The 144,179-nt window shown below is 43.0% G+C and overlaps 1 protein-coding gene across 3 annotated transcripts; it reads left to right on the top strand.

Moving 5' to 3' along the window:
* The first annotated feature begins 48,295 nt into the window (after positions 1-48,295).
* Positions 48,296-129,153, top strand: chrm4a (cholinergic receptor, muscarinic 4a). Of its 3 annotated transcripts, XM_078548880.1 has the most exons (3): positions 48,296-48,653; positions 48,819-48,942; positions 126,891-129,153. In XM_078548880.1, exon 3 carries the CDS (start codon positions 126,896-126,898, stop codon positions 128,357-128,359), a length of 1,464 nt encoding a protein of 487 aa, XP_078405006.1. In that variant the 5' UTR covers positions 48,296-48,653; positions 48,819-48,942; positions 126,891-126,895; the 3' UTR covers positions 128,360-129,153. The 3 variants fall into 3 exon arrangements, with proteins under 3 accessions (XP_078405006.1, XP_078405005.1, XP_078405007.1); XM_078548879.1 differs by lacking the exon at positions 48,819-48,942; XM_078548881.1 differs by lacking the exons at positions 48,296-48,653; positions 48,819-48,942 and adding an exon at positions 72,772-72,818.
* The last annotated feature ends 15,026 nt before the right edge of the window (positions 129,154-144,179 follow it).

Genomic DNA, 144,179 nt, shown 5'->3' with positions numbered 1-144,179 from the left:
TTGTGCCACTGGAATTGCAACTGGTTTTGAATATTGTCCAATTTCTAGAATCCCTAGTCCTCCTTGATCCCTCAGATTAGTCACCCTACACCATTGATCCTTGGATGCTAGCACATTTGCACATTGCCTGAGCAATGTACAGCTATCTCTGACCCCCATAAACAATTGGTATTCTTTATCGGTGTAGGATTCTGAAACAGGGCTCCATTCATTTTACCATGTCAACTTTACAGGAGTTCAGTATTGGATTCAAATGTGGACATTGTGTTATTTAGTAATGATGTGTTGCCTCTAGATGCCATAGCTAAGAAGAAATTCTACACATTTGAGGGGGGAGTTTAATTCCCCCCATGATGGGTGGGAGAAGGACAGCAAGGGCAAATCAGTAAAAATTTGAAACCTGACTCCAAACCAGCACAAACTTACCTATTTCCAGTTTAACTACGGCGTGTTTAGAGTTGGCCGCGTAACCCACTCTGGAGAGGCAAGCCAACGGTTATAATATTTAAATTAGGCTCTGTGGTTTATATTTTAAGAGAAATTTGTGTTTAGTGAATGTGTACCGTGAATCCCAGGGCTTTGGTAACCTGACATCTAAAGGGAGGCCAGATCCATTGGGTAAGTGCTTTTCCAGGACTGTTTATGGGCCAGGAACAGTAGGTATGCTTCCCTCAGCAGCCCCCAAACGCATCTTCCAATACCATCTCTCCGTTGGTTGACCACATACCCCGTGATCTTCAGACCTCTCCTGTGATCTCTCCCTTCCCATGATCCAACCCTTCCCCCAACTTCTTCCTTCTCACAATCTCTCCCTCTATTGAGATTGCTCCATCCCTCCCTCCTCTCTGTAGAACTTCTGAGCCCCCTCAGTATCACCAACCCCCGGTCTTCTCCGATTGCCAGGGACCGTCCCCGGTGGCCTTGTCCACAGACTTTCCTGCCCAGCTGTCTCAGTCTGCTGCCGTCAGAAAACAAATTTTTTAAAATTCTAATGAGGTATTGCTGTTAAAGTTGCTAGGATTATAAGAACCTCCATTTTCCCAGTATTTCCAGGTATCCCCCTTATCTCCCACAAACACAATGCCCCCACCACCAGTTGTCGCTTGTGGAATCTTGATGTGACTAAATTGACTATTGCGTTTTCTTACAGACCAAACATACAACTTCAAAGCAATTTATTGCGTGTAAAACATTTTCCAGATGCGATAGGGGGCTAGGAAATTACTGTCTTTCTTACTATACACTTATGATAAATATCATTGCTATATAATTATATATAATAATAGTTGATTTATCATAACCATGACTTTAAATACTTGGTGGTGCTTGAACAGAATAGATGCAGAAAGCATTCAACAACTATGCCCTTTGGTTGCCTCAGAAGCTTCTCCACTGAAGAAATGCATCTGATAATATCATCACGGCAAAAAAAACAGGGAAGCAAAGAGGTTTTCCAGGTAATTGGCATTGAGACTGGCTTTTTATGACATTTGTATGGTTCATCACACATCTTAAATTATGAAGCTGGAGGAACGCAAGTGGCTTCTTCATCAAAATTACAGGAACATTTAGCATCAGATCTAAACACTTACCATCATTCAGCTGAATTCCATTTTAATCCTGGTTTTCAGGCCATCACCAGTAAGGAAACAGGGGGTCAATTTGTGATTGTAGTGTTCATTGGAACTGGTTGATAATGAACCATCTTTGGTGGTTGTGCCTTTGGCCACCGAGGCCATAATCTCTAGAATTCACTCCTTAAACTTCACCTCTCCACTTTTTTTCTTTCTTTAAGATGCTCCTTTAAACCTACCTATTTGAGACAAGGCATTTGCAACCATCTTCAGCCAGAAGTGCCAAATGGACGATCCATTTTGGCCTCCTTCTGAAATCCCCAGCATCAAGGATGCCAGTCTTCAGCCAATTCAATTCAATTCACTCCACGTGATATCAAGAAATTACCAAAGGCACTGATATTGCAAAGGCTGTGGGCCCTGACAATATTCCAGCAATAGTACTGAAGACTTGTGCTCCAGAACTTGCCGCACCCCTAGCCAAGCTGTTCCAGTACAGCTACAACACTGGCATCTACCCAGCTATGTGGAAAATTGCTCAAGTATGTCCTGTCCACAAAAGACAGGACAAATCCAACCCAGCCAATTACAGCCCCATCAGTCTACTCTTGATCATCAGTAAAATGATGAAAGGTGTTGTCAAAGTGCTATCAAGTGGCACTTACTCAGGAATAACCTGCTCACTGGCACTCAGTTTGGGTTCTGCCACAGCCACTCAGCTCCTGACCTCATTACAGCCTTTGTTCAAACATGGACAAAGGAGCTGAAGGGGTGACTGCATTGACATCAAGGCAGCATTTGACCAAGTGTGGCATCAAGGAGCCCTAGCAAAACTGAATTCAATGAGAATCGGGGAAAACTTTCCACTGGGTGGAATCATACTTAGCATAAAGGAAGATGGCAGTGGTCGTTGGAGATCAATCATCTCAGCTCCAGAACATCACTGCCGGAGTTCTTCAGGGTGGTGTCCTCAGCCCAACAATCTTCAGCTGCTTCATCAATGACCTTCCTTCCAACATAAAGTCAGAAGTGAGGATGTTCGCTGATGATTGCACAATATTCAGCGCCATTCGCGACTCCTCAGATACTGAAACAGTCCATGTCCAAATACAACAAGACCTGGACAATATCTAGGCTTGGGCTGACAAGTGAGAAGTAACATTCGCAGTCACACAAGTGTCAGGAAATGACCATCTTCAACAAGAGAGAATCCAACCATTGCCCCTTGATGTTCAATGGCATTACCATCACTGAATCCCCCACTGTCAACATCCTGGAGTTGCCATTGACCAGAAACTGAACTGGACTAGCCATATAAATACTGTGGCTACAAGAGCAGGTCTGAGGCCAGGAATCCTGCAGTGAATAACTCACCTCCCGACTCCCCAAAGCCTGTCCACCATCTACAAAGCACAAGTCGGGAGTGTTGCGGAATACTTCCTACTTGCCTGGATGCATGCAGTTCCCACAACACTCAAGAAGTTCAACACCACACAGGATAAACCAATCCGCTTGATTGGCACCCTATTCACCACCTTAAGCATTCACTCCCTCCTCCATCAACGCACAGTGACAGCAATGTGTACTATCTACAAGATGCACTGCAGCAACTCATCAAAGCTCATTCAACAGCACCTTCCAAAACCGCAACCTCTACCATCTGGAACGACAAGGGCAGCAGATTCATGGGAACACCACCTGCAAGTTTCCCTCCAAGCCACACAGTATCTGGACTTGGAACTATATCGCCATTCATTTAGTTGGCAAGAATTGACACACTGTCACAACAGTTGGTGGAGCAGTCAGTAGAAGTGCCATTTCGACAGACCCACACATCATCCTGACTTTGAACTATACTGCAGTTCATTCACTGTCGCTGGGTCAAAATCTTGAACTCCCTTCCTAACTGCACTATGGGTGCACCTATATCATGTGAACTGTAGCAGTTCAAGAAGGCAGCTCACCACCACCTTCTCAAGGGAAACCAGGGATGAATAATAAATGCTGGCCTAGCTAGTGACGCCCACATCCCATGAACGAATAATTAAAAAACAGATTGTGTTTGCCTGTCTTAATGTCCCTTTTATTGGCTTTGGTGTCAATTATAAGACCATAAGACCATAAGACATAGGAGCAGAAATTAGGCCATTCGGCCCATCGAGTCTGCTCCACCATTCAATCATGGCTGATAAGTTTCTCAACCCCATTCTCCCGCCCTCTCCCCGTAATCTTTGATCCCTTTACCAATCAAGAACCTATCTATCTCAGTCTTAAATACACTCAATGACCGGGCCTCCACAGCATTCTGTGGCAATGAATTCCACAGATTCATCACTCTCTGGCTAAAGAAGTTTCTCCTCATCTCCATTCCAAAAGGTCTTCCCTTTACTCTGAGGCTGTGCCCTCAGGTCCTAGTCTCTCCTACTAATGGAAACATCTTCCCCACATCCACTCTATCCAGACCTTTCAGTATTCTGTAAGTTTCAATCAGGTCCTCCCTCATCCTTCTAAACTCCATTGAGTATAGACCCAGAGTCCTCAAACGTTCCTCATATGTTAAGCCTTTCATTCCTGGGATCATTCTCGTGAACCTCCTCCAGGGCCAGCACATCCTTCCTGAGATACGGGGCCCAAAATTGCTCACAATATTCTAAATGTGGTCTGACCAGAGCCTTATAAAGCCTCAGCAGCACATCCCTGCTTTTATACTCTAGTCCTCTCGAAATAAATGCCAACATTGCATTTGCCTTCCTAACTACCGACTCAATCTGCAAGTTAACCTTAAGAGAATCCTGGATTAGGACTTCCAAGTCCCTTGTACTCCAGATTTCTGAATTCTCTCCCCATTTAGAAAATAGTCTATGCCTCTATTCTTCCTACCAAAGTGCATGACCTCACACTTCCCTACGTTGTATTCCATCTGCCACTTCTTTGCCCATTCTCCTAACCTGTCCAAATCCTTCTGCAGCCTCCCCGCCTCCTCAATACTACCTGTCCCTCCACCTATCTTTGTATCATCTGCAAACTTAGCCAGGATGCCCTCAGTTCCTTCATCTAGATCATTAATGTATAAAGTGAAAAGTTGTGGTCCCAACACTGACCCCTGCGAAACTCCACTTGTCACCGGCCACCATCCTGAGAAGGACCCCCTTATCCCCACTCTCTGCCTCCTGCCAGACAGCCAATCTCCTATCCATGCTAGTACCTTGCCTCTGACACCATGGGCTCTTATCTGACTGAGCAGCCTCCTGTGCGGCACCTTGTCAAAGGCCTTCTGGAAGTCCAAGTAGATAACATCCATTGGCTTTCCTTTGTCTAACCTACTCGTTACTTCCTCAAAGAATTCTAACAGATTTGTCAGGCATGACCTCCCCTTGATGAAACCATGCTGAATTTGCCCTATTTTATCACGCACTTCCAAGTATTCTGAAATCTCATCCTTAATAATGGACTCTAAAATCGTACCAACGACCGAGGTCAGGCTAATCAGCCTGTAATTTCCGTCTTTTGCCTCACTCCCTTCTTAAACAGGGGGGTTACATTAGCGATTTTCCAGTCCTCTGGGACTCTCCCTGACTCCAGTGATTCCTGAAAGATCACCACTAATGCCTCCACTATCTCTTCAGCTATCTCCTTCAGAACTCTGGGGTGTAATCCATCTGGTCCAGGTGATTTATCCACCTTCAGACCTTTCAGTTTTCCTAGCACCTTCTCCTTGGTAATGGCCACCATACTCACCTCTGCCCCCCCGACTCTCTTGAACTTTGGGGATGTTACTCGTGACTTCCACCGTGAAGACTGATGAAAGTACCTATTCAGTTCTTCCGCCATTTCTTCGTTCCCCACTACTACTTCTCCAGCGTCATTTTCCAGCGGCCCAATGTCCACTTTTGCCTCTCTCTTACCCTTTATATACCTAAAAAAAACTCTTGCAATCTTCTTTTATATTACTGGCTAGTTCACCCTCATATTTAATCTTCTCCCTCCTTATTTCCTTTTTAGTTGTCCTCCGTTGGTCTTTGTAGGCTTCCCAATCCCCTGGTTTCCCACTGCTCTTTGCCGCATTGTATGCTTTCTCTTTAGCTTTTATGCTGTTCCTGACTTCCCTTGTCAGCCATGGTTGCCTCGTCCTCCCTTTAGTATGCTTCTTCTTCTTAGGGATGAATTTTTGCTGTGTCTCCCAAATTACTCCCAGAAACTCCTGCCATTGCTGTTCCACTGTCTTTCCTGCTAGGCTCATCTCCCAGTCAATTCTGGCCAGCTCCTCCCTCATGCCTCTGTAGTTGTCTTTATTCAACTTAATACCGTTACATCTGATTCCAACTTTTTCCTCTCAAATTGCAGGGTAAATTCTGTCATATTATGGTCACTTCCTCCTAAGGGTTCCTTCACCTTAAGCTCCCTTATCAAATCTGCCTCATTGCACATCACTAAATCTAGAATTGCCTGTTCCCTAGAGGGCTCCACCACAAGCTGCTCCAAAAAGCCATCTCGTAGACATTCTACAAATTCCTTTTCTAGGGATCCACTACCAACCTGATTTTCCCAGTCTCCTGCATATTGAAATCCCCCATGATCACTGTAACTTTGCCTTTCTTACACGCCTTTTCTATCTCCTGGTGTATCTTGTGCCCCACATTTTGACTACTGTTGGAGGCCTATACATAACTCCCATTATGGTTTTTTTATCTTTACGGTTCCTCAACTCTACCCATACAGATTCTACATCATCTGACCCTACGTCATTTCTTGCTATCGATTTAATTTCATTTCTTACTAACAAAGCCACCCCACCCCCTTTGCCAACCTGCCTATCTTTTTGATAGGATGTATATCCTTGGAAATTTAGCTCCCAGTCCTGATCCCCTTGCAGCCATGTCTCCGTGATGCCCACCACATCATACCTGCCAATTTCAATCTGTGCCACAAGCTCCAATTGTGTATGGTTACACAGCTATCAAACACCTTGGGATGTTTTACTATATTAAAGGTTCTATAAAATTGCATATTATTGATGCCAGTTGACCTGAGTTGATCAAGCTCACATTAAAGAGACTTCTTCCCACCTTCTGCCATTCTGAAGAGCGGCCATCTAACCCTACTTTCTGTTTTCTGTGTTGCAGCCAGTTAGCTATCCATTCTGCTATTTGCATGCTCTATCCTTAGTCATTAGTCTATTCCATGGTATCTTATTGAAGGTTTTTTAGAAACCTAGATACATTCCGTCCACTATGTTGCCTTTGTCTACTCTTTTACTTTTTCAAAGAATTCAATAAGGTTGGTAAAGCAAGAAATTTCCTTTTGAAATACACGTTGAGTACACATTCATCTTTTGGAATCTAGATAGTTTTCTATTTTCTGCTTTAGGTGGGATTCCATTATTTTTCCTACCACCTACATTAAACTGACTGATCTCTCATTCCCTGGGCGTGCTTCAGCTTCCTTCTGACCTATAGGTATGATGTTAGCTATCTATCAAGACCCTGTCACCACACCTTTTTCTAATGAATTATTAAATATATGTACTTGTGCCTCTGCTATCTTTTGCCTAGTTTTTTTAAATGTGCAGCTGCTATACATCTGGTTCCTATTTAAGCTTGATTAGTTTATTTAATATTTCTTTTTTATTTTGAATGCAGTTATATCATTTCTAATCTCATCTTCCAATGTCATGTCCACCTGATATTTCTGCCTGGTAAGTACTTAAGCAAAATAATTATTTATGGTTTTGACCATTCCGCTATGGGTGCCTGTGATTTTATCCTGCCCATCCCTTCATGACCTTAGTCCCATCCTGACATTCCTTTTATTATTTATGTGCCTGTAAAATATTTTACTACTTATAATTTAAATTCATAGTTCCTCATTGCCTTCCTCCTTGTTTTTCTTTACTTCTTGCAATCTCTCCATATTCAACCCTTGTCATGCTCTCATGAACTTAGTATAGGCCCTTTTCCTTAACCTCAATTTTTCCCTCAAGCCTTTGCTCATCCAATGTATCTCAGTAGTATTTAATTGGCTCTTATTTTTAGTGGAATATCTTTTTCCTAGACTCTGTTGGAGACCATTTTAAAAGTTTCTAATTGCTGTTCGATGTTATTGTTTTCAATGTTGTTGCCCATGTTGTTGTTAGTTAAGAGGTTGAAGCAAAAGGGATAACAGGAACAGGGCAAGCACGTGGAACTAGGACCATGGCTCATGTTCAGGATGAACAACAGCATGGCTCAATAGCCCAGTGAATAAACCTGTGATCTTCCGTTAGACTGAATTTGGTTTTCTTTTGCTTTAATATATAGAAGACATGAGAAATATACACTAGCTGGCATTTAAAAATTGAATCGCTGAATTTATTCATAAGTGTCAGAGCTTAGGCTCATTGAAGCATGCATTCATTTAGTTGGCGAGAATTGACACGCTGTCACAACAGTTGGTGGAGCATTCAGTAGAAGTACATTTTGACAGGGACACAGTAGAAAGAGGGGGCAGGGATCAGAAACTGGTATCACAGGAATCAGTAGATAAAAGCAGCAATCATAATGCGGGGGGAAGCACAATTGTGATGGGGAGAAGGTGCCCCATTTTTATTTATGATTTAGCTGAGAAGTGTCAGTTAGACACACTATAGCAGCAGTCTCACAGAACATATGCTACAATTAATATTAGAATAGTAACCTCAGTTCTCTTATGTACTTCATCTAATTAATTATTCATTTAAATAGTCACACTCAGCTGACGTTTCTTTTCGATGCCTATCTTACATTGATTTTCATTTTCTCCCTTTTGGGTATTGCCATCTAATGTTTGCCCCCTTTTTAGATCCTCTCTGATTTCCTTGTCCTCTAGCAACACAGTAGGTGAGCAGTTCAGATTAACCTCCAGCTGAGTGCCAACGTCTTGTCGTCTTCTCATCACTGATCATGAAAGAAACAAGATGGCTCCAATTTTCATCCATCCACCAGCTGCTCCAGTGAACGCCAGTTGGCACACAGTGCCCAATCCCAAAGTTCCTGGCCATGGCTGTATTTCTGGGTTCAGCTCATTACTATTGCATGGGCAAGTGGAAAATGAGACAATGGGCAGAACTTTTCTCTCGTTGGGTGGGTGCGTGCCCAACCCAAAGGGGAGAAAAATAATGCAAGATGATGTTGGGCGAGCATTCTGATGTCCTTGTGCACTCGTGCGGTACTTAGGTTGGCAGGCATATGCGGGAGTTGGCAGCGCACCCTGCTGACAATTAAGAGGGCTGTGAAGCCCATTGATTAATTAATTGAATTGAATCTTTCCCTCCCTGTCCAACCTTACGGTTGGTGGGCGAATAGGACAAGCGGCCTTCTCATTCTTTGTGAAACCTCATCCATGGGCAGGATGAGGTTTCGACCAGTGATTTAAAAAAAGAACTTTTAAAACTCATTTTTAACATGCCCCTGCTCATGTGACAGAGTCACATGAGGGGACATGTTTTCCTTATTTTCCATTCTTTATTTGTAATGTCAAAAATCTTCAGCTCCCTGAGGCAGCTCTGTGCCTTCAGGGACCTTTCACTGAGCGCACCCGTGCGCATGCACTGACTTCCGTGCTCGCCCTCCTCTGCCCCCCCCACCCAGACAGCACTGAGCATTTCAGTGCGCGATTCACATTGGCTGGCTGTTAATTGGCCAGCCAGCGTGAAGTTGCGGTCAGGGCCCGATTGGGGGCAGCAGTCAGTTTTGTGGCCACTCCCCGGCCCGCCCGCCGCACCTACCTGACGAGGTAAAAATCCTGCCCAATGCCTTGGATATGACACTAGACAAATTGTTGTCCTGCTGCAACGCGTTACAGAAATCAATCGTGATCTACATCACCAATCTGAATTGTTCCTCTATAAAGGTCCAAACAACTGCACGGTGGTTGGCAAGATACTTACGGCCAGCAACGCCTCTTCTGCCATTTTCTGGTATCCAGCATTTTCCGTTCTTCCAGACAACACATGCACAATAGATCCCGAAAGAAAGTCCCCATTGTATCAAAAAGAGCTAATCACAAATTACTCCACAAATTCCCTTGATCTCACAGACTGAAGGCTAAAATCTAAGGTTAAGAAAATTCACCGAAGGATTCACTGCCATTTTTAAAAAATGTTAAAATTCAATCAAACAAATGTGGCTGTAGGCCATTAAACTTCCTTTTGCAGACACCATTAGGTGACCTCTAATGCCCTCTTTACATGGGTACACCCAAGAACTGACTCACACTCATTAGGTGACATTTCAATGCCACTATGGTGGCTGGATAAAATGTTCTCAGCCCTGTCACAGAAATACACATTAGACTTTAATGGGATGGGAGCCAGGTGTAAAGGATCTTGACCCATTTCTCCTCAGCTTAAAATCTTGGCTTTGATGACCGCAAGACTGATCTCTACCTCTCTTCGCAGACAAAGCAAAACTTCTCCCCTTAGTCAAGATGAGGACTGAGGACATGAAGTGATCTCCACCCACTGACCAGAAAATAATGGAGTGACATTAGGTATCCTAATTAATCACAGGGCAGAGGGAGCCTTTCCGCACACTTAGCTAGTATGGTCATTTGTTGAGGGGGTGGGGGTGGGTTGCAAAATAAACATGGCATGAAGACACATTTATAAACTATATATACAAAACATTAATGTAAACACAGCAACATCCATTTGCCTTTGGTTCTATATCCTTTTATCTCCTTAGTTTGCAAAATTCTATTAATCTCAGATTTAAAATTACTAATTAAGCTAACATCTGCTGTTATTTTTTGCAAAAGAAATGTTTCCAAATTTCTCTCCTGAGTGACCTGATTCTGATTTTAAGTTGTCCCCCCCAGGTCCTAGACTCCCCCATCAGTGGCAGAAGTTACATTCTATCTATCTTATCGATTCCTTTCAAAACTGTAAAATCTCAATCAATTCACTCCTTGACCTTCCGTATTCCAATGATCACAAGCCTCGTTTATGCAATTTCTCCCCATAATTTAACGTCTGGGGCCCTGGTAATATTGTGGTCAACCAGCACTGCATTCCTTCCAAAGTCAATATATCCTGAGGTGCGGTGCGCTGAATTATACACAGTACTCTAAATATGGTGGAGGAGGATAGGATCCAATCTATAAGAGCAGAAAAACCTAAGAGTCTACGAGTATAACGTTGATTCAGTAAAAAGCTTAGAACAGAAGCGACGTGATGTGTAAAATGTTCTGCGTGAGGCTCACTGGGGGCTCCATTTGAGATTCATTACCAACCAGTCCTGGTACAACTCACCTTCCAGCATAGACCAAGCTGGAAAACAACATAACCCAGCAGCTGATGAGCGACGTTACTGTGTTTCCCCATTGCCATTCTTCTTTATCATTATCAATAACATCATCAACAATAACAGCTTGTAGTCGTGCCATTTCCACCTTGTTGCTGCATTGGGTCAATTGTAGCCAGTGACAACACTTTCCTGCCTCATCAGCTAACATTAAACCAGCACTATCTTTTTCTTTTTTAATGATCTTCAGTTAAAAAAAAAATCGTGAATAAGAAGTTAACATGGGCAAGTTTACGAAAACAGCTAAACTTGACAAGAGGATAAATGTGGAAGTATTTCTCAAGCACTGGTTATGTTAATTCCCAGCAACATACAAACTAAAATTCCCCTCTGTAATATGAATCACATGGTTCACTCACAGGACGTTAGTACTGTATCTGGTTGGCCAATGCCATGTCTATCAAAGGAATGTGATTCAAAACACCGATATATTCCAGAACTCTTGTGATAATGATATATGGATCAGCTAAACTGCTTGTTTATTGTTTCTCAGTGCAGCAAAGGTGACATTTATTGTCAATACCTTAGTTACTCCTGAGAAGATGCTATCTGGCCATTTTCTTTCTGTGGGTGACCCACTGCTGCCATGTGCTGATTATGCTCCAAAAATGCCGCTGCTAGGGAGCTCCAGAATTATAGGTGAATTTTTCCAGTGCTATGGTGGTGGGCTTGCAGGCAGGAGGCCAGGAAAACAGGAGGGAGCCCCGCCACTGGGGAACTTTTCAGGGCAGGGCTGGGGGAAGCAGATGGGCTGCCTGGTTCACAGAGGCAGGCAGCAGCCAACATTGTTAAGGCCCCAATTAGGGGTGATTTTGTGGCCTTGCTGGCATTTTTCTGCCAGTGGAGAGCCACCCCACCCACACTGCCCTGTGTGGAGGCAACCAGCTCAATGGAGGTGGCCTCACTGGGGTGCCACCTGAGCTGGAGGCTCCATGGCCCAATGACAGCACCATGGGCAAGAAAGGCTGTCCTTATGGTCAAAATGATGCTGCCGGAGGGATGTCGCTCTTACTACCCCCAGGAGCCTAACAAACTTGTAATATTTTATTTGCAAATACTCCTCCGAGGGCGCCTCCATATTGAGGTGCCCTTGCAGTCCCTGACCTGCCTCAGCAGTGTCCGCTTATTCCAGTGGAAGTGCTGAGGTTCTGCAGCTGCTAGCCCTTTGATTGGGCCAGTAGCCTCAGGAGTCCACCCTAATAGGACGGTGAGCATGGAAGCAGCCAATTAGGAGGCGGCTCTTTGAAGATTGCTCTGCCAGCCTCACTGCTAGTAAGTGGGGATTTGGGATTTGGTTCCACAGCCTGCGGGAAAATTCTGCCATATGACTCAATGACAATTTACATCCAAGACACGATAGTGTGTGACTCGAAGGGCAATTCGGAAGAGGTGGTGTTCCCATGCACCTATCCAAGGTTGATATCATAGGTTTGATAGGTGCTATTGAAAAAACCTTGGCGAGTACATCTCATAGATAGGATGCACTGCAGCTATGCTATGCTGGTGAAGGATACTTTGGTTGGTGGGTGTTGCCTTATACTCTCCCTGGGTTGGTTTTTGTGGTCTCATTACCTATCTGTGCCTTCCCTCTTTTCCCCACTCCCACCAGACTGATGCCAGCCCACAAATTAGCAGATTTATTAAACCCATATACAGCCTGCAGTCGCAGCACGAGTGGTATTCACCACTAACAGGATGTTGCCGTCAAACCAAAAAGACATTCTGCCTATCATACAATTGACTAATGTGGTATATGAATTTCAGTGCCAATGTGATTCTTGGTATGTAAGCTGTACATCCCAAAGACTGGCGGATTGTATCAAACAGCATGTACCAGCCGCTGTTCACAATGGGCAAGGTACAGACTGTAGCCAACCAGCCTGTGCTTGCAAAACTCAAAACACCGGTGTCCAACATTAGGTGTGATTCTGTGATTGGACAATATTTGCTAAATAATCCTCAGTGTACTAAAAATTCCTCAATGTGCTAAAAATTACGCTGACAACCAATTGAAGATTGTCAGTCAGGCTCGCAGTGTGGCACATTTGCGTGTACTGGAAGCTACATATATTAATACACAGGGCCCTGTTCTTTGCAGACAGAAAGACCATGTACACATATTGCGCCTGTTTCAGTTAAACAAAATAAGTGACAGCCATTCGCTGGTTCATTCCTCAGGGCAATGCCTTGACCAATCAGATTCAAGCTGCCTGGTTTAAATTTCAAACAATGCTTGGAAATTAACTGTCAGTCACCATTAACTGGTACATTCTCCCTGGCAAGGCCTATACCAATCTGAGTCCACTTGCCAAACAATCAGAACTCTCTTCTCATACAGTATAAAGTTGTTGCTTCTCCTGACATTGGTATTCTTGTGATTGTCCTGATGAGTGCAAGATGAAACATTTTGACAAAATGTATTTTTTTGTGCACATTGTATATGGTACACACTGCTGCCATTGTGCATAGGTGGTGGACAGGCTACCAATCAGGCGAGCTGCTTTTTCCTGGATGGTATCAAGTGACTTGAGTTTTGTTGGAGCTGTACCCATCCAGGCAATTGGAGAGTATTCCATTACATTCCTGACTTGTGCCTTGTAGGTGGAGGACAGGCTCTGGGGAGTCAGGAGGTGAGTTACTCTGCAGAATTCCCAGCTTCTGACCTGCTCTTGTAGCCACAGTATTTATATGGCTAGTCCAATTAAGTTTCTGGTCAATGATAACCCCCAGGGTGTTGATAGCAGGGGATTCAGCAATGGTAATGCCATTGAATGTCAAGGGGAGATAGTTAGATTCTCTCTTGTTGGAGCTGGTCATTGCCTATCACTTGTGTGGCAGGAATGTTACTTGCCACTTAACAGCCCACATCTGAATGTTGTCCAGGTCTCGCTGCATATGGACACAGACTTCTTTTGTATCTGAGTAATTGTGAATGGTATTGAATACTGTGCAATCATCAGTGAACATGCCCACTTCTGACCTTATGATGGAGAGAAGGTCACTGGTGAAGCAACTGAAAATGATTGGGCAGAGGGCACTACGCTGAGGAACTCCTGCAGTGATGTCCCAGGACTGAGATGATTGACCTCCAACAACTACAACCATCTTCTTTTGTGCAAGGTATGACTCCAACCAGCGGAGAGTTTTCCCCCTGATTCCCATTGACTTCAATTTTTCTCAGGCTCCTTGATGCCACATTTGGCCAAACGCTGCCTTGATGTCAAGGGCAGTCACTCTCACCTCACCTCTGGAGTTCAGCTGTTTTGTCCATGTTTGGATCAAGGCTGTAATGGGATCAGGAGCTTAGTGGCCCTGGCAGAACCCAAACTGAATGTCAGTGAGCAGGTTATTGCTGAGTAAATGCTGCTTGATAGCACTGTCGATGACACCTTCCATCACTTTACTGATGATGGAGAGTAGACCAATGGATCAGTAATTGGCTGGGTTGGATTTGTCCTGCTTTTTGTGGACAGGATAGGCCTCATGATGACCATGGCAATCATGTCAGGCATTGCCTCCTCCAAAGGTGTGAGGACATGCAGCTATGCCTGTTCCCCACTGGTTTGTTGCTTTTCCCTCATGTAATGGACCATCTTAGAGAGAGAGGGAAGAGTGTCAACGAGTGTGTTGCAATTTGCTTGTGTCATGTGCCTGCCATAGCTGAATAGCTGGAGGCATGTGAAAGCTGTACAGTGTGGATGTGAGACTTTTCTGTAATGTTTTGATTGCTAGAGATTGATATAGGGAGAATGATGGAGATGTGGAGCATTGAGCTGTGTGTAAGGTTGGTGGTACAGTTACTGGGATATGGCACTTGAGTTGCATTGACTGGCCTTGACCACTTGTGTGAGGTGATTAAACTTCTTCCCACATTGTATCCAGGTCTCCATAGCCAGGCTCCTGGCATTGTTCTCTGTGACCTTCTGCTCTCACTACCTTTGTAATGTTTGTCTGAATGGCCACATAGCCGATTTGAATAGATCACTTCTCTCTTTCCAACCTCCTGCACTGCATCCGATAACCTAGGAGCCTTCTCTTTGGCTTGCTGCATCATTACTCAGGTTATTTCCATCCCTAATGTGTTTCACAGCCAATTGAATGAGCTGCTGCAGCCAGAATGCAACTCCCCTTCAAAAGGTGCAGGCTTGCTTTAAGTAGAGCAGTCTAGCTTTAGGTGTTGCTAGCCTCCCTGCTAAGAGTCCAGTCATTCAATAGTGTATTTAACACTGGGCTGCATGTCACCATCATGAAACTGAGCAAGAAGCACAAAGATTGCATCCTGCCTTCATTACTCTCAATGGGTACAGGTTAATTGCGCTTCACAATCCCTGTGCCAGTTGTTAGGCGTTATCGAATTTTTTTAGCCTTATATCTCTTTCTAGTTCAACATGAGCTTTAATATTAATCTTTTCAAGCAACTAGCTGCAATAATTTATAGATGGTTCAACATTTGTTTGTGACAGATTTCCATATGCCACTCCCCCGTTGTTTGATGGGATAAAAATTGGTTTTCCCCATTTTTATAGTGCAGGAGTCAAGGTTTGTGACCTGCCTTTTCTTGGTCCAGTGGAGGGAAACAGCGTGTACATTTGGTGCTGCCACCACATTTACCTGATAGTAGCTCCAAGTGAAACAGTTCTCATGCTGCAGGGTGCCCCTGCACTCAGTAGGGAGCCAAGAAACATTCACATGATGCAGCTAGCCTTCTGTTGTTAAAGGCAATCTGTCCCCCTTAAAGGGAAACTGCACTTAATTATAGGAGGCTGCTGCAGAATACTACTGCTGCAATTCTAAACAAGCAAAATGGAACACCAGAGCAGACAGGGGGCTCCAGGGTCACAAATGTCATGCTGGAGGCCTTAGTGGTAGAGGTGGACTGGAGTTGAGGCACCATGGTTTCATGGGGGTCCAGAAGACTCTAAAGGACCACCCTCAGAAGGGAGTATATGGCCAGGGAGGTCAGTTTCTAGTGTCTGGACTGGAGGACCAGGCAGCAGTGCCACAAGATGTCTAATGACCTCACATGGTTGGTCAAGGTCAGTGAATTTATCTTCACATGACATCTTCTACCCACCACACCACCAACTCCTCACATCGCTCAAAGCACCACACCCACATCATTCACGCAACGGCACTGCCTGGCACTCAGGACTCACATCTAATATCGAGATACCCCACCTTCCCTTCACACAGATTCAAAAGCTGCCAGCCTCATAACCACCTCTTGCTACCCTCCAGCCATTCAGCTATGGGAACCAAATCACTCAAAAGCAGTCCTACACAATCATTGACATTCCTCCCTCTCTCTTGCAGCACAAGATGGCCCATCATCACAGGAAGCAGAGCAGAACTTGTGGCTGTTTGGATTGAAATGCAATCATGTACTAAAGGTACTACCTGACTTGCCATAGTCATGTGACCTCTGTCATGAGACACTGATTGGAAGTTGTTACGCTCAGTTCTAATAAAGTCAGAGTACAAGAAGCAAAGTAGCAAAGTACTCACTGAGCTCGTAACCTAGGCCTGAATTTTTCAGGTGGCGGGCAGCTTGGTGGGATCGGGTGGGGACAGGTGCGGAACTGATCGCCGCCTGCGTATGCCTACCCAGCATAAGACACAAGCGGTAGCACTCAGCACTACCTGTGCGGCCGGGTGGGGGGGGTGGGGGGAGGAGGAGAGAGAGTCGGGGCCAGCGCGAAAGAGTGTTTCAATCTCCCTGAGGCAGCTCTGTGTCACTGACTGTGTCACATGAGATGGGACATGTTTTTATATGTAGGAAAATTTTTTAATTAAAATAATAAAAGCTTTAGGAAATCCCATTCCGCTCGTGTATGAAGTTTCCATAAAAACACGAAGGTCATTGGCCTTTTCGCCTGCCCGCCAACCTTAATGTTGGACGGGCAGCGTTAACAATTAGCTTAATCACTTTCCTAATGGCTTTAATAGGCTGTTTACATATTGGCGGGTGTGCAGCTGACTCCGGAGCGCGCCCACCGAATGAAACATTGCAAGACAACGCAATGACATTGGGACACACATCCGACATCATCATATGCCATTTTATGCGTCGGTGTGTCAGGCCCGCCCCCACACACCGACAAATCCTGCCCATGGTGTCAGATGTGGAAGTGAGATTGAGTTTTGAAGAGATTTAACAAAGCACTGCTACTAAAAGAGGAACACAGAAATGTTCAGAGTTGATGAAAGCTGCTAAAAAAGCCACTGAAAAGGAAAAGCAAACAAATGAAGTAGGCTGCAAGTAAATCGCTGGGTAAGTCACAAAGGGTGTCACTTTTCCTCTCCCCGCTCCTGTCAAAACGAAAGGAGATATGCAGCACACGTGGCAATTTTTCCAGTTGCAATGGCAAAACTACGAGATTTCGACGGATTTAATTAACAAGCCAGAGCAAATACGAGTAGCAACACTTTTAACACTGTGGGGGAGAGACTGCTACAAATTGTTTACCATAAATGTCTCCAAAGAACAGAAAAAACAGACTACAGAAATTTTGAAAGCATTGAAGGCATGCTTTGAACCCCAAGTGAACGTAATTTATGAACAGAATGTGTACAACATTAGGGCTCAAGGTGAAAAAGAGTCCATTGATCAGTATGTGACTGCAGTAACACAGCCCACAAAATCCTGTAAATTCAGGCAACTAAAAGATGATCTCATTAAAGAAAGGATTGTCTTCGGCATAATAGATCCTGCAGTGAGGGCACTTCTACTGAGAAAGGACAAACTTACTCTCAAGGAAGTGATCAATGTGTGCAGAAGCGCTGAGGTTGTAAATCATTAGCTAGAGCATATTCATGGCAGAACATACCAGGCTTTGTACTGTGCTGATAGACATTCCAGGCCAAAAGAGCAGAAAGATCATGGACAAAAGGGCTGAATGCAAATACTGCAGAGGACATCACACATTGGAAGAAGCCATTACTGATCTCGATCAAAATCTATTGCGACTGCTAGAGAGAGTTCGACCGATGAACCTGAAGCTGAACAAGAAAAAAATGCAATTGAAGATGCCTGATGTCATGTACATAGGACATATACTGACCGCAAAAAATCTTCGTCCAGATCCTGACAAGTTGAGACCTGTAGCAGCGATGTGAAAGCAGTGCAACAATTTGTAGGATTCTTGAACTATTTAGCAAAATTTTTGCCTAATTTGCTGTCGGATTGTGAACGATTACACCAGCTCACTGCCAAGGATGTGCTATGGTATTGGGGCACAGAACAAGAAGACGCATTCAGTAAGGTCAAAGAGCTAGTGATGACAATGCCAGTTCTGAAGTCCTATGATGTCAATGATGAAGTCACTTTGCAGCGTGATGTCAGTGAGACAGACCTTGGAGCAACCCTAATGCAGCATGGACAACCAGTCACATTTGCATCCAGGGCATTTATGCAAACTTATTGAATGTGCTCAAATCAAGTGAGTCCCTGGCTATTCTTTTTGCTTGTTAGCATTTTCATCAATATCTGTTTGGGAGAGACAAAGTAACATTGGACTCCAACCACAAGCTTCTTCAAAGCATTTTCCTCAAACTGCTACTATCTGCTCCAAAGTGTCTGCAAAGAATGTTACTTCATTTACAGAGATATCATCTGGACATGATATACAAGCAAGGGAAACAGATGTACACTGCAGACATGCTGTCGAGAGTAGTGCCCCCCATGAAGAAAGTTGAGGATGCTACAACAGGATGTGAAATCTTCCAAATTCAACGTGAAGCAGCAGCTCAGCATGATCTGGAAGTCATCAAGCCAGCAGAAACATTGAATCTGACAGACAAGCACCTTGCTCAAATCAAGTGAACTACCCAACAAGATGCAACTCTCCAAGTGCTGTAAGAAGTAATGATGAAAAGATGGCCTGAGAGCATCAAGGACACACCCATGGTCACAAGAGCACTTTGGGCATACCTAGCTAAATTGACAGCCCAAGGTAGCATCTTGTACAAAGGAAATAGAGTCAACATCCCTCAGGAGATGAGAGGAGAGATGCTGAAGCACATCCGTGCAAGCCATCAAGGGATTGAGGTGAATCTGAGGAAGGCAAGAGAAGTGCTCTACTGGCTAAATGTGAGCAATGAAATTAAAGACTACATCAGCCAGTGCAGTGCTTGCATTGAGTACCAAGCTAAACAAGCTAGAGAGCCACTGATGACGCATGACATCCCAGGCAGACCATGGATGAAGCTGAGAGTAGGCCTCTTCACTCTAGCAGGAAATTATCTTATCACTGTCGAATACTATTCTGAAGACTGGGAGTTAGGTCGGCTGACTTCAACAGCTACCGGTGAGATTGTAGAATGCCTGAAAGCACATTTCAGTCATTACAGCATTCCAGACGTTGTGATGAGTGACCATGGCTCTCAATTCACAAGTGAAGAATTCAGCCACTTCACAAAAGATTGAGAAAATCGACACACTACATCACCTTCACACTATCCCCAGTTAAATGGAAAGGCTGAGGCAGCAGTGAAAATCTCCAAAGGAATCATCAAGAAATCAAGCACATCTAGCACAGATGTATACAAGGCAACCCTCATGTGGAGAAACACACCAACTGAAGACATGGAAAGTAGCCCAGTCCAAAGACTAATGCCGCACCGCACACAAACTGCTCTTCCAATCGCAAAAAAGCTATTGAAACCAGAAGTAGAAACAGGCTTGTGAAAAAATCAAGGTGAAAAGGCAGAAAGCCAAATTTCAATTTGACAAAACTGTCAAACCATTGCTTCGGAGAGCCAGTCAGGGTACAAGCTCTTAACGGGAGTCAGTCCATGTGGGAACCTGGGAAATGGATAGAGCAGTTGTCACCTCAATTGTACACGGTGGAAGTGAACAACCAAATATACTGGCACAACTGCAGACATGTACGGATAACTGGAGAAGCTGTTCCTTCACTGTAGGCAGCCAATCAGGAGATGGGATCTCACCAGCTGTACAGAGTACAGGACAACCATCACTCCAGAAGTCCACTGGTACCCAACAATGGAAATGGAACAACAACAACAGTTACCATGGCAACAAGTGCTTCCCAGAGAGGGAGCATCACCCAGACGAACAGCCAATGGCAACATGCAAGCATACCATTAAGGGACCTGCAAGATTTAATGACTGTATGCAATGCATGTGCTAAGACTGACTAGAATAATGAACAGTTTGTTAATGCATGAAATGCATGGGTAACTTGGACAGCTCACAGTTACACATGATAGTGCTTGCAAATTTGCCATTTGTTCACTATGCAAAGGAGGATGTTTGGATTGAAATGCAATCATGGTCTAAAGGTCCTACCTGGCTTGCCATAGTCATGTGACTTCTGCCATGAGGCACTAATTGGAGTAGCCATGTTACATTCAGTTGGAATAAAGTCAGAGTACAAGAAGCAATGTACTCATGGAGCTCGTCACAGTGGGGACAAGGACCCTTACATCTGCTGAGTTCTCAGATGGCTGAGATGGCTTTCAGCATTATGGTGCCGGCTGAGACAGAGCACATGGCGTTTTGCATTGCTGAGAACATCAAGGATGTAACTATGGAATACCCCACCCCTTTCTCTCAACTCAATCTTCCACTTTTGACTTCCGGCTTTCAGATACTCAAGAGTAGCTGGCTGTCCAGCCACAGCAGCCCCAGGAGGGGGAGAGAGAGAGCAACACCACATCACTGATGGCGAGGCACCATCACAGCTACCAGCTCAATACTGGCACTGCATGTACCTTGGAAGCTGGTTTAGAGTTGGGGTCTACACATGGTGAGTTACCAGAGATGAGTGGTCTGCAGCCAGGGTAAAGGATAGGTTGTTTGCCAACTCACTGGAGGGGAAGGTCACAGACAAGTTCTGCATCAGGGGGATTAGATGAACACATCGATGGGCTGGCATGGGGAGAAGGATGGCATACATATCGAGGTGCTGGGTGCATTGGCAGGTTTGCCATATGGCCTTCTGTCACTGTCAAGGAGTATGGAGGAATCTAGCTACAACTTTATAGATGGTACAGTGTAGAACTTGATCTTTCTACAGCCTCTATCCCATCTCCCTGTGGTGCTGCAGACCCAGAGGCACTGCCACTGCTCCCCCATACCTGTTCCAGCCTTCATGAGGACAGGTTCCCTACTCCTCTGCCATCCCTGTAAAGATGTACCAACACCCTCTGACAAATCCAGGAAGCAACCCAACACCTGCAGGAACACACCACTGCACTGCCAGAGGCTCAGCAATAACAGAAGTTTTTTTAAAAAATGACCATAATTTAAAGGGCCAGGCACCCAAATTGAAAGTACGTTAATGCATGGTCCCTCTTGTTGCTAAATGCTTGACGTTTAGTGAAAGATGTACAAAATTGTTGGATGCATGCATGTTGTCCACATTAGTGCAATGGTCTTGCATCAGCCAATGTAGCTGTGAAATCTCATGATGTCATCGGTTCAGCAGCTTCCAGTGCACCAAGGAGTCCTATTGAAGCAGTGCTCCAGCAGCGAACAACGCATATGGGTTTGCACCTGATTTTTATCTAGTTTCCCTTTAAGTTAAAAAATTGATTACTTGTTACTCATTTTGTCTGTGATTGATTCTGTTTCCGGTCCTGCGTTGTCTTCACGAGCTCCGCTGCTTATTTGGCAGGGCAGGGCTACCTGGCTTGGTCTTACTCCTGCCTGGCAATCCGCAGACTAATTCTCAATGTAACACATTGTCCAGTCCACACAGCCCCCTGTGTGACACACTGTTCAGTCCACACAGCCCCCTGTGTGACACACTGTTCAGTCCACACAGCCCCCTGTGTGACACACTGTTCAGTCCACACAGCCCCCTGTGTGACACACTGTTCAGTCCACACAGCCCCCTGTGTGACACACTGTTCAGTCCACACAGCCCCCTGTGTGACACACTGTTCAGTCCACACAGCCCCCTGTGTGACACACTGTTCAGTCCACACAGCCCCCTGTGTGACACACTGTTCAGTCCACACAGCCCCCTGTGTGACACACTGTTCAGTTCACACAGCCCCCTGTGTGACACACTGTTCAGTCCACACAGCCCCCTGTGTGACACACTGTTCAGTCCACACAGCTCCCTGTGTGACACACTGTTCAGTTCATACAACCCCAACTATGTCATCCTAATCACCTGTCCCTTGATTCAAGGATGAAATATACTCAGGGTCACAAGTTTCTGCCTTCGGTCTTCATGCGGTTGCTTCTCACCCCACATATCTTTGGGCACATAGGATAGGTGTTGTTGGATCTGGAGTACAGGATTTGCTTACTTTCTTTCCTTCTCTACTGTTGCTCTGCCTCATCATTAAGATGTTGTGACTCAGCTGGGACTGTTCTCTTTAATGAGAAGGTGGAGAGAGGATTTGATAGGCCTTCAACATTATAAGGGTTTGGATAGAGCAGAGAGGGAAAAGCAGTTCATTGGCAGAAGGTTTGGGAACCAGAGGACACCGATTTACAGCAAATGGCAAAAGACCAAAAATGAGGTTTTTTTAAACAATGCAGTAATGGTTTTGATATGGAATGTATTGCCTGGGTGTGGTGGAGGCAGATTCAATTGGGGCTTCCAAAATGGAATTGGATAATTATCTGAGGATAAAAAAAAACTTGCAGGACATCAGTAAAAAGGCAGCAGAGTGGGATTAACTGAGTTGCTCTTGCTGAGAGCTGGCACCAGACCAATGGGCCAAATGGCCTTCCTCTGTGCTGTAACCATTCTATGATTCTATAGTCTGAAAGCATGATGCAGCTTGATGGTTAGTTTGTCACCAATTTGAACATATTGGTAGCAAGCTCTTCCCAGTCCTCCCAATAATAGTGTTCAGTCCATACACCTCCCAGTATCACAGTATCTTTGCAGTGCAGGAGGCCATTCAGCCCATCGAGTCTGCACTGACACTCTGAAAGAGCATTGCACCTCATCCCACTCGCCTGCCTTACCCCTGTAACCTTGCACATTCTCTCTTTTCAGGTAGCAATCCAATTCCCTTCTGAATAGCTACTTCCACCACCCTCTCAGGAAGCTCATTCCAGACTCCAACCATTCTTTGGGTGAAATTTTTTTTCCTCGCATCACTTTTACTCCTTTGCCAATTATTTTGAATCTGTGCCCTCTAGTTCTTGATGTTCTCTTGACTGGGAACAGCTTCTCACTATTTACCTTGTCTATACCCTTCAGGATCTTGACTACCTCTATCAAGTCTCCTCTCAGCCTTCTTTTCTCCAAGGAAAACAGTCCCAACCTCTCCAACCTATCCTCATAGTTTCAATTCCTCATCCTGGGAATCATTCTTGTGAATCTCCTTTGTACTCTCTCCAATGCCTTCACATCCTTCCTCAAGTATGGTGACCAGAACTGGATGCAGTACTCGAGATGAGGCCTAACTAGTGTCTTTTACAAGTTCAACATGACCTCTTTACTCTTTTACTCAATGCCCCTATTAATAAAGCCTAAGATACTATATGCGTTATTAACTGCTCTCTCAACATGCTCTGACATCTTCAATAACCTATGTACATATACACTGAGGTCCCTCTGTTCTTGCACCTCCTTTAGAGGCTCTCCCTTTATTTTACACTGTCTCACCATGTCTTTCCTGCCAAAACAAATCACCTCACACCTCTCTGCATTGAACTTCATCTGCCACTTGTCTGCCCAATCCACCAACATGTCTATGTCCTTTTGAAATTCAAGACTATCCCCATCACTGTTGACAACATTTTCAATCTTCGTATTAGCTATAATTTTGAAATCATGCCCTGAACACCACAGTCCAGGTCATTAATATATATCAGGAAAAGCAAGGGTCCCAACACTGACCCTTGAGGAACTCCACTTTAATCCTTCCTCCAATCTGAAAACCAATAATTTATCACTACTCTCTCTTTCCTGTCACTCAGCCAATTTCTTATCCAAGTGTCTATTTTCCTTTTTATTCCCTGACCTAGAATTTTGCTCACAATTCTGTTGTGTGGTCCTGTATCAAATGCCTTTTGAAAATCCATATACACCACATCAACAGCATTTCCTTTATCAACCTTCTCTGTTACCTCCTCAAAAAGCTCCAGCAAATTAGTTAAACATGATTTTTCCTTGATGAACCCATGCTGGCTTTCCTTAATTATGCCGCACCTGTCTAACTGATTATTTATTTTATCCCGTACTATAGTTTCCAGAAGTTTCCCTACCATTGAGATCAAACTGACTGGCCTGTAGTTGCCAGCTTTATACTTGCGCCCCTTTTTGAACAAGGGTGTAACATTCACAGTTCTCCAGCCCTCTGGCAGCACCCCCCGCCCCTGCCCCATGTCTAAGGAAGACTGGAAGATTATCACTAGTGCCCCTGCAATTTCCACTCTTACTTCCCTCAGTACCCTTGGATGCATCTCATCCGGTCCTGGTACCTTATCTGTTTTAAGTAAAGATAACCTTTTCAATACCTCCTTCCTCTCGATTGTAAGTTCTTCTAGTGCACCAGTTATCTCCTCTCTCGCCTCGGCCTGGGTAGAAAATTCTTTCTTTGTAAAGACAGATGCAAAGTACTCAGTCAACACCTTTGCTATTTCTTCAGCCTCCACATGCTAGTCCCCTTTTTGTCCCTAATTGGCCCTACCCTTTCTTTTACCGCCTTTTTATTATTTACTTGCTTATAGAAGACCTGGGAATTGCCTTTTAAATGCCAGCCTCTTTTCATGCTTTCTCCTTGCTTTTCTTGTTTATGTCTTCACTTCCTCTCTGGTCCTTCTATATCCAGCCTGATTCTCCATTGTATTTTCTTCCTGACATCTGTCGTACATGCACTTCTTCCTTTTCACCTTAACCTCTATCCCACTTATCATCTAGGGATCTCTGGATTTATTTGTCCTACCTTTTCCCTTCAAGGGAATATACCTTGACATTGCCAGCAATACTTTTTCTTTGAAGGTAGCCCATTGTTCAGCAACTGTCTTTTCTGCCAACATTTGATTCCAATTTACTCGACTCAGGTACATTCTCATCCCATCAAAATTGGTTTTCCCCCACTTAATTATCCCTGCTCTGGATTGTTCTCTGTCCTTTTACATGATTAACCTAAACCTTATGATACAATGGTCACTGTCCCCTAGAGTCTGTCCCACTGATATTTGATCCACTTGGGCCAACTCATTCCCCAGAACCTGGTCCAAAAGTGCCTGCCCTCTCATTGGGCTGGAAATATACTGCTGCAGAATATTATCTTGAACACATTCCAGGAACTCTCACCCCTCTTGTCCTTTTGTATACTCCTATCCCTTTGTATTACTCCTATCCCAGTCTATATTTGGATAATTGAAGTCCCCTATTATTCTATAACTCTTGCACCTCTCCATAATTTCTTTGTAAATTTGCTTCTCCACATTTCTTCCACTAGTTGGTGGTCTATATGCTACACAATCAATGCACCTTTCCCGTTCCTTACCTCTAGTCAGAGAGATTCCATCCTTGACCCCTCTAGAACATCCTCTCTCTCCAGTACTGTAATGCCATCTTTAACCAATATTGCTGCAATATCCCCCTAATTCCACCTGCCTTTTCTTCCTTCCCTGTCCCTCCTAAACACCTTGTATCCAGGAATATTTAACACCCAGTTCTGCCCTTCTTTGAGCAGGTCTCTGTTATATCAATAATATCATTATTCCATTTGTCAACCTGTCTGTCAAACTTGAGGATTGAGGTCTGCAGTTCACCAATCTTATTAATCACACTCTGTGCATTCACATACATGGACATTAGTCCTGATTTAGGCTTTTTTACTTTCCCACTTATTCTGACCCCATCTCCCTATTCAGTGTGTACAATTACTTTATAAGCAGATCTTTGCTCAGTCCATGGATATTCTGCCTAATTTTCTGTAAGCTGTGAGAAATGTTTCATGGATAAATCATTGTTTTCAGGGAATAAAAACCTGTACCAGAAAGTACTGTCATGGCTTTAGTAATTGATGTGCCAATGATACACAAATTCAAATATTTTTGCAATTGAATATACTGTTGCCAGTCAATCCTGCTCATGAATGTATATTAATTCAGGCAAGATCTGTCATACTCCATGAGTACCTTTCAATGAGTTACCATCTCAGTGAATAGGCATATTAGAAGTCAACATTAAAACAAAATATTTTCTAACCCACACTCTGCCATCAGCAATTTCAAAATACGCACGTCATGGATATTGATGGAACTGAAATAAAATGAAATGCCTTCAAAATGAAGACACATCCCACACCTCGCTGGTGTCTCACATCTCACTTTTTCCCAACATTAATAAAACAGAAACAGAAGAAATGTAACTTTTTTTTCCATTTCTACAACAGAGAAACGTCAATGACAATTTGTCATCCTAATGGTGTGGGATTACTGACATAAGGAATCTGAAATTTTCCTTTTTGTAGCTCTTCAAGTTGTGTGGGCTGCAAAACAAACTTAAGGTAAGATCTTAGCGTGATACCACACCAAAGAAGAGCATTCAGCCCATCGTACCTGTGCTGGCTCTTCAAAATAGCTATCCAATTAGCCCCACTCTCCTGCTATTTCCCTCACCAAAACTTTTCAAATTTCTTTTGAAATCTACAATTTAATCTGTTTTCACCACCCTTTCAGACGGTGCATTCTAATTCACTGTGTAAACTAAAATCTCCACATTTTCCTCTGGTTATTTTGCCAATCATCTTAAATCTGTGTCCTCTAGTTACAAGCCCTCTTTCCACCAGAAACAATTTAATCTTATTTACTCACCAAAACTATGATTAAAGTATCTAATATTGCTGAAAATAGAGACATGTTGGCGAAGGTTTTCATCTTGCACTTATCAGGACAAATGCAAGAGTGCCAAATTTCAAACAATATCTCAAACCTGATCCTTCTTGTATCTGTCTCAGGTATTCAAATAGTCTCTTGGTAGTACAGAGTTTAAACATCGATGGAAATACAGATGTGTTGCCGAAGCTTTTCATCTTGCACTCATCAGGACAAATGCAAGAGTACCAAATTTCAAACACTAGCTGGAATTTGCTTCAAGTATCTAATCCAAAGCAGAAAGTGAGTCAGATGGAGTCCTAATAAAAAGGATGGAGCACACTTCAACACATAGGTGCATCTGAGTAGCTCCTTGCACTTGCAAAGCAGTGTAACCCATTGCCTGACAGCCAACCTTCTCGGGCAATTGACTGATGCAGCCATAAGTACAAGGGAGATACTCCTATCACCACTTTCCAGTAGGATCTGACAGTGAGATACTTCCAACTTGTATCAAGTTGGACAAGTATCTGTACCCATACAATGGACTTAACCCCAGTTCCAAGAAAAGAATCCCTACTGTTGGTGAATGTTATTTCTATTTCTCATGCCAGCCACCTTTATGCATCACTGAATGGCTATTAATTTACTACAACGTGTGGTGAGATACAGGCAGTTCTATTTTGTGAACTCACATGCCTTGTCAACTATATTCAAGCTGACTTAACTCAACTCACTTAGCTCCATCAGATGAGACATTCATCACATTTGCTGTAGCAGGTTTCAAATCTGGTTGCTGGGAAAGAAAAAGAGTATGATTCCGGTAGGAAATTGTGGGCATGCTACCCTGGTTTTCCATCTAATAAGTATTAATAATAATACAATAATTAAATAATTGACGGATTTGCTGATGTGCACTACCCCATGAATGGAATTGGTCCTTTCCTTTCACTCCCACTACCCAACCCTTCCCCTCCAGATTTGTACTTTGGCCAAGTTTCTTTGTTTGCCTTTGTTCATTTTACATGTGATGAAAGGAGATTCTGCTTTATTCTTTCCTTCACGGCTGTGAGTAAACTTCTCCAGAATGTTTCTTTTGCCACCTTGAGTTATTTTTAGCTTTCGCATTTGCTTTCAACAGAACAACTGGGTTTCCCAATTAGCAGGAGCACTCTGCAAAATGAGCTATTACTTCCTAATGCCTCCATTTTTATGTCTGTTTAGAGATGTTTGTGATTTACTCATCTTAGATTATGTGCCAAGGGTGCTCTTTTGTCAGGCTCTCTGGAGACAGGTGTCTATCGTTGTTGGGTTTTAATGACATTTTTACACTGGTAGTTATGTGTTGTGGGAAAAAAAACATTACAATGGCTTCTGTATGGAACCCTCTTCAATTTAATTTCTGACCTGCTGCTGTTCTTGAGATTCCCAAAAAAGGCATAAGTCATGCAGAGAATTCAGAGTAATGATGCGATTCCTGAGTTTAGAGGGCCAAGTTATGAGAAAATATTGCCTACCTTGGGACTTTACTCTCTGAACAGGGGGAGAGTTAGGGGGACCTTGATTGATATCTTTTCAGATTTTACTGCATACAGAAAATTCGGATCCAGGGGTAATTTTCTCTGCCAGTGACAGGATTTAAAGGTAAGGGGAAGCAGCTTAGAGTCAAGATTGTCCAAAAAGTAACAAATTTAGGCAATTTTATTTTTTAGCAGAACGGCAATAGAAATATGAAAGAAATTGCCAGTGAGGTGAGAACAGGAACACAGATGGAGGGAAAACATGAATGAAATATCTTAAATAATGAACATAGATTCTACTCAGCTGAATTGCTTATTTGAGATAGATAGGGATGACAGAACTAGGGGAAGCAATTTTAATATGTACAAGCAAATGGTTAGAGCAAATGCTAGAAAGCGTTCATTTTCACCGAGAACCATTGCTCTCAGGAACAGATTACTGTAGCCTGGGTTGAGTATGGATTACCTGCACTCCTGCAAAAAGGAAATGGCCAAGAACCTGAAACAGAAGGATATTTTCAAAATGGTAGCTTGCAGGTTAGCTAGCAATAGGTTGATAAGTAGCCACCATCTTTTGGAACTTGCTTGGAATTTCCTAAATTGGCTACAAGTTTTATTTTTCTCTCCCAGCTGACTGGGTGACTAAAGTGGTGGAGGATTGAGGGTGGGTGGGCCATATGGTGCACAAGGCTGCACTGCATCATGTCCAGATAGGATGTTTTATGAATCAGATGGTCTTCTCCCATCTCTCTATTTTACCTGTATTCAAATAAAACTATGCCAAGTTTAAAAAAAGGCTGCGTGAGTTTCAATTACAAAATACTATTAGTTCCAGCATCAGGATCCAGATGGTAGATTTGGAAAGATGTGCATGTTCAAATACAAGAAGAAAAATACACTGACATCATGATGCGTGTTGCTCCATTCTCAGAAAGGGTAAAATAATTATGTAACATAATCATTAAACAGTATACCATTCTTAATTAAATATTTGATGAAGTAACAATGAAGGTTGATCAGGGTAATGCAACATGTTGTATATATAGTTTCTAAGAAAGTGTTCAACAAGGTATCACATAAAAAGATGTTTAACAAACTTGAGGATTATTGAATAGGAGGGTCAGTCTCCATTTGGTTAATAACTTTTCTTAAGGGCAGAAAGCAGCAAGTCATAGTAAAGGGTTGTTTTTCAGACTGGAGGATGGTAGACATGGCTGTTCCCTAAGGGTGAGTGCTAAGGCTACTGCTTTTTTTGCTATATACAAAAGACTTGGATCTTGGAATGTGGAGAAAATTTCAAAATTTGCTGATAATACCAAACTTGGAGGAGCGACAAACAGTAAGGATGATACAAATTACCTGCAACAGGACAACAATAAGCCATCAGAATGGGCAGACAAGTGACAGTTAAAAGTTGATACAGAAAATCGTGAGTTGATGTATTTTGCAGAAGGGATAGAAAGAAGCAATATAGACTTAATGGCATAATTCTAAAGAATGTGCAGATACAGAGGGACCTGGAGGTACATGTGAATCAATCTTTGAAGGTGGCAGGACATATTGAGAGAGTAGTTAGCAAAGCATATGAGACCTTGACCTACATGAACATAGGCATTGAGTACAAAAGCAGAGAAGCTATGTTGAGCCTTTATAAAGCTCTGGTTAGGCCACAACTGGAGTATTACGTCTAGTTCTGGTCAACACACTTTGCAAAAGATGTGAAGATCTTTGAGAGGGTGCAGCTGATTTACCAGGATGGAAGAGTTTTAGTTGCAAGATTAGGTTGGAAAGGCTGGGGTTAATTGTTCTCCTTGAAGCAAAGGAGATTGAGGGGAGATTTAATAGAGCTATACAGGATTATGGCAGGCTTAAGTAAGGTAGACAAGGAAAAACTCTTCCCATTATCTGATAGTGCGGGACTAGGGGACAGAGATTTAATATTTTGGGCAAGAGATTGCAAGCGGAATATGTGAGGAAAACCGTTTTTATGTAGTGAGTGGTAATGACCTGGAACTCGCAGCCCATGAGGGTGGTGGAAGGGGAAACAATCAATGATTTCAAAAAGAAATTGGATGGACACTTGAAGGAAATAAACTTGCAAGATTACAGGGATTGAGCAGGGGAGTGGGGCTGACTGGATTGTCTGCGGGGAGCTGGCATGGACTTTATGGACCAAATGGTCTCTTTCTGTGCCATAAATAAATGAATCTATAACAGGGATTAACACGCTATTGTCAAGACACAAACACACAAGCATATGGGAATGACAAGCAATAGATTCCATGCTTACTAAGTAGAAATTACATTAATGGCACAATTGTCTCCAATTTTTCATGGCCTGTCCAACCTTATGCTTGGCAAGTGAACGAATCAGCCAGGTAGACTTTGCATTTTTTATCAAACCTCATCCAATGGTGGGATGAGGTTTCCATTAATAAGTAAAATAAAAATAAAAATCTGTGGACAGCATTTTTATCACCTATATGTTCAGGTATTTGATTAGATGCTTGGGCATTTTTTTTCTGATTTTCAAAACTTTATTTGATGGTTATTGGGTCTGCAGCTCCATGAGGCAGCCTTCAGGGAGCTTTCTCTCAGCGCTCGACCATGCCCGCATTGATGTCATCACCCATCCTCCTCTCGACTGCACCCCAGCAGTGCTGAGCTTTTCAGTGGGTGCTTCACGCCGGCTGGCCGTTAATTGGCCAGCCAGCGTGAAATCGCGATCGGGCGCCGTTCACAGTTGGTGTTCTGTTTCCTGGCCGATCCTGGGCCCACTGACCGCGCCCGCCTGCCGAGCTGCAAATTCAGGCCATAGAATTTGCAGCACAAAAACATTTCATTTGGCCTACCTAGTCTATGTTAATGTTTATGCTCCACATGAGCCTCCTCCCGCCCTACTTCACCTAATCCCATCAGCAGCCGTGGTTGAGACTTCTGAAAATCTGGGTTCCCAAAACAATTGGAACTCCTGGGGTTGCCACCCTTACATTTGGGAATTCCAGGAAAGGTAGAAAAAAAACCCACATCTGCTGTCAAAACCTGTCTCTCAGAATAATAGTAAGGATAATTACTCCCTAAAGGTCTATCTGAGGCTATCCATGTAATTGTCAACTGTCTATACTTGCTGCAGATAATGCAAAATTAGAGCTGATGCTGTTTCTCAGAGTTAGGTTTGATAATATATTTTCCATAATTGACTGAAGAGGGTTTCCTGTCTGAAATAGATCCTAATTGGGACTTAGAAGATAAAAAGGCCAACATTTTGCTTTTCTGAGTCCACTAAGAGAAAAATTAATTCCTATCTCAGAGCAAGGAACAAATCACAAATTTAAATAATGTCCATTTTCTCCAGCAAGCCCTGGATACAGATACTGCATGGACTGCAATGGCACAGTTAGGGAAAATATGATATTAAAATAAAGAATTAGTAACCAGTTGGAGATGGACTGCTACTACTTTTCAAAAATAAGAATAAAGCTCAGAAATGAAGGTTGTTGATATTAAGAGTACAAATCCCGAATGTTTTTGCATAGCATTTCTCCATCTGCTATCTTAACAGAAGGGTTAACCCACTTTAAATAAAATACATCCTGCCACAATATAAGCAATAGTCATTTTGAGACTTATGCAAGTTCGAAACAAAATAAATCTTGCGATTTTTGTGGGATATCTTTGAGAGGAAGTAGCTCTATGATCAGAATGCCTATGGGTACCGCTTTGCTGTCCAGCAGACTCTACTCCTCTACTATATGTAGATGGGCACTTAAAATTGTCTTTCCATTCTGCTGTTCTTGCAGTCACCAACTCCTCTAGGACATACATATTTCACAATAATATATTTTGTGCTCTAAATTCTCTGTTACCACCTTTCCTACAGCATGCCAAACTGACACAACAGTGGATAGGGATTCAATAGTGGCCTTCAAACTGGATAAATACCTAGGAGAAAACAAAGCAAAGAGATAGTGAAAAGCAGGGTAGTGGGACTAACTGGTTTGCTCATCAAAAGAACGTGCATAGACTTGAAGGGCCAATTGGCAGCTTCCTGAGCTGTATTATTCTATGGTCCCACATCACAACACATTAAGTTAATAGAAATACATAAAAAAGGAATTAAAACATGTTAAAGACCAAACTAAAACACATGACCCAAGAATGCTAAACACTTAAGATAAGACAAGTGTTTAACACACTAGCAGTAGTGTTAAAGCACAACTGTACCAAAGTAGCACTGACGTGTTTTATATTTGTTGAAGCAGAATTTTCTATTTGCATTGGTTCCTAGATTGTAACAAAGTCTTTCATTTTTCACCAGTGAACAATGTTAATGTTCTGTTAACTGTACTAATCTCTTGCCCATTTCTGTTCGTACTTCCCAAAACCTTACATACCTCTCTGCCTATGTATGCTTCTTAGTCAAGTTAATTACTCTTGCTTAAGCTTGTTTGGCACCTCCTAATCATTCCTCTGCTATGGGGCTTATCATGTTCAAAAGTCACTTTAAACTTAGGTTGACCTGATTAGATGGCCCTGACAATAAATTCGAAAGCTATTGATGGTGGTCATCTTAAACTTCCTCCTACATTTGACTCCTTGTTTTATTAAAATCTTCTCTGTAATAAAATATGAGATCATAAAATTATAAAAAATCAGAACAAATTTGTTCAGTTCAGCTTGTCTGGCAAACAAAACAAATTTTTAGGTTTATAGCTTAAAAATGAGGCTGCAACATACTGGGAAAAATCTGCTTTGTTCCCCCATCAAACTCAATGATAAAAGCTGAAAATTAGGGTGGGCACCAAACTGGCAGGTGATGGGAAAGTGAGCTCGTAAAGGCCACTTCTGGCTATTGTGTCAAATTTCAAACTCTGCCCCAAGTGCGAACATGCTGCCCTTTCATTAGTCGATTTCTTTTTTTAAAATTGCATCTGTCATGCACAAAATTGCACCTGTCATGCACAAAAGCTAACCTATAACCCAAGCATAAGTTTCAATTAAACTAAGGAGCAATGAAGAGAACTGCCATCAAGGATCTGTAACCATATTTTTAATATTCTACTCCAAACCAATAGTAATCATTAATCTAGATCAAAGCGTGACCAGGACCCATGAGGGTCAGTAACTTCTGCTCAAAAACTTCTCTTACAAAAGCTTGAATGTCTTTACATGGTTCAAGAGATGGAATGGAAGACACTTTAAATTCTCACATCTATGTGTGTAGAGGGAGGAAGAGTCATTTCGCAGTAACTGTGATCAATGCAATATATTAAAAAAATGTTTGTTTGAGCAATCTGTCCTCTGCTCCAATGCATTTCCTGCGTAGAGAATATTCCCTGTAAGTTGTGTGCATCATGTGGTGGGGGCGGGGGTGGCAGGGGGTGGGGGTGGTGAGGATAAATGGAAACCTGGAGCTCTCCTCTCCAAAATGTTGTTGAGGCTACACCAATTGTCAATTTCAAAACTGAGATTAATACATTTTTGTTCGGCAAAGGGATTAAAAGTTCTAGAACTAAGGTGCATAGATGGAGTGAGGACATAGATCAGCAATTCCAGTAACTAATTGAATGGCTTGAGCAACTGAATGGCCTATTCCCGTACTTAAGTCCTTATGTGTACAGGAGGACTACACTGTTTCCCTTTCTGGTGCACCTGAGGGGCTTGGAAAATAACCAAGAACATTTCCATCAGTAACACAGATTGTTTTGTTAACGAATATCACTCCTCTGTTGTAATTTGACCAATTAATAACCCACACAGAGAAGCGCTGAGATTGATTTGCAATGAAAATGTGCAATACCAATGTGGTTAAATAGTTACTGGTGTCTACTGTATATGGATCGAAATTAACTGAGACTTACACACTGTACAATGCCAGATCTGATGAACTATTCTGTGGCAAAACATTTGCTAGTACTGACATTTTTTCCAATGAATGTGATTTCATTAATAGGACAGTAAAATGTTCAGAGGTGTGTGTCCTATTGCAAAGTTTGAATCACTTTTCACATTGGTTGGACAACCTATAGCCCCTGATCTATGAGGGATAGTAACGCTATCGAAGTGCAGTCGGCAGTTCCTGGTTTACACTCATTTCCTGTTCTCACATCCAGGAGAGAGCTCTGTGCACACTTGCTTACATGCGCATGCAGACCTCTGCTTGTGAATTGGAAGAATAAACAGCAATGTCTATGCTAATGATATTTAAATAAGCTCTGATTCAGATCATGACATATCCAGGTGACCCAAGTTATCCCTGAGCACTTTCAAACTCAGTTTGAAAAGGTGATGGAGTTATACCACTGCACGCAGGTGTCAGGCTATGACCCAACACTAGCATTTTAGTGTGGGTTTTGTATTGCTGATAGGTGCAAACAACAATGTGGAAACTACTTTGTAGAAATATGAAAAAGGAGGGACACTGCATCTTAAAGTTACCTGATGTATTGCCTTTAGTAATTTACAGCATGTCAGTTGCAATGATCATTTCAAGCGTACCCCCGAGAGGATATACAAACTGATTCAGTTCCTGGTTTATGTGATGTAAGTGCAGAGTCATCATTCTAAAATGGTGATGAATCTAGGACTACTCCCCTTAAGGGTATTGAGATGACCATTACCTACTTAGCTGACGCATAGTATGAAAACTTGAATTTTACAGAATAAGTAAAATAATCTCAATAATGATTATATAACAAGAGGATAACTTTACCTTGAAATAATGCACTTTCAGGAAATTAAGCATATAATATTGGTGAAAGCAATTCTGTCATTTCAAACTAACTACATTTGGTAAAAGAGAATAAAATCCTTTAAATGAGCTGTCCTTGGATTTGTGTGTATACCTCCTTCCCTTCCCCAAATCCTTGCATCAATTGATTGACAGACTAGGTGGTTCACTTGAGTTGTGCAGAGGAATCCTTCCTTCTTGGCTATTCTTCCCTCACTCCCACCTTCCTTCCATGTGTTGGTTTCAGAGGAAGTCCAACTTCAGATATAAAGCAGTTCTGGAATTTAAACGGTGGGCTCATATTACAATAGGCCCAATATAATTAACAATGGAGTAATGGGTTTCAGCTTTTTACCCATCCAAAGCTGTGCTATAACTCAAGTATGGAGTTACTTGAATATCTTTTGCCCAGAGAACTTTTGAAATTTCATTTAAAAATTTTTAAGTACAAGCAATAAGTTCCACTGGCTCTAAACAGGTATTACAGAGACATGGCTGCAGGACGACAAAGATTGGGTTCTTAATATTGAGGGGTACATGACATTCAAGAAGAATAGCAAGCTAGATAAAGGTGGAGGGTAGCCCTATTAATCAAAGAAGGTATTGGTGCAATAGTTAGAGATGACCTTGGTTCAGGAGATCAGGATGTAGAATCGTTTTGGGTGGAGATGAGGAATAGTAGGGGAAAATAGTCATTGGTGGGAGTGGTCTACAGGCCCCCTAACAGTAACCACAATGATTAAATTTTACATGCAGTTTGAAAGGGAGAAGAATGCGTCTAAGACTAGTATCTTAAACTTAAATAAGATAAAAGCTGAGCTAGCTGAAGTGAACTGGGAAACTAGGCTAGAGGATAGATCAATAGGGAAGCAGTGGCAGACATTTATGGGGATATTTCAGAGTATTCAGGGTAAGTACATTCCTATTATAAAGAAAAATTCTAAGGATGGACCCACCATCCCTGGTTAACTAAAGAAGTTAAGGAAAGCATCAAACTTAAGGAAAAAGCATACAACTCTACAAAGATGAGTGGCAGGACAAATGATTGGCCAGAATATAAAGAATGGCAGAGAATGACTAAAAGGTTAACCAGGAGAAAGAAATTAGAGTATGAGAGGAAGATAGCTAGAAATGTACAAATGGATAGCAAGAGTTTCTACAGGTATTTAAAAAGGGAAAGAGTAAGCAAAGTGAGTGTTGGTCCTCTAGAGAGTGATAGCGGAGAGTTAATAGTGGATAATAAGGAAATGGTGGAAGGAATGAACAAATATTTTGCTTCTGTGTTCACTATAGAGGATACAAAAAACATTCCAGTAATAGCTGCAAATCAGGATGTGAAAGGGAGAGAGGAATTTGGTGAAATTGAAATCACTAGGGAAACAGAACTGAGCTGCAGGCTGGCAAGTCTCCAGGTCCCAGTGGGCTACATCCTAGGGTCTTAAAAGAAGTGGCTAATAAGGTAGTCAGTGCGCTGGTGTTAATTTTCCAAAGTTTTTCCATCAGACTGGAAAGTAGCAAATATAACCCCTCTATTCAAGAAGGGAGGGAGGCAGAAAACAGAAAACTATAAGCCAGTTATCTTGACATCTGTTGTGGGGAAGTTGTTAGAATTGATCATTAAGGAGGTTATAGCTGGGTACTTAAAAGAGCTCAAGGCAATCGGGAAGAGTCAGCATGGTTTTGTGAAAAGAAAATCATGTTTAACCAACTTATTGGAGTTTTTTGAAGGAGTAACATGTGGATAAAGGGGAGCCTGTAGATGTACTGTACTTGGATTTCCAGAAGGCATTTGATAAGGTGCCACATCAAAGGTTATTATGGAAAATAAAAGTGCATGGTGAGGGAGATAACATATTAGCATGGATAGCATATTGGCTGGCTGGCAGAAAGCAGGGAGTATGAATAAATGGGCCTTTTTTCTGATTGGCAGGATGTGACAAGTGGAGTCCCACAGGGGTCTGTACTGCGGCCCCAACTTTTTATGATTTACATCAATGACGTAGATGAGGGGAGCAAAGACATGGCAGCTAAATTTGCAGATGACACAAAGTTAGGTAGGAAGGTATGTTGTGTAGAGGACATAAGGAGGTTGCAAATGGATATAGATAGGTTGCCCAAAACAAAAACAGAATTACCTGGAAAAACTCAGCAAGTCTGGCAGCATCGGCGGAGAAGAAATCAGTTAACGTTTCGAGCCTTCATGGCCCTTCGGCAGAACTGCAGCATAGTTTCAACAAGGGAGAAATATAAATTGGTTTAAGGTGGGTGGGGGGGGGGAAGAGACACATTGAGGGTGTGGTGTGAGCAGATAATCAAAAGATGTCACAGACAAAAGGGTCAAAGAGGTGTTGAAGGTGGTGGTCTTTGTCTGAGGTTAGGTTGAGTGAGTGGGCAAAGATCTGGCAAATGGAGTCTAATGTGGGAAACTGCGAAGTTGTTCACTTTGATAGAAAGAAAAAAAGGCAGTGTATTACTTAAATGAAGAACAGCTGCATAATTCTGAGGTGCAGAGGGATCTAGGTGTTTTAGTACAGGAGTCACAAAAAGTTGGTAAGCAGGTACAGCAAGTAATTAAGAAGGCTAATGAGATGCTATCCTTTATTATGAGGGGGATTGAACATAAAAGTAAGGATGTTATGCTTCAGTTGTACAGGGCATTGATGAGACCGCACCTCGAATACTCTGTGCAGTTTTGGTCTCCTTATTTATGGAAGGATGTAAATGCATTGGAGGTGGTTCAAAGAGGTTTACTAGATTGATAGCTGGGATGAGTGGGCTGTCTTATGAGGAAAGGTTGGACAGATTGGGCTTGTTTCCACTGGAGTTTAGAAGAGTGAGGGGTGATTTGATTGAAGTATACAAGATCCTGAACGGCCTTGACAAGGTGGACGTTGAAAGAATGTTTCCTCTTGTGGGTGAGTCCAGAACTCGGGGGCACTGTTTTAAAATTAGGGGTTGCCTTTTTAGGTCAGAGATGAGAAGAAATTTTTTCTTTCAGAGGCTTGTGCAACTTTGGAACTCTCTGCCTCAGAAGGCGGTGGAGGCAGGGTCATTGAATATTTTTAAGACAAAAGTAGATAGATTCTTGTTAGGCAAGGGAATCAAAGGTTATTGGGGGTAGATGCGAATGTGGAAATCGAAACACAAGAAGACCAGCCATGATATTATTGAATGGTGGAGCAGGCTTGAGGGGCCAAATGGCCTACTCCTGTTCCTATTTCTTATGTTTTTATTGGTCACAAACTGCCTCTCATGATTTAAGGTAACCTCAACAATCCAGGGCTACAGTAACAGAATGCCAAGCTAAAATAAAGAGTGGTTATTAATGAGGATTGTAGAAAGTTTTCATTTCTGTCTCAATTTATGTGCAAAAGAATCATGACAGAGACCTTGTCGAATATTTTGCAGTCTCAGTTAATTATTGAGTTCCTACCACATTGCCAATTATATAAGTTCACCAACAGATGTCACGGGTAGAGTCTGTTTTTTTTTCTGGTGTTTTCTTTCTGGAAAAATGTTGGAATTTATTTTCAGCAACACCCCTCAGGCAGCCATTGTTATCCAAGCTCCCTCAACTATAAACTGAACTGGATGGCCTAAGCTGCATTTTTACTATTGAAGTTTCCTGCAAGGATGATTGGCCTTGAAGAAGGAGATGGCTAAATCTGTCTGGGGTAAATTACTTCACTGGTTCCTGCATCCTTGATAATCGCAAGCATCTAGCATCAGTAAATTGGCTGCATGGTGTAGGCTTGGCCCAATGGGAGAACTCTCACCTCTTGAGTTAGACTTGATACTTCAGTGCAGCACTAAGGAAGTGATGTGTTGTTGGAGGTACTGTCTTCTGGATGATTTAATAGGCTTGTGCTCCATCTAATCATCAAAATGAACATAAAAGGAAGGTAGCAAACATAACCCAAGAAATTCAAGAAAGGAGGGAGAGAGAAAATGGGAAACTATAAGCCAGTTAGTCTGACATTAGCAGGAAATCATAATACGATTACGCAGAATTAACATGGATTTATAAAATGGAATTGAAATTTGATAAATCTGTTAGTTTACTGAGTTGTAACGAGCTGGGTAGATAAGGAGGAACCAGTGGATGTAGTGTATTTGGATTTTCAAAAAGCATTGTATTGCCACACAAGAGGTTATTGCACAAAATTAAGGCTCATGGAATCGGGGGTTATATATTAGTATAGACTGAAGATTGGTTAAAAGATGGAAAACAGGAAGTAGCCATTTTCACCAGTAAAATCATGGCTGATTAGCTCATTATCTGGTCATTACCACATTATTGTTTGTGAGCATTTGTCTGCTGCATTTCCTACATTAGAACAATGACTAGGTTTCAAAGTAGGTGGAGTGAGCAGATACGTGGCAGATGAAGTTTAATGCGGAGAAGTGTGAGGTGATACACTTTGGTACAAAGAACATGGAGAGACAGTATAAAATCAAGGATACTATTCTAAAGGGTGTGCAGGAGCAGAGCAACCTGGGTGTATATATGTACATAAGTCATTAAAGGTGGCAGGACAGGTAGAGAGAGCTCTTTCTAAAGCATACAGTATTCTAGGCTTCATTAATAGGGGCATAGAGTACAAGCGCAGGGAGGTTATGAGGGACCTATATAAGATATTGGTTAGACCTCAGCTGGAGTATTGTGTACACTTCTGGGTGCCACACCATAGGAAGAATGTGAACATATTGGAGAGAGTGCAGAAGAGGTTTACAACAATGGTGCCAGGGGTGAGACACTTCAGTTATGAGGAAAGATTGGAGAAGTTGGGATTGTTTTCCTTGGAGGGGAGAAGGCTAAGAGGAGATTTGATCATGAGGGGTCTGGACAGAGTAGATAGGGAGAAACTGTTCCCGCTCGTAAACAGATCGAGAACCAGGAGGCACTGTTTTAAAGTGTTTTGCAAAAGAATCAAATGCGAGGTGAGAAAAAACTTTTTCACACAGCGAGTAGTTAGGGTTTGAATGCTCCGCTTGGAAGTGTGGTGGAGGCTGGTTCAACTGAGGCATTCAAGAGGGCATTGGATGATTATTTAAATAGAAACAATGTGCAGGGTTACGGGGAAAAGGCAGGACATTGGCACTAAGTTAAAATGCTCAGAGAGCTGGTGCAGACATGATGGGCCAAATGGCCTCCTTCTACACCTTAACAATTCTGTGATTGGTTGTAAAGCACTTTGAGACTTCAGCTGCTTGTGAAAAGTGCTATATAAATGCAAGTCTTTCTTTTTTTATTTAACTCCAGCTGATCACACTATCCTCATGTCACTTAATTCCCGTAGCATCCAAAAATTTATTGACCTATACCTTAAATAAACTGAACAACTGAGCATCCACAGCTCTCTCAGTTGAAAATACCAAAGATTCACAACCCTTTGAGTGAAGAAATTTCTTCTCATCTCAGCCTAATGACCACCCCTTTATTCTGAGATTATATCCACTATAGTTTTAGACTCCCAAGCCAGGAAAAACGTCCTCCTAGAACCTAACTTGTTAAATCCCTTAAGAATTTTATATGCTTCAATGAGATCATCTCTAATTCCTCTAATCTCTTGGGGATATAGGTCTGATCTACTCAATCTCTCCACACAGGACAATCCTCTCATCCCAGGAGCCAGTCTAGTGAACCTTTGCTGCACTTTCTGTAAGACAGGTATAAGCTCTTTACGTATGGAGACCATACAGTACACCAGGTGGGGTCTCAGCAAGGCCCTGTACAATTGTAGTAAGAATTATTTGCCCTTATACTGCAATCCCTTTGTAACAAATGCTAAAATGCCATTTGCTTTCCTAATTGTTTGCCCTACCTGAAAGTTATGTGATTCATGTGCAAGGTCCTCCTTCTGAATACAGGTATCCGCTAATCTCTTACCATGTGTTGCCATGTACTGAAGAATCAAACCTCTGAAGTGCAATATGAACCTATGAGCCTCTGACTCAGAGGTGAGAGTTCTCTCATTCAACCAAGCTTACAACATGCAGCCAATTTACCAATGTTAGACACTTGTGAGTAGCTGTAACTAGTGAGGTACCACATGGATTGGCTTTTAAAACTGATATTGAGTTGAGGTAGAAGACTAGCCATGATCTTATTCAATGATTGTCTCAAAGGCAGAATGGCCTACTCCGGCTCCAATTCCTTCAGGTCTTAGATTTTTAAGTCCTTCAAGACCTATCAGGAAACTTAGATAGTGCAGACAAAAGGAAATCTAGCATGGGAAACAACATCTTTGAAGAAAAGAAAAAAATGTGAGGCTCACGATAAAACATTAACTTTTCTCTCTCTCACACACAGCATATTCTGTTTAGTTTCACTATAGGGGGCTTTAAGAGATTTTCCACCTCACCCAGAAATTCAGCATTCAGCTGGAACATTGTCCAGTACCGGAAAAATAAATTCAAAACCACCTCCCATCTCCTCTCCCTGCGATTTCAACACTCTCCAATGCTGTGACTCCACTGAGGTCTGACCAGAACGTTGAGAGTCATCTCATGCCGTGTATCACAATCTAAGACTATTCACCATGTCGTACTTGTACTGAATTTTGCTGTTATCCTGTGCACCATGTTGTTTTGAAGGAACCACTGCTGCACACCATGTTGTGTTTTTATAATGATATCAAAGCACCAATCACTCATAAGGGATTGGGTCAACACATTGTGGGTTCATTTGTTAATTCTGGGCATGTATGACCAGATATACACTGACAGAAAGCTTGAGGATATCAGAGCTGCAGAGCTGTGTGTCTGTGTACTGCTCCAAGCTGAAGTGAAAGTGGGGCTGGATCACATGACACACTTCCCTTAAAGTGATAGCATGCTGCTATCTCTTAAAGGCATATTACAATATCCCTCACTTCCCCAACCCCACCCCATCTCCTCTCAGCCCCGTCTCCCACCTTCCAACCAGCTCTATGCGTCTCCTCCCAGTCGATCTACCCAGAACTGTGTGTCACTGAAGGGGACATATGAAGACGCAAGAGAAATAGACACAAAACGTGTCAAATTCAGGGCTTACTTCCGCATTGTTAGGCCGAAATGTTGATAAAAGAAATAAAATCCACTCAGAGCACACAGCTGACTATTAAATGTGCAGACCCCGCTTTCGTTTGGGTGGTGGGGGGGGGGGGGGGGGGTAGGGGGGGTGAATTTAATCTGTTAATCCCAGAGCTGTGACGGATTTTAAGTTCCAATATGAATTATTGGTCATTATAACGAATGATATTAGACAATCTCCAACGACCAGGCGGCTTTATGACCAGCCACGCGGGGAATAAGGCACTGAACTGGCCCAGTTGCACAGGAAGCCAGTTTCCCTGTGAAATCGCATTGTCTCATATTAAAATGTTCCACCTCAGCCCTGCTTCGCTTGAAGCAATGGATTTGGATATCAATTTGGCTGCCATTTCAGGGAGGGGAGGAGTTGTCCCAGTTAAATGGAAAAGTGACAACACCCCCGCACCCTTCCATAAAATGCCGCCAGAATAAGAATGAGATCAACAACACAAAATGTACCACAGTAAAAGTGGCGTCTATCCCCTTGCGATGAGATTCAATGATCAGCGACTATTTCCAGCTCCCTTACACACGAATATTAATCAGCATGTCTGTACGGCGCTAATATAAACTCCCTTCCAAACAGGAGTATATCGCATTGAAAATAGTTGTGTGTCACAGTTGCCCAGATTACTTTCACTCCTGAGTTTACTGAGTTGTATTTGGTATCATTTATATAAACCTGACGAACTGCTTTCGCCTATGTTCCGTTAGACCTTGTCAGAACTGGTTTGCCATCTTCACCACACTTCACTACCCTACCCCCACCCCGAGAAGGCAGGCAGATCAGAGCAGTTCAAATCTTTTTGATGTTTTATTTATCCTTACATTAGATTTCCACAGCCTATGTACCCCGAGGGGAGAAGCAAAGAGACCACACGGTTCTCGGAGCCAGCTGTTGGTCTCTGACTCCAAACGTCTCCAACAGATGGCTGCGGCTCGGAACCCAACCATCTGCCAAAGCCTAAGGTCCAACTGGCGAGCAAAGGGAATAGCTTGACTGGGGAGAAGAGGGAACAAAGGCAAGCGCCAAGATTTTGCGTTCGTGGAGCTTTCTATCAGTTGTCTTAGCACTTCCCTCTTACAGGAGGTGGATGGATGCACTTGGTAATGAGGAAGCAGGGTCTGGTTAGTTAACATGTTCCCAGCTGACAATAAAATTGAAGGGAAGGCTTTCTGAAAGGAAGTTGCATCAAGTCATATAACATATTAAACCAATTTTATTCGCATCTGCAATTTCTTTGAATATCTCAGCGGAGCAAAACGGCACTGTACTTTTTTGGGGAACACTTCTCACTCAACATGGTGATCCACAAGGATCCTTTTTGAATACCTTGCACATTTAACTATGTTTGAGAGGTGCTTCTATCCGCCGATATCGATTAAATAGTAAAACAGCACTGAAAACATGTACACCTCAACTTAAAGTATACCGTATGTGATTACATGTGTATGTGCGTGAGCAACTTAGGTATGATTTTTAACTGAAAGAATAGCAAGATAATGTAATACTGTGTTGGTTTTGTCATTATAGATACTGTATAGTGAGTGGGAGCTACTTTGGGATGTCATTCTGCCTGGTTAAAGAGGGAGTGTGAAACCCTATCACAGTCAAAATGAATTTTAGATTGTGCTGCCAGAGGTCAAAGGGGAAAGTAATTAACAAGTGACATTTTCATCCAAGGAATGCATCGATTGTGTTTTCCTTTGAAAAACTGACACAGTTTCTGAACCTATTCATTGCTGAGGGCTGCTCAATCCCAACCGCTCTGAACACAATGATGCTGTTCTGCACACTAACTTCATCTTAATTTCTCACTAGCCAGTGATGTGAATAAGTTGCCCGCTTTTTGTTATGCAAATACGTTTAAGACATCCATGGTTTGAGGAATGGGTCACTCTTCGTTCCCTTTGTTTTTTGAATCAATCTAATCTAACACTTCTGTTTAATACGTTTGGATCTGGGGCGAATTTCTGCAGAGTTTCTGCAGGTTGCTGCAAGGGGTCCGTGAATGACGACAATGCCATCTATTGGCCATGCCGGTGGGCACTGGCATCATGCCTTTGTCTAGAACGAAAAGAAATGCCCTTTAAACTCTCGCTCACCATCCTGTGTCCCATCCCTTTCCTCCAGTTTCTCGGGGTCTAGTCCCTTTTCTTTCATGCATTTTTGACACTTTCTTAGCGCCATCCTGAAAATTATCTTCTTACTCGCACTCACTGCCTCTCGTTACTATTTGAGGGCTGCCTCTGGTCCTGATGCCCCTTCGTTGTCTGTATTTGTTTTTAAACGGTCACCTTTCTCGCTCACTGTTGCTTTCGCAGGGACTTTATGTTTCCATTTCCGCATCTCGTGCTTTTTTTCTGCAAGTCTGACTTCTGATCCAGTAATTTGAAGTTATTTCTTACTATTCACTTCTATATGACCCCACTCCGCCCCCCTCCCCCCACCCCGCCCCACTTTACACTATACGTCCCAGTGAATTTCGCAAAGTTTGTCCCTCACGCTGCTTGCATTCCAAACATTCTGCATGCGTCGCTTTGCAATCTAGGCTAAATCAGGGAATACCAAACAATGAATTGTGTTGCTCTTGAAGCAGCCAGATTAGTTTCAATCTCCTTATAATTGAATTACCTTTTCCACATTAGCCCCACTGGCTTCAAACTCTATACCATCTTCCATGATAACAAATCATGGCGGAAGTGACAGTTCAGCTGACTGATCTCCAGCTTCAAATAAAACACTATCCGTCACATTTCTCTCTGTGTTCTTTTTGCCTTGGGCTGGAAATCGGGAACATCTGCAGTTTGTCCTGCCCATCCTGTTAGGTATGTACATCATCCTATATTGGCACACAGTAGACGGTTAATAGAATCCATCGTCAACTATACTAAACATAATCCTGATAAAAGCAAACATGTTATTCTTTAATAATCTTTTTCAGTGAAAAATCTGATCATCCTTGCCCCAATGGTAATATTGGATTGTAATTAAACGTGATTTATCTCAAATGCAGGCTTGCAGAAAATCATTTGAAAATTTTCCACGCCACTAAGTTAATGCAAACGCCTGTGGTGCTTTAGCATTATTGTTTACCCACTTTGGCAGTTAGATTATTTCATTAAAATATTAACCACATTTAATGAGAGAGAAAGCGACAGGGAAAGAGTGCAAAAGATAGACGCTGAACCATAACACTACTACATTGGCCACGGGTGTCACAATCCAGCCGTATTCTTAATTTCTCTCATTTGTCTATCACACAACATATGAACATAGATAACCCACGCGCCCCCCTCCCCACCGCACCCCCCCCCCCCCCCCCCCCAACCCATCGCTGTCCTAACTCAAGGACAAGTGGAGAGAAAAGCTATTAGAGAAATTTTTCAATCAATTATCACCTTAAATCCCGATCAGAATCCCATATATGTAAAGAAAGACTTGCATTTATATAGCACCTTTCATAACCTCAAGATGTCCCAACGTTTTATAGCCAATAAAGTACTTTTCAAGCGTAGTCAGTGTAAATGTAGGAACCGTAGCCACGAATTTGATCACAACAAACTCCCACAAACAACAACCTTTGTTTTAGTTGTTAGATAACTATTGGCTAGGACACCAGGGAGAACCCATGTTCTTCCTCCATTTACGCCATAGGATTGTTTCGCTCCACCTGAGAGGTGGGATAGGGCCTCAGTGCAACATTTAATTCAATAGACAGTATCTGAGTTGCAACATTCCCTCAGCACTGTGCTGAAGTGCTGGTCTGAATTATGTGCACAAGCCCGTGGAGTGGGGCTTCAACCCACATTCGTCTAAGAGGTCACAGTGCTATGACTGATCTAAGGCTGACACCTATTCACTTAGGCACTATGTTGCCTGAAGTGTTGTAGATATGACTGTATGATGTGACTCAAATTTAAACGTCGAAGAGCTATTACAAAAGTGTTGTGCTGATTCAGTATGCAAGACAGAGCTCTGGCACAATTTGATTTTTGCCGAGTTCGTAGTCATCTCTGATCATGGGCGTTTTAGCACCATGGACAGCGACTGGAATCTCAGCGGCTCTATCCCCGGTACTGAAATGTTGTTCACAAAACAATTAACTTTCCAAATACAGCGTCAAGAACCCCGCTGTATAGCTGGGGAATAGAAGGAGTATGAAGCTCAAATAATTCACACATTCTTAAATAAATTGCAGACGAAGCTAGCTCATGAGACTGGAAAATAAATTACCGACCCTAAACAATCCAGGGTTCGCTGACTTGATACAGAAGTGTAAATGTTTGTGACGATGCATGAAAGCGATGATTCCTCTCTGGAATCACACGGGCCTGTGCCAGACTTTTCATGGAAGAATACTAATGTTTGAAATATATGGGGGTTAATCAGAAGTGACAGAGAACATTAACATAACAATTTTCCTGTACTGGGAGTGAATAGATCTACAAGAGACGCAATTACTTTTGTAATCAGCTGTTTTGTAACCTGGATGGCCACCGACTGTAGATTTTTATTCAGAAATGCCTAGGCCTCTTTGCAATGATACCTGTTAATGGACGAAGATGGCACGTACATATCCATCAATAGATTCTAAAGAGAATTCTACTCAGATAGTGGAACTCGCTACCGTTTTGAATATTGAGGCAAAGAAGATTGATGTATAAGTGGAAGCTAGGTAATTACATGTGGGCAAAAGGAGTAGAAGGATATGCTGATAGCATTAGATGAAGTATTGTCAGACGAAACTCCTGTGCAGCACAGAGCACCAACGAGTTGTGTTGATAGTCTGTCTTCGTGCTGTAAATTCAATGAGAGAGAAAAAAAAGCATGGCTCCTATTCAAACGAATAGTTTGCACTCAGTACAAGCTGCTGGTCCATTTTACTGGGATACAAGTTTCTCACTCGCTCAGAAATCGAAATATTGCCTTGCTCCCTTCCTTCAACGCCCACCCCCGCACCCCACCCCCCACCCCCCTCCCCAACCCGGCTGTTAGAGAGAGATTGGAGGCGTTCTACTCCTAACAATATCACCCTGGAGAGTGAATATGATAGATGGATGTTTTATCAGAATTGTTTGAAACTGGCTGCACTCAGCCGATTCAACCGGAGTTTGAGATTGGATTCGGATTAATAGTAGGATTGGCAAGAGGTAATTTGTCTACAGTTAGAGTTAAGGTTAAGAGCAATATTACCACTCAGCATTTTCCAGTTATAGTTGAGATTAGAATCTTACCTTTAAGGTTGGGGTTAACATAATTTACAGGCTTCTCATTAAAGACAAGCCGAAACGCCCACGTTGCAAATTCACATATCACTAAATTACCTCGCGTTTTGTGTTTTGGAGGGCGCCTTATATGAATGAAGTTGAGTTGCTCCCGGGCATTTCCGATTGGGTGCCCCTCCAGTGTGTCACCTTCAAGCCCCTGTACTTGATTCCTGCTTTATAACATATGCTCTTCTATCAGTCTACATAGCATGGCCTCCCCGTGATACACGACTTTTCGCGATGGGTATTTACCTAAATCCCCGTTGTTATGACACTGCGACTGATACAGTGGCATAGGGAGACCCTGAACAGAGGGAGGGGGGTCGCTGCAGTGACAAGAAAGGAAGTCGTACTGACCAACGCTAGAATTCTTGGTTTTCCTGTCTAATCTATGCCCATAGTAATTTCAGTTCAATAGATTCTCCTACATGGGGTAGGCGACCTGGGGGGCAATAGCTAGCCGATGATATGCATGACATGCACCAAAGCTACCGAGGTTGTAAGCAAGAAAGAGCTCCAGAATGATAGATGGTTCCCCATCTAAATCCAACGATTCTCCGCCGAGCATGAGGAATGGGTAGCAAGCGCTTTGCTTAACCGTGGCCCCGTCTTGGGAGCTTTGCGCTTTCTGAGCCAGTGGGACAGCACGTGGACCTGTCCTTACTCTCACGCCTCCCTGTTTCTCCACCTTCTTCCTGTGATATCAATCAGCAGTCCCATTCCCATCGTTAAAATGCTAGGAGAGCCTTCCAAAATGTTCAGGGGACAAGAAAGAAATGAAAGCGATTTAATGGCCGATTACTGCTTAAAGAGCATCATAAATCCATGAGATGGCGAGTTTGATTCTACCATCTATGTATGCTCTAACCTGATTTTTAATGTCCAATGTTAAATAGCCTCGGGGTGGGGGTGGGGGGGTGATGTATATTGTAACCAGGGGATCGGGAGACTCCGAGTTGATTGGCTGTATTTGCATTACATCACCTCTATTGGCTTGCCGGTATTTCTATGGACTGAAAAAAAAAGTCTGTGCTTGGCGGAGGAGCATCACATCTTGCTCAGCCTCCTCTGTTCGCTTTTTGAACACAAGTTCATGGGAGCTGGAAGCTCCGCTCCCTCTGCCTGTAAAAGGAAGGGACTCTAAACATCAAGTAGGGCGGGAGGGGGGCGGGGTAATTTCCTCAGACAGAAACACGAGCAATTCAAAAAATGTTCAAAAAAAAGATTGGATGGACACTCAAAGTGTTTGCCGGTAACTCATAGCTAGCAGAGATACACTGGCAGGTAGCGTCTCCGCACACAATCCCTAGCTCAGGACATTCCTGGTCAAATACTCCCAAGGATTGTAACTACATCTCAGAGATTTCATGAAACCAAAATGATGACAGTGGACGATTTCAGGTAAGTGGTGCTTTATTACAGAGTTCTGAAGTGATGCTCGTCAAGTTGTCTTCAATGTGAGAGAGTTAAACGCGCTTCGCTTGGTCAATGCGCACCTGACCAGGTCGTACCGGGTAAAAAAAACCCAGATCGGATTGCCGCTGACATAATGCTTCTCTTTTTAAGTGCCCTGATGTGTTAACATCACACGCATGAGATTGAAATCCGGCGGACGATATATGACTAAACGCTTGTAATCGAATTGAGAAGCTTGTAGAAGTTTATTGCAACTTCGAATCTTGCCAAAAAGGTATTCCTAAAATCTTGGGAATCGCGTTCGTTTCGCGGGAAAACGTGCCTGTACTTCTCATCCTCATATCCTGGGAATTGCTAAACGTTGGCCCCAACCTCATAATTCAATGCGAGTCTCTAAGGGAATTAAAACGGTGCTCTCCTGCTAGATTCAGCCTTGTGTTTAATAAATAACAGGAAAGCTTATTTGGGATAATCTTCGAGATATATAGCGTTTACCTTTTGGAAATGAAGTCAATGTAGTTTTGTTAGTCGAATGCCCTTCTACTTATAACACTCGAACGTATAACTTCACCCGTGTTCTGATCATGTTTGGAAACAGTACAATGATCTGAAGGTCATATTCAAAACCCCTCCCGTTTATTCTTGATTTGTAAATTGATTAAAGTCACTTGAAAAACTGTAATGAATCCAATCGTTATTGGATATGATGTAAATCGAGTTATTTTACACCATTTTTCACAAGATCTCCAATCACATTGGTGGGGTGGGGAAATATTGGAACAATGTCCAATTCCTGCGAACAAGCTTTCTCTTCAAATGGTCCACCCCGATTAAAACACCCGCAAAACTTCCGTTAACTTTGCCAACTAACAAATGATGCATTATCTGACTGAAGAGTTCTTCCTAACGAATCTCTATGCCCCAACTTTGAAAACGGGGACCTAGGTGTAAGATTCAAATCCATACAAGTATGATTTAAGAATTGGTTTCCAATCAGCAATTGTCACCGCACTCAACCTGCCATATAGTGCAAGCAAATCGTAGGTGAACGGATTGGAGGGGTGGGGGGTGTGGTGGAGAGAGAAAGTCAATAAACCAAACACAAACAGCTCCAAGATCAAAACCAGAACTGATCAACAAACTATTCCAGCCCCAGGATCAAAATCAGACCATGTCACAGCCAAACAATAAACTAAACCAAACCCAAGGTCAAAATCGGTCCGTCTCAAAACCACTCAATAAATAGAAGAACTCAGGTCCAACCAAGAAAGCAATAAAACAAACATCGCGAATCCAGCAATGAAGAATGAGCCCACCCTCTTACCAAACCGCTAAACGTAAAATAACCCAACCCATCAGCAAACCAAGGGAGGAACCGGGAAGACTCGCCCTCCAGCCACCAGATGAGCAAATCCGATACGGTCGAACCGAACCAAATTTTAAGTAATCAAACCACAGCGTATGTAAACTACAGAAATTAATCAAACAGGAAACAGTCTCAAAATCCAACGACTATCTAACCTTACCACAAACGCCTCCATATGTCAGCCCCTAATGTAATTAATACATTTCCAGTCTTTTCTGAACCAATCCACGATTAGACCATGTCAAAACAAGCAGGCGAGGAGCACCCCCAGCTCACACCAATATAGCTATATCGCACAGGTAAGGACAGAGGTGAAGATAATGTGTTACCCTCGCGTTTTGTATATTAAACTCATATACAGGACGAGATTATGAATAATTAAATGCACATTTAGAATAAATTCCTGTACTTGCTATGTTGGCACCTTTTCGCCATTCCGAAGGGCAGACACATGCATTTTGTTACAAATGACTTGAGATGGCATGAGGAATCTTTATTTACACAGCAAATTGGTGTGACCTGGGATGCACTGAATGAAAGGGCCATGGAATAGACTTAATGGTATCATTCAAAAGAGAATTAAACACATTCTTGAAGGGAAAAATTTACAGGGATATGGGAAAGAGCAGGAGAGTGGAGTTATTTGGATAGTTCTACCAAAGAGTCGGCACAGGTACCTCTGTGCTGTATCATTCTATGAATCTATGGAAACAAATTATTTCATTTTTTTTAGAGATCTCCAACAACAATTAAAAGCTGAAGGAATGAGACTCTGCGCTTGTAAAAGTTAATTTAAATGCCAGCAAATTGGCAGCAGTTAAAATTTATCACACCGTGCATAGGGCACTTGCATTGGAATGAACAAGCCCTCACTGTCTTTCAAGTTTATTGTTATCCATGAGGTAAGTACAGAAATTGTGTGCATTGCAATACATTTAAATGGTGAATCAGATGGTGAGATGCCATCTTATGGAGGGGCAGGACATCACTGACAGCACTTCCCTATTTCAGCATTTAACTGCATGCCCAGTTATGGGAAGCTACTTTTAACATATAACAATCAATGCAATAAACCAATATTTTCACATCTAAATCCAGCCTGATATCCTCCATAAGGAATGCAATGAACAAAAAGATAACTTCTTATTCTATAACACCTGCCCAAGCAGGGATAGGGACAGTGATTCCAATCAAGGGTTAACCTGCACCACCAGTTAGAAAGGCTCAGCTTCAATCTCAAATTGGCTAGGTTGGTCCTAATCTAAAATTAACCATGAGCCAGACAAAGGATGGCAGCTTCAATTTAGAAACAAACCCCATTCTACACGAAGCCTGCTGCTTCCACCAAGGATTACCTTCCCCAACCTACGAACTCAGCTCTTTGTGGGAAACTGTTCCCTTACCTAAAGGGTGAAGTTATCCCTATCTAGGAAAAAAAGCCTAAAAATCACATGTTTAGCTTCTAACTAAAAATAACTTTCTTAAGCAATAATTCTGCTAATTTTTAAACTTAATCTCCCTGAATAACAAGGTTAGTCCTGTCAATGAATAATTCTCCCCTCTGCTTACATATTAAGGTCAGTACCACTCTAAAAGCAAAGACACCAAGAGCTACAATTTGTGTCTAACTAAAAGCACCAAGCTCTCCAGAACAGCTATGTGTAAATTCTCCTCACTTCAAATGAATGGTTCGGTGATTTTCTCACTTGAAGAACATTAACGAAATGGGATCCTACCAATTTTAATGTATGAAATATGGGATACTCTGTGAAATCCTTTGCTTTTTCATGTGCATTTACAGCACAACAGCAAGAAAAATGTTTCAATTACATTCATTAGTAGCTAACAGTCTCAGGAAATCACAGTTTGAAGCTCATGTCTCCCAGCTATATTACGTTTATTATAATCTTAGGTCCTGATTAAAACTATGCTCCAGGTAATAATTATTTGCTTTATATGTTTTATTCAATGACACACCAAAAGTAAAACAATGCAATGCTATTTATGGAGCTAGGACAGTGCTGATAATGAAAACAATAATTAATGTAATGAAAAGGAGTAGCAGACCCCGATTATCAGAATTGTCATTTCTTATCACCATTTTTACTCAACTGCAGCATTTACAATAGGTACAAAGGCACACAACTGATCTCAGATAAACACATGCTGGATCCATGTACAATCATGATCCAGCACAGAACTCACCTCCCAATCATTCTCTTCTATAAAATTCAGATGGTGACAGCAGTAGGTTTATTCCCATTGTATACCATTCTCAAACAAGCAAAAGGAAACTACATGAGTATTCTAGAATGCTTCTGTCATAAGCTGCTAATGAATATAGTTGATGCAATAGCTAATAATCCAGCTTTAAAAAACATCTTTAAATAAGTCTCTTTTGCAGATAGGTGAAATAATTTGTAAATATGCATGATGATTTGATTAAACTAATTCAAGCATTGCTGTTTGAAATAAATTTTAATTGGAATAGCATAGCTGTAATGAAGTTAAAGCACAATATTTTAAACAATTTTGATTGATGCAATAACCTGGATTAGAGACAAATAGGTTAAATATGGCAGCATCACCTTATTCTCTGTTTTTTTAATGGGTTAACAAATATCTGGGATTGTGCTTTAGGGAAATACACATTGTGAGATTCAGAAGTCCTTGCAACCTGTTATAGAGAATTTGAATGATTTATAACGACCGCAGGAACCTAGACACATTGGTAGAGCTATGACATAATTTCTCCTTTTTAATTTGGTACAAGTGATGTTGGTATTTCTTTTGCACTTTTTGGAAGTATTGGAAGAATAAGGCTGCAGAATGAATAGCAGGGCTGAAAGCCAATAGTTATGACATTAGTAGATGGACTATTACTACAATATAACCAAATAACCAAAGCATAATAGACTGATGGGTATTGTTATTTCCATGGTTTAGAAATGTTACATATATGGATTTTCATTAATCCACAAAACATACCATATTCATATTTGAGTAAGTACAGTGAATTTCACTGCATACCTCCACCTCCAAGCCTTGTAAAAACTTAGCCCCTGCATATTGTTTTCCAACTGATACTCAGTATAAATAACAACATGGCATAACACTAGAGAATGCCTGTGCTTATTTTCCCACAGTTGCCTGTGCTTATTTTCTCACAGTTTCCATTAGGTACCAATGATCCCATGTTACTGACTTCAGTTAAAGTCTGCCAGCCCTTCCAAGGTCTCTGTGCTCCTCTAATTCTGGCCCCATGTGCATCCCCGATTTCCACTGCTACATCATTGGCAGCTGCATAGGCCTTAAACTCTGCAATCCCCTCCTTAAACCTCTCTGCTGCCAATTTTCTCTCTTTCTTTAAGTCACTCTTTAGAACATATGTATTTGACCAAGCCTTTGGTCACCTGTCCCAATGTCTCTTCATTTATCTCAGTGTCACATTTTGTCTGATTATGCTCCTGTGAAGCACCTTGGATGTTTAATTATGTTAATAGTGCTACATAAATGCAAGTTGTTGTTGGTAAATCACTGTATTAGTGTTTTCTTTTGATACCAGTGCATTTATGGGAAGTTTGAAGTCTATAGCAGTGGAAACAGACCTGGGTACATCTGCAAACTAGGCTGGGCCAGAATGGGCCATACCAGTCCAAGGGTTAATCTCAATCTTTCAAGGAGCACATTTTCTCCGATCGAAATATGATCTCATGTTGCTAACACAGAGAACCCACCATTGGCAATAAGAAATCAGCTTAATTCCTGTAATATACAAGAAAAATAGTGGTCATTTTTGGTTCCAATCTAATCTTGAAGCATTTTTTTTTGGAACAGCAAAGGAAATGGTCAATGCATTAGAATAACGAAAGAAGAAAGAACATATAATTGGTTTTCATTGGATTTAACTAAACATCGATTTTTTTCAATAGATGCTTTGTGATATGCCTTTCACTGAGGCTGAACACTATACTGGAAATATATCAGTAACAGTTATCTCTTAGATTGATGTTCTTAACTAACCACTGGAGACTCATTTGACCAGTCACAAGAAGACATTTCTTTGTCCTGTGTACTGTTGGCATGCAATGTTGAAACTCATGTCGGCAGTAATTGAGAGGCCATAAAAACACATCTGTCAAAGCAAAGTTACCCATCTAATAAACCATCACCTTCTGTGCAAGAATGTCATATCTTAGTTCCATTACACAATTAAAGCTCCAGTTCTACATATTTAAAAGTACTTTTGAAAATATGATGTTTTATTTAGTGCCACAAATTTTGCTCACTGAGGTGCTTTAAGTGGATGTTAGGTTAATGATTAAAGGGGTATCTGTTTCAAAAAAAAATCCAATACCTCCTCCAATCCCTCCTACTCAGCCTTATGTAACCTTTGACTCCATCCCTATAAATCTTTGGGTTTTATAAGTACACAGCCACAAGGTGAAAATAAAATTTATATTGCTTTTCAGAAAAATAAAATGAAGGTATAATTTATGATTCAAGTTTTTCAAAAATATTTGTCCAGATTTAACATCCCTCTCATTAACACGTGCATATGCGCAAATGTTGAATTCCTTTGTCCCTTTCTTTCATCACTGTTAAGACGGGACTCAGGTTCCATCCGATCACCAATCTCCCATCTCATTGTTACTTTATTTCTGAATTAACCCACCCTCTCACCCTATCCTCATGTTACATTGTGGTTAAATTTAGCTTAATATTATTTTGGATGAGATTAATTTCCTTGAAGGGGAAGAGTTTATTTTGGGCAAGATTATGTATGAGCATGAGGGGGAGGCAGTGGCATAGTGATATTGTCATTGGACTAATATTCCAGCGAACCAGTGTAATGCTTTGGGGACTTGGGTTTGAATCCCACCGCGGCAGATGGTGGAATATGAATTCAATGAAAATCTGGAATTAAAAGTCAGATGATGACCATGAAACCATTGCTGACGGCTTACTAATGTCCCCTTAGGGAAGGAAATTGGCTGGCCTACATGTGACCCCAGACCCATAGCAATGTGGTTGACTCTTAAATGCTCTCTGAACAAGGGCAATTAGGGGTGGGAAATAATGCTGGCCTAGCCAGTGATGCCCACATCCCATGAGTGAATAAAAAAAACTTATCAGGGCAAAGGTTAGATATATTTTCTAACTTGGAACATCAGCGCTGTTCACAACATCAGTGCCTGGATATAGCAGTAGCATCTCAGCTGGCAAAGATACTACAGAGAGAAAAAATGGCAGCAGAAGTTCCATTTTGGAGTGGCAGTGGCAGTGGGAGGGAACATAGCCTATAGATACAGTAATGTCGTGGTTATGACACTTAGAGGTCAGGAATTCAATTCCTGGCATGATAAGTTGTGTAACTAAAGATGATAGATTTGGGCATTTGTGGGTTAACACCAAAGAATATTATTTTCAAAGCTGCTGGATTGCTATAAAAATTAAACTGATTCACTGTTATCATTCAGCAAAGTGAACCTGTCAACTTTTCCTGCATGTGATGCCAGTCCCACAATATGTGTTTGACACTTGCCGATGTATGTCCTCTGAAATGGCCTGGCAAGTCATTCAGTTGTATAACAAAAGTTTTTTTTTTATATTATTCATTTGTGGGATCATCCCTAAGAGGGCATTTCAGAGTCAACCACAATGCTGTGGGTCTGGAGTCACATGTAGGCCAGATCAGGTAAGGACAGCAGATTTCCTTCCCTAAGGGACATTAGTGGACCAGATGTGTTTCTACAACATCAGCAATGGTTTCATGGTCATTATTCAGTGTTTTTAATTCCAGATTTTTATTGAATTCAAATGCCACTATTGGCCATGGCAAGATTTGAACCCAGGTCCCCAGAGCATTACCCTGGGTCTCTGGATTACCAGTCCAGTGACAATACCAATATGCCATCATCCCCCCAGGTTATAATCATAAGAGAAACATCAGACTTCACTCGTATCCCAATCCTCAACCATGCCAGGACCCAGCACTTGAGGGCAAAAGATGAAGGGTGCAAAATGGGGTTCTGTAGTACTTCTTGTGCTGGCGCTACAGAATCCCCGAAGCAGGAAAATGGCATCATTTGTGTTTCCAGCCACTCCCACTGTGGTCTGCATGGTGCCACAAGTTGGGAAGGGCACTACCTAGACATGCTGCACGTGCACTGGAAGGGTCAAGAATGATGCTGCCATAACGTCAAACAGCCCTTCTGGCCAGTTTGATGTTATTTTCATCTGCACATGTGCTGTGAATACCTGTGTTGATCATTCCCAGCTGAAGAGGTATTCAGAAGTATGAGGGCCACACAACAGAGATATTTAAAAAAGACAGACAGCAAAGCACAGGTGAGGATTTTAAAATTTACTTCTGCTTTAGGCTGAGTTTATAGACTTGCGGTGCTGTATTTTTGGAGCTGTTTTGGAGAGCTGGTGCTTAAAATTATGGGGGATACAGGTTTTTGGTGAACAAGTTATGAGGAGTGTGGTTGCCATGCCTCTTTGTCTGTAACATAACCATGAAAGGAGTGAAGGCTGTAGTGAGGGGAAGCTCTATGAAGAGGGAGGAGGAGGGCTCTCCACAGAAGGGCCTACCCACAGAGGTTTTTTTGGTAGCACTTCTTCTACTGCCACCTGATCCAGAAGCAGTGCCTGTTACAACTCGGGTTCAATAAGGAGAGCGTCACTGAACTCTGCCACCTCTTACAATACAACCTGCACCAGAGTAGGAATGGCCCTGCTAGTGGCTGTAAAGATCATGGTGGCATTGAGCTTTTATGCATTAATTCTTTCCAGGCAGGAGTGGACAACATCTCAAATATTTCCTAGAATGTTATCCATCAGAACATTCAGGAGGTGACAGAGGTCATCTGCCCTAGAAGAAGAGGGTACATTGTTTTCTCTGTCAGCAGAGAGAAGCAGGATTAAAAGGCATGTGGCTTTGGAGGCTAATATGATTCCCAATGGTGCACAGTGCCATCGACTGCACACATGTAGATCCTCAGCCACCCCCCACCCCGCCTCCATGTCATTGGGGAGCGGTACAGAAACCCCAATGGCCATCACTCAATTACAGTTGGTGTGTGGCCATACACAGTACATCATGTTGATAACTGCCCACTATCTTGGCATGATGCATTCATCCAGTGCTCCAGTCGTATCTCGAGCCTCTCTGGAGAACCAGAGGTGACTGTTTGGGGATAAAGGCCCAAGTGCATATGGCTGATGACACTCCCCCGACACCGTCCCATCCCCACCACCTGAACCATGGAAGGGCAGCAGGCATGTAATGAGAGCCACTGTGACACAAGAAACATAGTGGAGCTGACAAGCAGCCTGTTTAAGCAACTGTTTTGCTATTATGCCAAGAGAGCCATCCTGAGCAGGCTTTGAAGTTTGTGGTGGTCTTCAGTATCTTCCACAACATTGCCACCATGGAGGTGCAGCTATTACCTCCTGGAACCCCAACGTCATCTCTGCAGGTTGAGGAGGAGGAGGATCTGGTGGGAGGAAAGGAGGCAAGGGGGATGCATTCTGGATCCCTTCACTTTGGGTGAGCTATCGGAAAGCAACTTCTCAGGCTCTGCTTTCAATAAAACTACTTCCCTTGGACCACCATTCCCCATCATTACATCCATTTGAGATATTCCATCACAGGGACCCCTTGGCCAACATCCAAGGAAAACCCTCTGAAGGGTTTGGGAGCAGGTGGGTAGGGAGGTCAATGCAAGAAGTCTGGCGCTGAGAACATAGCAGTGGTAGCCTAATGACCTTATGGGGCTGCCACACCATTGAACAGAACAGCAAAGAAGAGAGAGGGGATAACTGTCTACATTGTGAAGTCGGCTGCAACAAAACCAGTAGCATCCATCTTTGGTTTGCTTGAGAGCCTCCTGAGTGCTCACGAAAATATTGTCTCCCTCCTCCTATCCATCTTGATGACAAGGGCTTTCAGCGCCATTTCCCTGTGCTGTTGAGTGCTCTCTCTGCCCAAGCATTCTGTCTCCCTTGGTTACAATTGCACCAGTGGCATTCAACAGCAGCCTCCTGTGAATCAGTGCAACTTCCCTTTAAGAGGAACAGACTGCCTTTAAGCACTAAAGGCTAACTAGAATAGGCACTTGTCTTACACACTATTAGACCCTCTGTTGTGCATGCAGCCAGCCAACAACCCGGATCAAGCAGATGAAATTATAGAAATGAGGAGGCAGCATGAAGTTTATGTGCTGACTGCCTGCCTGGAGTGGGTAGATCATGAAGTGTGACCCCTGCACCCAAAAACGTGTGTGAATCAATCTTTCCTCCAAGATGTTCAATGACCATCTTCAGCTAAGAGTGCCAAGGGCACTCCTTCTGAAATCCCCAGCCTCATGGATGCAAATGTCCAGCCAAATTGATTCATTCCATTTAATTTGAAGAAATGACAATGGATTTAGGGAAGGCTACAATTCCTGACACCTTGATTTTCATTTGCATTGATTTCAATGGAGATTAAAATCAGGTTGTTTTTACAAGGGGAGGTCAATCTGTGCAGGTGTTGGTCCCGCTGCTGGATTTATGGGGACAATTTTATCGGCTGTGGATGGGCCGAGATTGAATTTTGTCATGGAGCAGCTGCTTCTGGGCACTAGCAGCTCACGCCAAGAATTTAGATGACGTTAGAGGGTCAAAATCTGGTGACTTTCAGGGCTGTTTGGGTCCTCTTTGCAGCACCAAATATTGGCCTGAAAATAGGTCCAGATGAAAACCTATCCAATACACATTCGTATAATGAAAGGCCAGGTTCACTTGTTTTAACTATTGTTCTGTGTATACTATGAGTTATCCTCTATTTAATATCAAACACCCTATAGGAAATAAACTGTTATTTTTGTGTGTAAGCAATGTTTGCTTTCCATCCTGTCAAGCTAGTCTTCTCAAGTTGAGAAGGACAACCTGCCAAGGGCCACTCCACAACTGTTGCTAAGGGGGATGTAAAAGGCCTCATTAGTGATTAGTCCTCTGATTCTATCCCAGTGCTGCACCAGGAATCCATTCGATTACCAACTTACTGTAAGGGGAATTAAGGAAAGGTTCCCAGCATGATGGATGCTGACAGAAGCACTGCTTGGAAAGGGGTTGCTCCATCCCTTTCATCCCATCCTAAGACATCCTATCCTAAAGGAATAGGTGCATGAATTAATGGGTAAAACATCTCCTTGTCAGGGAATTCGGTAGAAGGATTGTTAAAGAGACTGCATTTTGAGGAGTTGATAGTATTACTGACAGGAAAAAGCAGCTTGAAATATTATGGGTAGACTATCTCCTTCTCATCCATGAAAGTTAGCCTTCCAAATCTTGTAAGACACAGAATGTTCCAAAACAGCTATATTATGAGTACAATTCCTTATACAGCTTCCTGGGAAAGTGAGCCGGGGGAGGGGTGATCACTATCTTTTCTCTTACTCTAATTGTCACTCAAGATTACATTTTGGCCATGTGAAAAATGAAACCTTATAGAAAAACAATTTATTTTATAAAGCACATAAGGAGATCTCTGGATACCTCTAGGAACAAATGCATGAAATGCACTCACCTCAGATAATCATTAAAATAGAACAGAAGAGTCAGTAGTGACCTCCGATTAACCTTTCAAAACAATTACAACAAACAAGAAAATAACCAGTGAAATAAAAGGGGGCAGGAATGAGGCAGAGCAGACTTGTGTGTTTATAAGGTCTGGGTGTAGAAGTAGAGAGTGTGCAGTAATGTGCCCATGCATTTATTCAAGCAATGTCTGACAGTGGAGGGAAAATGAATTCATTGCACACATTGATAGGGTGGAGAAGGTGCAGCAGAGATTTAATAGAATGGTACTAGGGTTAATGAACTTCAGTTATGCAGAGAGAGTAGAGAAGATGGGACTGTTCATCTTTGAACAGAGGTTAAATGGAGATTTAGTAAAGGTTCCAAATTTTGAAGAGTTTTATTAGAATAAATAATGAGAAACTTTTCACTAGCAGGAGGATTGGTAACCAAAGGGCACAGATTTGAGAATATTGTCAAACAGCAGGGATGTGAGAATTTTTTTTACGCAGTGAGATGTTGTGATTTGGAAAGCATTGCCTGAAAGGGCGGTGGAAAAAGATTCAGTAATAACTTTAAAAAGCAAATTGAACGCAAACTCCAAAAGTGAAAATCTGCAGGGCTGTGAGGAAAGGACAGACGAGTGGAGCTAATTAGATAGCTCTTTCAAAGAGCCAGAACAGGAGCGATGGGCAGAATGGCATCCGTCTGTGTTGTACAATACTTTGATTTTATGATTCTATGATAACAGCACTCCCTTCAGAGCCCAGTGCAGCAGAAACCAGATGCAATACAAAGCTCCCTTATGGTGCGTCAGAATGAGATTAATGAATTACAGCCAAATTGATGACCAATGTTAACATAGTTTTGTAACTGGATTTATGTTCAGCAATAACTAGATTAAACTGCCTAGCCTCATTGCACTAAATAGCTTTAACATGCTTCAGGGAAGAAACCTTAATTCTATCGCTGGAATACTATTAGAAATAACGAATGAACTTGCATTTATGCTGCAATTTTCATGTCCTCAGGATGTCCCAAAGTGCTTCACAACCAATGCATTACTTTTGAACAAAGTGAAATATTTCAGATGTTGGGAATCTGAAATAGAAACAGAAAATGCTGGAAATCTTCAGCAGATCTGGCAGCATCTGCAGAGCAAGAAACAGATTTCATAGTCGGGATTTTCCGGCCCCACCATGGTGGGTGTGGTGGGCCAACGAGAAGCCCATTGACTGCAGGCAGTGAGTGTCCTTTCATTGAAACAACTTCCATCAGACTTACTTTTCAGGTTTAGTTTTGAAGGGAGCATATAGCAAAGATTTGCAAGCAGCCAATTAATAAATTATCATGTATAGTTGAGGAATAAACTAGGGCATATGGAGAACTCCACTGCCCTTCTTCATGTGCCCAGCTGACAGGGCAATTTTTTTTCTTATTCATTCATGGGATGTGGGCTTCACTGGCTGGGCCAACATTTATTGCCAACCCTAATTGCCCTTGAGAAGGTGGTGGTGAAGTACCTTCTTGAGCCGCTGCAGTCCCTGTGGCATAGGTATACCCACAATGCTATTAAGGAGGGACTCCCAGGATTTTGACCCAGCGACAGCGAAGGAAATGGCGATATATTTCCAAGTCAGGATGGTGAGTGGCTTGGAGGGGAATGTCCAGGTGATGGTGTTCCCATGTATCTGCTGCTCTTGTCCTTCTAGATGGTAGTAGTCATGGGTTGGGAAGGTTCTGTCTAAGGAGCCTTGGTGAATTCCTGCAGTGCATCTTGTAGGTGGTACACACTACTGCTACTGTGCATCAGTGGTGGAGGGAGTGAACATTTGTGGATGTAGTGCCAATCAAGTGGGTTGCTTTGTCCTGGATGATGTCAAGCTTCTTGAGTGTTGTTGGAGCTGCACTCATCCAGACAAGTTGTGAGTATTCCATCACACAACTGGCTTATGCCTTGTAGATGGTGGACAGGCTTTGGGGAGTCAGAGGGCGAGCTACTCATCGCAGGATTCCTAGCCTCTGACCTGCTTTTGTAGCCACAGTATTTATATGGCTAGTCCAGTTCAGTTTCTGGTCAATGGTAACCCCCAGGATGTTGATAGTGTGGGGCTCAGTGATGGTAATGCCATTGAACACCAAGGGCCGATGGTTGGATTCTCCTTTGTTGGAGATGGTCATTGCCTGGCAAATGTTACTTGCCACTTGTCAGTCCAAGCCTGTATAATGTCCAGGTCTTGCTGCATTTGGACATGGACTGCTTCTCTATTTGAGGGGTCACGAATGGTGCTGAACATTGTGCAAATGGAACTTCAGCTTAAAATCTCAGCTGAAAGATATTGCAGCACTCCCTCAGTACTGATTGAAATCAAAGGGGCTCATTTTCACCCTTGGCTGGGGTGGAAATTTGATGATCGTAGATCAGCTGCTTGTTATACATTTCACCTGTCAAATGTAAATGGACAGTAAGATTCGATGGGTTGTATAACAGGTGGGTGGTCTGCTGTAACCAATTCTCATGCTCCAACTAAAAGTGAAACCTGCTCCCGAAGTTCCAAGGAATAATATTCATGCATCAAGAGACCAGTAACTAATAGTGAGCTAGCCAAGCTTTCACTAGATAAAGTGATACTCAAATATACAATCAAATGTTAGGTATTTGCTTAATATATATTAAATAAACATTATCTCACCGTCACCATTTAACTTTCACAGCAAAGGTTTACATAGGCTACTTGCTATCAACTTGAGTATTTAATACATATACTCGAAACAATCGTAGACAGTATCTCATTGGTCTCTGTGTTGTGCCAACATTCATTCATTTCTTCACTGGAAGGGTTGTGAACCTCTGAAGTTCTCAAGTTCAGAGAGCTGTGGATGCTCAGCTGTTGAGTGTATTCAAGACAGATAACGGTAGGTTTGTAGATACTAAGGGAATCAAGGGATTTGGAGGTATGAACATACGAATTCAGAGCAGGAGTAAGCCACCCAGCCCCTTCAGCCTGCTCCACCATTCAATAAGATCATGGCTGATCCGATTGTAACCTCCACCCCATATTCCTGCCTATCCCAATAACCTTTCACCCCCTTGTTAATCAAGAATCTACTTTAAAAATATTCAAAAGCTCTGCTCCCACTGCCTTTTGAGGAAGGGTTCGAAAGACTCACGACCCTCTGAGAGAAAAAAATTCTCCTTATCTCTGTCTTAAATGAGCAACTCCTCATTTTTAAGAATGAACCCCTAGTTCTAGATTTTCCCACAAGAGGAAACATCCGCTCCACATCCACCTTGTCAGGACCCCTCAGGATCTTAAAGGTTTCAATCAAGTCACTCTTACTCTTCTAAACTCCAGTGGATACAAGTCTAGCCTGTCCAACCTTTCTTCATAAGACATCCTGCTCATTCCTGGTATTAGTCTAGTAAACCTTCTCTGAACTGCTTCTAACGCATTTATATCTTTCCTTAAATAAGGAGACCAATAGTGTACACAGTACTCCAGATGCGGTTTCACCAATGCCCTGTACAACTGAAGCATAACTTCCCTACTTATGTAATCAGTTCCCCACACAACAAACAAGAACATTTTATTAGCTTTCCTAATTACTTGCTATACCTGCATACTTGTCTTTTGTGATTCATGCACCAGGACACCCCGATCCCTCTGAATCTCAGCGTTCTGCAATCTCTCACCATTTAGATAATAAGCTTCTTTTTTATTCTTCCTGCCGAAATGGACAATGCAGAAAAGTAGGGTTGAGGGAGAAGTTCAGCCATGGTCTTCTTGAATGACGGAGCAATCTCATAGGGCTGAATGGCCGACATCTGCTCCTATTTCTTAGATTCTTATTATGTGTAACATCATTATATGTTGTCTATGCTGGCAACAAAGCATTATACAAGTGTCTGACAATAATCTCCAGTGCTAATCAGATTATGTGAGTCATCTGAAATCCTGACTTCAAAAGAAGCAACTGGTTAGAAATGAGGCTTTAAATTCAGTTGACCATTCAGAGCTTTGAAATGTGGTCATATGGAGGACTGCACAATGTGAAGATGTAAAACACATTTCAATTCCAATTGACAGACTAATTACAAAAGTGGTGTGAGAAAACAAAGGTCCAAAAATACATTCGGCATGAACCTGGCTGTGCAACCCAGAGGGTTGTTTTATTCATTCTTGGGATTTGGGCTTCACTGATAAGGCTGGCATTTATTGCCCATCCCTGGTGGTGTTGAGAAAGTGATGATGAGCCTTCTTCTTCTGTTGCTGCCTGTGTGGTGAAGGTGCTCACACTGTTTGGCTGTGTGCTCCAGGACTTTTATCCAGTGATGTTGAAGGAACAGAGGTATATGTCCAAGTCAGGATAAGTTGTAACTTGGAAGGGAGCTTGGAGGTCGGGGTGCTTCCATATGCCTGCTGACCTTGTCCTTCAAGGTGATGAAGGTCACTTCTGACATTTGGTGATGCCTGCTTGCTTGTGCTGGCCAGAAAATCTAGCACCCAGTTACCCATAGCAGAGTGAGGGTGGGGCTTCTCAGGCTCTTCCTCCCCAACCTCAGCCGCAGTCTGTAGCTGCCTGAGAAAAGGGGGTGATCTGTATAAATTATCTCAGAAATCAAGTGAGGGTCCCAGCCCCTGTCCATCTTAAGGAAGGGTGCAGCTCCGGTTGGTGTTTACCTTGTAAGGGGAGCATAGAGGTTACAAGGCCACTGGAAAACCCCCAGGAATGCTAGAGACTCTGTTCGACTGGGTGTCAGCCATTTCCCCTGGTGCAGTGGGGTGGGAGGGTGAGGGGGTGGGGTTCTGCACATTTCCCACTTGAGATACAGAGGAGATAGAGAACTCTGAGGAGTTTGGAAACAAGATCTTTTGAATGCACCGGTTTGTTGTTAATCATGAGTCGTGAGGCCAAATCATTGAATAAAGAGTCCTCATCCGCCCAGATTGTTTTATGAGACCCGTGAGAGAGAAAATGATTCTCTAAAAGCCGTAACTTGTAACAGGCAGTGACACTTGAGTACATTTGAACAATGCCATTGGGCTGATGACTAGCAACATCTGCAAACTCCAGGGGAGATGGTGGGTGATGGATATATGCCTTTAGCTTGTTTTTGAGAAAATTAGTCTCCTTAACACATTCAGCCTAATCAACCTTGCAAAGATGTAATGCAGTTATATATCAACAAAAGCATCTTTTGTGCTTTGGTTCCTCAGAGCACTTATGGACCCCTGCAGTGTCATGATGTGCAGCTGAAAAGCAGATCCTCGCCCATGTCATGATGAGCCCCTGTTTATGAAACTAATTACGGTATCTTCCTTTGCCGAGGGAGCCCCCATTGAAGGATCCTACTATCCGACAGAGTTTCTCTTGTCTTGGCTGTGTTTTGTCCTCACTCATGGTGCATCAGTCCTCCATTCCCCCTTTACCTCTTTCTCTTGCTCAGGCATATGGTGCTGCTTCCTAGTGAGGTTTCACAAGCGAATGAACTACCCGCGTCAATCTGAAAGTGCGTCGAGATAATGTGACTGTAGGATCAGTATCATCTGAGGTAGTTTTCTTTTAATGACGCCATTTAAAAATTCAACTGTATAAAACAGAAAATGCACTTGATTAAACATCTGTAAAGGGAAGCCGCTTAGCTGCTCTGTATTCCCAGCATTTTCTGCTTTTATTTCCGATTTCTAGCATTTATGGTTTTTCTTTTACTTGAACTGAATGCTTCCTTACAAAAGATTATGAGCCACAGAGAAGCATATGGGTAATGAACATCATTTATCTGATGTGCTTTGCTCTGTCCCAGTCTTTTGGCAACTTTATATTTTCATAAATTGCATCTATCCCAGTAATTTAAAACAGTGATTATCGTAATCTGCATGCTCCAATTTTAGAGAACTCATTGTTTGTACCCATTATATGGAACAGCACGGCTCCATTCATTCTTCCCAACAAAAGGGACTTCTTTTTGTAACACTGTTCCTCTTGCTTCTTATTACTTATTATTACTTAGGACTACTTCGTCCTATTGTTACTGGTTTCAGGTCTTTCCTCATCTTCTGAATCTAAGATTTATTTTTGACCAATTTCAATGATCAGTTGATTTTTGTATCTGGCATTTTGATCCCATGTTTGTTCTCTCATTTATGCAAACATTTACATATTTTCATGTTAAAGCATTAAGCTTATGCTGCCTGGAAGTATGACTTGCAGCTTGATGGAATTCTTGCACACTATTGTAAGGTTGTCTCATGAAGTGGTCTAGAGGCTTGTATGATTGAACAATAACTATTTATTAATAACAAATAACTATATACGTATATATAAGATACAGCCCTGACTAGGTGCTATCTTCTACCAGGTTCACTACTATAGTCTACTACTCTACTACTCTCATGTGACTCTTTACATCATAAGATGGGCCGTACTGTTTCCCCAGTCCCCCAATGTCATGTATACCCTAATGCTACACCTCCCCCAAGTCTTTAGCCAAACAGACTCACTACTACACTCTACTACTCCCTACATCTACGACTACTACGTCATATTGTGGGTGGTAGATACAGTTTCCCCAGTCCCACATTAACCCTTACAGTCCCAATTACCCTAACACTACACACACCATATTCCTTTTGCTACCTGAAACGGAAAGTAAATCCTCTTTTATATTGGCAGTCAGGCCTCGAGAAAGAGAGAGCAACTTAAATACCTTGTTCCTCCATGGTTATATTCTAATGCTGCAGCCTACTGAACCAGTAAAAATGTGATATTACTAAGCATTTACAGATTGTCTGTGCATTGTAACTTGCTTTTGCCAAATGTGTCACAGCTCGCATCTATATACTGCCAGTCATAATGTTTCACGTTTCAGCAATTGTGAAACAAGTGTACAGGGCCATTGGTCAGTTTGACCCTCATGTCAGGAGCTGATGGCGCAAGAACAATAGGCAGAATTTTGCTGGAGTGGGGCATCTGAGATGTAAGCCATTGGCTTTGTTTTCTTGCAACGTTCAGCTCGAAAAAGTTTGCACTGTAACTTGCTGGCAATGTGAGATGATAGCAGCTGATAATGAAAAGAAGAACAGGGCATCTGGGAACTTAGTGGACATGGGACCAACAGTATATCACCTTAACCACTGAGATTAAGGATTGAGAAAGAAACAAAGCAATAACTGAGAAGGAAGCTGAATTTATGTAAATTTAGATTCAGAAATAAAGAAAGGAAAGAAAGATGGATTAGGAGAGAGAAAAGGGAGACAGAAAGGAAAAGTAAGACAAAAAATATTTTAGAAGTCACTTGATAGTACAAAACATGAGTATTGCTGAAAAAGAGACAAGCTGTCGAAGCTTTTCATCTTGCACTCATCAGGACAGATTCACAAGAATACCAAATCTAAAGGGAACAATTTCTAATGCATGAGAAGAAGGTGCTGATTGGTTGGTTAGATATTTAAAACCTTAAGTTTCTAAATCACCAACAAAAATTTGCTTGGTGCAGGAAAAAGATTGAATACCCTAAATTGTTTATTTTCTGGGCCAGAGAGGTTGATTTGCATTGTGTTAATAGCGGTCAAACTATTCAAAGGGTACTTATGCTCTTGATTGCCAGACTCAATTTTCTGCATTAAGTTCAATAGATAATTAATGTGTAAATCCAGCAAGTTTTGAAAAATATTCTGGCCAGGTTGAGGGCAAGATGGCTTTTTTGGGAAGCAAACCTCCGAATGGTTTCTGGGATTCATGATGATTCTCTTAATACCCTGGATTTGCTGGCTGATTTGTACGTTAATACGAGCATGCATTATTAACATGCCATTATTTTTTTCAGCAAGATCTGGCCCAATAGCTTAAGTCCAATTCATGGGTAAAGGAAAAATGGTTGCGCTTCTACCTCCAAAGTGATTAATTTGCAGGATATATGACTGGATGATCCAATTTATTACAGGCTGTGAAATAGCACATGGAAAAATTGATAAGTTGCATGTGTTTTCTTGATTGTTAAACAAGCATTCATTACCTTCCAATTTAACAGGCCTACATAGGACAATCCTATGAAAATCTTTAACATGGTAAGACAAGATGGCGGACTGGAGTCTTTATTATGTGCTAGAGACACTGTTCTTGTCCACAGTGCTGGAACTGATTGAATCAGAAAATCGTTCTTTCACAACTGCCATCTCTCTCAGGACCAGTAAGTAGACAAAGGTTGAATGATCTCAAATAGAGCTATTATTCCTGAGGTGAGAAATGGATTCTGAATCTTTAGTGGTGACCTTATCACTCTGCAGAACATTGACAGGTAATCTTTTATATATTTAGATTGTCAAACAGACATCAATACTTTAGCACATACCTGCAGACTGATGGAGACACACTGCACACAGATCCACATATACATTTTCTTTCACAAACCAATTTGTGAATCATTTGAAAGGGAATATGTGAAATTAAAAATATATAAATGAAGATTACCCTGTAAAGAGAATGAAAGTTTTCTACCCCAGAGCTTTACGATTAAGAAATGCATATGATGCATAAATCAAACATAATTTAATATTCACAAAGGTAGCTGAGAATCTAGGACCTAGGTAGACAGCTAAACGATACATCCATCAGGCCACAGTATTTTTTCTGTTTGTGTACTTACTTACATCAGTTTCTCCTTATTTATTTACAGTGCTTTGGGATTCACGGGTAGCAGATTGGGGGGTGGGGGGTGAGGGGCCGGTGGCGATAACCTCCCTAACTAATGAGTCTAGATGAATGTGGGAGCAGCTTTTTCCCATCAGGCCCAGGAAAGTTCAAAATGTTGTAACTAACACATGAAAGAAGATGGCAGATCCAGCATCAGCAAGCAGATCATACTGGCTGCTGGAGGACAGCCGATGTCAGTGCAGCAGGCCAGGCCAGGAAGAGGGAGGCATCAGCTGAACCCAGGTTACAGGGAGCAGGACCTATCACCCAGCCAATAGAGTAAGGGGGAGACAGGCAGCCAGTCAATTGGACAGTACGGAGTTTCACTTTTACTGTGTGGGCATGTCTGTCAATAGGAATAGTATTCCGCTGTTAACACATAAATCTTGTGTTGTTTGGAATGATTTAGAATGCTGGGCCAATTAATGTGGCAATGCTTTTTGGAAAAAAGAGAGCAATTGAGTCAGACGTGGTGCTTGATCATAATTTAGCTGAACTCAAAAAGTGGTTAAATCATGTGAGACTCACTCAATAGCTACAGTTAAAAGATCCACTCCCTCTCATTAGCTGTGCCATGTGAGTCCGCCCCTACTCACTAGTCCTCACATGGATCTGCCCCTACTCACTAGTCCTCACGTGGATCCGTCCCATTCACTCGTCCTCAAGTGGATCCTCCCCACTCACTAGTCCTCACATGGATCCACCTCTACTCACTAGTCCTCACATGGATCCGCCCCTACTCGCTAGTCCTCATGTGGATCCATCCCATTCACTCGTCCTCAAGTGGATCCTCCCCACTCACTAGTCCTCACATGGATCCACCTCTACTTGCTAGTCCTCACATGAGTCTGCCCCTACTCACTAGTCCTCACGTGAATCCATCCCATTCACTCGTCCTCAAGTGGATCCTCCCCACTCACTAGTCCTCACATGGATCCACCTCTACTCACTAGTCCTCACATGGATCCGCCCCTACTCGCTAGTCCTCACGTGGATCCATCCCATTCACTCGTCCTCAAGTGGATCCTCCCCACTCACTAGTCCTCACATGGATCCACCTCTACTTGCTAGTCCTCACATGAGTCTGCCCCTACTCACTAGTCCTCACGTGAATCCATCCCATTCACTCGTCCTCAAGTGGATCCTCTCCACTCACTAGTCCTCACATGGATCCACCTCTACTTGCTAGTCCTCACATGGGTCTGCCCCTACTCACTAGTCCTCATGTGGATCAGCCTCTATTCACTCGTCCTCACGTGGATCCGCCCCTACTCACTAGTTTTCACGTGGATCCGCCCTACTTACTCGTCCTCATGTGGATGTGCCCCTATTCACTCGTCCTCACGTGGATCCGCCCCTACTTGCTAGTCTTCACGTGGATCCACCCCACTCACTAGTCCTCACGTGGATCCTCCCCTATTCACTCGTCCTCACGTGGATCTGCCCCTACTCACTAGTCTTCACGTGGATCCACCCCTACTCACTCGTCCTCACGTGGATCCGTTCCTACTCACTCGTCCTCACGTGGATCCACCCCTACTCACTCGTCCTCATGTGGATCTGTCCCTATTCACTCGTCCTCATGTGGATCCGTCCCTACTCACTCGTCCTCATGTGGATCCGTCCCTACTCACTCGTCCTCACATGGATCCTCCCCTATTCACTCGTCCTCACGTGGATCCGCCCCTACTCACTAGTCTTCACGTGGATCCACCCCTACTCACTCGTCCTCATGTGGATCCGTCCCTACTCACTCGTCCTCACGTGGATCCGCCCATATTCACTCGTCCTCATGTGGATCCGCCCCTACTCACTAGTCTTCACGTGGATCCGCCCCTATTCACTCGTCCTCACGTGGATCCACCCCTACTCACTAGTCTTCACGTGGATCCACCCCTACTCACTCGTCCTCATGTGGATCCGCCCCTACTCACTAGTCCTCACGTGGATCCACCCCTGTTCACTCGTCCTCACGTGGATCCGCTCCTACTCGCTAGTCTTCACGTGGATCCGTCCCACTCACTAGTCTTCACATGGATCCGCCCCTATTCACTCGTCCTCACGTGGATCCGCCCCTACCCACTAGTCCTCACGTGAATCTGCCCCTACTCACCAGTCTTCATGTGGATCCACCCCTATTCACTTGTCCTAACGTGGATCCGCCCCTATTCACTCGTCCTCACGTGGATCCGCCCCTATTCACTCGTCCTCACGTGGATCCACCCATATTCACTCATCCTCATGTGCATCTGCCCGTACTCACTAGTCTTCACATGGATCCGCCTCTACTCACTGGTCTTTACATGGGTCCGCCCCTACTCACTCATCCTCGTGTGGATCTGCCCCATTCACTCATCCTCACGTGGATCCTCCTCACTCACTTGTCCTCACGTGGATCCGCCTCTACTCGCTAGTCCTCACGTGGATCCGTCCCACTCACTAGTCCTCACATGGATCCACCTCTATTCACTAGTCCTCACGTGGATCTGCCGCTTCTTACTAGTCCTCACGTGGATCCGTCCCTACTCACTAGTCCTCACGTGGATCCACCTCTACTCGCTAGTCCTCACGTGGATCTGCCGCTTCTTACTAGTCCTCACGTGGATCCGCCTCTACTCGCTTGTCTACACGTGGATCCACCTCTACATGCTACACGCTAGTCCTCACGTGGATCCGTCCCACTCACTAGTCCTCACGTGGATCTGCCCCTCACATGGATTCGCCTCTACTTACTAGTCCTCACGTGGAGCCGGTTCTGCTCAATAGACCTGAGGAGATCAGCACCTGCTCTAAGAGGGTGGAAACTCTTACTTTAGAGCTGCACAGAAAATTAAAAGCCTTGCGTAAACCTCCACTTTAACATTAAATCGGCCATAATATTCTCACAGCTGAACTAGAAGTAATTTTTAAACATATCCATGTTGAAAAATAACAAATGATTAATCAATAAGGAATAAAAAGTGTGATGGATTTTTTATTTTTCAAAGAAAATTCTCCAAAATGTCTGACTTATTGGAAATAATGGTGTGAGCTGAAAAAGATTGATTTGGACTGGTCCTTTTAACAATTGCCGTTTAAGAGGTATCGCACCCAGAGACATCATATGGTGTGGGGTATATTTCAATGTAATGTTCTGGTTGCTTTGGTGATCAGTGGTTTGAATAGATCTCATCGAAGGCCAAATGGCATATAGAGTGTGGGTGGGATTGTGTTTTGTGGGCCAAATGGTATTATGCAGTTCAATGTTTCTCAATATTCTTAATTGCCCCACCCTACTGTGTGCTTCCTCACTATAACACAAGCAAGATTAGGAACTCAGCAGGTACACAGCCCAAGCATAAACACACACCCTGTCATTCTGTCATGTAGTGAGTGTTACACCATTGCACCACCATGAGTGTGTTGTATTTTCAAGTGTTTACTGAGTATCAAGATGATGGGATTTTCCATCCTGCTGTGCTTACCAGCAAGGGAAATGCAGAACCAGCTGCCCACAGTTAGCACCAGGTGATCATATCAGATTCAGTGCTTTATTCCTCTGAACATACTCGGCGGTATGTTAATCTATCCAATAAAGGGTTAGATTGAATTGCGCAAATAGAAAAGCTCAACAACTGGAATTAACCTGACCTTTATTAACAAGTCAGTCCAATTGTTGTAACAGTAGTTAAGTGACGTGTAAAAATCCATGTATCCAGGAGCATGAGCTTCAGATTTTAATGGAGCAACTTACTGAAAGTAAAGAGGTATTTTTCGGTGAGCAAGCCAATACCCCGAGCCAGTAGACATCACTATATTCAAAATATGAGTGCATCTCAAAAAATAATGGGAGCTGTTGAGGTTTCAGTAAGTTGCCTATGGAACTCAAAGGGTGGATGGAGCATTGCAAAACTGAGGCAAGTGTAGAGCTGCTTCTCTTTGTCACTTCCATGGTCCTCTGCTTGCCATCTTCTCACAACAGGCTGAGATCAGGAATATGGGCACCTTAGGGAATCATTAACAACTAATTTGCTCGCTGACCTACATTGGTTCCTAGTCAAGCAATATCTTGATTTTAAGATTCTCACACTTGTTTTCAAAACCCTCCATGGCCTCCTCATCCCTATCTCTGTAATCTCCTCCAGCTCCACAACCCTCAGATTTCCGCTCTCATCTAATTCCGACTGCTTGAGGACCCCCGATTTTAATTGCTCCACTATTGGTGGCCATGCCTTCAGTAGGCACAGCTGCAAGCTCTGGAATTCCCTCCCTACATCACTGCCCCTCTACCTCTCCTTTGACACACTCCTTAAAAGTTACCTTTGACTAAGTTTTTGGTCATCTGACCAGATATTTCCTTTTGTGACTTGGTGTCATATTTCACCTCATACTGCTCCTGCAAAGTGACATGGGACAATTTATTGTGTTAAAGGTGCTATGTGGGTTGTTGTTGTTGAAAAAATCCATCTAAAACTAAAACATGGCTACACTGTGCCACTCTGAAAGCAGGAAGAAACGCACGTTGACAGAAGCCTTGCACTCTGGTAGGTTGCTGCTGTGTTATACATAAAAGTGTTAAGCACATCATTAATACGATGCTAGAAGCACATCGTGAAAGCTCACAAACATACAATTCATTTCTATAAGACTTGCAATTAAACATATTGTTCAAGGCCTAACTCATGCATGGTCACTTGTTAAAATTGCCTCCTCACATGATGTGGAATGAAAATAATATATTCAGCAATATTACTCCTATATCCACACGATGATTAATTCACAGAACTACTATTCCTGGTTAATTCTTCCAAAGATGGTATTATGTCTGTGTCGGAGCATAAAGTGCAGAAGGAGCAAGCAGAGGTAGAGGTGGTCTCCACTGACACTTTGGACTGCCATTCAAGGTCTGAGGGCTATGAAGTGACCAGTAGAAGAGAAAGGATGAGGATTGTGACTCAAGTCCAGAATCCGACACAGGCAGTACTGCAAGAGTATTAAATTGTACTTCAATCAACCTTCATAAATTGGTCTCAGACTTTAACCTACAACTTGAGACAGTGGGAGGGCAGGCATTGCTGTGGGGCGACAGGGTATTGAAATTGAAGTTTTTCAGTGTAAATCGGGTTCAGCTAGTTGCAGAGGTATTAACCCCACCCCAGGCCAGGAATGTTGATAAACCCATTAAAAATTGTAAGGTACACAAAGGCCAATCTGTCGTCTCAGGTGGATATCAAAGGTCCCATGCCAATATTTCTAAGAAGAGTTGGCTGCTTCTCTATGGTATCCTGGCCAATATTTATCCCACGACTAACAACTAAAAATAGTTTTTCTGATAATGATCACATTGCTATTTGTGGGAGCTTGCTGCACACAAATTAGCTGCTAAGCTTCCTACATTACAACAATGACTGCACTTCAAAACTATTTCATTGGCAGCAATGCACTTTGAGTCACCCAGTGGTCATGAAATGCTTTCTAGTCTATCATTCTTTCTTTTACTTTTCTTATTATGGAATTATAGGGCGGGATCTTTAGGTCGGCGAACAGGGGGTGGGGCTTGCTCGTCGACGCATAAAATGGCGGAACTCCCAACAACACTCCGCCTCATTTCCATTTTCAGGTTGGCGGGGGCGCAGCCGAATCAGCTGTGCGCCCACCGACCTGTCAAAGGCCTATTGAGGCCATTTAAAAAGTCCTTAAAATAATTAATGGACCTGCCTGTCCAACCTTAAGGTTGGTGGGCAGGCCAGGAACTCTGGCGGGCTTGAGAAAAAGCATGCAGCCTCATCTACGGGCGGGATGTGGTTTCATGAGGGTTTTAAAATATTTAATAAAGGTTTCACTAAAAGTGATGGACATGTCCCAACTCATGTGACAGTGTCACATGAGGTGACATGTCAGGGAAATGTTGTTGTTGTCGCTTTAACATTTTTAAATTTGGAGCCAATCTCCCTGAGGCAGCACTTAGCCTCAGGGAGATCAGTGCGCTCTTTTGCGCGCGTGCATGAGAGAGTGCACTCCCGGCTGAGGGAATCCCCCCCTCCCCCCACCTCGCCAGCACAGGGAGCGCATAGCGCTTCCTGGCCAACGTCACGCTGGGCGGGCCTTAATTGGCCCGCCCACGTAAAATGGCGGCGCGCCCCCAGTAGGGGGTGCCGAACGGAGGTGTGCCTGCCCGCGCCCGCTCCTGCACTTCCCCCCCGATGGGGGGAGAATTCTTCCCATAGAATGATTATAGCACAGCAGGAGTTACAAGAACAGTTCAGATAGTCCCACTCCCCTGCTCTTTCTCTATTGCCCTACAATGTTTTTTTCTTTTCAGGTGTTCATCCAATTCTCTTTTGAATCTCCCTCCACGACACTCTCTGGCAGAGAATTCCAGATCCCAAGCACTTTGTTGTTCAAAAAAGATTTTCCTCATGTGACCTTTCATCCTTTTGCCACTCACATTAAATCGGTGTCCCCTGATTCTTGACCCTTTCTCCAACAGGAACATTTTGTCTCTATCTACCCTACCCAGACCCATCTATCAAATCTGCTCTCAATGTTCCCTTCCCGAAGGAGAACGGCCCCAGCTTCTCCAATCTATCCACATAACTGAAGTCCCTCATCCCTGGAACCATTCTCATAAACCTTTTCTGCACTCTCTCTAGGGCCTTCACATCCTTCCCAAAACGTGAAGCCCAGGACTGGATGCAATAGTCCAGTTGAGACTGAACCAGTATTTCATTCAGGTTAATTTGCTTTCGTACGTGCTAGCTCCATGTATGAGACCCAGGATCCCGCATGCCTTTTAGTCACTTTCTCAACCTACCTGGCCACTTTCAATGATTTAAAAGGTACCAGAAAGAGTGTCAGGTTCTAAGCAGATCTGAGCAAAGAAGCATTGCTTACTGCAACACATCAGCTTGCCATTATCATAGGAAATGGTAACAAATCATGGTGATAGAATAATATATAGCACATATTAGATTAACATACAAAGGTAAGCCTTTCCGTAACAGGACACCAAGTGTGGTACTGAAAAGAAAGGTGATGCCTAATTTGGCACTGGTTTGTTTAAGTCTGTTTCAACCACAATAATTGATTTAGTTGGTGGTTTGCGCACTGGTGCATTGCACCTGTGATTAGTGTACCAGCACAAATGCACGTGAGTGATGACGACATTGAAACAAGCTAAAAATGCTTAAACATTACCATAGACACAACTATTCATGAACTACTTCCAAGACAAAGATTAAGTATGTGTTAGTGATACACTGAGGGCCTTCATAGAATGCAATGGGTTCCTATTGATAACACATGGCAGTTAATCACAGATTTTGTTGCAGTATTAGATATTGAGATAATTTTGGAAGGTTTAAAATCCTGGTAATGCAGCACATTCACTGGTATACAAGGTGGTCCCCCATGGAGTTACAGGGCACAGCTTGATGGCCTGGGAATGAAATACATTGGTGCACAAGGGAAGTGCACTATGGAGTGTCAGGGCACAGCTTTGAAGCCACATGCCCTCACAAGCTACCCAATCCCAGGCTGATCATCTGGGTGAGACACTGAAGAGAGAGAGATGAGGTGGTGGATTTAGGGAGGGATCAGAAAAGGAGAGATTGGTGATAGGACACATCACCAAAATAGTGAAAAGATATATTTTAGCTACGAGGAACTCCTTTGATTTGGTATTCCTGACCAATATTCCCACTAAGCTGAGTCTGTCCTCTACCATGCAGCAGCCTGGAAGGAATTATGTGGCCCTTGTTCTGTATTGGAACCACGCCTCATGGATGTGCCCGAAAATTTGAAGGAACTACTCATTGAAAAGCTACTCGCGCACAACAAAAAGATTTACAGGAAACATATTTTGCTCCGGCAAAAAATAGATTGGGCTGGATTTTAGTTCCAGGGTCCTGTTCCTGATGCCTGGATGAATTCGGGAACCCCGAGATGCTGGTGGCAGGACCCTGGAAGCGATTTTGGAAGAGGCAGCCATTTCTGGTCCAGTGAAGAATGGACAGGCTCCCGAGGCTGGAGGGCTAATAAGAGTCCCTCTAGCGCTGTAAGATCGACAGCCCTACCTTTAAAGATGGGAGCTGCCAATGTCGGCAGGAGCAAGATAGGGTGCCTCAAGGTGAAGGCCTTTAAAAAATTTATAAATACAAAGAGCCCGCAGCTGTCAGGCCATCATCATGGAGGGAAACCCCTCTACTGGATGGCCAGTGGCTGTAGCTGTGGCCCTATGACAGATGTGATGGGTTGTGGGGGAGGGACTTCTTGCAGGATAGGAGCATTGATCCTTCCGGTCCACCAGTAGGAGGCAGCCTCCATCTCTCAGCTGTCTTTCAGGGCCCGCATGCTGACTGGAAAGTTCCGGTCAGCATCGGTAGGGTGACCTTAATAGGCCCTTAAAGTGGCCTATTTGGCTACCCGTCATTTGCAGGCAGGTAACCGTCACATCCTCTATTACCTCCACCAGACCCCAGCTCCCTCCATCCCCTACAATCCAGCTTGCTCCAAAATGGCCCAAAGGCAGGAACATACCAGCAAACTGGCATGTTGGCGGTAGTGGGTAATTGCCGGCCCATCCGCCTCCGACCCTGTCTCTGCAGCTGTATGAAAATGTAGCCTATTGTTCCAGAATTACACTTAGCCTAATGCGTTCCATAATAACTGATATTTATTTCACCATGTCCAGAACAGTGGATCCAAATGGCACAGCCTCTGCTTAAAATGGGGGTTAAATTCAAAATGAGTCCAGTAAGAAAGTGGTCAATCTATGGAACTGGCTCGCTATAGGGAGAAAAATGGAAGCAGGTAGTTCTGAGCCATTCAAATGTGAATTATCTGGATATTTTTTTCAGAAGATAATGTTTTCAGACACAGTAAATGAGTAATTTAAAACATAACTTATGGTAAGTGCAGAATGTTTGGGAGGAACCGGTGAGTTTGGAGCCAATGTTCCCAAAGCTCTCCAACACTGGGGTTTAACTCACCCTCATGTCACTTGTTGACGAATTGTTAGTGACTGATTGCTCTGATTATTCAATGACTCCAGTATTGTTGTATCCTGTGATCAGCAGGGCGGTGGAACTAGGTGGATCTTGTTTTCTTTCTTTGTCCAGTAGTTCCTATGCTCCTATAATTCATATCCTGCATTTGGGCAGTTACAATGGATTCTGGGTAATTTGCCCTCAATATAGGCCATGAACGACATTCACCGAGAAGCTAGTTCAAAAAGTGATGACTATTTTACAGCGAATAAAAGGTTTTTCGTTCAGTTACTACTCGCTCCCTGCTGTGCTTTTTTTAAACATGAATATTTGTTGAAATAATAAATGCTAATTAAATCACTGGGGGCACAGGCAGAGGAGGAGTTAGTGAGCCAGTCAGTGCACAACAGCTGAATTATTGTGAAGTGGAGTTAAAGGAATTAGACTACAGGTGCACGGGTGGTGTTAATTGCATTCCCTCATGCTGTCAAACACAGTAATGAGAAAATATAATCAGGAAACAAAATAAATGCAACACATTAAACCTAATTATAATTCCTTGAAGTGAAGATTAGATGAGGTTGTGCTAGCAACAGGTCACCTGGGCTCTGATCTACCCCGCAGTGGCTCAGCAGTATGGCTCCCTGAGTCCATAGGTTGTGGGTTCACTCCAGAAACTTGAGCATAAAATATAGGCTGACCCATCAGTGCCGTACTGAGGGAGTGCTGCTCTGTCAGAGGTGCTGTCTTTATGTGAGACATTAAGCCAAGACCCCCCTCCATCTGCTCTCTGAAGTGAGTGAGAAATATCAGATGGTGAGTGCCAGAGTGGGCTGTTTAAAAGCCCATGGCCCCATAGTCCTTTCTAGCTCCAATGCAACTTAGTGCCAACTCCTGCCAACCCATGAGCCCCACTCACCTCTTAGCCCTTTATAGACCCTATGTTAATTTCTTGCCAACTTATGCCAAACCCATGCCTCCCACCGACCATCCTTTGCCCTTGCACCTTCCATGCCAACTCACCCAATATCCATCATGGGCAGACCTCCAGAGCAATGCTATGAAATAAAATTAAGTTCTAGGTATCTATCACTATATTTTTAAAAAATCCTCATTGATAAAAGCCCATTTAATACACTTAAATTTCTTCAAGCATTTAATCTCTTATAAAAACAAACATTTTTATTCATAGCCCCACATTAAAGACAACTAATCACTCCAAAACCACTTGGAGCTGTCAGTCAAGCTGTGAATTTACAGCACACACCCCACCCCCCCCCCACCCACCTGTGATAACGATAGGTTGTGGAAGCAGTCAAGCAGTGTTATTCCTATAGTGCTGCTCTGTCAAAGGTGCTGTCTTTTAGATGAGACATTAAGCCGAGACTCCCCGTCTACACTCTGATGTGGGCGAGAAAGATCTGATGGTGAAATTTTGAGGAAGAGCTGAGAAGGTCTGGCCAATATTTATCACTGAAATATAGCAGGCCGAATTTTTGCTCCCAAGTTAGGTGTGCAGAAAATTCCTGATTCCCCAAACCCAACTTGGGGAAACTTCCCCAAAAAGTCACATTTTTGCTCGGGGTGGGGGGGTGCGAGGCTAATTGGAGTCGGGCCTGCCACACCTGGAAACAATGTGGAGACAGCTACAGGTTCTGCCGAGTGCTAAAGAGGGCTATTTAAAAGGCCCACCTTGGTGCTCTGGGATTTCATCAGTAATGCCTTCTAGCCTCACCAGCCACACACTCCCCATGACAAATCCATGCCAACTCATGCCCCACACCACACCTGCACCTCATGGCCCTCTACCCACCCTCATGGCCCCTATGCTGACTTAGTGCCAACCCATGACCCCCACTTATCCCCATAGCCCTTTCTAGCCATTATGCCAACAGTGCCAACTCATATCAACCCATGAGCCCCACTGACCTCATAGCCCTTTATAGACCCTATGTCAATTTCATGCCAAACACATTCCCCCACTCACCACCCTATGCCCTTACACCTTCCATGTCAACTCACCCAGCATCCATCATGGGCAGATCTCAGGAGCTATTCTGAGATTAAATAAAATAAAGTTCTAAGTATCTATTATAGACTTCTCTATATTAAAAAATTACCCCCAATGATAAAAGCCCATTCAATACATTTAAATCTATTCAAGTATTTAATCCCTTATAACAAACATTTGTTTTCATAGCCCCACATTAAAAACAATTAATATCTTTATAACCACTTGCAGCTGTCAGTCAAACTGTCAACTTACAGCCACACCACCACCACCACCCAAGCCCCCACCGACCCAAAATGTGATAATGATAGGCTGTGGAAGCAATCAAGCCGTACCTATAATGACAACGCTCAGGCTTATGTCAACAAACGTCTATTGAAATTATAAGCACCAAATTATTTCAGCTGAAAATCACAGCAGGCTACTTAAAAAAAAAATAAAAGACAGTGAATTTAAGGGCAGAGTTTTGCCCTTGGTGTGCGGGATTGGAGGAGGTGGGTAGAGGCATTCAGAAAGCCTACTGCCACCTGCGATCGGCAGTGTTCTGCGATTTTACGTGGGCGGACCTTAATTGGCATGATATGCGAGCGGCAGCGCTGAATGCTGCCTGTGTGGGTGGGGTGGGTGGGGAGTGCGAGCAGGCCTAGTGTGAACTTCACGCATGCGCGTGACAGAGCGCAGAATAATCTCCCTGAGGCACGGAGCTGCCTCAGGGAGGTGAAGAATTTTTTTTTAAAAAGCAGAAAAATGTAATGAAACATGCTCCCTCTTGTGACTCCGTCACATGAGCAGGGACATGTTTTTAATTAAAAAATAAATTTTTTATTTTATTTGTATTTGCTTTTGGAAACCTCATTCCGCCCATGGATGAGGTTTCCAAAAATGGCATTTTCGCCTGCCCGCCAACCGTTAGGTTGAATGGGCAGTGAAAAATTGAAGTAAATTGTTAACTCAATGGCCTTAATTGGCCTTTTAACTGTCGGTGGGCGTGCTGCAGGTTCCAGTGCGTGCCCGCCGACTGCGCATTGATGTTGGCATGCTCGGCCAATGTCATGCGCATCATTTCACACTCAGTCGGGTTGGGCCCATGCCTACTTGCCAAACTAAATATTTTGCCCTAAATGACTTTATAGCTTGACAATTCCACAGATCTTATGCACCTTTTACACACATTCATATCTACTGTTAACAATTCTGAAATGGTACCTAAACCTCTCCAAAATGGTACCTGACCTTTCCAAAGAACTCCAGTAGGTTTAGACATTTTCCTCAAATTCACAAAGCCCCAAAAGACTATCAACTGGCCTTTGTGAGGAATGCTAAATTTAGACCATAGTTGTATTGAGGTTGAAGTAAGGGTGTATTGCAGGGATGGTGCAGAGGGAATTTTAATCAGCAACTGTCCTGTACTACTGTATAACTAACCGGTTGGTGCTGACATTTAGAAACTGAAGCAGAAAAAGTGCAGTACTTTGTTCCCTAATACTAAAATCTTAAGGTTTCCTCAGCGTTACAATTTGGATTTCCCTTAATATTCTTTATTCATGTTTTCTATGAACTAAAACATAAATGCTTTGTTCTTGCAATGATTGGCCTAACACACCCTATGGTCAATATTTACTCAGTTCTTGACTTACATGTTGGATGTATGGGATGCTAACATAGAAGGCTGATTGCAGAAAGATATGCTGAAAGACTGCATATTGCATACTAAATTATATTGTAAGATACAGATTCTTACTACCGATAATGAAAGCCGCAAGTAAAGCACACCATAATAAAATTAAACCATTATCCCAGATAAAAATATTTTCTACAACACATCAACTTGTCTTATCATAGGAACTTGTAACAAAGCACACTATTTCTAAAAATCACAACCATTTCAAGTAATAAGATGTTCAAAAAGATTCAGAGTGCTTTTCAAATCCCTGACCTTGAATAATTTGAGCACTTAGGCTCCACAGAGTCTCAGCACCGTGGCATGGGGTTACACAGTGGAGACAAAGGAATTAAAAATATGGCTGAAATAGTTCTTTATTTCAGCCTGAGACGATCCTGCATTCAAAGCTGACAATTAAGCCATAACAAAGATACATGATTGGAGATTATGACATTCCATTTTAAAGAGCACTGACACTTTAACTCCCATTTAAACCTAATAGGGCAGGTTTGGATCAGATGCCCATTTTATACTCCGTCCATTAACTTCAATGTGGTGCAGTAGCAAGCGGGTGTAAAATGGACATCCAACCCGACACCGCCTCACCCCACCCTGGTGGAGTTTGGTTTAAATCGGGGCTTCGATGCCTCATGACTCAGAAATTGCTATTGCTGGTGTTGTGCACCTCTGGCCAGCTTTTCTAAAACAAGGTTTATTTTTGACAGCCTAAACTTTAAAGAAATTCCACAGGCTTGTGATGTGCATCTGACCGAAGATTCACAGAACTCTCCAAACAATGACAGTTGGTTCTGTCAGTGGTACTAATCAGATGGGTGAGGAGTTTATTCTGAGCCTTAGGCCCTTGGGTTTTGCTTTGAGCTCACAAAGCACCATCTTGGTCACCCAGGTCACTATTCAAGAGCAAAAAAGACATATGTACTTTTCTAATCTCATTAAAAGCCCTGTGAATTTATGATCATTCATTAACTGTGACCACAAATATAAGATAGAAAACTAAAATGCAAAACCAAAGCAGTCCACAATTAAAACCAGCAACAAAAACAATGCAAGAATAAGCAATGAATACTGCTCAAGACAAAATGGATTTAAGATACCTATTGCCACGTTTGTCGAATGCTTTGTGCCAGTAATGCACTAAAGTAATTCCATACCCATTTAAGTGGGTATAGCTAGAAGGCCACCTCGGTCACCTTTAATATATCAATCCTAGAGAGAGGTGCCATAACTAGCTGCATAAATTTATGGAGGAATAAGATGTGATTTACTCAGTACATAAAGGCAGATGGTTATTCTTCTCAAGCATTAGCCATTCATGATGTCTCCTGTGTCCATTTAAGTGTTCACTAACTGCATTAGACCGATGTTAGCATATTAATGTAAATTAGCAATGGCAGATGCCAACATTGAAGGCAACTCTACTCACAGCTGCCTGTCTCTGGCAGGCATTGAAGATACACCGACTAATTTAAAAAGAAAATCCTTTCGTCTGAAATGTTATGTATGCCTAATTACGACTGTCTCTTCCTGTGTTTTATACAGTCAAAAATTCTGGTTAAGGATCAGCTCAGGGTTACACATTTTCTCATGCTGGTGGTGGTGGAATGTGATGCCACATGCCCCTTGGCCATATACTCAGATAATCGCTCCTTTTGTGTAACAAAACCTCTTCTTTGGTAACAATACGAAGTTCCTCCCTGGAGACTGGTTGCATAAAGAGCAGGGAACAGGTCTCATGTTCCAAATAGCTTAAATATAATAGAAAATAAAGTGCAAACTTACATTTATTCAGCACCTCTCATGACCTCAAGGCATCACAAAGCACTTTACAGCCAATGAAGTACTGCTGGGGCTGGATTTTATGACTCTACCCCCACCCCCCCCACCCCAGATGTGTTTTCAGTAGGGCGGGGATGACACATAAAGTATGTTGGGTGGCCAGCCCACTGCCTTCCCACCCAGCCCCGATCCAGTATCCATTAAGTGGAAGGTGGGTGGGTGCCAAAATCAGCAGTCCACCCGCCATTTAAAAAAAAAATTACAGGCAATTCAGCTTGTTAACAAGCCAATTGACCTGAAGTATTATGCTGCACATGCCATAATACAGTTAGCATGGGCAGGAGTTGGAAGGCTTTTTTATAAACCAACTTGTTAAAAGGTGGGAAGGAAAGAAGCCTCCTTTGGAGGCTGCCCTGTGCGCATTGGGGGCACCCGCTCCCAAGATGTTACCCCTCCCTTTGTCACTTCCCGCCTGGGCACCAAAGCCTGCTCCCCACCTCTTCGTCCTCTCCCTAAACACCCCAATACCTTCCCACCCAAAAAGCCCAGGAGTCACCTGGATCCATCCTCGATCTTCGTGGGACTGCTTGCAACCCTGACAGCGCCTACTACTGAGTTCTGGCATTGCTGGAAATGCTAGAGCTGTCAACCTGCAATCAAATTGACTTTTTTTTTGCAAAAATATACTTTATTCATAAAATATCTTCAACCATATTCCAAACCATTTCAAAATCACCATCACAAAGGTACAATCAGGTTCAACTTTTACAACATGTATCACAAGGTGCATCCGTACAAACAATGAATATTACAATCATTTTCAGACATTCATTTTGAGCTGTACAGCCCAAGGGGCTCTACACAGTTCCCAGCCCCTTGGTGCACTGTGGCAGAAAGCTCTTAGGCAGCGACCCTTCCCCATTGCGCCTTTGCGGCAGCTGCCCCAAGCTTTAGTGCGTCCCTCAGCACGTAGTCCTGGACTTTGGAATGTGCCAGTCTGCAACACTCGGTCGGGGACCAATCAAATTGACCGGCAGCCCTCATGGGTGGGTCTACCACTTGCGGCAGACTAACCCTCACCTCCTTAAACCTGCCTGGGGCGGTGCAGCCTCTTTTAAAGTCAGTCTGTTCGGGGCCGACTTTTCTTCTGAGAGTCAAGCAGTACACATCCTGTAAAGTTCAGCCCTTTAAGTGTAGTCACTGTTGTAAAGTAAGGAACACAGCAGCCAATTTGTGCATAGGAAGATCCTGCAAACAACGATGAGATAGTGACCAGATAATGGGTGCAAAATTCATTACTGAAGGTAGTGCAATGGGCATCTTGCTCTGCTGTGCTGAGGTGCGCAATGCTGCCACTTTTAGGGCAACCCAAGCAGCACATACTCTTCAAACTGGTGCCTGCATAGGTGACACCAGTGTACACCAGAAGCCTGTGAAGTATTGATCGCTTTCCCGATACCACACAACCAAACCGGCTGCTGTGACACCAGGATATCTAATGTGAACCATGCAGGCCCTGGCAATTAATGCATACATAACTCTCTAAATAACAGATGCTGAGCTGCAAGATGGGCCATGTTAACTGTTCCTTAAATGGTCAGGCACCCAAATTGCAGGTAAGATCGTTTTTAAGAACTTCTGCTGTCACAAAGTGTCTAGAAGTACTCTGGAGTCTTTTAGGAGGTGTTGAGCCCCTGAATTTGGCTGGGAGTGTTGGTGCATCCCCACAGAGAGGGCAGTATATTTTTTGGCCTGTCCACTCCAAGGCTGCAGTAGGTATGGGAGAGCAGTGGCAGGGCCTCTCGTCTGCAGCAGAACAGGGAGGTGGAGCAGAGGCTGCAGAGAGGGCAAGCTCCATGTGAAGTCCCCTGCCAACTTGGAACCAGCTCCTTGACAGTGACAGGAGGCTGTCTGGCCGGGCCAACCAATGCTCCCGGCATCCCAATGTGCATGCCTGACAGCATCTGCAGAGAGGGATACAGTTGACATTTCGAGTCTGTAAGACCCTTCATCAGAACTAAGACATATAGAAATGAGATGAAATATAAGCTAGTAGAAGGGGGTGGGACAGGAGAGCTCGATAGGGGGCCAGTAATAGGTGGAGGCCAAGAAGAGACTGCCAAAGATGTCATAGACAAAAGGACAAAGCGGTGTTGACGGTGGTGATATTATCTAAAAGATGTGCTAATGGGGGCATTAAGGGAAGTAAGCTAGTGGCAGATGGCCCTAGTGTGGGTGGGGTGGAGGGAAGGGATCGAAATGGGCTAAAAGGTGGAGATGAAACAATAGATCGAAATAAATTTAAAAATAGGAGGGAAGAGAAAAAAATAGTTGTAAAAAAATTTAATTTTGCTTCCAATTTCCACCCCTCCATCATTTTCACGTCGTCCATCACTGACACTTCCCTTCCCTTCCTTGACCTCTCAGTCTCAATTTCTGGTGATAGACTGTCCACCAATATTCATCACCCGCACTAGGGCCATCTGTCACTAGCTTGCTTCCCTTAATGTCCCCATTAGCACGTCTTTTAGATAATATTACCACCGTCAACACCGCTTTGTCCTTTTGTCTATGACATCTTTGGCAGTCTCTTCTTGGCCTCCACCTATCACTGGCCCCCTATCAAGCTCTCCTGTCCCACCCCCTTCTACTAGCTTATATTTCATCTCATTTCTATATGTCTTAGTTCTGATGAAGTGTCATATGGAATCGAAACGTCAACTGTATCCCTCTCCGCAGATGTTGTCAGACCTGCTGAGCTTTTCCAGGTATTTTTGTTATTGTTCTAGATTTCCAGCATCCGCAGTATTTTGCTTTTATCCCAATGTGCATGCCCATCAGCACTCTCCTGTATGCCACTCATCGAGGTGCTCATCTGAGTCCCCACAGCAGAACTTGCCTGTGACCTCACCCTCGGGTGAGCTGGAAAACGACCCTACCCCTTACCCTTGCCTGGCTACAACCCACTGATGCATGACTCATGCTGATCCCAATTCCATACTAGCCTTGAAGGTGTGTACAGTGCCAGTATCTGAGCTGGTGGTTACAAGTGCCTTATCGAGTGACGGGGCCTCTTCAGCAGTCCGGTGCTGTTGCTTTCTCTTTTTCCCTTGGGCTGTAGTAGCTGGGCAAGCAGCAGCCGGGGATGTCTGAAAGCAGTGAAATCAGAAGGTGAAGGACAGGGGTCACACCATCTGCAGCTTTCTCATCACGCCAGGTAACAGGGTGAGGGTGACCTAGGAGTTGAGAAGGGGCATAAGGCAGGAATACACCATCATCCTAAGTGCTCTGCATTGTGCTGGGTGGCCTCCTTTCCCCCACCAAGCCTGCTCTTCCCCATGTTATGGACCACCTTGTCCTGCAAGAGAGGGACTAGAATGTCAATGACTATGCAGCACCATGTTTGGGTGATGTTCCTATCATTGCTGAATAGCTAGAGGTATGTGGAGGCAGTGAATGGTGGGTGTGAGGCTGGCATCATTGGAGGGTGTCTGAGGCTGAGGTGGAGTATCTTGATGCTAGACCCAAGTCCTGAGTGCCAGGGTGAGTGTTGGGGGTGTGGTGCATAGAGTGGCGGGTAGGAGATGTCATATAAAGATGCATTCGTTAACCCTGACCATCTCCATGAGATCATTAGACTTCTTGTGGGACTGCTCCTCGGGTCCTGAGATCCAGACTCTAGGAATTGACCTCCATGACCACCTACCCCCACTCCCTTCTGAGGGTGGTCCTGAAGCACCTCCTTTTCCCCCCATGGAACATGACACCTCTCTTCCTGCCCACGTGTGCCACTAATTCATCCAGTGCCCCATCCATTGTCCTGGAACCCTTCTCTCTGCCCTGGTGTTCCGTTTTCCATCATTTAAATTGTACCAATATTATTCAGTGCAGTCTTTAAGAGGGACAGCCTGCCTTTCAGAATGGCAGGTTGACTGCACCATGTGGTATCTGCACAATGCATCTCAGTCCCCTGCTGAACACAGAGGCCACAGTAAGCACGAAGAAGGAAGCATTGAGGGACACGCTTGCCCATTGCCACGACCATACAGATGAGGGTGGGGCATCAAGTTTGTGTGTTGCCCTTCTCAATGGGAGATGGCATGGGCAGGTAATGAATCATGACCCCCACACCCAAAAATCAGGCACACAAATTACTAACCTGATCTGCTTTAATGATATTGGCTGCAGAATAAATATTGGCCAGGACACTGAAGATAACTCCTTCACTCTTCTTTGAATAGTACAGCACCAAAAGATCTTTAACTTCCACCTGAGAGGGGTAAATGGGGCTTGGTTTTCATGTCTCCATTCGAAAGACGGTACCCCCGACAGTGCTGCACTCCCTCATCTCTGCATTAGATGTCAGCCTGGGTTTGTGTTCAGGACTCTGAGTTGGACTTGAACCCACTTGAAATGGGCAAAACACTGTCAAGGAGCCTTTGGCATACTGGGAGTATCCCAAAAGAAATAAATGAATTTAAAATACACAGACCCCAGGAAAGTCATGTTAACTTTCAGTTGGAGGCTGCAAGTAACAATGAAATAACAAAAGGATTCTGCTAATATCTTCAGAACAAATTAATAGCTACACATGGAAGTCAGAGATAATCCCCTTAAAAACTTCTCACAAAAGGAAGCTGATGGGCATTAGAGATTGGGAGTGATGTGTGAAGTGGGCCATTCAGCCCCTCAAGCCTGCACTGCCCTTTAATCAACTTATGGGTGACCTGTACCTGAACTCTATTTGGCCACCTTGACCCCATACCCATAACACCCTCATAAAAATCCATCAATCTCATTCTTGAAAGCTCTAATTATCCCAGCATTCACAGCCTTTCCACATTCTGTGGAATTCTGTGTTCAAAGACAACCAGAGCCTGCGTTTCCCTTGGCTGAACAGCTGTGGGACATCGTTCCCATATTAATGATTTTTAAAATTCATTTATAGGATTTGGGCTTCGCTGGCTGGGCCATTATTATTGCCCATCCCTAATTGCCCTTGAGAAGGTGGTGGTGAACTGCCTTCTTGAACCGTTGCAGTCCATATGGTTTAGGTGCACCCACAGTGCTGTTAGGAAGGGAGTTACAGGATTTTGACCCAGCGACAGTGAAGGAACGGCGATATATTTCCAAGTCAGGATGGTGAGTGACTTGGAGGGGAACTTCCAGACGGTGGTGTTCCCACCTATCTGCTGCCTTTTAATGTGCAAGATGTTGTTGTAATTGTTGAATCCAAACAGACTCTTTGTAGATTTCCAAACCTAGACCATTTACAACAAACCGCTGTCAATTATTATCATGTTAGAATTGTTTCCATGCGAAATATAACAAGAAAAATGAAATAGCAGCAGAATATTTCTCTACTCTCAATGGAAGGTTGTCAGTTGTGCTGAAATGCTGCAGCCGCTAATGGATAGAAAAGTCACAGGCCCTAGTAGTTCCATAAAGGTCAGACCATTAACTGAGATGAAACAACATGCGCTACATGAAAAGGCAAAGATGTCTATTTGAAACTCCCTTTAAAGGTCCAATAATCCTTTATTCGCTGGCGCTGTGTGTGAATCTTGTTTCCATGGGTCCACTGGAGATACAAGGGCATTTTTGTCATGAGCCCTATCCCACTCTGGTTGAATTCCTCAGCTGATGGTACTTCACGTGTAGGCTGGGAGTCCAGGACGGTTTGCAGCTGGTTACGTGATTCTGAGTAGGTTATTTAGGGCAGGATTTTTCACTGAGCGGGCAGGCGCGTGCCCAACCCGCTCGAGAGTAAAATGACGCGTGAAGTGAGCATCCCAACGTCATCGTGCACTCGTGTGATATTTCGGTCGACAGGCACGCGTGGGATTCAGCAGCGCGCCCGCTGACAATTGAAAGGGCTATTAAGCCAATTAAACTCCCAATTAAATGTTATTTCTCGCTGCCAGTCCAACCTTACTGTTGGCGGGCAGGCGAAAAGGCCAATCGGCCTTAGCACTTCTTAGGAAGCCTCATCCACGTGTGGGATGAGGTTTCCGACAGCAATTAAAAATAAAATATAAACTTTGACATTTCATTAAGAACATGTCCCCGCTCGAGGAACATATTTTTAAACAATTTTAAATTGTTTATTTTTAATTCTTAAACTCTTTATCTCCCTGAGGCAGCTCTGTGCCTCAGGGAGCTTTTCCAGCACGCACTTGCGCACATGTGCAAAGTTGAACGCTCGCCCCTCCCCCCCCACATACAGGCAATGCTGAGCGCTGCCGGGCATGTTTCACGCTGGGTGGGCCTTCATTGGCCCACCAGCGTGAAATCGCGAACCGGCCCCAATCGAGGGCAGCGGTTGGCTTCCCGACTGCTCCCGCCTGCCCCCATTGAGCTCGCCTGACGAGGGAAAAATCCTGGCCTTGGAGTTGCAGCATTACAGCAGAATCGGAAATGGATTTGTGCAGTTCCACTGAAATGAACAAGGACCTCATTAAACCAGAGTTGCTGTTCGCATGGAGTTAAGTCTGATGACATTGCCATTAGTTTTCACAATACTCCAACAGACTTAAAACGAGTCATCACCAGCAGTAATGTAACCCATATTGTTTTTCTGTAAGATAGTTAGTTGTCAGACTGTCACTGAGCTAATAGTGAAATGGCCAACATGTTTATTCTGGTTAGCCCACAGAGCACAGGTTTATTTGCACACACAGAAACAAGACAGGATGATAGTGAACTACTCTTCCTCAAATTGTAGACAGGGAGAGCAGTGAGGTGGAGTAAAGAGAGAACACTCTATACTGAAAATTCTCTGTGCCGTATTCTCCTTTAACATGCAGTTAATGCTGTGAAATTCCCATTCTTGCATACTCGAGCTAGATTTTAATTGCTCATACTGGGAGCTGAGAAGACTGAGCCCAACACAAGGCTTGGGTCTCCAAAAAGGCATCTTGATGTACTCTCTGGATTGGGGCACCAGACACTGCCTGGTCAGAAGCAAAGTCAGGGGGAGAGCCTGTGGCACAGTGACCAGGGTTTTGTGAGGCCTGGATGAGCGCTCCTGACCCCACCAAAACAATTGCAAGGCTATCTTTTCAGGGCCTCTTTGGCTGCACCACCAAGTTGCTTACGATCCAGCCAGCTCTCTAAAAATGGCTATCGTGGCCCTACATCCATTATCAGACCCCAATTTGCATATTCCTCTTGGATCAGGCTGGCACTTCACCACTAGGCCTCATTAGAAATGGCAACGGTCATGGTATTGGCTTTAATTGTATGGCAAATCCACCAACACATTTTGGGGCCACTGGCTTCCCATTTAAGCAAATATTGCAAAGTGAAAATCAGCCTTTTTTTTTCCAATTTCCATCTTTACTGAAATTGGTGGTTTAAAAGGTTATAGGTAGGAAGGCAACAAAAACGCTGTCCTTTTTGGCCTGGGTTTAAATTGACTCAGAGAAAGCAGCTTGAGATCTCACTTCAGTGGGTTATATCCTATTGTTCCCCTATTCCAACTGATGCAACTTCAAGTCAGCCTGCCGTTCTCGCAGGAGTTCCCACCTCCTTAATAGGGAGAGAAATCAGGAATAAAAACAGAAAATTCTGGAAAAGCTCAGCTGGCGAGCCATCGAAATCTCCGTTCACATTGGTGGGACTGGAAGATCCCGCCGGCATGAGTTGCAGGGAAATTCCAGCCAGCAGCTCTGCCAGCGTCTGTGGAGAGAGAAACAGAGTTAACGTTTCGAGTCCGCACCACTCTTCTTCAGAAATCAGGAAGTTGTGAAGGTGAGGTGAGACCTAATTTGTGCATTAAAGAAAGAAAAATAGAAAGACATGCATTTATAGTGAACCTTTCACAAGCTCAGAACATCCTAAAGTGCTTTACACCCAATGAAGCAGCTCTCAAGGGTGGTCACTGTTATATTGCAAGAAATGTAGAAGCCAATTTTCAGAAAGCCCCACAGACAGCCACGTAATAGTGACCAGATAATCTGTTTTTAGGTGTCAGCTGATGGATAAATATTAGTCAGGACCCAAGCGAACATTCCAGTCTTCCACATAATAATCCTGTGGGCTCTTTTACTTCAACCCGAGAGGTCAGATGGAGCCTCAGTTTAACATCTCATCTGAGGGATGGCACCTCGGACAGTGCAGCATCTGTTCAGTGCAGTGCAAGTGAGTCAGACTTGAATCCAAATCTTCCTGACTCAGTGCTAACACTGAATAATGGCTGATTTGGGAGAAGGCCTAAAGTTGGTGCTGGGGGATGGGGGAGGGATGCCAGGTTGTGCTAATTTGTATCAACACATGCTGACTGTCTGCGTTGAATCAGTGCACAGTCAAATTGCCCACGTTAACGATGATGGGTGCAATCACTCCATTTTTTGTTGGCACAAAGTAACTAAAGAAACACTCTATGAGATTTCCATGCCATTATATTTCTATTAATATTGCTTTTGGCATAGCTAAATAACTGTTGGCATCATTGCATTATAAAGAGGTTGTCAATTAAACCAATTTGTTAAAAGGTGGATCTAACCACAACGTTGTTAGGGCTCATATGCCAGCATTAGATATGTGCAGTATAAACAAAAGGTATTTATATAAGTGCCTTTCACATCCTCAGGACATTCCAAAATACTTCCCAGCCAATAACTTACTTCTAAAGTTCAGTCACTGTTCAGGTGAAACGCGGCAGCCATTTTGCGCACAGCAAGGTCCCACAAATAATAATGAGATAAGAGCTGCATATGATGCTGCATAAGGGATGAATTCCTTGCTCTTCTTTGTGTTGTAAAGCTTTTATGTTCACCTGAACAGGTAGATAGGACTTCAGTTTAACAATTCATCCGAAAGAGGCAACTCCAACAGTGCAGCACGCCCTCAGTACTGAACTGAAATATCAGCCTACATCATGCGCTGAAGTCTTGCAGTGGGGATTTGAAGTGAGGTTAACAATTACTTCCACACAGAGGATCTATCAGTGCATTCCCGAGATCCCATGCCTTATGGTGGAATATCCACTTCTGCAGAAGGATAACTGAGATACCAAGAGGGGGTTCTGGAAAATGAGGTATCAATCTCTTCAGGGAATTTGTCGGAAAAGCTTACTTCAGGTTCAGTAAAGGCACTCTCACTGATGTATATTGTCCACAGCACATAGACTCTCTCTTGCTTCATCTGTCACTGTAGACATCAATGCCTCAATGAATATCTGAGCTACTTACCATTTCCTGCACAATCGAACACTTCAGAATGCATACCTGGCAACCTTGGTGCACCATTAAATAAGGACCTCCCAGCACACATATTTCCCAAAGAGTGGCAGGTTGACCCTCAGTGAAGGTTCTGTGTTTGTTTCCACCTTGGCGCCATTGAAGGCAACACTGCTAAAATTGGATTAACTGCTCATTCATCACCTTCTTGTGCAGCGAGCAATAGTCATACGTGACTACAAAGCAGTGACTGTGCCTCAGAATAATTTGTTGTATGCAAAGCGCTTTAAGGCTCTGAAGGATGTAATCAGGTGCCATATAAATGCATATCTTTCTTTAAACCTTTTTGTGACATAGAACCATGGTTCTGGCTTTATGAATAATTGCATATATAAATGACTTGTATATTGGAAATACAGTAAAACTTTGAAATGTGCCGATGATTCCAAACCTGGGGGTGTGACTGGCAGTAAGAATGATACAAAACAACTGCAACAGGACATAGATAGGCTAGCAGAATGGGCAGAAGAGTGGCAGATGGAATTTAATAGATAGAAGTGTGAAGTGATGCATTCTGGCAGAAGGTATAGGGGGAGACAATATAAATTAAATGGCACAGTTCTAAAGTGTGTACAAATAGAGAGAGAACTGGGATGCATATGGATAGATCTCTGAAGGTGACAGCACATGGAAAGAGCTGTTAGCAAAGCATATGCAGTCTTGGGCTTCACAAATAGGGGTATTGAGTACAAAAGCAGGAAGTTAAGCTGAACCTTTATAAAGCCCTGGTTAGGCCACAACTAAAGTATTGCATCCAGTTTTGATCACCTCTCTTTAGGGAGGATGCAAGGGTCCTTGAGAGAGTACTGATGAGATTTACCAGAATGGTTCCAGGTGTGAGGAGTTTTAGCTACAAGGTTAAATTGGTGAAGCTGGGGTTGTTCTCCTTGGAGCACAGGATGTTGAGGGAGATTTAATAGATGTGTACAAGAAATGCAGAGTGGGGTGGGAGGGGATGGTGATGGTGAGGGGGATGTGAGGAATAACCTCTTTATGTAGTGAGTGGTAATGACCTGCAACTCACTGACTATGAGGGTGGTGGAAGCAGAGAAGATCAATGATTTCAAAAAGAAATTGGATGAGAACATAAGGAAAATAAAGTTACAGGGCTACGAGGATAGAGCAGGAAATGGGGCTCACTGGATTGCTCTGCAGAAAGCCAGCATGTGCTCAATGGATAGAATGGTATCTTGCTGTGCAGTAATGACTCTATGGCTGTGATTTTCATGGAATCGGGCCAAGTTGGGAGGCCTTTAAAAATGATGGGTAGGATCCGATTCTATGATTTACAGGCTAATTCCCGTTTCTGGCAATTTTTGCCAGTGTGGGCTTAAGATGTGGGTAGCCAATCCGCATGCAGCACTCCAGCCCTTGCCAGCTGCATTGCGGGACTGGGAATTTCAGACCCCTAAATATTTTGAAGACCTTTGGCTCATTTTGTTGGTTTTGTTGGGAGACATGGTTCACGGAACCTGAGAGGAGTCATGAACCATGGGGAAACCCAAGTTTCAAGTCAGAAACAAAAAAAACAGCCATTCAATATCCCATTGGAAATACATTGTCCTCTTCTTATAAAGCTGTCAATCAAACACAGCCAATCATAGCATTAATGACAAAAATGTTAATCCATTTCACACCTCTTAAACTTGTATAAATAAACACACAGGCATTTTAAAAAAACTGTTCAAAGAAAGATTGGGGGTTTATTGCAAGATAATAAAGATGACAATCAAATAAATCTCGCATTTACCTTCAAGCTGTGTAAACAGGCCCTTGCTTAATTGAGTCTGTTTTGGAGCTCAGCCAAGCATTCATAATTCAACAATCTGGTAATAATTTCAATAGAAGCAAATTGAACAGTTGGCAAGCCATTTTTCCCGATGGCCTCATTATGAATTGCTTAGCTGAGCTCCAAGAATGACTAAGCCCTCAAGGCAATATTGACACAGCTTGCAGGGGCATGTTAGCTTTGTTTGACTTGCATCTTTATTACTTTGTATAACCTGGTCTTTCTTTGAAGAATTTGTTTTCAATGTCTGTGTGTTTATTTACACAAAATTAAAAGTGTGAAGTGTATTAAGGATTTTAGTCATTGATGCTATGAATGGTTGTGTATGGTTGACACATTTCAGAGGTTGTAAGATGAACAGTTTTTTTTGGAGGAGATTTTCATGGCCTCTTTTCTTATTGTATCTGTTTCAGGAGCATTGCAAAGATTTTCCAGACTGGCCAATGGCTCATTGGTTCAGAACACAGTGAATACTAAAAGAGTGCATATGGAAGATGCATGGGGGCATAGGAGATATGATGGGCGTGAAGTGGGCATGGTTATATGAAAGGGCATGGAGAAGGCATGGAAGATATGAGGGGGCATGAGGGATGGGAGATATGAGAGGGCATGGAGGGTGACATGGGGGGTGGTGAGGGATAGAGGGCCTCACAGGCAATTATCACAGCTGGGTTGTTGTCCCTGGAAATGGAGGCGGCCCTTGTGACCTTCTGGCCTCGCCATCTGCCCACCTCTTTGCCATCTTAGAGCTGCATCCTGAGGTGGCGGGACAGCCTCTAGCCCATGCCCAACTCATTGACACAAAAATAGGACGGAGACAGGGTCTTGGGGTCGAGGAAATTCCTGACTCACAATATCCATCTCCTTGACAAAAATTCAGCCCCAGGGCACTATAATGTTTATTGTCAAGCCCCCCTCCTCAGTGTGAACTTCTGCTCCACTAGACAATTCTTGGAAGTGAAATTACCTGGTGCAATGCTGCACTGGGCGGTCACAGTAGCTTCCTGGAATCAAGCCAGTCATTTATTTAAATTGTGTATTAAAGTGTGTATTGAATTTTGAGACTATTCCATTACTCTCTTGGTTAGACTCCCATTTTCCAACCTCCATAAATATGAGTTCATTCAAAACTTTACTGCTTGTATCCTAACTCACACCAAGTCCTATTCACCCATCACTCCAGTGCTCACTGATCTACTTTGGCTCCAAGTCTAGCAATGCCATGATTTTAAAATACTAATTCCAGTGTTCAAAACTATCCCTGGTTGCACCCCTCCATATATCTGTAGCCTCTTTCCTTCCTGTGCTCAAAAACTCCAATTCCAGTCTCCTGTGTGTTCTTTCACTTCCTTTGCCCCACCCTTAGCAGCTGTGCCTTCTGCCACCTAGACTCCAAGCTCTGAAAGTCCCTCCCTCAACCTCTCTGTCTCTTCATCTCTATCCTGCCTATCATCTACCTCTTTGATTGAGCTTTTAGTCACCCATTCTAATATCTTCCTTGTTTCGGTGTCAATCTTTGTTTAATAACACTTATGAAGTGCCTATTAATATTTTACCATAATAAGGATGCTATATAAAAGCAGGTTGCTGTCATTGCAGTTGTGCTTTCACAGCTATAAATTAATCAAATGTGCAGCTTAAAAGTTTTATTTGCCCTGGTGATTTACTTCCCATTGATCTAAGTATTTTTGTCCTGTCCCTAATTCTCCTTACGGTCAGAGTGTGGCTCTCCAAAGGTGCCACTAGCAGCCATTTTTTTCTGGTTCATATTATTTTCTCTCTGATTGCCATCTCTCCCCATCGTTGTCACTGCTGACATGATGGCATGTCCAGGGTCTCCAGCGGAGGGCACTACATCCCCATCATCAAGCTTCCACACTGAGAAGCAGAAACAAGCTGTAACAGTCCCCAATATAAATAAGTAATGAATCCCAGATACTGGATCAAATCCAGGGTTATTAACTACCAGAGCTGAGGAAAAGTCTCCATGTCAACTGCTTATAGTTAGCAGCAGTGTAGACATTTTGTTTTAATAAAATCACTGGACCTAATGCCTGCTGGGTTTAATTTCCATATAGTGGGGTTAATCATGTCTTAAATTGACCAACCACATGTAACATAGGTTAGGGGGAACATTGGGCTACAGAAAATAATACATCAACCAAATAAATTTATTTTTCAGTAATTTTTATATTCAATTGCTTAGCTTCCATGACATTTTCCTTATCGGGAATATGGGACAGTCCACTTAGCATAGCTGCCATCAATATTGCTCCATGCTGGCCAACAGAATTTTTGGATAAGTTGCCCCACAACCTCCAGCAGCATTCGCTCTTACATGTACCCTCTGATGTTGTGAATAAGGATTTCCCATCCATCTATTGACATCACAGCTTGAGGTTCAAAGGTTTAAACTCACTGCCCAATAGGGCGTAAGGGGCAATGGTACAAAATATGGAGCGGGCACCAGGGGGGGAAATTTAAGCAGTGAAAGTTTCATGTCCAAAATAAGTGTAGGTTTTGAGATAAAATGCACATTCACATAAAAAAACAAGACACTTTGGGAATACAGAGCATTGTTTCACATTGCAATTGCGATTTCATATTATGTACTATGGTGACAGCATGGAATAGCCTCACAAGGTCATCGTCATAGGAACACACTCCCCAGACATTCTCTATGCTGAAAAATTTATTTTAACCCTTTGCCAAACATAACCAATACTTCCAAATAAACCAGCTCCACACTCAGATCCGATATGTCCTATCAATCCTAATCTCAGATCCGATATTTCCTAACAATCCCAATTTCATATCCACTAACCACAGCTCCAACACCTATATTGACCTATCTTGGATAACTCTTAACTATCCCCCTGCACCTCCTACACAGAACTTTCTCAGTTTCCAGAGTCTGATAATGGCTGAAATTTTGTGCTGATGGACTTTTAGCAATTGATCTTTTCTCTTCCTCATGTGTTGGTGTGCCTGAACGTTCCATTTTCCCTGGACACCTGCAATATGTTGCACTTTGGCCATAATTCACCTCTATGACCTGTGCACAATGGACACAGTTAAGTATTTTTTACTTGTTTAATTTGAATTTTTTTGCCTGAAGGTGTCGACTCTCTGTTAGTGTATGGTCCCACTATCTAACCTTCATGTGTAAGCTGTAAGATTGAGTGTCAGAAAGATCCTTGGTCATGGAGAACATCACAGACAACTGCACTCCCCCTCCCACCTCAATATTAATGGTATCCAATGTTCACATGAATATATTTTCCATCACAGAATCATGGAATGATACAGCATAGAAGGAGGCCATTCAGCCTCTGGTGCCTATGCTGCCTCTGTAAAGGAGCCATACATTGGTCCCAACCTCTGGTCTTTCCCCGGAGCTCAGCAAATGTATTTTTAAAAAATATTTACCTGATGCCCTTTTGAACATTGCTATTGAATCGTCTTCCTCAGTTTAGGTAGTGCATTCCTGATCATAACAACTCGTTGCTTTAAAAAAATTCTCCTCAGCTGTCCCTTGGTTCCTTTACCAGTCACTCGATAGCAAAAGGATCTTACTGATTTACCCCTCCCTGGAGTTGAAGTTAACCGTACTGCTTCTAGCTGGGTTCCTTACTGAAATGGACAAACTCAAAATAGATAGCAATAGAAATGGTCACCTGGGGAGAGTTCTTAATGAAAACTATTTTCTTAAATCTTGAACTAAAAAAAACACACACTGACAAGGAAAAGAAGACTTTCCAGTTTAACTTAGCATTATAAATACATTTTCAACTACCCTATTTCAGCACCTCTTTTAGACAAAAGCATCTAAGCAAAGTAAAAAAATCAAACCAATCACAGAAAAAAAGGGAATTGATTTTGTTTGCCATTGGTTGATTTTTGAAATATATATTGATCAGTACACTGTCCCAAACTTACAAGCCAGGAGGAATCAACCAACTGTCACAGACCAAAGTGCGATAATTCTCCTGTAATATAAATGAAAAAACACTAGAGGGCACTGCTTTTGTCAGTCTCTGGGTATGTATCCTGTCACATGCATCATTCAATCAATTCAGCCGATAAAAGAAGCAGATCATTGGCCCCTTGCTGACCACAAAATATACAGACTATACCCAATCACCTTCTTTATTAATGTCTGTCTTTGGTTGGCCTCATGTGAGTCAAGTTTTGGGATGAAGGTGGGGGAGAGGGTGGATGTCCATCACTCTGATACAAAACTGCAGTTAGTACTGATCGCAAGTTTGTGAGGTACCAGCAAATATATTTGAAGTGTCTTATAAATGTATCTATAACTTTGCTGCACTGGTTTTAAAGTGACCCTTTTTTGCTGTGTTGTTCATTCCTCAGTCCATCAATAGTGGTGGTCATGTTGCTGTAGTGCATTGAAGTCAGGGATGGAAGAAGAGCAGGAGCTGTTACTGACTGAGGACAGTGCCTATGTTGTTGTTTACTTCCTGATGGGAACTAACAGGCTTTGATCGAATTGCTGTTCTGAGCAATTGTTGGGAAGTTTTCCTCTGCTTACTTTCTTTCACATACCTGTCTCTTCTTCAGAAATGCATGAATGGCTCTGTTGACACTGAAGGCACTTTGCATTTTTTAAAGGAAAGATCTTTCTCCAGCAGCCCAGAATTTTTCTCATTCTTTTGTATTGAGGGGTGTGCAGACACTCTCAGGTCACGAATTGGTATAAAGGAGTATAGAAAATTGAGGAATGAAATGATCGAGAATTTTAAAATGTTAAAATGATTCACTAGGTTAAAAAAGCAAAATAGGATGGATACAGAGAAACTATTTCCACTGGTGAGAGAATCAAGAATGAGGGACCATAAACTTAAAATTAGAGCCAGTCACTTAGGAACAAAATCAGGGTGCATTCTTTCATGCAAAATGTAGTAGAAATCAATGCCTTTCTCCCACAAAAGTCTGTAGATTCTGGTACAATTGGAGCTTTCAAATCTGAGATCAATAGATTTTGGTTTGGTCAAGGTGACAAGGGATTTGAAACGAAGGAAGGAAAATGATGTACAGAAACCATAATCCAATAGAATGATGCAACAGGCTTGAGGGGCCAAATGGCCTTCTTCTGTGTTTCTTCCTATGTTCCTATTGTACAGTGTGGCTCAATATAGCACTTTCTGAGTCAGCAGGTCATGCGTTCAAGTCCCAGCCCAGAGACTCAAGCACATAATCTAAGCTGACACTCAAGTGTAGTACTGAGGGTGTGCTGCATGGCAGAGGGGTTGTCTTTCAGATGAGGGATTATACCAAGTCTCCATCTAGTCTCCCAGGTGGTTGTAGAAGATCCCATGGCACTATTTAAAAGAAGAGAAGGTGACTTCTCCCAATGTCCTGTCCAATATTTATTCCTCAATCAATATCATTAAAACATCGTACCTGGTCATTATCTCATTGCTGTTTGTGGGACCTTGCTATGTGCAATTGGCTGCCATGTTTCCCTATGTTAGAACAGGCCCTACTAAGAGAATGCAAGAAGTTAGGAACTAACTTACAAAACAGAACCTCAAGGGTGATGATCTCAGGATTTCTACCCAGCCACGTGCTAATCGGCATTGGGATAGGCAGATCAAGTATGTGGGTGAAACACTGATGTAGGAGGGAAGAGGTTCCATTTCATGGGACACTGGCACCACTATTGAGACAGGAATAAGTTGTACCAGTGGGTTGGGCTTCACCTGGACTGGAATGGGATGAGTATCCTAGTAGAAAGGATAAACAAGGCTGTCGATAGGGCTAAGATTGTAAGACTGGAGAATGGGAAAGAACCTGGTGAAAATAAACATAAGCCTGAAGATAAAAGAAATAGGAGATGAGAACAAAAATCAGACAAAGATATGCCTATAAGGGAGAAATAGTCAAGGAATAAATACAGTTATAAAATAAAAGTATATAAGGACTGTTAAAAATCAAATTAAAGGAGCAACTATTTAAGATCAATTTAACTGCCTCTTCAGCAATGTACACAGCTTCCAAAATAATATAGGGAAACTATGGACAATAGCCCATGGGTGTAGTAGGAATAACTGAAACACGGCCAAGTAAAGATCAGGACAGCTAAATGTTGAATGTTCTATACGGGCAAGGGTTAGCTGCACTAATTAGTAATAACATAATGGCTGTAAGCAAAACGTACTCAATTAACAGAAGGATTGAAGCAGAATCTTCATGGATGAAAGTAAAAGCTAAGAGGGATCTATCGCATTAATAGAGGGACACTACAGACCAATGTTTCCCCTAAGCTGCACGAATGCACAGCCACACAACAATCAGGAACTTGCCACACAGGGGACACACAGGCTATGCATGAGCAGCAGTCCTTTTAAGATGCACACATGTGCAACCAATTGACAATGTTAAAAGGATCATGCAGTGCAATAAATGCACACAGCAATGTGGAATAGGAGGAAACATTGCTACAGAACGCCTAATTGTGGAAACTAGTGGAGGAAGGAAATATGTGTAATAAGTGAAGGACATAGAATAATAGTCATGGGAGATTTTAGTTTCCAGCCTCCCACAACTAAACTGACAAGGAGATGTATTGAAAGTGGTACAGAGAATAGGGATTTTACAATGTATATGGGACTTCTCTCTTAACCAGTTTGTAAGAAGTCCATCTAGAGGGAAAGCACTGCTGAATCTAGCAAGGGGAAATGAACCAGGACAAATAATAGAAGTAAGCATAGCGGAACTTCTAGGCAATACCGATCACAACATGACTAAGGCTATAGCATGTCGAGTCAGGGAAACAAGTAACAGAATGGAGTAACCGGCTACAAAACAGAGAGTAGGGAGTTACTTAGACTAGCAAAAGGTGGCAAGTGGTATTCCATAAGGATTAGTGCTAGGACTAGCGTTGTTGTTCACCATTTACATAAACAATTTGGCTCGGGAACCTGAAGTATTATTTCAAAATTTGAAGACAACATCAAGCTTGGGGGTATAGTTAATGCAGAGGACGGCTGCAACAAAATACAAGAAGCCATGAATAATCTTGTAGAATAGACAAGTAATTGGCTAATAGTCTTCAATATAGATGGGTTCGGGGTGATACATTTGGGTAGGAAGTTTAAGGAGGTTACATCCTGAACTCCTTAGAAAACAAGTGTTGAAATGCAGTTGAGGAACAGAAGCATTGTGGATTGGGGTTGTTGGTACAGATACACAAATCATTAAAAGTATTGATGCAGGTTGATAAGGCCATAAAAAGCAAATAAAATATTGGGTTTAATTCTACAAGGATAGAATTGAAAAGTAGAAAAAGTATGTTAAATGATATAGAACCTTGGCTAGAAATACTATCATTAGTATAACATCCACGTAATAAAAAAGTTTTAGAGGCTCTGGAGAAGGTGCAATAAAGGTTTACTAGGGTGATACCAGAACTGAGAGATTGTACCGATCAAGAAAGATTGCACAGCCCTCTACTGAACCAGCCTGGAGTACTGGTTTTTGCCTGCAATTTTTCCTCCTTCCTCTTTAGAGTAGTGGTGTGCTCCATCTACTTGATCTCACCACACACCTCTTTCCCCCACATCAGTCTTTAATGTGGGAAGGCAGGATTAAATAGACATGAGTTTGGAGGTTTCCCTCAAGGCAACCCCTTCCACTCCACTCAGGCATGACAAAGATAAACTAAGTTCCCGCTGCAGCAGCATCTACACTCAAGAAGAACGGCCAACCTGTGTGATGAATAGTTTGCCAGCCCTTTCTGTCTCATTAATACTGATGGCAACATGATTTCAATTTCTGGAAGATACCGTAAATTTTCTGTAATTAATCACATCAAGCATTGCTACCAAAAATAGCTGCTAGCTGCATTTTTAGAAAAAGTTGATAAGTCCACAAATGTCCCAGCGAGCTCAACCCAGTTCCACTTCTAAAAAAAATATTTTGAATCTCTGAATAATTTATTTTGTATGTTTCTGTGTGAGCACCCAGAATTGAACATAAATCTAACTTAATAATGGACAGTCCTTAAACGCACTACATAGAGAGTGATTGGCTGATTACAATAGGGTGTATATCCACATGAGGGGTTCAGTGAAACGCAAATGAGCCCAGGGTTGAATTACAGACTGTATTTCTCTGTCAGACCCCAAATATTCCCGGTAAAATAAAGCTTCTCAAAGTTTTTGACAGTAGCTGCATTCTTTGCTAATGGAGGTTAATACCAAAATAACACCCGATTTTACAAGCTTTCGGAATTAGATATGGCACCACACAGACTATCTTCTCTGACATGGGACCTCATGGCATAGTTGCTTTGATAAGAGAACCTACAGGACATCTAAGAACATAAGGAATAGTTGGGGGAGTAGACCTTACGGTCCATCGAGCCTGCTCTGCTGAATAGGATCATGCCCCTTGACATTCAATAGCATTACCATTGCTGAATCCCCCACTATCAATATCCTGGGGTTACCATTAACCAGAAACTGGACCTGCCATATAAATACTGTAGCTACAAGAGCAGGTCAGAGGCTGGGAATCCTTGGCAAGTAACTCACCACCTGACTCCTCAAAGCCTGTCCACCATCTACAAGGCACAAGTCAGGAGTGTGATGGAATACTCTCCACTTGCCTGGATGAGTGCAGCTCCAACCTCACTTAAGAAGGTTGACATCATCCAGGACAAAGTAGCCCTCTTTATTGGCACCCCATCCACAAACATTCACTCCCTCCACCACCGACGCACAGCGGCAGGAGTGTGTACCACCTATAAGATGCACTGCAGGAACTCACCAAGGCATCTTAGACAGCACCATGACCTCTACCCCTTAGTAGAACAAAGGCAGCAGACACATGGGAACACCACCACCTGCAAACAACCCCCACAAGCCACTCACCATCCTGACTTGCAAACATATCACCGTTTCTTCACTGCCTCTGGATCAAAATCCTGTAAATCTCTTCCTAACAGCATTTGGTCTACCTACATCACCTGGACTGCGGCGGTTCAAGAATGCAGCTCACCGCCACCTCTCAAGGGCAATTAGGGATGGGCAATAAGTGCTGGCCTAGCCAGCAACGCCCACATCCCATGAATGAATTAATACAGAAATCATGGCTGGTCTTGAGCTTCAACTCCACTTTTCTGCCTACTCCCTATAACCCATGATTCTCTGAGACCAAAAATCTGTCTCAGCCTTAAATATATTCAATGATGCACATCCACAACCCTCTGGGATAGAGAATTCCAAATGTTCACAAACCTTTGAGTGCAGAAATTTCTTCTTATCTAAAATATTGGCACCTTAGCCTGAGACTGTGCCCCCCGTTCTAGATTCTCCAGCCAGAGCAAACAGCAGGTGCAATCTTGTGGAGGTGCCAGGGGTCTTGGCTGCCAGCTGGAGAGCCCACGACCGACAAGAGCTGTCAGCCAATCAGAGGCACCCCAGTTGGATGGCAGCACCACTAGGGAAGGGATAGCCGCAGCTGGTACAACACACACCCGACACCCAGGATCATTGCTGGATCCCAGGCCAGAGGTGAGTGATGGTGGGAGGGGCATCACAGGGTGGGAGTTGCGGAAGAGGGGGGTCAGCAGCAAGGGAAGGGGATAGCTCTCAGTGAGCCCCTCCTCCCAATGCTGGGTCATTATGTGATATAATAATATTATTATAGCATTACATAATAATATTATACTATTATCATAATGGCATTAGTTGCCCACTTAAGGGCCTCAATTGGCAGCAGGTAGGAAGGTAGTCCATGGGCTTTCCCTCCATAGACTTAATTGGGGTGGAGGTAGGAAGGTGAAGGCGACCCCACCCGTCAATCTCCCATCTGATTAAATGCTGCCCCACCATCAAGCTGGTCATGGGGGAGGACACAAGATTCCACCTAATGTCTTAGTATGCACTCTGCCAAACCCTTTATAATATTGAATGTCTCATTGAGATCACCTCCCATTCTTCTAAATGCCAGAGACAATTGGCCCAATTTATGCAGCCTCTCATCCCAAGAATTTTGTGAACCTCCACTGTACCAACACCAATGCAATATATCCTTCCTTAAATACAGAGACCAAAGTTGCATGCAGTATTCCAGGTGTGGTCTCACCAAAGCCCCGTATGATTATTGCAAGACTTCTTTATTCTCATGGGTAGAATTTTACAATTCCCTGCCAGCGGATTTGTTGGCAGGGGTGGCCGTAAAGTTTTTCGGAGGGCCTTCCCCGCCCCGGGCTCCCGCCTGCCCCGACCTCTTCAAAATTTTACGCTGGGACGAGTGAGGCCTAGGCCTGCCCACCTTCCCTTGCCCCATATGAGGCTCTTAAGTGGCCAATTGTTGACCACTTGAGGGCCGTTTAATGCCCAGCCTCCATTTTTAGGCTGGTGGGAGGAGTTCAGGGGCAGAGGTGAAACTGGCAAAGTGATTCTGCTCAGGCCACGGGCAGGAAGGGGGGATGGGGGTGCCTCTATCAGCAGCCTCCTTTTAACATCGGACAACCCCCCCCCACAAAATGTCTGGCCCCTGTACTTGCTCCCTCTGCTCCCCCACACCCCCCTCACCACCAGCCTCTCCATCAATACTCCCAGTCCCCTTTGTTTTACCTCCCCACCCCACCCTGAGACCCCCACACTTATCTGGTCCTGGACCCCCAGGACTTAAGCCCTGGGGACTGCTTGCAGTCCCAGTCCCGTCCACTGCAGCTTCTGATGCTGCAGGGACTAGAGAGCTGCCAGCCAATCGGATTGTCCGATATAGTTCCAAGTCAGGGCATTGGGCTCTGAAGAAGTTGTACTTCTGCTGAATGTTCCACCAACTGTTGTGACAGTATTCAATTCTCACCAACTCTCTGCATCTGTCCATGACCAATCCTCCATCCATGAGCAACTTTCTATCCACGTATCTACTCTATCAACCCTAACTCAGTGGGATATCCATGCAACATGGATCTTCAAGGGATCTCAGTTGTGACATGAGACCACATAGGATAACAGCTTTTATATGAGATCTATGGGACATCAGTAATGATGTAAGACCTCAACTGTATGTCAGGCTGATAGAGGAGAATTCAGTATCCTCCCATTTTATATTAGTGTGTTTGTGTCCAATTTGCTCTGGCAGGCAACATTGTCCCAAGTAAAACAATGCTAATCTTCCAAATGTTCTTGAAGTAGCACACAATAACATATACCTCCTCTCCCTCATCATCTTTGAAACCCCCTCACACGTCATGCTCCCACACAACACTCAGAAACCAGGCATGTGCCTGTGAATGATGGACAATGTTACAGAAAGGACAAATAAACATCTGTCCTGAAGTTATCAGGTAACAATTCAATATTATGGATTCCAATGACGTTTGTAAACCACTCAAGCTTTAACTGATATGGTTCTCAGAAGCATTCAATTGAATTATGGCCTGGTTATTCTACACACATTTTGATATTCGCCAAAGAGTAGAGGATTCTCTGTGCTAGATTGGGTTTCCCTCTTATTCCTGCCTCACGTGTGTGAAAATTCTTTCAAGATGATTCAATTCAAAGCCTTTAGTCTCCTTCAGGGTCTGGCCACCAGCCAAATAGACTAAGGGCGGAATCATCCCAGATTTGCACTAAATGCGGTAGCTGGCTGGAAAAAGGACATTTTACCCACTGGCAGCAAAGGCAGCTGTTTACGCCGTATCGCCTGCTTCCCACCTCATTAATTATGCAGCCACAGGAAACACGCTGTCTCACTGGTGGGCGGCCTCTGAATCGCCCGCCATGCTGTTACCTCCCTTTTTTCTCACTCCGGGTGCCATATCAACACTGCAGCCACGCACACAGTTCTCAATGCTTGCAGCCCAGGACTGCTCCAGTGGAGTCATGGCCTCAAAAATCAAGAAGAGTTCAGTGACCCATCACTGGAATGCCTTTAGGAAGCCCGCCATGACATCCTCTCCACCCCCACTCTGGCTGCAGGAGATCCAGCAATCTCACCACTCCGGCTTGAGAGGCGGTGGTAGTGGTGGTCAGTGCCAACGCTGCACAGAAGAGGTTCACCATCCATTGCAGAAAGAAGATAAATGATCTCATCTGTGCCGTCAGGGTAAGGCAACCATCTCATCACTCTAAACTCACACACTCACAAGGCACATTCACTGGTATCTCTCTCACTGCCAGCTCAGGGGACAGTACCACTCACTCTGTCACACACACCTTCACATCTCCTCATCTGCCCTGGAGACTGCCTCCTCAGCCCTCACCATCCTGAGGCCACTTTCATAAATCAACATGTGTTCCCACATATACCCTGGGGCACTCCCCTTCCCCAGTCGCATCCTGCAGCCATTGAAAAAGCCATCCCCGCCTTACAGCTTAGTCTGATAGGTAGAGACCTGCCCATGAGCCCCCCTAAAAGTCATGTGGAGCAAAGCCTGGCACTGCGAGTGCTGCCCGAAGCAAGGTAGGCAAACAAACCTCGAAGTCTCAAGTGAAATGCAGCTCTCCTGCTACATGTTGCTTATGTACATTTGTGAAACATATGAGCGTGATGCCGGATGATCCAGGGTGGGGGCATGATTCCGGCGGGCAGGGGTTAATTATATGCAGATGTATTGCAATGATGTTCCCAACGTCCAGCAGTGGGAAACATGGCTCCCCATTGACGGGTGGAGCAGGTGACAGCAAACTGGTTTCACGACGTCGTGAAACCAATTTTTGGCCTTCCTGCCATATTGTCCACTCATGCCCACCATGATGCCCAACACGAACGGGGACAGAAAGTTCTGCCCTAATTCTTTATGGACATGAAATTGGAAGAGACATTGTTCCAGGGTGAGGTGTCAAATGCAAAAGCATTTTTTTTCAACCCTACCTCAATCCGTATTTTTAAAAAATAATTGTCTTACCACTAGCCTTTAAATCAACTTCTACCTCAGTGTGTTCCAGAGCTGAAACCTTGAATCTTCCTGACCCAGTCTGCTCCAGAGTTGCCTGTCTCTTAATTCCTCTTGACCGCTTGGTCTGTTCTGGAGCTGAATTATTGAATCCTCCTTAGTCGGTCCTAGAGTCGTCTGTCTCTTGAATTTTTTTGACCCAGCCTGACCTAGAGCTGAATTCTTGAATCCTCCTGACGTATTCTAGAGTTGCCTGTTCCTTTAAATCTGCCTCTGTAAATCCCAGGGCTGCTTTTCGCTCTAAACCTCCTGCCTCGGTCAGTCCAAAGGCTGTGCTTCAGTTGTTCATTCAGATTGCCTTTGAGAGGCAGCACACAGAAAGGAGCTACACCAATTCAATAAAAGACATGCCTTGACTCTGCTAGTAATATTTAGATCAGTGTTGTCAGCCACTGTAGGGGAGTGTGACATTGTTCACCCCCAAGATACCTGAAACAAGCACACACAAACTGAAAAGAAACACAATACGAGTGGTTGGATTCTCCTTTGGAAGGAAGTATTTGTTGAATTCTGAAGTATTTCACCTACTATGAAAGCTCAGATTAGTGTTATTATGCCTTGAAAATAAAGGATCTGAACTGATGATTTACATGAGGTTGGTTTGAGGATAGACTTGTGTCACAACTCACTGGGGATTATGTGCTGTAATGTCAAGCCCCACTGCTCCCCGAGCCTTGACAAATGTGAAAAGTTTGACCAAACCACCAGATTGCCCCAACTCTACCTAACTGTTTAATTTAGGTTAACAGAATAGGAGCACCAGTTTTGTAAACTTAATAAGTAAATAACTGTTTATTGAACAAATTGTGTTTAACCAGTGGCAAAAGAAAGAAATATGAACTGCTAACTTCTGACACTATGGCCAGGATTTTACATTCGGCATGCAGGTATGGGCCCGACACGCCGGACTGTAAAATAACGCGTGATGACGTCGGGCATGTGTCCCAGCTACGCGAAGTTCTGTTCGGCGGGCGCACGCCGGGGTCAGCTGCACGCCCACCGATAATTAAAAGGCCTGTTAAGGCCATTAGCAACCTTATTAAGTTGAAATTTACACTGCCCGTCCAACCTAACCCTTTTCCATTTTACAGGGACTTCATCAGAAAGAGAGCAGGTTATAGAGATATGAGGAAAAGAGATTTTACATGTTTCCTCTTTGCAGGCCAGGAGCTTTCTGCTGCACTGCTACCATTCAAAACCCTGGTCACCTAGCCAGGAGCCAATTAAAGTGCTGCTGTCAGACAGCTCCCTTGGTCCAGGACTCCTTTCTGGCACCATCCTGTTTTTTATGCCATGCTCTGACCCAGCACTGCAACATTGTATATGTTTCTCACCCTGTTCCAGTGGACATGTCCTTTAAACTGCAGCCATTATAATTCTAATCCACAGTCCAACAGGAATGTTCTTTACAACAGTCCAACAGAAATAAAAAGATATGATCCTTACACTTGTGAATTCTAAAACACTGCTTCTGAGCCAGAAATAGGAAGAAGAGTTTGTTATTTAGTAAACCCTTTAGCAAGTCTTTTTTTCAACCCCATGCAGACTTTTGTCATGCCAAGGATGGTACTGTTGATAATGAGGAGAAATTTGAGGTACCAGACCAATTGTCACTGGAGCAGAGAATTGTTTTCTTTTAATTATGAAGGATTTTGAGAGGGTAAATAAAGTGAATGGGAGAAAGACTATTCCATCTAGGAAGTCACTGTGAGTGAAGAGAGAGGTTAAGGGAAATTGCTGTAAATAGAGGGTTGTTAAGAGTATGGAAGGCTTAACGATGGGGAATGGTTGAGGCAGAAATTATTGCATCTTATAAACCAAAATTGGATAAACATTTGAAGTGGAGGAAAACACAGAGCTATGGTGGGAGACCAAGAGAACTGGATTATTTTTTGAATTGCTCCAGCAGTGTGCCAGTGCAGCGTCAATGGGCCAAATGGCCTGCTTCTGTACTATAAAACCTGTGCTAAGCCCACATATCAGCACTTCAGGAATTTGTCTTTTCACTGAATGTTTCTCCTGAGTCAATAATCTCTACCTTGTCCAGCAATTAGTCTCATAAATTAATTCCTTTAAATGCTCCTTTATATTAATAATTAAGCTCCTTTAAATGCAAAATAGTTAATCCTCATGCAGTTAATTCAAGGTTTGCTTAGGCTATAACCTAGTCCCATTGACCACTTTCATTTCAGCACCAGAAGCTACCGAATGTAGTTTAAAAACATGAATCATGATCAACAACTGCTCACCACCTTACTGTGTTTGCATTCCAGTTAGAACAACATGGACATTGTAACAAGCAGTGCTGTATTGGCTGCAGGTAGTGTTCATCATTCTGCCCCATAGTTCATTACTATGATAATGAGAATGTATTAATTTAGTGTTGATCATCTTGAATACCTGTTTTACAGAGAAGGTAGAACTCAAGCATATGCTTAGCAGCCCCTGAGATTTCCTGTAATTGAAACAAAAGTTGATGGGATATGGGTGTAGGAGTGCAACAGTAACCCTTTCGGCTGACTGGAGTTTTTAACTGCAGCCGCATGGTTCACTACTCATACTTTTTCCAAACAATGTCCCAAATACACCTAACATCACTACAACACCAGATCAGCAGGTCTCCTGTAGTTATTGCATCAATTTAGCGGACTGCATCCTCTCCAAAGCAAGACTTGCACATTAACGAGGACGTCTTCAATCTCTATTGATTTCAGATCCCATACCAACCTTAATGCCAAACAATAAGTTCATTGCTCCGAATAAGGCTCATATGGACTCAAAACGTTAACTCTGTTTCTCTCTCCATAGATGGCATCAGACCTGCTGTGTTTTTCCAGCATTTTCTGTTTTTACTTCAGATTTCCAGCATCTGCAGTACTTTGCTTTTATATAAGTTTATTGTACTGACTACCTCTATGTTGCTTAAAACTGGAATTTTTAAACCACATACTGCAGGTTCAATCTTAATAATGCTTTCAAGGATAACGTTATGAAGGAGCAGGAATAGGCCCTCGAGCTTGTTCCATTGCTGATCTGTACCTCAACTCCATTTACCTACCTTTACTCCCTGACCCTTAGCTAATAGAAATCTATAAATCTCAGTCCTGAGAACTTCAATTGATCTAGCATTTGTAGCCTTTTGGGGAGAGAGGTTCAGATTTATACTATACTTTGTATGAAAAAACGCTTCTTAATTTGACTCCTAAATGGTCTAATTCTAATTTAAATGAAGCTCTCTTGTATAAGATTCCCAACCAGAAGAAACCGTTTGTGTCTATCTATCCTATTGAATCCTTTTACCATTTTAAACAGCTTGATTATATCACCTTTCAACCGTCTAAATTAGAGAATACAAACCAAGTTTATGCCACTTATCTTCATAATTTGTCTTGATATCATTTTGGGGAAACTATGCAGTAACCCTTCCATGGTCAGTATATCTTTTCTAAGGTTTGATGCCAAAAACAGAATGCAATGTGACAGATGGGTTCCAAGACTCTACAATCAAAGCATTACTTGCTCGCTATTGTACTCAAGTCCTTTTGAAATAAAGACTATCATTACATGAGCCATTTTGATTATCTTTTGTACCTGTGCACTAGCTTTTAGTAATTTGTACACATGGACTCCCAAATACCTTTTCTCCACCATCCTCTCACCATTTTTCTCAGGATGTTTCGCCCTACTAAAAGATGCCATGTAGCATATTACTGTGAGAATTGATTTGTAAGGAAATCCCGTCTCGTCCTTCCTTTTCCTGCCCTTGACTTCCCTTATGAGGAGGTTCGACAGGAATGAGTTTCTTTGAGCAGAATAGTCTTCCTTCATCCTCTGCCTTTTCTTTATGGCTACATTGGATTCACCCTAAGCTCTCAATCTTCTACACACTTTCTCCAAAACAAAATTAGCCTACAATTATAAAATACGTTAAAGGAAAATAATCTCCAAGGTGAATAATTTGAGTTCTACACAAACTGACACCTAAACATTTTGCGTTATTCTGCATGGAATATGCACTTACACAATTTCTCGTGGGCTTCATTCCTTCTGGGTGTACGAGGCAAGGTGATAAAAATGCTTTTCCCAAGGCAAATAAAGTAACACATCAGCTTGCAGGAACTGACTAGTGCCAAAGCATCCTCACTGAATATTTTATAATCCTGTTTAAGTGCCATGATCATGGACAATGTACCCAATGCAGGACATGACTCTCATTTATACAGCTGCCATAATCCTCGATAAACATCTGATTCCCTATCACCAACAAAGCTCCTCCTGCTCTCGAGCATCGGTTCCATTGCTGTGGTCAGTAAATAATTTGCTCAGTTTGCAGCACCTGGGTGCAGAACTGCACTATATGGCCCCAGCTGTAACTGTTCCTCTTTCCTCAATGTTTTGTGGATGAGTGTAGATGTTACTGAGATGTACATGAACCGTACAACAACAGAAGGGAGTGAATGAGCAATGTTTACACAAAGCTGAAAGCTAGCCATCTGCTCAATGCACATGTTCACTGTTGTACAGTTATCAGATTGGCCCATGTCTTAATAATGAAATACTAATTAACTTCTAATACTAATTAATCTCACTGCTTTGCAAGCTAAGACTGCCATGTTGCCTACTAACCATAACTGCATTTGAAAAATAGTTCATTTGCCTTTAAATTTGGTTCTGAAATATTCAATTTTATGGCACTACAAATACTGCCTTGCCTCCAAAATGGGATCAGCAGCTCATGTACTCAATCCTGGTGCTATCAGTGCCAAGTGCCATTTTAGTGAGGGCATCAAAACAGACGAAGAAAGATTCCACCAGAAGTATGCAAAATAAGCAGATTGTGATATCAATCTTGATGTGTAACACTGATTTGACAGCAGCACTGCCATTTTAGAGCTCCAATCTCCAGCTAATGCCCTTCCTTAACCTCACACAACTGAACACACCTTCTGTTCCAGGAAGGGCACCCCACACTATTTAAGGGAGTCACTCAGCTCCAGACCTCATTACAGCCTTGATCTAAACATGGACAAAGAGCTGAATTCAATAGGTAAGGTGAGAGTGACTGCCCTTGACATCAAGACATCATTTGGCCAAGAGTTGCATCACAAGGTGCTTTAGCAAAATTGATTGGAGTCGTACCTTGCACAAAGGAAGATGGTTGTGGTTATTGGAAGCCAATCATTTCAGATCCACAGATACTGAAGTAGTCCGTGCCCATATACAGTAAAACCTGGACAACATTCAGTCTTGGGTGGATAAATGGCAAGTAACATTTGCCACACAAGTGTCAGGCAATGACCATCTCCAACAAGAGAGAATCTAACTATCTCCTCTTGATGTTCAATGCATTACTACAGCTGAATCCCTCATCATCAACACCTTGAGGTTTACCACTAACTGGAAATTTAACAGGACAATTTATATCTATGAAAGCAGGTCAGAGGTTGGGTATTACATAAGAACATAAGAACTAGCAATAGCAGTAGGTCATTTAACTCTTTGAGCCCACTCCAAAATTGAATGAGATCATGGCTGATCTTCTACTTCAACACAATTTCCCTGCACCATCCCCATATCGCTCAATGTTTTTAATATGTAGAAACCTATCCATCTCAGTGTTGAACATACTCAATGACTGAGCCTCAACAGCTCTCTGGGGTAGAGAATTCCAAAGATTCACCACCCTCTGAGTGAAGAAATTCCTCCTTATCTGAGTCCTAAATGGTCTATCCCTTATTCTGAGACTGTGTCCTCCGGTTCTAGACCCCTCCACCCAGGGGAAGCTTCCTTCCTGTATCTATCCTGTCGAGCCCTGTAAGAATTTTGTATGTTTGAATGAGATCACCTTTCATTCTTCTTAACTCCAGAGAATAAAGGCCCAGTCTATTTAATCTTTCCTCATAGGACAACCCCTCCATCCCGGGAATTAGTTTGGTGAACCTTCATCACACTCCCCCTACGGCAAGTCATATCTTTCCTTTCGGTAAGGAGACCAAAACTGTGCACAATACTCTAGTCTCACCAATGCTCTTTAGTTGCAATAAAACATCTTTACTCCAATACTTAAATCCTCTTGAAATGAAGGCCAACATACCATTTGCCTTCTTAATTGCTTGTTGTACTTGCATGTTAGCTTTCAGTGTTAGCTTTTCATGAGCAAGGACACTCAAGTCCCTTTGAAATTCAATACTTCCCAGCCTCTCACCAATTAAGAATGTACTTCTGCATTCCTGTTTTTCCTACCAAAGTGGATAACCTCGCATTTCTCCACATTGTATTTCATCTGCCAAACTTTTTCCACTCACTTAGCCTCACCAAATCCCCGAAGCTAGTTTTGTGCCATCTGCAAACTTGGAAGGATTACATTTAATCCCCACATCCACATCATTAACATAGGCTGTGAGTAGCTGGGGCCCAAGCACTGATCCTTTTGGTACTCTACTATTTGTACTCTGAGGGGAGTAGCTTATCTCCTCACTCCCCAAGGCCTGTTCACCATTCACACGGCAAAGTCAGGAGTGCAATGGAATACTCTCTAATCCCCTGCTGGTTAGGTGCTGCTGCCTATGGTTAGATACCACCTTGTCCAGCAACAGAGAGGCAAGTGTATCAATGAATGCAAAACAATCTGTTTGAGTGATGTGGCTGGTTCAATAGTGCATGCAGGCTGTGAGATGTGGGTGTGAGGCTTGCAGCTGAGTGTGAGGATCAGGTTAATCCATGAATGTTAGGTATGAGACTGATTGATAGGGATTATTGGTAGGTTGCTGATGGGGATATAGTGCATTGAGCAGCATGTGAGGCTAGTTGTGCAGTTGGTGAAATATGGCATTTGAAGATGCATTCAGTAACCTTAACCACTCATTGAGGTCATTGAACTTCTTGTGGCACTGCATTCAGGTCCTTGGGGACTGCTGGCATTGACCATGATGACTATCTGCACCTACTGTCTTTGCCAAGTTTTTTTGGATTGGCCACCTGTAGATCGATTACATCTCTGCTACTCTTCACCTCCTGCATCAAGGCCTCCAGTGCACCATTAGAAAATCTTGGAGTCCATTCTCTGTCATGTTGTGTCTTTTCCTGGTCAAAATCATTTTTATAGTGGCTTCTGGCATCTGCTCCAGCTCTGCTTAAGAGATGCAGGCTAGCTTTAAGTACTGCAGGTTAGTTTCAACTTGTGATAAACCCTTACAATTTTGTGCCACCTACTCAGGCGTGCAGCCACTTGGAACAGTGTGCTTAGTGCCGGCTGCACATTACAATCATTTAAATGAGCAGGTAGCACAAAGTTTGTGTGTTGCTTACATTGGAGGTGATGGACATGGGTTAGCTGTTCATTTTGATCCCTGTGCCTATTTTTGGGAGCTATCCAATTTTGCAGACCTCTCTCTTGAGTGTTTTGTATAATTCCCATGACAAGATAAGAAATTACATTCACAGAAATCATTCTTTTGCTGCCAGTCAGAATTGGCTCTTTCCCCCTTCTTATCATCCCCTCCGAAACACACTGGCTCATGTTGGGACATGTGCCCATTGTTGGACTGCTTTCTTGTCCTGATTCATTATTTTACATTAAGCACACATGCCAGTTGTAACAACTGCAATATCAGGTCCTTCATTAGACATAATGTAATCCAATATATGCTCTCAGGTACATCCCACTACATGATTCCAGTCTGTGTACATGGGCCTTTAATGAGCTCACATTTCAACATGAGTACTGAGGTACACTACACTCCATAATCCGGTATTTATACCCAGGTACATCAAATTATACAATCCAATATAAGTAAAACATACAGTGGTTCAGTCACAACTTTATACGAATTCTACCTTTGGTCTCTTATATTCCATAAATACTATCACTAAATCACAGTACATCAAAGATACATAAAAAGCGACATTAAAATAAAAAGGCAAACTTAGGATCACTTTTAATCATTCTTTTACCATGGTTATATGACCCACTTCATTTTATTACCATAGGCATCAGTGACCAAACCAATGTTTTCCAGACTGAAAATATAGATGAGTGACTTCCATTTTTTGCATCAGTTCTTCAATCTTAAGAAGAAACCCTTGCATTCAGCCCATTTGCACAATTCATCCATGTTCAACAAAAAACTGTTTTAGCTTAACGAATGCTGATCCAACAAACAGCCCAGGATATCAAGGTATGCAGGTAGTGTGAATTATCATTCCCACACCCATGACTCACAGAGATCTTTGCCACATTGCCAGTTTTTATGTGAGCTAAGACATTGAATGTTAAGGAGGCTATTTGCCCACAGAGATCATTTAGGCAAATGACCAAGCTCTTTCTCACATAGACAGCCACGTATTCTCACAGGTATTAAAGAGGTGGAACCTTTTGCAAGTCCAGGACATGAAAATCCATTGTATTGCCCTTGCAAGAGCTCCAACTCAGATCAGCTAACATTGCAATGACTGAATATAGGGGTCGCTTTCATGTTACACTTGACCACGGAGTCATCGCGGGATTACAGGATTGGCTTACTTGTAGAAAAATAAGATAAGATACAACTCCACAACTGTACCGGTCATGTTTAATTCAATGTTTAGCACCCCTTCATTCAATCATTGAAACTTTGTTGCATTTCTATGCTTGCTTCATGCAAACTCACCAATCTCACACAGGACTGGTAAGCTAAATGTAGGTTTGGTTTATTTGAAGATGTGGTATAGGATTTCTCAGCAGATAGATTTACCATAAAGATTCAACAGCTATTGTTAACAAGAAAGTACAGCTGCAACTTCTCCACATGACATGCTACTAGCTAAACTGAAAGCTCCTCTGAACAATATCTCCTGGCCAAATGGTTTACATTATGGCTACTTATCATTAGCATATTTTCTCTTAAAGCGATATCACAACAACCTTTGCAAGTCCAGGGCACTGGACCATATTGTATTTCCCCTGTAAGTGATCCAGCTCAGATCCTTGCAATGACTGAATGTATGGGTCATTTACATGTTGCACTTTACCACTGAGCCATTGTGGAAGCACAGAATTGGCATAATTGTAGAAACACAAGATACAACTCATAACTGTATTGGTCATGTTTAATTCATTGCCTAGCACCCCTTCATTCAATCATTGAAGCTTTATTGGTTTATGACTGGTTGAGGCTACGGTACTGTCCAGCTAAAGGCATTTAGAGGTCATGACCGATATGACAGGCAAGGTGAAAAGATGCACTGGCCATGGATTTTTAAATGAGCACAAAATGGGCAGAGTAGAAAACAAAAAGTCAGTTCTGTTTTGAGGTGCAAATCTGACACAGGTTTCTAATCAGCAGGCGCAGCATTCCAAGGGGAGCAGAGAACTTGCATATTGAGCTTTGTCATTAGAATGCAGTAAAGCATAAGGATGGATAGATGATATTTTCACACAGTCGACTTCTTTGGAAATTAAAATTGAAATGTTTAAGAGGCTGCCAACGCATTATCATCCATCTTACACCATTGCACAAAGTTAATATGAGCCCCTTTTTTTATCTAACAACTTGTATTTACTTCTAATAAGACATCACTGAGCCGTATAAAGAGACAGATGCCGAAATGCTTAGTGAAAGAGGTAGGCTTTAAGGAGTGTCTGACAGGAAGTAAGAGAGGTCGAGTTAGAGTTTTTGGAAGGCAATTTCAGAGCTAAGGAATTTGGCAGCTGAAGGCATGTCCAACAATGGTGAAGTGATTAAAATCAGGGCTGCTAAGAAGGCCAGGATTAGAGGAGTGCAGATATCTCAGAAGGTTCTGTGGCTGGAGCAGGTTACAGATTATATATATAGATACAAATGTACAGATTATATCAAGGGGTGATGCCAAGGAAGGATTTGAAAATAAAGGATGAGAGTTTTAAAATCAAGGCATTGCTTAACAGTGTAGATCTGTGAACACAGAGATTGAACAGGACTTGGTGAGAGTTAGGACATGGGTAACAGAGTTTTGGATGACCTCAAAGTTACAGAAGGTCGAAGGTGGGACAATGGCCAGGAGAGTATTGGAATAATGAAATCTCGAGGTAACAAAGTTATGGATGAACATATCAGCTGCAGATAAGCTGAGGCAGTGGTGGTGTCGGGTGATGTTACGGAGGTAGAAATAAGCAGTTTTAGTGATTGCGTGGATATGTGGCCAGTTGTATGTCTCAGAGTCAAATAAGACACCAAGGTTGCAAACAGTCTGGTTCAGCATCAGATAGTAGGCATGGAGAAGGTTGGAGTCAGTGGGTAGGGAACAGATTATGTGGTGGAGACCAAAGACTATGGTTTCCGCCTTCCTAATATTTAGTTGGAAGAAATTTCTGTTCATGCACTACTGAATGTTGGGCAAGCAGAGTGACAATCTGGAGACAGTGGAGGGGTTGATAAGAGTGGTGGTGAGGTAGAGCTGAGTGTTGTCAGCCTGCATGTAGAAACTGATGTGTTTTGGGATGATGCTGCCAAGGGTTAGCTTGTTGCTGCAAAATAGAATGGGGCCAAGGATAGCTCCTTAGGGGGCATCAGGGGTAATGGTGCAGGAACAAGAAGAGAAGACATTGCAAGTGATTCTCTGGCTACGATTAGATAGATAAGAATAGAACTAGGCAAGTGCAGTCCTACCCAACTGAACAACAGTGGAGAGGTGTTGGAGGAGGATAATGTAGTCAACCATATAAAAGGCTGCAGACAGTTTGAGGAGGACAAGGAGGGGTAGTTTACCTTTGTCTCTAGCACATAGAATGACATTTGTGACCTTAATAAGAGTTGGTTCAGTACTGTGGCAGGATTTCAATAAAGTTCGCAGAATTGATTAAAAAAATTGGAGTGGACTATTCACCTGTATTGACTGGGGGGGTTCACGACAATAATGTGTATTTTTTACAAAGTCCAAGGAATGGATGATAGCCCGCTAAAGGAACTTTCCCATATGATCCAATCAGATACTTTAAGAATTAAAGAAATTTTCCCCATTACTAATAATCCAGGCATGAACACAGGAGGCACCGGGCAGCTGTCAGTTCTCCTGATGGGAAAAATGCGATGGTGGTTAAAAGAGGCACAGATTGCACAAATGGCTGAGTGGAGTTGGAGATCAAGTGTGCCAGATTTGTTTAAGCAGACAAATCAAATCCTGCTTCAGATAAAGTTAGTCTGAATTGCTTGGCTGGCCGACCAGCAAGGTGCATTATGATTCTATTTGGCAGGAAACAAGAGTGTGGATAGGCCATATGTTATCCAGTCATAAAAGTGCATAGGTTGCTAGAAGCTGGAAGACGTTTCCAGGTTTTAGTCATTTTAATTTAGTGTGAAGTCCTTCCATTTTTGCCTAGATTCTGGGCTAATATCCACCTGGTGACAGACCTTGGGGAATTGGACCTGCTCTTTCCTAAAGCATGTTGTGATAGAAAAGCTTCCTGGTTAAAATGTGGATTGACAGCTTACATCCTCTATTGTCTGTCTCTGCTTGGTGTTCTCCTCCCGGAGGGAGAAGGCAGCAGTGCAGAGAGAAGCACCTGTATCTATCATGCAAAAGCCAGAAATCGTCATTATTTTTTGGTTTGGATCACATAGCTTACATGAGAGGAATGTACGTACTGTGATGCACAAGGGTGTCACTATTGTGTGGGGCAGGCTCAATGGGCCAGGGGACTTATCTAGTCTGTCATTTTTCTTATGTTTGTACCACTGGCACTCTCAGGACCTCCCATTAATCCAAATCAGTCTGCCGTATCCCTTTGTTGGAGAGGAAGAGTCCAACTGCAGTTCCTGACAAGTAGAGGGGAACAATTTTATCCCATTAGTTCGGGCAAGTTACACAACATAAGTGTTAAGACTACAAAGCTGTTTGATCCGCTGAAGCTCATGCCTAAGCATTCCACCCCTCCCAGCTGAGCATCGGACTGTATTCTGAATGTCCCTAAATCCACCTCTTAATTACCCTGCTCAATATGCTCTTCGAGACACTTATGAACATTTGTGTGAAAACATTTCTCTGCTATTTATTCTGAGTTTGTTTTTCATTTGTTTCAATTTATAACCTCTGATCTAATTATCCTTCCTTGTTTTAATGTAACATCTGGAACATGTTGCTCCAGAAAGTTACCTTGAATATACTCAAGAAATTCAGTATACTTAAAACTTAAACTACTCTGCACTTCCCAATCAATATGACAGTTAAAGTCTCCCATTATCTGTCACTCCTACTGTAGCTGCTTGAACTACTTTCATATTCGCTTCACCTGGAGTATTTATATTGCTGTTTGTGACCTGAACTCTGCTCTTACCTCTTTTTAAAAAACAATCTTTAAAACAGCTGATCGAGTCCTCCTCACCTCATTAATGTTGATAAACTCTTTTAAAATTCTAAGGCACATAGCCATTACCCCTCCAGTCTGCCCTCAGGTGGACATCAAAGATCCTGTGCCACTATTTTGAAGAAGAGTAGGAAAATTGCCCTGGTCAATATCTATCTTAAATATAGCTTATCTAGTCATTCTCAAGTTGCTGTTTTTGAGCTCTTGCTTTGCACAAATTGTTTACTGCGTTTGATACATGACAACAGTGATTTCACTTCAAGAAGTACTTCATTGGATCATGAATTACAATCGATGAATGCAGTTCTGTCTTTCATTGTTGCTTATTATTCCCCCTTTATTCCTTTCTTTCCCTCCATATTTAGCAGGTCATCCTCCACCATTTCTGCCACCTCCATCATAACTTCACCATCAAACACACCTTTCCCTCCCACCCTGCTTCAGCATTCCGAAGAGATCGTTCCATTTGTGATACCCTGACCCACTCTTCCAAGCCTGATCAGAGTCACACCCCAGCTACCTTCACATGCAACACTTGCAGGAGATGCAACACTTGCCCTTTCACCTCCACCCTTCCTACCATTCAGAGCTCCAAACAATCTTTCCAGGTAAAACACTGATTTACTTGTACTCCTTTCAATTTAGTATGCTGTATTGTCTGCTCATGTTGCGGTCTGCTCTACATTGGGAGACCAAATGCAGATTGGGTTATCGGTTTGTGGGACAATTCCATTTGGTCAGCAAGTGTGACCCTGAGCTTCCAGCCGCCTGTCATTTTAATTCTTTGCCCAACATCCACCTTGATCTTCCTGACCTTAGCCTCCGATACTGTTCCAGTGCAGCTCAGCGAGAACGAGCACCTCAACTTCCAATTAGGTACTTCACACTCATCCCAACTCAACAGTGAGTTTAACAATTTCAGATCACAACCACCGCTCCCGTATTTTTCAGCCAGCAGCTGTTGTTGATAATTCTGTGTTTCACATTCACACTTCCTGTGGACCCATCTTTTGCTTCTTTACTTCACCCATTACCACCCACTTTTGCCTTGCACCATCATCTCTTTTGTCATTTAGTGTCTCCTGCCTTCTATCCTATCATAGACCTTCCCTTTTGTTCTTTACTCCTTTCAATGCCTCATTTCTTGTTTAAAACCTGTTAAATATCTAACAATTTCCAGTCCTTTGAAAGGTTATTGATCTGAAACGTTTGGCTGGATTTTCCCATGGACTTCATTATTCTGGGCCAAATGGTGTCCTGGCAGTGAGGCCAGCGCTCAGCTGACTTTCTTGAGGTGGTATCCTAATTCAAGCTTGCCTTCCAATTAAGGGCGGTGGGCAGGCTTTCAATGCTGCAGCCCAAGCAGAGGGCCAGCTGATTTAGAAGCTTGGCAACCCCAGTGGGAGAGGCAGGCACTGCTGTGGCAAGTCGGGCACTGCGAGGGCACATGAACAAGGAGAAGCCTTTGTTGGCCTCTACAGTAGTGTGGAAATGAACAAGATCAAGGCCAGCAGGGTTGAAGAGGAAACCCCTTTGCTCAGTCAGAATCAGCTGTGATCTCATGCTCAAGGACTTCAATGCCCTCCGCCCACCAGCAACCACCTGCCCCCCACCCCCCCCCCCCACCCCCAACAACCCCTCACCCCTGCACCCACTACACCCCACCGCCAACAGGCTGCCGCAGCGAGACACCTCCGCTGAGCTGGCAGACTCTGCGCTTGGGGGTTTGGCTGTTTCGTTGGTGTCAAAATGCCAGGAAGGCCACAAAATCGCTCCTATTTGAGGGTCTCAATCATCTTAATTGGATGTGTTCTGCAGGAATTAATCATTTCCCTAAACTGCCCTCAAGAAACTTCCCTGGCAGCCAGAATACATCATGGTGCTGTCCCGTTGGGGCTCCCCCACTATTTCCCCAGTCACACCGCTTCCAACCCTCTTTCCCTCTCAACAAATGCTGCCTAACCTGTTGAATATTTCCAGCATTTTCTGTTTCTTTATTTCAAATTTCCAGAACCAGTTGTGTTTTGTTTTGCTACATTTTTGGGTACTGAGGATGGAGGAGATTGCAGTTCCCTGGTTATTTTATCTTGAGCCTTTTTTAAAAATTTAATCTGTCATGGGATCTGGGTGTTACTGGCAAGGCCAGCATTTATTACCCACCCCTAATTGTCCTTAAGCCAAGTGGCTTGCTGGGCCATTTCAGAGGGCAGTTAAGAGTCAACCACATTGCTGTGGGTCAGAAGTTACATCTAGGCCAGGTAAGGACACTTTAGTCAAGCCAGATGGGATTTTACAGCAATCAACAACAGTTTCATACTTGTATTAATCAGGCTATTTTTTAAGTGCAGGTTTTATTAATTGAATTTAAACCCCACCAGCTGCCATGGTGGGATTTGAACCTGAGCCCCCCAGAGTGTTAGCCTGGATTTCTGGATTACTAGTCCAGTGACATTACCACTATGCTTACACCCACCTTTTGAGTATATGCATGGGAAAGTGTGCCTTTCTGCTGTCTGCCAAGACACAGGTTACAAGAGTGACTGAAAATTGTTGTTGGATAATGCTAACAAATAGAAAGAAACCAAAGTAACTACAGGCCAGTCAGTTTAACCCTGGTGGTGGGAAAGCTTTTAGAAACAATAATCCGGGTCAAATTTAACAGTCACTTGGACCAGTGTGAATTAAATAATGAAAATCAATACAGACTTGTTGATGAGGTAACAGAGAGGGTTGATGAGGGTAAGCAGATGATGTGTATAAATGGACTTCCAAAAGGCATTTGATGAAGTGCTACGTAACAGACTTGCCAGTAAAGCTGAAGCTCATAGAGTAACAGGGACAGTGGCAACATGGGTACAAAGTTGGTTGAGTGATTGGAATTGGAGAGTAGTGGTGAACAGTTGTTTTATGGGCTGGAAACAGTATATAGCAGGGATCCCCAGAGGCCGGTAGGGCCACTGCTTTTCTTAACTTATATCAATAACTTAGACTTGGGTGTACAGGGCATAATTTCAAAATCTGCCGATGATACAAATCTTAGAGGTATTGTGGACTGTGAGGGCAAAAGCAATAGACTTCAAAGGGACATAGACAGGTTGGTGGAATGGGCAGACATGTGGCAGATGAACTTTAATGCAGAGGTAGCGAGAGCTGATACAATTTATAGGAAGAACAAGGAGAAGCAATACAAAATGAAGTATACAATTATAAGGGGGTGGGGTAGGTGCAGGAACAGAGAGACCTTGTGCTCAGATTGTTGAAGGTGGCAGGGCAAGTTGAAAAGTGGTCAAAAAGACATTCGGGATCCTGGGTTTTATAAATAGAGGCATAAAGTACAAAAGCAAGGAAGTTATGGTGAACCTTTATAAAACACTGCTTTGGCATCAACTGGTGTATCGTGTGCAATCCTTGGCACTGTACTTTAGGAAGGATGTTATGCATTTAGAGAGGGCGCAGAAGAGATTTACGAGAATGGTCCCAGTGTGAGGGACCTCAGTTACAAGGATAGATTGGAATTGTTCTCCTTCGAGAAGAGAGGGTTGAGAGGAGATTCGATAAAGGTGTTCAAAATCATGAGAGGTCTAGACAAAGTAGATAGAGAGAAACTGCTCCCAGTGCCAGAAGGGACAAGAGCCAGAGGACACAGGTTTAAGGTGATTGGCAAAAGAACCAAAGGTGGCATGAGGAAAAGCTTTCTAACATAGTGAGTGGTTAGGATCAGGAATGCATTCCCTGAAAGTGTGATGGAGGCAGATTTAATCAGGGTTTTCAAAAGGGAATTGAGAAAAAGAGAAAAAAAAATATGCAGGGCTATGGAGAAAGGTAAAGGGAGTGGGACTATCTGAACTGCTATATCTGTGCTGTAACCATTCTATGATTCCATGATAAGAATAAAAAAAGAAAGACTGATAGACTGACTTATATTCATATAAAGAATTTCATGACCACGGGATGGCTAAAAGTACATTCTCACCAAAGAAATACTTTTGAAGTGAAGTCACTGTTGCAATGTAGGAATCTTAGCAGCTAATTTGTGCACAGCAAGCTCCCACAAATTGCAATGTGATAATAACTAGAAAATCAATTTTTAGATCTTAGGTGTGCGATAAGTATTGGCCAGGACACCCTGGAGAACTAACTTTGAAATGTTGGCACGGGACCTTTGATGTCCACCTGAGATGACAGATGGGGCTTTGTGTACCTTACAATTTTTAATAGGTTTAACAACATTCATGGCCTGGGGTGGGGTTAATCGGCAAGTTTAAAGGCCAAGAACAGAGATAGCATCAGAGTTCAGGTCACAAATGCTAATGTGCCAGGTGAAGAGAATAGTAAAGTAATTAGTTTTAGCAGGAGTGACAGAAATATGTTAAGCTGCGTGAGAAAGATAGGATCAGCACAGAAAGACAAGTTCTGCCCAAATAAGCATTTTATATACTAATCAATGGAGTATAAGAAATCATTTTGAGTGAATTAGAGACTCAAACACAGCTTAGAGAGTTTGACATGTTGGTTATTACTGTGACATGTCTGCAAGCTGGTCATGACTGTGAGTTAAATATTCAAATTTATGAGGTCTTTAGAAGGGATAGGGAAGCTGGAAGAGGGGGAAGGGTATATTTATTGATTAAAGATGCTATTATAACATAAGTAAGAGAGGTATAGGGAAGGGAAGGCAATCAGTGGAGACTCTCTGGTTAGAATTGAGGAAGAAGAGAGGGCTTAAACTGTAATGGGAGCTGCAGGTTTGTGTTCGCAGCAATAAAGTGACAGAATGTATTAATTCAGAAATTAAAGAGGTTTGATCAAAAACAGGGTTGTGCCAAAGGGAAACCTTCACAGCCTTCTCTTCTTGAAAGAAAATAGCCCCAGATTCTTCCATCTATCCTTGTTACTAAAATTCCTCATACCCTGGAACCATTCTTATAAGTCTTTCCTGCACCCTCTCATGTCTTTATGTCCTTCCTAAATTGGGGTGCGCAGGATTGGACATTATGCCTCCATTTATAAAGCCCATGGTCTCCTTTCCTTATTAATCACTTTCTCACACTGCTCTGCCATTTTGTGCATATATACCCCTAGGTCCCTCTGCTCCTGCACTCCCTTTAGAATTGTTCCCTTTATTTTATATTGCCTTTCTTCATTCTTCCTACCAAAATGTATAAATTCATACTCCTCTGCATTAAATTCCATCTGCCACATGTCCGCCTATTCCACCAGCCAAACCCTCTTAGACTCTCTTATTATCCTTCTCAGTGTACAGAATACTCCCAAGTTTTGTGTCATCTGCAAATTTAAAAATGTGTCATGCATACCCAAACCTAGGTCATTAATGTAGATCAGGAAAAACAGTGATCCTAACGCTGACTCCTGGGGAACCCTATTATGTACCTTCCTCTAGTCAGAAAAACAATCAGTCACCATTACTGTTTCTTGTCTCTCAGACCAACTTTGTCTCCATGCTGATACTGTCCATTTTGTTCCATGGCTTCATTTTGCTGAAAAGCCTATTTTGTGGCACTTTATCAAAAGTCTTTTGGAAATCCACATATACCACATCAACTGCATTACCCTCATCAACCCTCTCTGTACATCAAAAAATAGCCGAATTAATTAAACATGATTTGCCCATAATAAATGCATGCAAGCTTTCCTTAATTAATCCACAGTTGTCCAAATGACTGTTAATTTTGTCTTGGATTATCTTTTCTAAAAGTTTTCTCAACACTGAGGTTAAGCAGAATGGTCTGTGTTTGATGAGTTTATCATGACATCCTTTTTTCAACAGGGGTACAACATTTGCAGTTCTCTAGTCCTCTGGTATCACCTCTATATCTAAGGAGGATTGGAAGATTATCGCCAGGTGCCTCCACAATTTCCTCACTTCCCTCAGAATCCTCAGATGCATCCCATCCGATCTTGGTGACTTAACAACTTTAAGTATAACCAGCCTTTCTAACACCTCCTCTTTATCAATGTTTACCCCATCCAGTGTCCCAACTGCCTTCTCTTTCACAAAGACTTTGGCAGCATCTTCCTCCTTGATAAAGTCAGGTGCCAAGTCTTCATTTAGTACCTCAACCATGCCCTCTGCCTCCATCCTTAAATCCCATTTACAATCCCTAATCAGCCTTGCTGCTCCTTTTACCACTCTTTTTTTACTATTTATATGCTTGTAGAAGACTTTTGGATTCTCTTTTACGTTAGCTGTCAGTCTCTCCTCTTACTTTCTTTTTCCTGCTCTTACTTCTTTTCCCACTTCCCCTCTGAACTTTCTATATTCAACCTGTATCCCACTTGTATTATCAACCTGACATCTGCCATATGCACCCTTTTTCTGCTTTATCTTACTCTCTATTTTGTCTTTCAGCGAGCTCTTGCTTCTTTTTTCCTACCTTTCCCCTTTGTGGGAATGTACCTCAACTGTACGTGAACTATCTCCTCTTTAAAGACAGCCCATTGTTCCTTTACAGTTTTGCCTGTTGATCTTTGATTCCAATTTCCAATGGAGGCACCCTCTGACAGGTAAGTGAAAAATTACAAGTCAGAGGGGCCAGGCAGGCAGGCACCTCCGAATGGCCCACTGGAATCATGGTGGCAGCCTGTCTTGCCCTCTGGCCCTTCTTTGTGGCATGGAGCCTCTAGTTCTAATTATCCCTTGGAGTGTCACTGGGAGGCTGCCTCCATGAAGCTGGATTTGTAATGGGTAGGTTATATCGAATGAATCAAATTTGATTTTTTGAGCAAGTAACTAAAGGAGTAGACAGGGGAACGTCTATGGATGTCATTTACATGGACTTCCAGAAGGCATTTAATAAAGATCCATTTTGTTAACTAAAATTAAAATTAATGGAATTGAAGGTAAATGATTGATCTGACAGGAGATTGGTTAAGCAGTAGAAGACAAAGAGTAGAGCTAATGGATACGCACTTCAATTGGAAGGAAATGACTAGTGTCCCACAACTAGAGGACCTCAACTATTCACTATATTTTTTAATGACTTAGAAATGACAAGGGTCATATATGAAAGTTTGCCAATCATACAGAGATTTGTGATATAGTACACAGTGTAGACAGGGGCATAACATTACAAAGAGACATTGATAGATTAAGTTGGCAGGCAAAAATGTGACAGTTGGATTTCAACGCAGGTAAGTGTGAGATCATCCATTTTGGGCTCCAATGGTTAAATTAAGAGGACAGATCACATAAACTAAGCTTATATTTCCTGGAATATTTCTATATTAAAGGGTGATTCAATAGATGTTGTTAGGATTTTTTGCAAAAATTGACAGTATAAACTTTCTCTGCTGCTAAGAAGCCCCAGACAAGAACTCAGAGCCAACCCACTTAGGAGTGAAGCTAGGAAACACTTATTCAAAATGGAGTGGTAGAACTGTGGAACTTTGTCCCACAAAAAGCAATGGATGCTAACACAATGAATCATTTTAATTCTGAGAGCGAATGATTTTTGATAACCAAAAATATTAAGGGATATGGTGCCATGCTGGGTGGATAGAGTTAGGATACAGATCAGCCATGATCTCATTGAATGGCAGAACCGTCTCGAAGGGCTGAATGGCCTACTCCTGTTCCTATGTTCTCATGGAACACCTGTTCCTTTAACATAACGCATGTAATACATATGTCGATGAAGTACACAATGAAAAAAGCCCACAATATACAGCTGCAACACACATTATTTGATACACAGCAGTGAGAGTAGGTTTTTGCATTCAACTATACCACCCTTAAAAAAAGGAAAGAAGGGATGATAAGCTGGAAGGCCTAGCAGTGCAAGGCTGATCACTGGTAGTGGGCAAGGGGGCAGGTATTTACCATTCTAATTATGCTTTACTCTGTGTTTCAGATTCTATGTATAACACGTTTGGAGAAAATTTTCTGCTGAAAATGGAGAATGTCACATTTGAGAATGCTGGAGCCAACAACTCAAACATAACTTTTGAAATGACATGGACCAGCCCTTATAAGACTGTTGAGATTGTCTTTATAGCTGTTGTGACTGGATCCCTCAGTTTGGTGACAGTGGTTGGCAATATATTAGTTATGTTATCCATCAAAGTTAATCGGCAATTGCAGACTGTGAACAATTACTTTTTATTCAGCTTGGCCTGCGCTGATCTGATCATTGGAGTCCTTTCCATGAACTTGTATACAGTCTACATTATTAAAGGCTATTGGCCTCTGGGAGCTGTAGTCTGTGACTTGTGGCTAGCTTTGGACTACGTTGTGAGCAATGCTTCTGTAATGAACCTGTTGATTATCAGTTTTGATCGTTACTTCTGTGTTACGAAGCCACTGACTTATCCAGCTCGAAGGACCACCAAAATGGCTGGGTTGATGATAGCAGCGGCTTGGATACTCTCCTTCATCTTGTGGGCTCCAGCCATCCTCTTTTGGCAGTTCATTGTTGGCGAACGCAAGGTGAAAAAAGGACAATGTTACATTCAGTTCTTCTCCAACAAGGCTGTAACATTTGGCACAGCCATTGCAGCGTTCTATCTGCCAGTTGTCATCATGACTGTTTTGTACATCCAAGTCTCCTTTGCCAGCAGGAGTAGAATGAAAAGTCATAGGACTGAAAGTCAGAAAGCGAATACTTCTCGATCTTCCAACTTCCTCAAGAGTCACTTCAGCAAGCAGCAGAATAACAACAATTTTTCCAAGCCAATGACAGACTGCTCCAGTGACACTGTGAGAAATGGAAAGATGGAGGAAAAGCTCTCCACGAAACATGTGTCCCTAAGCCAACGTGAGGAGAAGGAGACCTCAAATGAGTCCAGTTCAGCCAGCATTGTCCCACCTAATCTTAAAGAGAAAGGCACAAGCGATGTCATACAGCATGCACAAGCACCAAAACTGTCCAAAATGCAGAGCTCCAAATGGTCAAGGATCAAGATAGTCACCAAACAGGCTGGCAATGAATGTGTCACAGCCATCGAGATCATGCCTAGAAATGCAACCAACAACACAGTGGCGAACAAGCCCGGCGTTGTCGCCAGGAAATTCGCTAACATTGCGAGAAGCCAGGTGCGAAAGCGGCGCCAAGTGGCTGCCAGGGAGAAAAAGGTCACGCGGACAATCTTTGCAATCCTACTGGCGTTTATATTCACGTGGACTCCTTACAATGTCATGGTTCTCATCAGCACCTTCTGTGGTAACTGTGTCCCTGAGACTGTTTGGGTCATTGGGTACTGGCTGTGCTACATCAACAGCACTGTCAATCCAGCTTGTTATGCCCTCTGCAACATTACCTTTAAGAAGACTTTCAAACACTTGTTACTGTGCAAATACAAGAATATTAGTAATGCAAGATAAAGTGAATGCCAGAGTTTGGTACGCAACTTGTATTTACTGTGGATTTAAAAATGGATGCGTTGTAAAGCGGTATTTTCTGAGATACCAGACTTACACTGTGCTTGTATTTTCAATCTAAAATTCTACTCTTTCCCTTCCTTAAGTAAAGCATGTACATACCATATAAGCAAAGACACGGCAGTGTGAAAAAAAATCATAACTCATTCTAATATTGTGTAGGTGCTAGTGGTAGGCCAAGTCAGAAATGTGCTTTTCCTTGTGTCCAGCTTCAGCTCATCAGCTCCAATTGTGTCAGGGCACAAATGCTTGACATGTTGAGAAGTCTGTAAATTACAAAAACTGAAGTAAAAGTGTAAGATATCTAGACATAGCAGAGTGAATGCTGTGAGCAGCATTTAACGGGTGATATCACAGATCCCAAAAAAGGTTTTCGACATCACCTGTACCCCAAGGTTAAATTACAGCCCTTCCTTCCCCCTCAGCTATTTAAATAATGTAATGTGATCTTGACCAAGTGAACAAGCCCATGTGAAAGCTGATATCGTACTGACAGGGAACGGTGAGCAGATACAATGAGGCTGTCACTGCCAAATGTGACAGTCACATGATTCACCAAAAGGTATGTTATCAGAATTATATATCCTTTATTTATTTATAATGAAATTGTTTAACAATGGAGGAGTTGAGGTCAGGGCATATATTATAATGAACATCTTGTAGTCTTTCCAATAATGCTATAGCTGGTGTAACTTTTATCCTTTAATATTATTTACAATATAAATATTGAAAACATTCACCAATGCTGGAGTGTGCTTTGTGGATGTGTGATGGGGCACTTTCACCATTTCATTTTCTTCATTGCAATCTGGTATTAATATCTAGAAGATATCAAGTATTTGGGAAATAGGTTGACTCCTGTCACAAGATGTTGTCTCATCAGGAGCAGCCAAGCAGCAAAACATGGCAATAACAGAAGATACTGTCCAGAATGGCTTGGTTCAGGTAGCAGGCTTTATAATGCTGGACTTCAGAGATCTGACTCCCTCAAGGTGTGTGACACAGAGAGTGACAGGTGGCTGGAAATAAATAGGTTTGGGGCAAGGTTGGAGAGGAGGAGGTTATCAAGATTGGAAAGGATTTAAACACAAGCTAAAAAGTTTATATTTAAGGGATTGGGTTCCCAGGAGCCAATGCATGTCAACGAGGTTGAAAATAATGGATTGATCCAACTGGGATAGCATACGGGCAGCCTAGTTTTGGATGAAGTAAAGTTTGCAGGGGGATGATGATGATTAGTCATCCAGAGAAGTATTAGTATAGCATAGAGGTGAGAAGTACATGGATAAGTCACTGATACAGGGGCAGATGAAGGTAATGTTGTGGAGGTGGAAAGAATATCGGGTCATAAACTCAGCTCAAACCCAAATCAAACTCCAAAGATCCAACCAGTCTGGCTCAGCCTGAGATAGGGGCTGGGGTGGGTGTGGAATTGTTGGCAAGGGTACAAAGTTTAGAACCATAGAACCATAGAAGCATAGAAAAGTTATAGCACAGAATGAGGCTATTCGGCCCATCTTGTCCATGCCAGCCCGAGGACACCCAGGTGCCCTTTCTAATCCCACCTTCCTGCACCCAGCCCATAGCCCTGCAGCTTACAGCACTTTTGGTGCAGATCCAGGTACTTTTTAAAAGAGTTTAAAGTTTCTGCCTCTACCACCAACTTGGGCAGCGAATTCCAGACACCCACTACCCTCTGCGTAAAAAAGTTCTTCCTCATGTCCCCCCTACACCTTCTGCCACTTATCTTGAATCTATGTCCCCGGGTTCTATATTTCTCCATCAAGGGAAACAATTTTATCCTGTACACTCTATCTATTCCCCTCATAATTTTGTACACCTCAATCAAGTCAGCCTTCTTTGTTCCAAGGAAAATAACCCCAACCTATCCAATCTCTCCTCGTAGCTACACATTTCTAACCCTGGCAACATTCTTGTAAACCTCCTCTGCACTCTCTCCAGTGCTATTACGTCCTTCCTGTAATGTGGTGACCAGAACTGCACACAACACTCCAGTTGTGGCCTCATCAGTGTTTTATACAATTCCAGCATTATATCCTTACTTTTATATTCTATACCTCTGCCAATGAAGGAGAGCATTTCATATGCCTTCTTTACGACCTTGTCTACTTGAACTGTTGCCTTCAGGGACCTGTGTATTTGGACGCCAAGATCTCTCACTTCATCTACCCCTCTTAGTATATTCCCATTTATTTTGTAATTCCTGTAACTGTTTGACATCCCTAAATGTATGACCTCACACTTCTCTATGTTAAAATCCATCTGCCACTTTATCGCCCACTCCACCAACCCATCTATATCGTTTTGGAGATTATGGCTATCCTCTACACTATCCACTACACGGCCAATCTTTGTGTCATCTGCAAATTTCCCAATCGTGCTCCCCACGTTCATGTCCAAATTGTTAATATATAACACAAACAGCAAGGGTCCCAACACCGAGCCCTGTGGAACACCACTTGAGACAACTTTCCATTCGCAAGGGCATCCATTGACCATTACCCTTTGTTTCCTGTTACAAAGCCAACCTTTTATCCACATTATCCTGAATCCCATGGGCTTTTACTTTCCTGACCAATCTGCCATGTGAGACCTTGTCAAATGCCTTGCTAAAATCCATGTACACAACATCCACTGCACTACCTTCATCAACCCTTCTTGTCACTTCCTCAAAGAATTCAATCAAATTTGTGAGGCAAGACCTTCCTTTAACAAATCCATACTGACCATCCCTGACTAGTCCATGCTTTTCCACATGACAGTTAATCCTATCTCTCAGGATTGATTCTACTAATTTGCTCACCACCGATGTAAGACTAACTGGCCTATAATTGTTTGGCATTTCCTCTGATCCCTTTTTAAACATACGTTTGCATTTCTCCAGTCCTCCGGTACCTCCCCTGTATCTAGTGAAGATTGGAAAATCATCCTCAGAGCATCTGCTATCTCCTCCCTGACTTCCTTCAGCAGCCTCGGAAACAATCCATCTGGCCCTGGCGACTTATCAACTTTCAAGGATTTCAACCCTTCGAGTACTTCCTCTCTCTTTATGACTATCCCGTCCAATATCTCACAGTGTTCCTCCTGGACTACTATATCTACGTCCTCCCTTTCCTTTGTAAACACTGAGACAAAATATTCATTCAGAACCCTTCCCACAGCCTCTGCATCTACACACGTTTCCATCTTCATCTCTGATAGGTCCCACTTTTTCCTTCACTAACCTTTTAGCATTAATGTATTGGTAACACATCTTTGAGTTATCTTTAACTTCACTTGCTAATCTTTTTTCATGCCCTCTCTTTGGTTTCCTTATTTCCTTTTTTACTTTGTCCCTGCACTTCCTATATTCACCTAGGCTATCTGCAGTGCTTAGTTCTTGGTGTCTATCGTACGCTTTCTTTTTCTGTTTGATCTTCCCCCGTATTCCTCTAGACAACCAGGGAGCTCTAGATTTGGTAGTAGCACTCTTATTTTTGTAGGGGACATGTCTACTTTGTACAATTAGGATCTTGCTTTTTAGTGCTTCCCACTGGTTTTCCACTGTTTTATCCTCCAGCAGTGCTGTCCAGTCCACCTCAGCCAAGTCCCTTCTCATTTCTGCAAAATTTGTCTTCCCCCAGTTCAAGACTTTTACTCCTGCCTTATCTCTGTCCTTTTCCATGGTAATGCTAAATCTAACTGAATTGTGATCACTGTCCCCGATATGGTCGCCAACTGTCACTTCACTCACTTGCCCTTCTTCGTTCCCCAAGACTAGGTCTAGAATTGCATCTCCTCTCATTGGGTTTGTCACTAATTGGTTGAAAAAATTTTCCTGGACACACTGCATGATTATATCTCCCTCAGTGCCCCTTGTATTGTTTGAATCCCAGTTGGTATTAGGATAGTTGAAGTCTCCTACTATTATGGCCCTCTTGTTCTTACAAGCAGAAATTTGCCTACATATTTGTTCATCTATCTCCCTTTCTCTATTTGGGGGTCTGTAGTATACTCCCAGTAGTGTGACTGCCCCTTTTTTATTTCTAAGCTCAATCCATAAAGCCTTGTTTGTTGACCTATTTAGTATATCATCCCTTCTCACAACTGGAATTGATTCTATAACCATTAGCGCTACCCCCACCTCCTTTTTTATCTCCTACTCAATCGTGTCTGAAGCCTCTATAACCAGGGTTATTTAGCTGCCAGTTTTGTCCCTCCTTTAGCCATGTCTCCGTTATAGCAATGACATCCTGCTGCCATGTGTCTATCTGTGCCCTTAACTCATCTGCCTTGTTTGTAATACTCTTTGCATTGAAGTATAAACAGTTTAACCCCGTCAATTTCCCTTGCTGGACACTTCTTAAACTTTGCTTCTCCTGTAACTCCATGTCTATCACAACGTCCCTAGCTAATGTTCTACCTCCATTTTTCTGATCTGAATCTGACCTATCTGATCCTACTCCTGGGATCCCATCCCCCTGCCACACTAGTTTAAATACTCCCCAACAGAACTAGCAAAAGCCCCCACCAGGAAACTGGTCCCAGCTCTGCCTGGGTGCAGCCCGTCCAGTTTGTACAGGTCCCACCTTCCCCAGAACCGGTCCCAGTGCCTCAAGAATCTGACCCTCTCCCGACTACACCATCTCTCCAGCCACGTGTCCATTTGGTCTATCCTCTTATTCCTGCTCTCGCTAGCACGTGGAACTGGGAGTAATCCTGAGATTACTGCATTTGAGGTCCTGCATTTTAATTTATCTCCTAACTCCCTGTACTGAGCTTGCAGGTCCTCATCCCTTAGTTTACCTATGTCGTTGGTACCAATGTGTACCACAACCACTGGCTGCTTACCTTCCCTCCCCAGAATGTCCTGCAGCCGCTCTGTGACATCCCGGACCCTGGCACCAGGGAGGCAACATACCATCCTTAATTCACGTTTGCGGCCGCAGAAGCGTCTGTCTGTGCACCTAATTATTGAATCCCTTATCACCATAGCCCTGCCACTTGTTTTCCTCCTGCCCCTCTGAGCAGCAGAGCCACCCATGGTGCCGTGAACTTGGCTGTTGCTGCTTTCCCCTGAGAGGCCATCCCCCTCAACAGTATCCAAAGTGGCATATCTGTTAGAGAGGGGGATGACCACAGGGGACTCCGGCACTAATTTCCTGAGTCTTTTACTGTTCCTGATGGTCACCCATTCCCCTTCTGCCTGTGTAATCTTCACCTGTGGTGTGACCATCTCGCTAAACGTGCTATCCACGACTTGCTTAGCATGGCGGATGCTCCACAATGAGTCCACCCGCAGCTCCAGCTCCAAAATCTGGTTAGCTAGAAGCCTCATTTGGACACACCTTCCGCACACATGGTCAACAGGGACGCTGGAAGCGTCCCTCATTTCCCACATTTTGCAGGAGGAGCACATCACGGGTCTGAGATCTCCTGCCCTGATGCCCCTCTTGATTTAGCTAGTTACTCCCTTGTGATGGGTGCTTAAAGACAATGACTTTGTTCTTACCAATTTTTAACTGGACTCATCTGAGAGTGTACGTCAGACAAACAGACAATGCAGATGCAGGTCAACAGAGGTAGTGGGACAGTTAGAGCTGGGTAACTTGAACATCTGTGGGAAAACTGACCCAATATCTATGGAAGATATCACCAAGCAGCACTAGGCAGGTGAGGAAGAGGAAGAACTCAAGGATAAATCATTGGACACCTCCAGAGATTACTGCATGGTAAGAGCAAAGGAAGCAAAGCTATTGCTGGGTGTGATTAGATGGACAAGAGTGGACCAAAACAAGAGCAATCCCAGTTGAACAATGGAGGAGGATGGCTTGCGAGTGTGCAAGGGCATACAAGGAAGACTTAAAATGTCAACTCTTTAGTGGGAATGGGAGAGGATGTGTTCAAGGTGAGTTTAGAGGGTATGAGGAAGGCTGGAAGAGATACTAGAGAGAGATGCAATTTCAGATTTGGTCAGGGGAGCATTTGGAGAAGTGAGATTTGATGTGAAAGGGGCGGGGGGAGCAGGAGAGGCAGCTTACAGATAGCCTCATTCTTAATGGCAAAGGTGGGGGACAAGAAGAAGGGCTTAAGGATTCAGTTAGTGGTGGAGAAAAGAAACCGTAGTTATCTTTGCACTCCTGAATAAACCAGGTATGGTGAGTGGTTTTAGTAGAGGACACTGAGGCCCAATAGCACTTGATGTGGTTCAGCCAGATCTGGAAATGGATATTTAAGCCAGTTGTGCGCCAAATACTTTTATCTCTGTTGTTTCATCATCTGAAATACAGGAAGTACCAATTTATTGGCACTGAAGAAAGAGGCAAAACTAAAGTCTGATGTGGGCCCAATGGAAGGAGGTGCCCCATACAATAAGGAAAGGCAGTGTCAGCAGAGGTCCAAAAAACACACAATAATAAACAAATTAAGAGAAAGCAATAATACATCAAACCAATACAATGAAATAAGCACATTTCCTATTTCCACCCACCTCGCCTCTCTCTGTGCTGAACAGCATATGCTACTAACCTGAAATTTTCACAAGCTACAAGACCATTCACATCCTCTTCATTGTCACTCACCTCCGACCATGGAGTGAAACAGTGAGAGACTCATGTAGTTAGTCGCTCATTTCCTGTATCTGTTATGACCCCTGCTAAAGAATACTTTCTCACACCCAAGTTGGATGTCAGTGAGCAGACAACTTTCACACTGTGTACTTTCTTGTTAAGGGGGTAAGTGGCCCACAGCCAGAAGCAGAGAACATGTTGTGATACCCCCAGTCTCTGGACTCTCGCCCCTTATGGAACTCATGGGTCGGCCTACAGGGGAAAGGGGATAGGACATATCAGTGCAACTTGGTCATAAAATTCATCTTCTCATGGCTCCTGTAAAACAAATGAAAATTGTCCTCTCTATACATTCATGAAGGCCTGGCTCTGAAAGAGCTATGGCCATTGAACAGCTCATCCTCCCCCTTCCTCCTCTTCTCCTGCCCCTCCTGGGTGCACTGCAGCAACAAGCTGGGGAGGAGCACCTGCTCAGGAGGAACCCCGCCCCTGCTTATCCATGGCATGAGCTCAGTTTGTGAATTTGAGGGTAGTGTACAAAACACAAGGTACCAAGATAGTGGAGGTCAGAAAGTGGTCAATCCTGACTGAAGGGTCAGCAACCTGTGGCTGAGGAGCCTAGGGGTCCTAATCTTGTGGGTCCACCATTTATAAGCAGGATGCTTCTGCAGAATCATGCTTATGAGCAAGCATTGGAGATGGTATCCTTGAATGTGCTGCAGATTTTATTTCAGTTGGAAAAGTCCATTAACTGCATGGCAGATGTGCTCAGAGACACACAGTCGATCCTAATGCACTTGATATCTCCAAAACATTTAGCTGCCTCCATAGATGAATTAAGTCCAACTGCAAGTTCTGGTATTGAGCTGCAAAAGCCACCAAAGATGGCTTGGGCCTAATAATGGAGAGGTTGCTCTCTCAAGCCTTCAATAATCTGATTAGTGCCATTTGGGTCTGTTTTTCTGCTGTTCAGTGTCCAAGTAGAGCCAGTGTCTTGCACTAGTGGCCTAGCAAATAGACGCTTGCATGATGATGCAGCCTCTCAATGCCACAACTTTGCCCTCCTGCCAGCCTCTTCAGATACACATGTACTAGAAAGGAATTAGGGCCAAGCTATCCTTGCAGCAGTAGATGAGATGCAGCCTGATGTGGGTCCCTGTAGGGCATCAGCTGCACTGAGACGAGGGTCATCTGCAGCCCCAGTGGTTCCTGCTGGAAAGCATCAGGCAGCCACTTCAGAACCTACTATCCCTGAGAGAGCAGTGAGGAGAAGTAGGTGGCTAAGGTCTGAAAGGGAAAGTATTTTCAAAGGGAGGCATTATGATAACCAACAGTAGAATGGAACCCAGCTTTCTACTCAACAAAGAATGCTTCATACTGATATCATATGTACAGCTTAATTGGAAGAAGATCTGCAGATGATTTGCAGTATGACTCAAAAGTGGGAGTCTGGAACACTCTGGAGGAAAGCTAAATGCCAACATGTGATAGGGGGACTATGATGGTAGGACTGGGTTATAGTAGGCTCATATATAATTTAGGTAAAGTTGTCTCTGATGAGAACCACTGCAGATATCTCACAGGCAAAATGAACTCTTGTACAAACTCTTCCTGAAGAGGGTCCTTGGCTCCACGTACAACCTGATGGCCTGCTCCACATTTCTCCTCCTTTTTTTTGGTTTCTGGCAAATTCACACCTCTTTGGTGTATTACTTCCACCTACTGTATTGGAAGAAGGAGTACAATGCAATAAAAAAACCTAAATCCTATGCACTAACCCTGTGAAATATAAAAAAGACAACAGGACTTTATGGATATCCCAATACCCAAATCTAACTGCTAAAATATTAGCCACCGTATCACACTGTACACCCTTCTGATGTAAATTAGACTGCATAGTTCCTCTTTCAGGTGCAAACTTAGTACAGTGTAATGAAACATTGCAGGAATCCATCCCCACACTCCTAACACAAACCATCAACATGTTTCCCTATTAAATACAGACATTTATTTAATCCACAGTGCCCAATCCAAATCCTGCTCATAATCACCTCATCCCTTCCCAGTGAATTTACTGAATAACTTCACATTGTTTTGAATCTGATATAAATGTCTTCCTTTTTCGTCCATTTCCCACTTTTGTTGCCAAAGTGCATACAGTTTATCCTTAATAATAGATTTAATTTCCATCTTCCCTAATGAAATCTCAATATCTGGAATCAAGTGATTTATAGAACTTTTAGCCAACGAATCTGCTGTCTCATTCCCGACCATACCTTTATGTGCTGGCATCCATAAAAAATCCCACCACAACACCCAACTGTGTATGTTTTACAATAAATGAAAATTTCAAAAATAAAATCCTGTCTGGATTCAGAAAAACAGGATTGGATAGAGGTCGACATTGATGATAAATCTGAACGAATCACGACTCTCAATTAATTTACCTCCACTACCTACTCTAAAGCCAATATATTTGCCATCAACTCAACTAAAAATACTGATAAGCTATCAGATAACCTTTTTGCAATCTTAACAGTAAGTTTAGGAACAAAAACTGCTGAACCTGTCCTTCCCATTCCAGAATCCTTAGAACTATTGTAAAAAGTTGCATATAAACAAACCAATTCTTATCTATATATTCTTTTACAAAACTAGACAAATTAAAACCTATACCATTTCCTTTAAGTTTGTCCAGTATTGAAAAATCAATCTCTGGATATTGAAAGTACCAGGGTGGAATTACTGACCAGCATGCATGTATGTTTATACTAAAAACCTGCAGGCCCAACTCTTCCACTAAATCATTTACTCTTTTCTCAAAATATTTCCCCTTTATTTGCAATCCGTGCTCCCAACTATCTTGAAGGACACTTTTGGTTAAATGTTTGTCTTTCTGCCCTACCAAGTTCACCCAATAATTCCAATCCATCCTCTGTCTCCTTAATTCAAGAGGCGTTTCTCCATTCTCCATCTGTCGAGCTATTAATGGAGAAGAAATAAAAAACGCATCTTTAAGGAGCCCTTCTTCCTTCCAAAAATGGAAGTGGGCAGGTTCAAGGTGGGTATTTTCAGGGGTTTAAAAATCCCCCACAACACACCCATCATATTTCATGCTGTAGTGGACTGTTGACTGACTGATGATCTCCTCATGATGCAGCCTGAAGTAATCCAATGAGATAGAGAGTGAGTGCAGTTGTGTTTTGAATTGACACTGGCAATAAAAGGCCTTTGGCAGAGGTAACTCCAGGTCCAGGGCTAGCAGGTGATGCTCCTCCATTAATTTCATGGTTTAAGCCTAGCCTTCATGTGGATCAAAGACTGGTGAGGAGAAGCATCCCTGCCTGATTAATAATCATAACTATGAATCTACAAAAGGCCCAGGCACGACATGTGGAAAACCCAAGTGGTGGAGATCTTTGGGAACCATAGTCCCAAAGCCCTTGGAGCTATGGAACCTTTTTCTTGCCATATGCCTTGTCTCAAATTGCTCATACGCTGTAACCTGGAATCTTATTTCTGAAATTAACTATTTGAATTAACTATTACCAACTATTCCCGCTGTCTCCTTATGGTATTAAAGGAAGGCCAAGATACCTTATTGTCTTCCTCCCAGCCCACCAAGCTTACCCACATCCTTCCCTCCAGGATTGCTGATACCCCTCCCTCTGCCCCCAAAATTGCCGACCACCCACCCACCACAGGATTAGATCAATCCCAGTATTGGACCCTGCCCCTGCACTCTCAGGCTTGAACCCCACCCAGAATTAGACTCTGCCCCAGGATCAAAGCCCTTTCAAGATCTGGATCCCATCCCAGCAATGCTACCACTAACCGAACTGCAGGCTTCCTACCTGTTCCTGAGCTACAGCCTCTTATGGCTCCCTGCCTGACAGGGACCCTGGCCTGTCAATCAGACAGACTTCTGGTTGGGGAAACTACTGACACAAAAGTTGCCTCTTGTATTCTGACATTTATTTTAATGGGCAGGACATAGGAAGGAGATTCATTGAGGAATAAGGAAGGAGATTCATTGAGGAATATGAAAGGAGAACTTAAATATGATTTGCATGGCCAGGATTTCACCAGGCTCTGACAGCCATCGGCAGACTGGGAGTAAGATGGAAGATACAACAGAAATACTTGACACATGAAAATTAGATGAAATTGTGAATTCCTCTCCTTATATTTTTGTGAAAAGGCAATCTCAGATTCCCAGGTCATGTGCATCACGGTTTAGAGGAATGCAGTTCCGTTACCATGGTCCATGTCTCTTCAATTAATCTAGATGAGTATTCCTTACAGCACCAATATGACATTCTCATTTTCCACACCAGTCATCCTGTGGATTGGCTGATCGAGATTGCTCACTTAGGGACAAATTATAGATAGTGTTATGCACCCGTCCAATAGGGAACGTCTACAAAACACTGGGAGCTGATTTTCCATAAACGAAATGAGACTTTCGCTCCTGGAGTCAGTGACAGGTTTCATGCCAGCTTTCAGAGAGAAAAGAACAGTACTCTGACTATGCTACCCAGCCTCCAGTTCAAGAGGTTTACTTGAAACAAGAACAAAACAAGAAGAAAAATCTGAAAAGTTTCAAAGCATTTTCCTTGCAAAAGTTGCAGTTAGAAACATTCTAGCATCTATATGCTTTAGAAGTCGTTTATGCAGAATGAGCTACTGCATGACAATAAAATGTAGTTTTCATCTCATGTTATCTCAGTTACCCTTTGATCCATTAACAGATATTCAAATGTGGTTCACATCAGTCTCCAGAGTTTCTCCAATCGCAAGTTGGTCTAGTACTATGACCTCAGCTGAAGTATTGTGCCTAATCAGGGCACCACACTTTAGGAAAGGTGTACAGGTCATGGAGAAAGTGCAAAGATGATTTACGGCCAGAGAGATTCAGTTACATGGAGGAGCTCGAGAAATTGGGAACAGAGAATAAATAGACCTCACTAGGCTGTGATTTTTTAAAATTAGAATCATTAGAATTAAATATTTAGATACTTCAGTGAAAATGAGTCTCTTCTAGTAAGGTAGTAAGTTAATAGTTCTTACCTGCTGAAATCAAACTAAAGGAAAGCATTGTTTTGTGCTCATTTTTCCTCCTACATTAGTGAGAGTCAATTACCATTTGCCTATTGGCACAATCGGTAGTAGTGCTAGCTACAACTTTGACATTCAATTTATTCAGGAGTTGAAGGCGCCAGATAGATCACTGTATCACCATTGTTTCGAGACAACAAGACTATCAAGAGTGGAATCTTTCCCTTCCCTAACCTGAAAGGAGCGTCTTTGAGGCTTCAAAACAATTGCTGCAGAAGCCATCGTTCTAGGTACATTCAAATTACTATATGATATTAACCTTCTTGAATTAGGAAAAAATCCCCATATTGAAGGGATTATCCCTCAAGTCTAGCCCACAAATCCCTCGTCCATGAATGCAGACAAGAGATCCCATATTACAATCTCCTGCTTTCTCAACCAGTGACCAACGGGTAGTGACTATTGCACTGTCATGATTGCATGACCAGCAAGCTGAGACTTCAAATACTCCACTGGTTTCCATCCCCCCGCAACCACCCCCAACACCATCATGCATGAATACATGGGTGTGGGAGGCTTTCTTATTCATCTTAAAAGGGAAGTGTAATCTATTGATTTAACCCAAATCCCCTTTGTTCTAAAAGGAGATACCCTTGCATTTACTGCAGCTTCTCCATTGCCTCTCATAACTTTGTCTCATGCTTTAAAACTACACTATTGATTAAAAGCAGGCATTTTGTGAAGAATTCCCTCTCACGAGACATGCAAAAAAATGTTTCGGATTGGGGGAGAGTGGATTTTAGTAAAATAAGGCAGGATCTGGCCAAGGTAAACTGGGAACAGCTGCTTGTGGGGAAATCTACAGAGGAGCAGTGGGGGGGCGTTCAAAAAGGAAATGGGGAGGGTTCAGGCTCAACATGTTCCCTCTAGGGTGATAGGAAGGAGTAACAAGCCCAGAGAACCATGGACGACCAGAGATATTCAGGTTACGATGAGAATGAAAAGAGAGGCTTTTAGCAGGAACAAGGATATCAAATCAGCAGAGGCATTAGTGGAGTACAGGAGGTGCAGGGTGGAGCTTAAGAAAGCAATTAGGAGAGCAAAGAGGGGATATGAGAAAGCTCTGGCTGGTAAAGTAGGGAAAATCCCAAGATATTCTATGAGTATATCAATGGGAAGAGGATAACCAGGGAAAGAGTAGGGCCCATAAAGGACCAAGGGGGCAATCTATGGGTGGAGCCAGAGGACATCGCTAGAGTGTTGAATGAATACTTCACATCCGTCTTCATCCAAGAGAATGAGGATGAAGGTATCGAACTCGGGGAGAGAGACTACGAGATTCTTAAGCAAATTGATATAGGGAGTGACAATGTTTTGGAGGTGTTGGCAGGCTTAAAAGTGGATAAATCTCCAGGACCTGATGGTTTGTGTCCCAAACTGAGGGAGGCAAGGGAGGAGATCGCAGGGGCTCTGACCCAAATTTTTAATTCCTCTCTGGTCACGGGGGAGGTGCCAGGGGACTGGAGAACAGCAAATGTGGTTCCGTTATTTAAGAAGGGTTGTAGAGATAAGCCAGGGAACTACAGGCCAGTGAGTCTCACGTCAATGGTAGGGAAACTTTTGGAGAAAATTCTGAAGGAGAGAATATGTCTCCACTTGGAGAGGCAAGGTTTGATCAGGGATAGTCAACATGGCTTTGTCAGAGGGAGGCCATGCCTAACAAATTTGATTGAATTTTTTGAGGAGGTGACCAGGTGTGTAGATGAGGGGAGTGCAGTTGATGTAGTTTGTATGGATTTCAGCAAAGCCTTTGACAAGGTCCCACATGGGAGACTTATAAAGAAGGAAAATGCACATGCGATGCAAGGTAATTTGAATCAGGAGACAGAGGGTGATGACAGAAGGAAGCTTTAGTGACTGGAAGCCAGTGTCCAGTGGCGTAACACAGGGATCTGTGCTGGGTCCCCTATTATTAGTCATTTATATAAATGTCATAGGTGACTATGTGGGGGGTAGGATTAGTAAGTTTGCGGATGACACAAAGATTGGACGGGTGGTTAACAGTGAGGTTGAGTGTCTTGGGCTACAGGAAGATATAGAAGTGATGGTCAAATGCGCAGATAAGTGGCAGATGGAATTTAACACTGAAAAGTGTGAGGCGATTCACTAAGGAAGGAGTAATTTGACAAGGAAGTATTCAATGAACGGATTGACACTCTGAAGGTATGAGGAGCAAAGGGACCTTGGCATGTGCGTCCATACATCTCTGAAGGCAGAGGGGCATGTTAGTGGGGTGGTGAAAAAGGCATATGGGACACTTAGCTTTATGAATCAAGGCATAGATTACAAAAGTAGGGGAATCATGTTGGAGTTGTATAGAACCTTGGTGAGGCCACAGCTGGAGTACTGTGTGCAGTTCTAGTCACCACATTATAGGAAGGATGTGATTGCACTGGAGGGGGTGCAGAGGAGATTCGCCAGGGTGTTGCCTGGGATGAAACATTTAAGTTATGAAGAGAGGTTGGATAGACTTGGGTTGTTTTCGTTGGAGCAGAGAAGACAAGATAAATTTCCAGGCCCAGATGAAATGTATCCCAGATAAAAGCAAAAAACTACGGATGCTGGAAATCCAAAACAAAAACAAAAATACCTGGAAAAACTCAGCAAGTCTGGCAGCATCTGCGGAGAGGAGCACAGTTAACGTTTCGAGTCCGAATGACCCTTCAACAGAACTAAGTATAAATAGAAGAGAGGTGAAATATAAGCTGGTTTAAGGGAGGGTGGGACAAGTAGAGCTGGGTAGAGGGCCAGTGATAGGTGGAGATAACCAAAAGATGTCACAGACAAAAGGTCAAAGAGGTGTTGAACGTGGTGATATTATCTAAGGAATGTGCTAATTAAGGGTAGAAAGCAGGACAAGCAAGGTACAGATAGCCCTAGTGGGGGTGGGGTGGGGTGAAGGAATCAAAAAAGGTTAAAAGGTAGAGATAAAGCAATGGATGGAAATACATTTAAAAATAATGGAAGTAGGTGGGAAAAGAAAAATCTATATAAATTATTGGAAAAAAAAGGGGGGGGCGGAATCGGAAAGGGGGTGGGGATGGAGTTCATGATCTAAAATTGTTAAACTCAATATTCAGTCCGGAAGGTAGTAAAGTGCCTAGTCGGAATATCCTAGGCTGTTGAGTGAGGCAAGGGAGGAGAAAGCAGGGGCGCTGGCAGTAATTTTCAATACCTCTCTGGCCACAGGAGAGGTACCAGAGGACTGGAGGGCAGCCAATATGGTACCGCTGTTCAAGAAGGGATAAAGGGATAAGCCAGGAACTACAGGCCAGTCAGTCTAATCTCAGTAGTGGGGAATCTATTGGAAGCAATTCCAAGGGACAGAATTAATCTACACTTGGAGAGGCAGGGATTAATCAAGGATAGTCAGCATGGTTATGTTAAGGGGAGATCATGTCTGACCAATTTGATTGAATTTTTCAAAGAGGTGACCAGGTATGTAGCTGAGGGCAATGCATTTTATGTAGTCTACGTGGACTTCAGCAAGGTTTTTGATAAGGTCCCACATGGGAGGCTGATAGTGAAGGTAAGAGCCCATGGGATCCAAGGCAGTTTGGCGAATTGGCTGAATGGCAGGAAGTAGAAGGCGATGGTCGAGTGGTGTTTTTGTGACTGGATGCCTGTGTCTAGAGGGGTTCCACAGGGATCGACGTTAGGCCCCTTGCTGTTTGTGATATATATAAACGATTTAGGCTTGAATGTAGGAGGGTTGATCAGTAAGTTCGTGGATGACATGAAAATTGGTGGGGTGGTAAATAGTGAGGAGGATAACCCTAGTTTACAGGAGGATATAGATGGGCTGGTCAGATGTGCTGATCAGTGCCAAATGAAATTTAATCCAGCTAAGTGTGAGGTGATGCACTTGGGCTGGACAAACAAGGCACGGGAATACACAATGAATGGTAGGACCCTGGGAAGTACCGAGGATCAGAAGGACCTTGATGTCCATGTCCACCGGTCCCTTAAGGTAGCAGGACAGGTAGATAAGGTGGTTAGGAAGGCATATGGGATACTTGCCTTTATTAGCCGAGGCATAGAATATAAGAGCAGGGAGGTTATGCTGGAACTGTATA

The sequence above is a fragment of the Cetorhinus maximus genome, chromosome 9 (assembly GCF_964194155.1).
Source record: "Cetorhinus maximus chromosome 9, sCetMax3.hap1.1, whole genome shotgun sequence".
NCBI classification, from domain to species: domain Eukaryota; kingdom Metazoa; phylum Chordata; class Chondrichthyes; order Lamniformes; family Cetorhinidae; genus Cetorhinus; species Cetorhinus maximus.
This window is presented reverse-complemented; position numbering and strand designations above follow the sequence as displayed.

What these genes read in the sequence shown, in the direction of transcription:
- chrm4a (XM_078548879.1), top strand. Translation starts at nt 126,896, where the DNA reads ATGTATAACACGTTTGGAGAAAATTTTCTGCTGAAAATGGAGAATGTC.